The sequence below is a fragment of the Channa argus genome, chromosome 1 (assembly GCF_033026475.1).
Source record: "Channa argus isolate prfri chromosome 1, Channa argus male v1.0, whole genome shotgun sequence".
NCBI lineage: Eukaryota > Metazoa > Chordata > Actinopteri > Anabantiformes > Channidae > Channa > Channa argus.
In genome coordinates, this window is record NC_090197.1 from 18,575,392 (window position 1) to 18,698,470 (window position 123,079).

A 123,079-nucleotide genomic window follows, 5' to 3' on the forward strand; every position below is an offset into this window, starting at 1 on the left:
CTGAATAATGCCTCCATCCTCAGCTGCCACTTGTGCAGAGGGATATTAAAATACTTGACAGAGTGAAAAATATTTTTGAATCATCACACAAATAATTATAGTTGTGGGACAATATGGTTAGACAGTTAGAGCCGACCTGCTAGACACCCTTTCTTTATGTTACCGTATGAAAGTGGGTGTGAGAAAGGAAATGTTGTAATCTTTGCACACAAATGTTGCTACTTGACACAAAGAACAAAGTACTGGCCTCAAATCCAGTGTTGACAGTTCACAGTAGATTCCTGGATAACTAAGTGACATCAACAATGCAAACAGGTGTTGCCTCTGTCATCAAATAAACATATAGACATTATCGTTATCTGTCGGAGAAGAGAAATAATTAAAAATAAAGAGGAAACATTGTTTCAGCCACATGATATCAGATAAGCTATATATACTGTACAGGGAGATATTAATGTCATGACTATGCTACATACCATGCTTTGTGGCAGCGTTGATCAAACAACTGGAGAAGAAACAAAAGTGAGGTTGGTTAGTTTAATGTTACAATATGTAATGTTATTTCTAATACATGACATAAAATGTGTCTTTACAGGAAAGTCAGGGCAAACAGCTTAAATATTCAGACATTTTTTTATGTTGCAGCCTGATAATACAGTTTTTTTCTCATTACAGTACCCCAAAATGACAAATTGAAATCAGAATTTTTGTTAAAAGGAAAAACTGAAATATCACATTGGCAAGTATTAAGACCCTTTACTCAGTACTTTGTTGAAGCACCTTTGGCAGCAATTACAGTCTCAAGTTTTTTTGGGACATCTTTCTACACCTGGAGCCCATTCTTTTTTGCAAATCCTCTAAAGTTCAGTAAGGTTGAATGGGGACTGTCGGTGGACATTTCAGGTCTCTCCAGAGATGTTCAATAGGGCTCAAGTCCGGGCTCTGGCTGTTGTCCTGTTGAAAGGTGAAATTTGGGACCAGTCTGAGGTCCTGAGCACTGTGAGGTTACGGCATTTTACAGGTTTTGATCAAGGATATCTCTGTATTATAACCCATTTACCTTTCCTTCAAGTATGACCAGTCTTACAGTCCCTGCTGCTGAAATACAGGTGCAGGTGATGAGGGGTGCCTGCTTTCCTTCAGATTTAACGTTTAGAATTAAAGCCAAAAAGTGCAATCTTGGTTTCATCAGAGAAGAGAATCTTCTTTCTCACAGACTGAGAGTCTTTTAGGTACTGGAACATTGTGCCACCTCCACACAGCATCTCTGGATGACCATCAGGTTCTTGGTCACCTCTCTTGCTAAGGCCCTTCTCACCAATAGCCTCAATCTTCACTTTGTCAGTACGGTTACTGAATGTAGATTAATGAGAAAAAAAGGAATTTCAAAGATGGTAGTATCAGGCTGCAACATAACAAAATTAAAAAAAAATATGGTATAACATCAGAAATGAATTAGGGTCATTTAATATTTTCATGTTTGGTCTCAGATAGACACACTTTCATACACTATTCATAATACAGTTGAGGGTTGGAACAAAACCTGGTGGTAACACTGAACACCTTTATGAGCGAGACAAGTTCTCTTGTTTGTAGCATTTTACTGAACAGCATGAAAAATTAATAAATGAAAAAGAATGTTTAACTGTTTCACATGAACAGTATCGAGGAAGCAATCAATGATTTTCCAGCACATCATCCAGATCTGACAACCTGCATTCAGTAAGTTGGATCTGATGGTCATCACAACTTTTCTGTTGCTTTTGAATGTGTGTGGCTGTGACCACCCCTAAGAAGCACAATGCTGAAACATGATACAGACACAAAATACACACACAGGGATATAACTTCCACTTGCACAAACTTTTTCAGAGGATAATGTTTTCTAATGGCTATTGCTACCTTTCTTTTATCTGTCTGTGTTTACACAAGGATAAGCATACAGTATCTCACATATTTAACACATAATCAATTTGTCATGCTAAGCTTACCATTACCAGTGCTGGGTATTTGAATCTACACTGCTCTTTGCCTCAAGGGGACAGGCAGCCTATCAGTGCATAGTTTCACTCACCCTCACTCACTCTGACTCCCACAGTGTGATGCGCCTCAGGGCGAGTACAAATGAGAGGCTCAGACTTACACTAAGCCTTACATCTGTCACTGAAACATCCTCGTCATTCTCTTCAATAACAAGCTCCACTCTCAGAACTGCTTATTTTCACTTCCATGCTGACTTTACAGCTGTGTGTACACAATTGCTGACATCAAAACGCTCGTAAAATTTATTGAAGCAGTCAATTATCAGAGATCAGAAAACTTGACTTTGTTTCTGATGTGATTATTCATTTAATGGCTTGAAAAATGTTTAATATGTTCATTCCAAGCTGTGCAACAACATCCAACATGTCAGTCAAACAACTGGTAGAAAAGGGAATGTAGACAAGTGCAACAACTGGGAAAATTATCTAAATTGCTAATGTGACCTGGCCTGCTAACACACGTCAGCAACCATCAAAGAGGTCGAGCGCTTCATTTTGTGTCAGTTAACACACAAATTGCTCCCTGATCCCTCCCAGATTGTGTTTCCAGTAGTCTTCTGTCACAACGCACGTGAGCATTATCGCTCTTCTTTGGGGAAGACTGACAGGTGGTTCTCAGGTAAAACGGAGCAAGCTGAGCTCAAACATCCCGACTACTGCTGCCCATTGCCCGAAGCAGACTCCACTCGCACGTCTCCCTGACATGGAGACGTTTAATCTGAGGTGCTGAAATCTTTATTTTGCCCTAAAGCTGTGTGTGTATGTATCCGTGTGTGAAAATGACTGTGGTTCTGTGTTTCTTTTTGTGATATGGTAGAAATCTCCTTGAGGCCATTTTAACATGTGTTTCTTCACCTGTCCAGTGATTCAGGAGACCAAAGGCAGGTCCTTGATATCAAAGGCTTGGCTCAGGCTCTACTTACTTATTGACAGGCTCCCAGAAAAGGCTGGGTGTATTGCTTGCTATGCAGTTCAGGGCTTGGGATAATGCTTTGGCTTTGTGTGTTAATCTTACATCTTTGGATCAATATGAAAAATACAAGCATAACAAATGGCACAACTATGGAAGATCTATGAAAATCCACAGCTTATACAGTACTAAACAACTGACTTGACTTCGCTTGACAAGGAAGCTGATAATTAAAAGCACACTTGCACTGAGGGGACATGAATGCTGATTACTCATACCTCTGTGACAAACTCTAAAAACTATAAGATAAACGTGACCTTGTTTATTTGCTTAAAGTCTGCTATTTAAAATCTGTCATTATACTCAATTTTGTTTGTGAGCTAAGAATTCCCATATTGGGCCAACATGTCAGGACAAACCAGGCCTCTGACAACAATGCATTCTAGTAACAGAAGTAATTTTATGCCCAACTAGATGAGTTGATGTCAGCTTGGCTGAGTTGAAAAAACAATGTACGTAAAAGGTTTTCCTTTTTTCATGTGTAAAACTCAAGATAAAAGGGTGTGGATCATTTAAGGTTTTCTTAAAGACACCCGACAGAGCTGGGGTGTGTAAGTGACAAGTAATACATTGCATTACTGTTGCTGGTAAGCAATCAGTAAAGTAAATCTTTCTTTTTTAACATTTATTAAGGTTTTTCAAATAACGTTCAAATAACAATGGCTTTTGGTGTTATTAGCACATATATAGGCAGTTAGCCTCTCCTCAAATAGGACAAATGTATTTTTCAGTATCTCAAAAACTAACATTTTATACTGTCATAAGTGCTATTTAAAGCTTTGCCTGCATTTCCCTTCAGTTATAAACTTGATATCTGTAGATTGTTGATTGCTGGTAAGTAAAAAAACTCCTAATCATATGCTGACAACCACATTACAGTGTTTTGTTTCTACATATGTCAATGAGTATTAATAATTATATAATTACTGAATGTAAGAGCCACTTAGAAATATATTTATATTTATATTTAGTTTGGTCCGATTTTGTTATTACAATACATACAACCGACAGAAATCAATGTATATTTTGAATAACAAATTCAAGGAGGACCATGCCAAGTTTCTTTTGTGATTGCTTCTCATTAACTGCTAAAATATAAGACGACTTTTGTCTGACAGGTGATATTTAAGGCAGTCTGGGGTGTGCTTGCATGAGAAGATTAGGAACAAGTTTGTGGTACTGGTGTAGATGCAGAGAATGCTGCAAAAACATTGCTGTGTATTGCACCAAGCTTTTGATTTTAATTGGTTATTTTACCATGCCACCACCTCCAAGGCCACTAAATTTGCAAAGTTCTTACACATCTTCCACTAAATCTGACTTTTGACTTTTTTGGGGGGCTCCCCACACCAACACCCAAATTGGCCACTACACAAAATACTTTAAAATTTTTTTTAAAGTAAGTACATTTAGTATTGTGTAGCGGCAGTGGCTCAGTTGGTAGATTGGCTGGCCACTGACCATAGGGTCAGAGCTTCACACCCCGCCCTTCCAAACCACATGTTGAAGTGTCCCTGGGCAAGACACTGGACCCCCAACAGCTCATCCTCATCCCCAGCCATGCAATGCCGGTCGCAAGCCTGGCAGAAATTGGGAATGGTTGCATCTGGGCATCTGGTGTAAGAAACTGTGCCAAATCAACATGCGGAAAATGATCCACTGTGGAGACCCTGAACTCACAGATTAAGCCGAAGGGAAAGGGATGATATAAGTATACAGTATTTTGAGTATTTTATTTGGTTTTAAAACATGTTTCACTGATTTAAAACAAGTGAAAAGAGACAGCACCACTGACAACTGTCTTTCCATGCATCTCCACGGGGTCCAGCAAATTGCCTGTGCTCAGATTTTGTTACATACTTCACTTCAGCTAATAGGCCAATTAGCTAATAGACAGTTATTACATCAATCTTTTGCAAGACAGGCTCCACTTTTTTAGGCAGGAACTAGAAAAATTGCTTCAAGAAGTTGTATATATGTATGGGCTATTACAACTGATCATCTTCATCATTTTTAAGTGTTGGCACACTTACCCAAACAACCACAATACCTTGCACCGATGACCTGTATTCCTGTAATGTCCTTGTGGGGGACACATCAGGATACATTAGTGTTTAAACTATAAATGTTATGTACTTAAATGCATTTCAATTTTTTTTAAATGGTTTTATCTAAATATTGAGAAGCAAATTACTTAATTAATCATTTGGTCATTTGTATCACTAAATAAAATTAGCTATAGAGATGGAAAACTGACAATGAACTGTGTCATTTATCAGCAAATACTGACTTTTTGTTTATTGATAATAGGGAGCACTTAATAACATACCTCATGCCCACAAAAACACGAGGACCTATGCATAGATAAATTACAGATTAGAAAGAACAGATTACAATGAATAAAACACATTTATGACCTGTTTTATTCATTTAAATAATTTCTGCCAGTCCATCTTCTGAACCAAGATCCAAAGTACATTTATTACATTTAGTCATTCAGCAGACGCTGTTATCCAAAGCATACAAGTGAGACTTAGAAGTGAGGTACAAGGCGAGCAAAAATCTAACTCAAGGAGAACACATCAAAGCGAAGTCCTATCAGAAAAGTGTTTACATTTCATGAGATGCAAGTGCAAGAAAGAGCAGAAAGGACTTGTTTTTTGTTTCTTTTTTTTACGTAGAATAGATTTAAGTGCATAGGAAGGTGCGGAAGAGTTCTGTTTTCAGCGTTTTTTTAAATATTCGGATTGAGTTTGCTGAGAGTGCAAAGTTTGGTAGTTCGTTCCATCATCGTGGGATCAGTAATGTAGTTATTTATGTGTGTGTGAGTGCGCGTGTGTGCAAGAGAGAAAGAGGGAGAGAGAGACAGGATGAACAGCCTGTCTTTTAGGTGTTGGTACTCATATTAGTCACTAAAAAAACAAAGGATTCTGCAAAGCAACAATGGCCGACACAAAGAGCATCCAGACTCCACTCGGTGTCAGCCGATCTCTTGTGTGTGTGGGTAGATAAGTGTGAGTGGGTGTCTGTGCATGTGTGGTGAGGGGCTTCTTTCTTTAGGGGATGAGGGCGCCTCATTGGCTGCCATGCTGAGGTCAAGCTGAGGTCAAGACATGTGTGATGGATGGACCCATGTCTCTAGACTGCTGTGCTTTACCCACTCCTCAGCCTCAGACCTGCAAAAGTTTCCTAGCTGTGCTCTCCTCTTTTCACATCTCTGTGTGTCACTCCAATTTCCAAGGAGGACTGCTTCAAAAGGCAAAAAGGGAGGTAAAAGAAACTGCAGACAAGTCTTTGAGGTGAGTTCTGCTGTGCAGCTGTGGATGAATACCACTGCAATCAGCTTCCCTCTTCTTTGGATAACTCTCTCACATACCAGCTACCATCGTCTACAAACAGCCACCGACCAAATGATGTCATCTCTCCTCTCCTCTCTTCCTCCATCATACTGTCAATGCCTCCATCGGCTCTGTCCCTTTATCGGCACTTAGAGTTGCATATCTATCGATGGATGAATTCATTTTGGCTGCCAATCACAACAGGGGAGTGGTCAATGAATGCAGACGTGCCAATACCTTGACTACCCTGATGACTGACTTCTGTCTGTCTGCCTCTTTGGGACACGAGCACTTTCTGTCGGTTGCAATGTGTTCACGAATAGACTATAAGTCAGTCTGTTTGAAAGTAAAATCTGTGTTTCTTGCTTTTCATTTTTATCACCACTCCAACGTGTGGGTGTGTGTGTGTGTCTACAGTGCATAACAGACCATATAGATACCACAACTAAGATTTATGTGGTAAAAGTACAGTCGGAACAGTGCAGGTGTCCCTGCACAGACCTTGAGGACACTGTTTGTGTTCATGTTCCTTTGAATAATTTTTGAGCATACCTGTGATTTTTCTACCAAAATAGAAAAATGTAGGCTTACCTACAGCAGCTTTGGTCAGATATCAAACAGATATTTACAGTATCATGAGTGGGAGTCTACAATGACACAAGCTTCCAAACGTACATCTCTCTGTAAGGAGTTTTAGCTCCTTTTTTAAAGATTCTCACTGACTGAGCCAGAAATGTATGTCTTTTTCTCTGTATTTTGCATGCAGACAAATACACAAAGCCTTTAAAATTTTTTGAGAAAGTAACAACGTGGTGAGACCTTGAAAGACCCTCTGTCTTTGTGAGTGTAGGTGTGTGTCCATGCATGCATGTGCAGCCTTGTCCCTGACCTTTATATCCTCAGGCACCTGTAAATTTGTATGAAATGTGTATGAACACCTTTAGTACAAGTGTCTTGTCATCTATGAAGATGTGTTTTAAAGTGTGTATGTGTGCATGTGTTTCCTAGATAAATACCCGCAAGCTCTCAGGCATTGGGCTGTGAACCTCGTGTCAACTTTTTTTTCTTTTCGTGTCTCGAAAATGTCCACTGACATATTTTGATGGTGAAATATGATACATTATCACGCAGTCTTGAGGAGCGCATGCATTGTGCAATATCTTTCTTTGCTATGTTTTTTGTCATTTAGGTCCACACAGACTTCAGTTTTAGCCAATGGAAGTGATTTTAAATTTCAGATAGAAATGATTTGCAAAGAGTTGAAGACATCCTCATATATATATATCTCTCTTCCAGAGAGAGAGAGATATGATATGATATGAAATGTGTTAAACATTAAGGAATATTTTAATATTTTTGTTACTGAGACTTCAAAAGGCTAACAATTACAATTACAATTAATACAATTTAGGTTTAAATAAATAATTGCAGTTTTCTAGTTACCAGTTAATATTTAAAATGGATTCTAAATAAGAGGTTCTTTCTTATATATATAATACTATATTCAAATGCATTTTTATTACATATAAAATCATCAACTGATTAAATACAAGTCAACTTTATAAGAAGTACACTGCATGCAGCTTGTACACATTTTTAAAATTTTTACTTTTTGTTGTCTTTTTTACCCAGTTCTTCACGGGAAAAACACAATTTAGTTTAACGTAATTAAAGTGTAGATTTACTGTTCACTGTCTTGTTAAAGAAAAAGTCTAAAATTGTTTCCTCGTTTAAGGGGTGTTTTTTTCTTCTTGTTGTATTCCATGCGAAACGGCAATAATTGTCTGGTTGGCGCAAGGCGCACGACGATTTTAAGTAGGCAAATCTCCATCCACAGTGTGTCTCACCTTCTTAAGTCAAAAGCTTTAAGCCTCTATTCCTCCTTCACAAAGCCTGAATGGTTTGTCTCATCTGTCATTGCCCAAGTGTTTATCTGAAAGCCTTAATGAGAACCATCAGCCGAACAGGACCACACTTCAACGCTGAGACCTGTAGAAACTAGTTAATTTTGTTCTGGTCAAACAGGCTGTGGGTGCTGCTCTGTGGCGACATTGTTGATGGGCTTGTTTGCCCACTGTGGTGTGTGAACTGTTGTTTTAGGTTGAATGTGCTGTGGCAACAATCTAAAACAGTGACCGAGGGTTGACCCCAGGGTTTCTATTGTGGGTCAGCTGCGATTCTAATGCACTCTGTGTGGCTCCAACATGGCGGACAAGGGCCTGGAGAGAGAGAATGTGCGGACAAAACGTCACAAAAGTTGCATCGACGGACACCCAAGGGCGCACATGGAGTTAACACACAGATTACGTTTTTATTTAGTTTTTAATTAATAATATATCAATAAATAGATCAAAACTGATTAAAATGTGTGATAAGAAAACAACAATTATATTGCCTACTACAATTTAAAAAATAGTTAATTTAACCTGAAATGTTTTATTTGGTTTGGACATACCAAATAAATATGCTTAATTTGTTTTTGGTCAGTCACTGTTGCGCAGGGGCAATGCTGCAATTACTTGCCAAACAGACTTTACACCATGTGTAAATTTAGAGGCATACCTGTGGAAATATAATTTTGGCTGCAGATTTTTTTGAGTCTAGATTTTGTAAAACCTTGTCACACATGCACATTTGCTTTTCTTCAAAAAAATGTTTTTAAATATAAATTTGGCAATACAATTTCCCTGTAAAATTTGCTTTGTTGATAAAGCAGCATACTAATCTTTTCAAATCCTTGTGTTCACATTTAAACACTTCTTATTACAGCATTTTTACATGTTGCCCTATTTAAAAAAATATAAAAGTCAATTACATTATTTTAATACAGCGCTGTTTATCTAATCGCATAATTTCTTCGGTCTATTAATTTAAACTGTATCAACACCCCTAAAATTAAATGAAATGTTGTAAATAATATAACAAGCTCAATGTTTATGTAATCGAGTACAGCAACTAATTCTTTTCATTTTGCTTTAAATGTTTAAACAAGTATTGTTTTCTATAAAAATATTTTGACGTTATTTATTTGGCCTACTACCGTTTTTTTGATGATCAAGAATGTAATAATTTCTTTGCTAAAATTAAATTGTCTAAACTCAACCTATTGATGTTCTTTTGGCTTTTTGACTTTATCGTTCAAACCCGTTTGATGCAGATTAGCGTGACAAAAAACAGAATCGTGAGCAACAAGTCTATGTAGGGAACTTAACCTCCTTCTCTGTTTAGACTGAAACACCTCCTCTAACAGTATGAGGGTGTTTACAGACGGTAGACTAACCTTGTTACATGTTTATACAACACTACCTTTGTCACAAATGCAGGACCCAACACATAATATGGCAAAGAACTATTTTGATCTTAATAAGGAGAGGATGGTACACAACCTACTACCTTTTGCCGTGTTTGTTGTTGCTGATCTAGACCGAGCAGCCTGTGCTGCAGCCCCACACATCACCACAGCTGCAGCTGAGCAGGCCCTCCAGGTGGATCCAAGGTAAAGGTGAACGTCGCCCATGAATCATGTCTGTTTTCCCTCTTTTACGATATGGACTCACATGATGCACTCGAGGAATTCAAACGGTAGAGGAATGAGGAAACACCTCATTTTGTTTGAAATGTGACAATACAAGTACATTTACAACTTATATTAAAGCATGTTTTCATCGAAAAACATTATTAAGTATTTTTGTATTAATAAAAATAATTTAAACACATTCTAGTTTTCACTTGATTTGTAATCTGGCCCAAATATAAAGGAGTCTGAAATAATATCTAGTAGCATTATCTGTCTCCCTATGATAAGCCTACATCAGTGCTGCAAGTTTTCAAATTTCATCTTGTCATCAGGTGGGGATGATGACACCTCCGTGTAACTTTGTAAACGGAGGATTTGACGCTGATATGACCAGTGGGGTCTCATTCTTGTCGATAGCCTAACCTCGATGTTTGAATCAATAAGAGTTTCTGTTTTTGCCCCTTCAATAAGCCTGGGGCTCGATAGGGTTGTCATCACGAATGACGCTGACGTCCGCGCTCTCATCTCCTCCGTGGATAAATATGCCTCCATTATGCCAATAACTCTTTACCCCAGGGACTGGAGCGCGCACGGCCGCATACATTGAGAGACTCTGTGTTGTATAAAAGTGACGTGTGCAGCTTCTCAAACGATACAAGAATTAACACAATTTTGCTTTTCTGTCTTAAAATAAAAGTGTGATTGGTGGAAACTTTGCTTTAAGCAACAACACAGATCGTAAACGCATTTTAATACACACGATTAACACGTAAATGTCTCTCTGGACAAAAAATGTGTATGTGCTCCAAATGGATTGAATAGATAACAGAGAAATTCTTGGGACATACATGTCTATAAATGACCTGTTTTCTGAAACTCTGCGCTCTGCCAATAACACATGAAAGCTTTAAGCATCATGCAAATCTCTCACATTCAAACAGGAGCGAGACATAAACACACGGGCCTGAAGTCACAGGCATTAGAGAGCACGTAGAACAATTCATTCTATAACAGTTATTATCCGAGGTCATCAAGTTGATTGTGTCGTGTCTAAGTGACAGACAGGCCGTGGCCACGACACACAGGTTTGGCACATTTGAGGTATATTTGTTTGTGTGTGCTGCTTTGTGACTTTACGTTGTGACATTCAGTCACAAGCAGTAGTCAGGTGTGTGTGTAGATGCTATCATTTGTGCCACCATAAACGTGGCGCAGTGTCTATTTGAAGTAACGTTTTAAAAACTAAGTGAACACATTTTAAACCATGATCTATATTCGTCTTGACAGCATGTGCATTGTTCATCGTCAGAATAACACATAATAAAAAACAACTCTATAACCCCAAGAAATTGTCCATATTATTGTCCTAGTGCCACAAAGTGCAATAACTCATCATAAATGTCCACATAAGTTATCCATTAAGCAGAACTTTGGTTTGAGCTCTGGTAAATTTTTAGGGCTAACAAGGCTGCTGATCCTTAATTTGATGAGTAAGGATCAGCCTCAGTAGAAGACACAGTGGATGGGGGAGAAGGAGTAGAGGGGGCCGAGTTAGACTTCTCAGATGCCGCATCGTCCATTTTCTCTTGAATGCCCTCTGCCGGTTCAGAGGTCTGAACTTTGGACGACAGCAGCCCCTCCTTCTCCCTCTTCTTCTGCTTCATCCTCCGGTTCTGGAACCAGATTTTCACCTGAGTCTCATTTAGCTGGAGCGCAGCAGCAATCTCTACGCGTCGCGCTCGGGTCAGGTACTTGTTGAAGTGGAACTCTTTCTCGAGCTCTGTCAGCTGCTTTGTAGTGAAGTTAGTCCGGACCGTGTTCGGCTGACCCCCATAACCATATTCCCCCGACCTTCCTGCTGACAGAGAAACAAATGACTGTGAGCTCACAAGACAGACCTACCCAACGTGTTTCTTCTAACAGCTCACGGGTTTCAAAACATCTCCTTTTACGCAATGTGGAGCAACGTTTATGCAATAGTCAATTAATGTCAGCAACTTTGAAACATGGCAGAATATTCAGAAAATTATCACTCTTTGATCTGCTACTGCATACATAAAAATACATTCTTCTTATTATTATTATTATTACTTGACCCCAGCCTTGGTTTCTTACAGCATATAAATTATGATTTGGCCCGATCAGCCAGTAAGTTTCAAATAACGTGCCTTTGAATTTGCGCATACACTCATATTTTTCAAAATGTCCCACACATACAACATGCAATGTCTGACATAATTCCCCCTAATGAATTTGGATTACTTACAACTACGTTTTGTTTACACACATAAAGCTTTGTGACATTGCCATGGCCATTGCTTGTCACCCACCTGTTTTTGGTGGGTTCCTCTTTACTTTCATCCAGTCGAAGGTCTGTGCAGAAGATGCGCCCTCTGACAGAGGTGAACAGCAAGCTTCCAGGTGAGCTGCGTGCAGAGGTGAAAGCGGGTTGGAGCACCCAGGAAAGGGACTGCCTTGCTCGTGCCCGCCGCCATAGGCAGCGTGTGCATACTGCAGCTGACCCAATGGGGCTGCACTGTAACCTTGGCGATGCTGAGGCACCATAGAGGAGGAGATGTTACTAGAGTACATCAGTGGGCCGCACTGGGGGAATCCTGATGTAGAGTCTACTTCCTGGTTCAGTGCGTAATGGTTATAGGTGGCACAGAAACTTTGGGCTCCATAGCTGGAGCTGCAGGCCGGATGGGACCCGTATGTCAGGTTAAGTGAGCCTACAGGTGACTGGTAAGACCCGGGCTGGTGAGGGATGCCGTCAGGGGAAGCCCTACTTTCCATGAAACGGTCATCCGCCCCACAGTTGTTGACAGTTAAGGCGCAGGACTGGAAAGTTGTAATCCCGTGGTCCGAGTGGAAAGCCCTGACAGAGCACGAGCCACCTTCGCCGCTCATCACCGAGTAATCTAAGAAGCTGCTCATTGTAGCATTGTTTTACCGGGACCGAGGGGCCGCCCGCTCTCCACACACCCTCTGATCCCTTCTTCTCTCCCCTCTTACCCCGAGTGACCGTGCCAACCTTTACCTATACTCTGTCCTTATCAGAGGAAGGAGGGGGACACAGGGGCCGATATTAATGAACGGGCGCTGTCACGTGGGCCCGGGTCAGCCAGTGAGGTACTTGTCCTTATCCCCTTAGCCGGTGACAGATTGGTGTTTGAGTGGCCATTTAAATTCCAGGCGCTCGTCGATCAAGGTGACGCACGTCGCCACTAATGTATTGGCCAAGCAAACAATGAGCTGGGAGCCAGACGGCGGTGGACATCTCGGGGGTCGCACGAGGAACGGGAAGCGGCGAACAGTGTCTTCTAACCTCGGCTGTGCACTATCCTGCACGGGGAAAGATTAACGTTTCACCCTGCGCGACCTCTTCGCGAGGACGACCTAGCCCCCTGACCTCAGGTAGGGTATTTTTGGAACAGAGAGAAGAATGCATGTGTGTGCGTGGGTGTGTTGGTGCGCACGCGTGCACTCGGCTGTGCACGTGTCCTCCGTGCACGTGTGTCTCCCGCGCAGAGCAGCCGTGATGTCATATGTATAATAGTGTCAGTCTTTCCTGGATGAATGGACGGATCACTGCCACAGGTTATCAGTGTCCTGTTCCAATGCGCAGTGTTTCACGCTTTTACACAGCGAGGGGGATTTGGAAGGAAGGTTTCACTCCTGGCAGTCAAAAAATAGTATTTCGGTTCAGTCAAAGAGAGCTTTTATAACTTTGTTGGACCCATTAAAATGGTTTGGCTGCTTTTTTGTTCTTTCGGGGAGGTCACAGGTGATTTAACGTCTGAACAATACATGAAACATTAGGGTGATGTGGTATTAATTTTTTCTCCCAGGGTCATGGGGTCTGCTATCAACCTTGCTTTCACTCCCACATGTATTCATTATGCATGTATAGTGATCAAATGATTCGATAATGTGGAGCTATAATGCACCCATAGCCTGAGGTGCGAGTGTGGGCTGATTATCCTGTTAAGTTCATCAAATAAAGCTGTTGGAGAAATTAATGGCAGTGGAAAGCAGCGTGGAGAGGAGGAAGACTGTGCGTGGGAGAGCTTCTGCAGTTACAGCAGTGAGCAGGGCCAAGCAGGAGGGAAAAAAGAGGGGAGGGGGGAGAGGAAGGGAAGAGACCAAGGGAGGAAGGAAGAGAAGATCAGATGGGGAGATGAGCGCCCCCACTGGTCGTTCGGGGTAGAAGACCAAAAGTAGATTTAGGAAGTGTTTGAAAGTCACTAAATAGACGTCCACACATTTTGAAGCACTTATACTTTGACTTTTACTTTAACTCCAGTTAGTTCACTTTTCACATTATATTGTTTATATAGCATGGATATAAATATAATCTGAAAGGTTTCATATTGTAGGGATTCTTTTCATAAGCTTTACATGTTGCTATTGGGTAGAATTTCAAATGCAATCATTTTAACCCGTGATGGAATGATTTCACTTCTGGTACAGTAGTGTAAAGCTAGATTTTGTACTTCTTCTACCACTGCTTTTAAGTATAGAAGTATAGAACAGTAAAACAGACATGGCCTGTCTTATCAAGCATGATAATTTTAATTGGGGAAAGTTTTGATCAATAAGCTCTAAGGATAGATAGAGCTCTAAATAAGCTCTATGTGACTCTAAAGGAAGTGAAAAGGTGGTGCAAAGTTCCCATCAGTGGAAAAAAAAGCGCAGCGGGGTCAATACTACCCCCTTTCCCCCTCCCGTCTCCTCCCCGGATTCCCCAGCTGTCTCTGCAGCAATAGTGAGTGGGCGCAGTGGATCCTGCCCTGCCTGCCTGTGAAAATTTCGCCAGGCCTTAGAGTGTTCTTGGCTCTTTGTGTGGACACATGTGCGCAGAAAAGTAGAAAAGGCGCGCTGTCTCGGAATGATTTGGTTATACTGGCCTCGTGGTTAGTCGAACCCCTAAACTCCGTTTTAAACACACACAGACAAACACTTTAGTTAGCTAGTAGCCTAATGTTCAACCAGTCAATAGGCTTCTTATGGTTTCCAGATTATTCGATAAACCGCTGAGCACCCAAGCTTATAAATTTCGCACGTGTACATGAGTTTCTAAATCGATCCGTCCAGGCAAGCATCGCAACCGGTGGTTGCTTTTGCTGTTCTCACCCACAAAGCTGTTAAAAGTGGAATGACTATTGAGTGAAACGTAAGCTAATAACTGATTCCTATAAGTCGACCCTAAGTGCAATATAATAAAGCAAGGACATTCACTAATTGCTGTTTTAATAATTTTGCAAAATCCAGCAAACAAACTCCCATGATAAAACCAGCCAAATATTGCGTAGAAACTCTCCCCTTACACTATAAATGAGATATTTTTGCTTAATATATGCCTCATAAATTACATCTAGTCCATAAGTAGTCTGTTTTGAGTTTGGGCCCCTTTTAACACACGAAGAGAGAGAGTGCAGCGTCATAACCAAAGCAGGCTGCTGCTGCTGCCGGCGAGCCAAAGCCTTGTTTAAACAAGCCATAAAAATGAATTATTACCAAACGCATACAGAGACTCAGCCCCCTTTAGCTCAGGAATTGGGGAGTCCCGTATGAAAATCTAAGTGGGGTTTTATTTGTGCACATTACGCCACAATTGGTCTCCTTAATGTCCGTCTCATTCATGCCACGGAGTGATTTATGAGCTCTTGAGGGCAAACATGGTTCGCGTATTTTGCTTGCAACATTCACACAATGTTAAAAGTTTAAAGTCGTGCTGGCGTATTTGCTTTTTCATTAACCAAGTATATAAGTTTGAAGGTGAATTTAAAAATAATCAATACTAGCATATGTGATGGTAGCATAAAAAATGTCTGAAACGTCAGCTTAAATGGCCAAAACTAATTTAAATCTAATTTGAGTAAAAAAAGCAACTGTTTGTTTATAATATTTTCTTAATAAACAGAAAATTTGCAAATATGCAGTTACTTTACTACTTTAAAAACAGTTAGCAACAAAGATCTTAATCAAAAGAGACTGCTTTGATTTTTATTCTGTAAAAGGAGGGACTTCGTGTGTTTCAGTATAATATTCACAAATATCTGTTTTATATTTATGAATTAAATTTTGTAGTAAAGGTACAATTCAAACATGTGTGCCTTCACAGCTCAATTCGGATCAGACAATTTATATTCATTGCCAACCTGTTGTCAAATTTGCATAATGTCTCTGTTTTTCTTTAACCTAATCCTTTTATTTTGCACATTGTCTCCATTAATCGCTGAAGCATGTATATTTGTAATAGAAAAAGTAACGACTCAGAACACCAAAGTAAAGATTGTAGCAAGTTAATTGTATTCTAACAAAAATATCCAAGACATTGGAAGCTATACAAAAATAAAAATGACCAGGTTCCATAGGTCTAATATCGTGTTTTTCACAATTATTCACATACTGTCATAATTTCCATTCCAGAGGATCAGTTTGTTATGGTAACTACAAGTAAAGTTTGAGTTAAGCTATTTCAGAAATTTAATTTCATTCTTACCTTGAATTAATCGTCAAGTCAAATATCAACAGAGTAAATGTGCCGAAATAAAAACATCAGAGTTAATACCATCGTAGCCAGAAATGTATTGTCCAGAGAAAAAGGACGTTTTTGTGATTTTAGTTCAGTTAATAGTTCAAATGCTGCAAGTCGATTGTAGTTAGGGACTCTGAGAAAAAATAGAAACTGTCAGTGGAAATGTCCACGGGGCTGTCCAGAGACTCTGACAAACTCGGCGAGGCCGCATCGGAGAGCTGTAGGCAGGAATCCGAGGAGAAAGGCTGAAAATCGTGTATAGAAACATCCAGAGCCGGGGGACTGTCGCCATTGTCCGGGCCAGATGCCGAGCCAGGGCCCATTGTTGACATGCAGCCCGGAACAGTAGGTGATGGGTTGGGAAAATGTTTCACATTTTTGTCATTGCTGTTCAGCGGCGCAGCAGCAAAGCTCACGGACTCTCCATTGTGAAGCTGCTGCGAGGAGCTAAGTGAGTTGTTCTGAAAGGAGCAGGTATCTCTCTCCAGCAGGGCCCCGCTCCGCTCGTACATGGGGCCCTCGTCCTCCTCGTCGCTCTGGATGCCGTCCTCCCCACCCGTCCCTTTCCCCTCCCCGTTGTGGTTCTCCTTGCTCTGCGTCTGTCGCTTGTGCTTCATGCGCCTGTTTTGGAACCAGACTTTGACCTGTCTCTCCGTCAGGTCCAGCAGGGCCGCTATTTCCACCCTCCTCGGCCGGCAGAGATACTTGTTGAAGTGAAACTCCTTCTCCAGCTCCAGCAGCTGTGTGTTGGTGTATGCTGTCCTCAGCCGACGAGAGCCCCCTCCTCCCCCGCCGGTCTCCACAATCTCAGGCGAGCCTGGAAAATAAGCACCACGGTGGCTTCGGATTAAAACTTGGGACACTAAAATAATTACATAACCCCCTGCCTGTGATTCTAACGTTATGGTTACCATAAACCATCAGAGTGGCTGACTATACACGCTGCAGCAAAATGGCCGCTGGAGCTATTGACCCAAGCTTACACTAGAGCCTGTCCACCCTTTACCCAAAAATCATGACTGCATTCAAATACCGATCAGATGATTTTAGATTAAATAAGATTCAGTGTGAGCTTGGAGCAAACACTGTGCAGTATAAAAGCAGTAAGGTGCGAGCTGGTGTGGGATACTAATGAATGCTCCAGCTGCCCTCCTCGGCAACGGCACTCCATCACTCTTCATTACTGTCACACATCAAAACTATGCTACGGCTAGGGGAATAAATCATCTTACATCACCAAACTTTACCCAAACTTTTTTTCTTGCTTCACTCACAATCACAACAAAGCAATAACCATAAATCTGTCAGGAACAAAACGATTATTGCCTGTTTTTATTTTTATTTTTTTTAACTTAAGGCCTGTTTGCTGAGCTTACATTTAACAGCAGATAGAAAACAGTTCTTGGGGCTTCTGAAATCACCCACCTTTTGGAGAGAAACACACAGGTCCATTGGAGATGGTGGTAGCAGTCGAGGTCGGCAGGTGGTTCCTCTTGGAAGCTTTCTTCTCCCGCATCCACGGGTACTCCGGGGGTAAGGAGGCGGTGGGCAGCTGGCTGCATCCGTCGGGGCTGTGTCTGGGCCGGCCGTACCGCGGATGGCTGCCCGGATTCAGGCTGGGAATGGTCTGCTCAAAGGGAGGAGGAATCAGTGTCGGGCGTGAAAGCGTCGAGCTCTTGATTGATGAACTTTGAAATGAATCAGCGACAGGGGGGAAAGATGTCAGGCACTCAGCAAGCGACGGCTGACTATTGATAAAACCGCTCTCTCGCTCGAATTCGTAATTCATCTCCGCTCCCTGAGAGCCGAGGAAAGTTTGCACGCGTATTTTTTAGAAATGTTGCGGCTCAGTGAGGACGAGAAAGAAAAAAACATTAAAAATGTCCTGGTGGTGTTTTTTTTTCTATATCACTGATTACGGCCGTATGGGGACCGAGCTACTATTAAACTATTGAATTCATGGAGACAAGGTTGAAATTGGACCGAATTGCCTGTCACATGATTACCTCTGCCCAATGACAATTTGGGGTTTAATCAAAAGAAGCCACTGTCTGCCTGATTGATCCAAAAACTCAGATGAAGATCGCCTCGCTCAGCTAAGGGACGACTGTTTTTATTTACATCTTTGTCCGCTCAGTTTATCCTCCTCTCGCCCTTACAGTCCAGTCCACTAAGCTACAAAATGTGTTTTTTAAGAATGGCTGACGCTCACTATTACAGGGAAGGAGCCCAGCCTAGGGTGCGCGGATTCGTGCACTCCTCTTTCTCGTATTGTTTGAGGATGTCAGTCGAGAACGCCCCCACCACCAACACACACACAGAGACACACATTTGACGCCAGCAGCTATTCATATAGGCAAGAGTCAGGCTTCAGAGGTGAAAAACACACACACACCATAAAAACTGATATTGAGACATGTCGACAGAAACAAACCCCAACAATTCATTCAGTCTGTTCAGTGAGAGTGGACTCAGTGATTCGTCAGAGATGCATAATAATGAAATATGAAGTGCATCCATTGACATGTGTTGCAATAAAAAGACCATTCATTACATTAACACTGACGGATATGACACCTTCAGACCATTTTCACAAAACAGCAGTTTAACGTTTACAGAAATAGTGCAGGAACCCACTCACAAACACTGGCTTGATGTGGGCTATTTATGCAAACTGGGTAGATATTATAGTAAAACAAGTGGGAATTTCGTTTATTCCATCAAAAGTATAATGAGGTCATGCTCGGCCACGTGCGTGCACATGCCCAGAAACAATGGGTTAAACACACAGGCTCTCTATTTTGTGAAAGCTAACAGTCAAATTGTTTAAAAACCAAAGGTTGCCATTATTTTCCTTTTAAATATTATTCTAATATTTAGTTGTTTTTTTTTTTTTATGTTCAAAGTAGAAAAAAACCCGTACCAAGACCAGGGTGTGCTGGACAGACAGCTGCCACAATGCCAAGAAAGGTATTCTTCTGTATTTCCAGAATGAGATCTCCCTGAAATTGCATGAAGCAAACACCATCATGGCTGCAATCGACCCTTTTACAACAAATCCATTTTCAGTAGCCTATTAATGTGCAGATGGAAATGTTTTTGAGTGACTCTTCCCTGCAGTGATTGGTTTTGTAGCTCTTCCAGAATAATCTTTGGAAGCCACATTTGGGATGTTTTTCGTCAAGCAGTACTTGTTATTTTCACTTATTTTTTTTAAATCATGGTTTAGTGTGTAAAAGAGAGGAAGAGGAGAAGTGGTAGGCCTCTCTGTTTGTTGCTTATATACCAAACAAAGAGTCCTGGAAGCCTGTGCGCGATCAATCTTACTCGCCAAAAGGTCTGACAGCTCGGTGCCCTCACAACACATTTAAGGCTTCTAACTCTCCCCCGGATCAAATGCAGCCAGGAAGCGTCGAGAAACACTGGCCACTCAGATTAGAACCAGTTTTTGCTCGTAGTCGTAGCCTGGCTGTCGCTGGAGGGATGTTTAAGAAGATAAATAAGAGTCCAGCTTCTCAACATGCAGCTATTTCCTTCTTTTGAGGAGGCTGTAACGCGCCAACGGTGAGTAGGGCGAAGCAGCTTCTCCACCTGGCTTTTATCTTTGGATTGTGGCTGCGATTTACACAACGACGTATATTTGTCGTTTAGGTGGACAGGTTTGTAAGCGGATGAGACTCTGTGGCGAGGGACAGAGTTGCTAGGAGAAGAGATGGATGGCTTTTTTGGAATTACGCACTGGCTTTGTGTGCAGGGAAAGAAGTGGGTGGCAGCATTTAGTGGACCTCAGCCTGTCCTACACACTTTCCTTTACAGCAGAATTGATTTAGGAGCACTTTCCCACGGATGGAAATGCAATGAAATAAATACAAATCTTCTCTTTAAGTTAAAACGTTATTTATGTGCTACTTGTTTATGACGCATATGGGTCAGATCAGTGTCTTGCTGTGCATGCGTATGCATGTGTGCGCGTGTGTGTGTTGGATGCAGAAAATACTGAGTGCATCAGCGTTTTTTTTTCTTTGACACAACATGGTTCAATTGTTCTAGGTTTCCCTGCTAACCATATGTCAGGGCTAGTAATGTCCCTCTTATATCTGTCAGATTGAGCTGAAAATGATTCCTTGGTGCAAAACTCAGCCAGAACAAATAATGCTACAATTGCACAAAGGCATAATATAATCATAAAGACTGAACATGGTACAAAAGAGTTGTGTTAATTTGGAGAGAGATGTTTAAAAAAAGGAGCTAAAAAAGGAGCACTAAATACAATCCAACAATTTTAGAGCACATTTGAGAAAATTACAAACAATAAAAACACTGAAACTCCATGTGTTTCTGGAATATAGTGGATACGAACTAAAAAATTATTGCAAATTCTGAAAATTAAAACACACTGTTAAAAATTATTATTATTATTATTATTATTATTATTATTATTATTATTATTATTATTATTATTATGCAAAATACTAAAAAATATCTTCTGGGTTTCAGTTTTCCTTTAATCATTTTTTTTTAAACGATCATCCTAACAGACGTCCTTATTAAATTGGCTTTACGCTGGCATTTGCAAATCTGCAGAATAATGAGACAAATAAGCCCCTTTATGATTCTAGTTCAGCGTGTATCCTGTCTGACCGCATTTGACTGACTGAACATATCAGGGAATTATTTTTCAAACGATTTCTCATTTAGCTTGTTGTTTTCTTGCAGAATCTCCAGAAGGGCCCGGCTGACATTTTTATTATTATGGATGTGCCCACGCAGATGAGAGGAGGGGAAAAGGCCACCCGAGAGTTTTCTTCACGTCGAATCAGGAGAAGGATTGAAAAAAACTCAAGTAGCTTTTATTCAATATTTGACTTTATCCGCGGCTATTTCCTCTCCTGTTATTGAATATGAATTATGATGACTGATTCTACATTATTTTTGTATATATAATATAACGTAAAGACGTACATATTATATTATTGTGATTATTATTGTTATTAATATCATAATGCAATTGGTGTAAAACGCATTTTTGCTATTGTTGTAGCCTATTATATTTGCAAGTATATATACACTAATCACTATTAACGTAAATATAGTAGCAAATCTCATAGTTAATATTATTCCTTGTATTAAAATTTATGATCATGTGAAATGCTTTTTTGTGCCTAAATTAAAACTGAAGGATGTGCTACAATTATATTTCAATTCTTTTATTTATATTTTCGAACTGGAGCAGCATGGAATGTATGGCATCGGGAAATAAAATAACGATGTCCGTTTCCTTTTTCTTCCATAAAGAAACTGCAAATGTGTGTCCTTCTTTCCACCCTTATTGCGTGACTGATTGACTTTACATTCGTTCAGAAAACACCTCCTCTAAGAATAAATGAAAACATAGCCTATATTGGCTGCTGCTGCAGACTAGGCTGCATGTATGGGCTGGAGAAGGACCGAAACGCTTATTTTTCGCCAAAGCATCGCCGGGGTGTCAAATAATACTAAGGGGCCATTTTCTCTTTACATTGAACAAAATAAATAACATCAGAGAGTCCAACAGAACAAAACACAAACAAGGGAGGCTGCGTGTAAGCTCATGACCCTTATTTTTGAAAATGTGTTTCCCTCATAACCCCAGCTCGTGGCTCCTAAACGATCCTTTGACAAGTGCAACAAAATGCAAAACACAATTCTTCAACTGCGGATAAATAAAACACAGACAAATTCACATTGAATGAATAACATATGTTCATAATACCCTGTTTGAGTTTCAATTGTAAAACAAAATTGTAAAAAAAAAAAAAAAAAGATTAAATAGGCCTATGCATATAGTGTGCCCCCCTCCCTCTCGATCTAGACGTCCTGCAGCCCAGATAAAGGTCTCTGTGAGCCAATGACACGAGCAAATAGAGAGAAAAAAAGTCGTGATTATTTATCCTACGCTACTTCACACATTAAACTATAGGAAACATAAACAAAAGTAGAGAAAAGGTGGAAGCCATGAGGAGGCGCAGAAACAAAGCAGTAATGTGTCTGGAGGTGGATAAGACAATGGGCGGAGTGATCCAGGCAGCGCCACCGCTACAGATGCGTCAGTTTGGGCGCTTCCTGGATTCTTCCCTGAGAGTAGTGCGGCGTTAGGTCTGTGTACGTCGGTGTCGGATCACACACTCCGTGGTGTTGACTGTTGCCCATTGTGATTGCTCCATTGTAGTCCATGTTTGCGGACGGCGGGTGTGGAAGATGGGTCAGACCGAAACCAGAGGCCCCAGAACTGGGCATTGAGTCGATGTAACCACCGCCGACATAAACTGGGCTGCCCTGCATGTGCGTCCCGTAGTTGCCATTGCCTTGGAGAGGGTGCGCGTCATACTCGGGCGTGGCCGAGTCGGTCCCGGGATACCTCTTCTGGGAGGGCGGGCAGTTGCTGAGGGAGCTATTCAATGGAGGGGGATATGACGTGGCCATACCGTATGTATTTTGATGAGGTTTACTGTAAGACGTCGGCGACTGGGATTCATAAGGTACACTGTTTACAAGAGAATGCATAGAGTTGAGGTATCCTCCGCCTCCTCCACCGGAAGCTGGGCCCACGGGACTACGAGGAGACTGCCCACCAGGAGAAGGCATCATCCCGACGCCTTTCTGATCCTTCTTGTATTTCATCCTGCGGTTTTGGAACCAGATTTTGATCTGTCTCTCAGTGAGGTTGAGCAAGTTAGCCATCTCCACCCTCCTGGGTCTGCAGAGGTACCGGTTGAAGTGGAACTCCTTCTCCAGCTCCACAAGCTGGGCACTAGTATAAGCTGTCCGGGCCCTTTTCGATGCTGCTGACCCGGGCGGACTCTTGTCTCCGGGGCAACTCTCCACTGTCAAGGAGGAGGAGAAGGATGTCAGTCAGTAATCCATTACAGACAGAAAGGGAGAGGAGTACAGAGGCACAGACAGGAGAGCGAGAGTGGAAGCTAAACCTTGTGACAATACGCACAAAGCTGATAAAACTCTCCCACATCAAAAGGGGGTGGGGAACAGTTTACTAGATAAATATGCCCCGCTCCACTACTTAAATAGAGGTTTTATCATGAACTCTCTCCTTCCTCCTGCCCCTCCACCACGCGTGTATATCTGCGTGCCAGTCTGTGTTAAAACATTTCAGCGCCTTGATAATCCCTCCCTACTGTAAAGCACAGGGGTTATCATCAGGGCTCCTCAAGAAAATTAACACTCAACACTGCTCCTTTGAGCAACGCACACTAAGTTCAAATCAAAACAGTGACTGGACAATAAAGGTCAATATATGCTATCGAACCAGGTAAACTTGGATTCCCTATTTAAACATTTTGACGCTAATCTTTCCCTATAGTCACACAAAACTCACGCCCAATGCCAGCATACGCATTAGGTATCCCTCTGGGTGTACGCAGCAGCTCTCCCTGCCCTCACTGATAACCCTACCCTCCTAAGATGTTGGCGCTTGGCTGCAAAATAGCAAGGTGTTGGTCTACTTACCGCTGTGGCAGACAGCCAACACTTAATAAATTTAACTATCTGTCGCCCAAACCTGGAGCAAAAGGAATGCAGCATGACATAACCTCACCCATTAAGATCAACATAGAGGTTAGCACGTGCATGAAGAGGAATATCAATGCACGTAGAGCAATTGAGTGCAGCATTATGTAGGAATTTGTTTTTTAAATGAAGCTTTGATTAAGAGGCTGTTTTGGAAAATGTGTGTCAAGACTGTTGTCTGTCTAGTACCAGAGTACCTGTGGACAAAACACCATCCCCTGGATATAAATTATGAATAAATTAAATCAAAGGCCACTTTACACTTTTACCATAAATTACTGCCCATGGCTTTTTTCTGGGACCCACTTAATTTACAAACAAGAGCAAAGGAAGAAAGAAATGGGTCTTTGCAAATAGAGCATCATGGCAAATACAACCCCCAAACCCCCCGCCTTTATGCACCAAGTGTAGCTGTTCCTTGAATGGCAACATCTAACTTGCATGTGTTAAACACTTAAATGAAGTCACACAACTTTGTATTTGCACTTCTTAGGGCCAATCACAGACACCACGTACCTTAAGTGAAAGGTTACTCTGAAAATTTAGACTATAAAAAGGTCATGGGAAGACAAGCATCTCTGTATTTTGAGCTTAGATCCATGTAAATAAACACCCCAAAACACAAAGCCTCCTGACCCATCACTCCATCACACACACACAAACTCATCAAGCTTCCCTCTAATGAAAACAGTAGGACAAACTGAAACAACTGTTGTGCGTGTTTGTTTGTTGTCTTTGGGAACATATACGTGATCAGTGGAGATGCGTGTTTACAGTAAAGAAAGGTCATCTGCAAGGCACAGAGACAACAAATTGTGGGATCTATTTCCAATGTTGAGACACATTCTTGTATAGTCTACGGCATGTGGCATTTATTTCAAAGAATTTTCAATAAAACTCGACCACATCATTTCTTTTGCATGTAGGATGTTGATACGGGCTTTGACACGGAGGTGTTGATTACACTATAGTAATTTTGTTCTTTTTCAGGTCCTGAACAACTTTAGGCCACAGAGATAATGTGAAAATGTATACATACAAATGCAATTTTATATAAATAAAATGACTTAAATAACATCTCTCTGAGCGTGGGACAGAAAAGAACCTTTACTGGGGAATCGTTGCATTTTCACGCCTCCCTTGCTAGCCCTATACATTAGCACTGGACCGCACATAGGGGTGTGTGTGTGTGTGTGTGTGTGTGTGTGTGTGTGTGTGTGTGTGTGTGTGTGTGTGTGTGTGTGTGTGTGTGTGTGTGTGTGTGTGTGTGTGTGTGTGTGTGTGTACGTGTACAAGTAGCAGTTAGGAGTACCTGAACTGGAGCTACTGGTGGGTTTCTGCTTGGTTGTCTGACGGGATTCCTTCATCCAGGGGAAGATCTGTTTGCTGCGGGCAGTCGAGGTCGGAGAGCCGTTCTTGGCACTGGGCTGGTTGGACCCGTTGCTTGTGTTTTGGCTGACAGCACCGGGGGATTGTGGGGGAGGGGGTGGGCCTGATACCGGCACCTGCGCTTGATTGCTTTCGGGATGAACCTTGGACTGCGCCGCCTGAATGGCTGCGGTCCTGTCGCAGCTTTCCGCCATCTCCCCCGGCTTCTGTAGAGCCACGGAGCCTTCAGGAGACTGTAGGGAGCAGGCAGGTCGATGGTACTCACTTTCCACATGAGAGGCCCGGGGATATTGGACCTGATTGGCATCATAACTGAAGCCATTTGCGCTTTGATATGGGTAGCCACTGTAAATTGCGGAGCTGTCGTAGTAGGTTGCCTTTTGCATCTCGCCGTTTCCCAATATTTATTTCAGAAACTGACAGGGTCTTGACACCCTTGTAGAATAACATTGGCACCCCGTGGTCACGTGACGCCTCTCCGCCAATGGCCTCCTCGGGTGAACCTAGGGTTACAAGAAGCACCGTGAGGAGAAGAAATGGTGGCGATCCATCTTACTTTTCAATACAAGCCTGACATTGGAGACTATGGAGGCAAGATAGGGCCAACACTTGTGTAGACTATTACCGTTTACCTTATGGCTTACAAAGGGCACATACTAACCTTGTATTACCATCTGTGCCGAACAACATCGGAACAGAAACCTTTTCAAAAGCATTTCAGTTTGCCAAATCAATTTTAGGACCTAACAAGAAACAGCGTGACAATTTAAACCTCTGAGCCTATTAACAAAAAGGCTGAATGAAACCACACAACATCTTGTAGAGAACATGCTGTAGGTAAAAGCGGGTTACCACACAGGAAAATAATATTTCTGTAAAAAAATGTTATGCTGCCAACAGGGCTGTCAACAGTGTATCCAATTTCCTATGTAGCAGGTAACAACTTTCCACGTTGGCCACAAACCTTTGACCCATTTATGTGTTTTATTATAAATTAAAAAAAACTGTAACAGGATAAACCTAAGCGCGACGTGCTTTCCTGGCCACCTGGCTCCAAGCACACACGACCACATTCTCTTCTTTTTTTTTTCTTTGCATGCTGCAAGACAAATGAAAGGGGCTATGAGGAAACCTGAAAAACCGGGCGGGCATCCGCGCATCTCCATGACCATGGTGTGAACTTTTCCGTGCAGGCCCATATTAATGGCTGCTGTTGGTGTTGTCTGCGCGGCGGCCCGTCGCTGTGATATATGGGGGTCAGTGGGCCGGGACGACCTGCTCGGAATGAGCGGCCCGGTGAGCAACCAAGCCCGGTACTTAGGGCGGACACAAACCCAGGGACTGCACAGCAAGATCCTGCTGCTAAAGGACCATAATTCACGCAGGTAACCATGGGAGCCTGCCTCTAAGAGATTATTGGGGAAACTATAAACCATAATAGACACAGATCCACAGGTTATTGTGGAGGCTTCTTGCATAATGTCAAGTTACTGATTAAATAGCAGAATATTTAATATGCCTGGGTTCCCTTTATCAACTGCTAAAAATACCACTGCACATATAATAATTATAATAATAATAATACAAATAATAATTAATAATAAAACTAGACCAGTCACAATCACACTTTGGCTGGGAAATCATGCACTTTTGTTTGTACTAATGCCAATGCCCGTTGCCCAAAACAAGGAAGCATACCCTGAAGAAAAATAAACTTAATGTTATCTAGCCTTATTTATTAGATTTTAAACCTAATGTCCCTTTAAAGGTTTGAAACTAATAGGTCATGGCGTTGCGCCTGATGTAAACCATGAGTTTAAAAAAAAACTGGAATGTTACTATAGTAGAGTGCAGTAAAAAATATATTGCTTAATTTTACTGCCTATATTCTGTAGTCCTGGAAATAATGCATTTGAATGCATTTTCATAAAAGTAGCAGACATAAGGAAATGGAAAAAACTGGCTCTGTGCAGCCGACCATAACACGAAGCAAATCAGTACAAAATTAGCCCCCAGCTTGTCCTTAATGTAGCTAAATCACACTAGAAAGAAAGTGTCTTCACTGTATGTGCACTTATGGCGACCTGGGAAAGAAATCTGAAAGCTTTGTGGTGAACATCTCCAGGCGAGCCATTGCGATACTCATAAATGGCAGAGAAAGATAGACAAAAGACAGAGTGGAGCTCTCTGCACAGCCCTCTGCTCCACGTTAGAGAAATCTGGCTGCCTGACTGTGTGTGTGAACTCTTCCTGAACCGAGATCCAAGTCATACGGTGATAAATCACTACGCGACACACAAACTCAGCCATTTACAACCGGGGGAGCCTATTCCTGCCTGCTTACCTTATCCTCTGACGACGAATGCAGAGCACCAAGCAATATTTTCTCATTCAGCGACGAAATCGATCAAAGCAGTAATCCAGAGAAAAGTTTAAAGGCAGGGCAGGGCTGAATGAAGCAGCAGCAGACTGCGCCCTGCCATACACCAGGCATTAGTAGCCACAACAAAAAAGGAAAGAGCCGAGAGAAACCCCTTTCCTTTTTTTCTTTGCTTTTTTCCCCTACTCGACGTGGATGGGTAAACCGAGATTACGAAAGCAGGCGTGAGCAGTCGGGTCACCGAGATAAGAGTTATCTGGACCCAAGACTGAATTGATCGTTATGCTATAGAGCAATGGCCAGGGCTTATAGCAATATTACACTCAGCCAAGGCTATGCTAGACTATGTGATCCTTCACCAGTACCATGCAGACACCAGTGAACTGCCCCGAACCAGAGCGTCACCATAGACAAGAAAAATTATGCAAATTAAGTAGCGCCTTGGAAAGCCAGTTCAAATCAAGTGGTTGTCTCTTCTCCTCCCCCAACCAAATGAGGTAGTGTGTCTAGAAAAAAAAATAATACACAATACGTTGTAACAAATTGCTTTATAGTCCATCCCTGAAGTGTTTTAAATCTTTTTTGTTATTATTTACCCCACATCCTGCAACGGAATTATGAGTCCAGTGGACGAGATGTTGACGAGACAGGAGAGCACAAAGGAATAATCAGGCGCTGACCATGCTGCATTTCCATTTGCATGGGACATAAAGGGCTTCTATCCACGGGTTAATCATTAACCTGCATTTTTGCATAAAATCCTCAATAGTTTTTGGCCCATTCGTTTTCATTTCAGCGGCAGATATTCCACTGTCAACATGGCCTCTTGTATGAAAAATTCAACATATTTATTTTAACATCAGAAAAAAACAACAGCTTCAGATCAAGGGCGATGTATATCAAGGGAAACCCCCATGAGGAGCAGGGTGTGGAAATGGAAATAAGTTTCATCACCAAAAGGCAACGCGGAGGACATGCAGCAAGGAGCAGGGGAGAAGAGAACCGGCAGCAGGGGAATCCCTCTTCATGGTAATACAGTCTTTTGTAGCCCAAAAGAAATCATGAAAAAAAAAAGATTTATGTCCTCTCAGCTTTCCTCGGTCATAAACACTTCAAACTGCAGCTTTTCGACCAGTCTCAGACAAAATTCACTGAGAATTGTAAAAAGGTAAAACACACGGACGGCGTAGGAGGATGAGTGGGATAAAAATTCACGCTAGAGGATTTTTTTTAGCCAACTCGGCATTTCCTTTTCTAAACTAGAGTAGCCACATTGTATAATCATTTACTTCTTTCCCTTTTCGTAAAATGCTGATTCGCCTCTCTTTAATTTGGCCCTAAGCAGAGGGTTAAATGTCAAATGCGGTGGTGGCAGTGGCACTGCGGTGCATAATAAGGCGTAAGAACAAAATGTTGATAAAAGAGAAAACATTTTTTAAACTTTAGTGCAGTAAATTATAGTGGCTACAAGCAGATGGCCTTCACAGAAAGTAGTTTTTGAAAGGAGTAAGGCGCCGCTCCAAGAGCTGCGATTCCCCTCGTCACTTTTATAGTGACAAATTACACCACAAAGACAAGTGGAAGAGAAGGAATTATTGCTCTCGGGCTGGTCATATTGCTGCAACAAGGAAATGTACAAGCCACCGACTGCTTCTCTGTCCCTGCCAGTGCTTCAGTGGGCGTATGTGGTACTTATTAGAAATTGAATAAGGATATCACCATCAAGCATTCATAACACAAATCAATAAAGATATATGAACTTACCGAAGGCAGTTCAAGGTGTTTTGAAGACCGTGCACTGGCCTGAATTTACTTGGCAGGATTTCTGCAATAAAGAGTGAATTAAATAATTGTAAATCTTCCAAAATGCATTTAAATGTATTCTGTAAATCATAGCCTATTCACATAAATTCTTAGTCTCAAATAGGCGCTTCTTGGAAATTATGTTTTAAAAACAAAATAGTTATGTTGGATATGCTTTTTGGGCCTGTGTCTTTATGGCGCAAAAAGAAACGTATGGCGAACAGTTTATATGAAATACAGTCAAAGTCGAAACAAGCCTTTTTAAATGAATTATTTGGTTGATAATTTTAATTTAACAGCAGGCTCCACGTCAAAGTATACAAATTTGACTAGGGAAACAAATCCATATAATATAAATTCTTCAGTATTTTTGTATAAGATAAACGCTATCCGAAATAAATACATCTTAAATAATACACAATTAGAAAAAAAACGCAAAAATGCAAAGCTTAAAGTGGAACAACAACAACAGCACTACGACTGAGAACTGCTGCCCAGCGGAATATCCTTAAAAACCAAAAAATGGGTCCATGCAAATAACGTGTTTGTTGTTTCCCTGCTGGCCTGTAAGCATTTTCTCCACAAACGGATCGAATAGTCATTAGCCCTCGCGCACCATCTTCCCTAAGTCCCCGTGCCCATAAATCAAGCAGGAGCGCCGTGACCTCAGCGCGGCCGCGCGGTCCTGCTTGGCACTCCGTCTTCCATTATATCCTCGTTTCCCTGGCGGAGCGACACAACATCACCGCTTTTCCCTACTTTTTATGGAGCTCATCGTGATGTATCATTTACGCACAAAGCCCCACAGAAAGACACAAGACGTTTTTTTTATGGGACAGGTTGCACCGTCCGCGCGCTTTGTTTGGGTTTTTCTTTGAAGCCGGTATTTAAATGGCCGCTTTATTTACAAACAATAATACGAGGCTGTTTGTTCAAATGAATTTTCATGATATTGAATATTTGGTAACCGTAGAAACATTTAATATTTTGTTGTTACATTCTAAGTTTAGACTGAAACAAATGGTGGCTTCATAATGTTTAGCCTAGGAAGCATAAACTGGAACAATGCCTGAATCTTAATGGCCCTGAGAAATACCTAAATGCTAACTTTCTATTATGTGTGTACATTCCACAGGCCGCTTGATTAACTATGATGAATGTGTGATATTATCAAATAAGTGAATACCGTGAGCTTTTTTGATATCTGTCTATTTTCTCGCCCTTCAAGACCCCTTTTTTACTGACCTCTGCCTCGCGCAGCTATAACTCACGACAGTAATGAACAATCGGCGGAAATACCTTAAAATAAAATCCATCCTCCCAAAGCTGGGGCTCTGACTCTGTCCGCATGGAAAAACATATCCGTCCGTGACAGCAGTGTAATACATCCACAAACCCGGAATCCTCTCTCTTTCAGTGTGCCCGATTTTCTTTATCTCCCCGCGATAAACAAACTACAAAGCCCGAACTCCCCTCATGGAAAGTGGGGGTAACCCGCACATAATCAGCATCATATGGCCAGACCGGGGCTCCGGTTTTCTTCCCCGTGCCATAACATCGCGCAGTATTATGCGCCCCGCTCACGTGACGCAACGTCAACTTAAATCCCTTTTATTTGAGCCCGTGAATCATTAATGGAGGCAGTCATTGCCCCTGAGGAGAAACGGATCAGTTTGGAGGGAGAAAAAAGAGGGGTATGTGACACTGCAATGTATCTGGCAGAGGAGCAAGTCTCTCGCAGAGAAGCAGCTTTTCCACGTGCCACCCATTCACAGGGAAAGGCTGTTCTGTCAGTTTTAAAGTGCCATATATTTGGTGCCTGTTAGCGCCTGAAAGACCTAATCCTGCTGTATTATGCTGAGTTTCAGATGCAGCCAAATTGATTCACACTATGTGAGAATAAGAGTTTTACTTACAAAATGTCATGTAAGGGGAGCATAATTATTACTCATTAGTAAATCTTCCTTTACCGGGGTTGCACAGTGTATTACAAAGAATCAACTCACTATCGCCCCCCTGTTCTCGTTGTCAGGCTTCGACTGTGCTACTACTTAGTCTCTTGTTCACCATCAGCTAAAGTCTGCATGCTGCTGGCTAAACAGAAACAAAACGTACACATTTACCTGTCTTACATAAGGAGCGTGTGCGTCCTGGTGGTCGTGAAAAGTGCATGTCAGTCAGCAGTGAGCGGAAAGTGGAGGTGAGGTAACCAAAGAGTGGCTGCTCGACCCCGCTGATCAGAACATGGACCCCCATTAGACCTACAAGCACTTACGCGTTTCCTATGACCAGCTGAGTGATGTTAGAAATATAGGATAGGAAGAGTTTTGGAGTTTTGGAGATGTGAAGGGGTTGGATAAGGACGCAAACGTGCTACTAAGACAAAACCTTGATCTACATAATATAAACCACGCTCTATCTAAAGAGTGTGCTACGCATGGATGATGTCTCCAGGTATTGTCAAGCGTCCCTGTCCCGGAAGAGCTTCTCTCTTCGTGGCACCGTTTGGCGCTTGTTTTCCGTCAACACCCAGCGGCGGGCGGGGAAAAAAATCCCACCACAACTATTAATCATTCGGGGCGGACATGGACATCATCCCACTCCCACACGAGCCTTTGTCTTCTCAAACTACAACGTGAGCGGTAAACTTTTAAAGACAGGAACAGAAGCAGATCAGGTTTAATTAATTCACCTTGGACACTATTAAAACTGAAGATGAGAAGAGGATTAATGATGATGGGTTAAAATCACTTTTACGCACGGCTTTTAGACGCGTTATAAAAAAACAAGCAAACAAAAAACATTATTTCTTTTTCTTTTTTTTTCTTTTTTTTTTTAGAAAGTTTGTTTCTGTAATATGTGCATGTGTTCTTTCTTTGCTCCCCTACAGTTTTCAAGCTGTGTCCAGGATTATTTTGCTCGACGTACACTGGAATCTAATACCAAGTTGCCTTTTGCCACTGCACCTGAACTTTTCCTTGACCCAGACAGAGGCGTATAGCCGAGTGGGACGTTGTTTTGGGTTCAAATACAAGAAGAACATGGGAAAGAAAGGGCCTCAATTGGGTTTTTACTTTTTTCACTTTTTCTTACACCGTTTCCCGCCTTGCATTTTGCCCAAAAGTTACTGATTGATTACGTGTTTAATCTGTTTTAAATCTGTTTTAGCATAAAACAAATGTTTCAGAGTTATTTACACAAATCAATGCTCTTTATCACTGTCAACGAAGAGGAGTTAGGGGCACAGACCTCTGGATGTTGGCCAGACGGTGCTCCATATCTTCCCACAATGTTGACACTCGGAGCTCTTAACAGCCAGGCTTGGGTTACCGATACACTCAGCCGAAGATAACTCTTTCTGCGAGGTTTGCACCGGCCAACATCAAGGCTAATGCGAAATTCAACGCCTTAAGCTGACTGGAGCCATCTCTCATGGACACAGACCAGCACTGGGACAGACTGGAACAAGGGAATTGTGCTTGCATAGGTTGTTGCAATAAAGCAATTTGAATTGTCATTATAAACTTAGGTCTTTATTGTGATTGAAAATGTTTCCAGATCACATGCATTTGTGAAATGGTTAAACCTTTAAGGTAAGTGCATAGATGATGATGATGATAATAATTATTATTTTATTATTATTTATTATTATCGTATAATTTGACCACTGTGTTTCACCACATTTAACTCTTTTATTTCCAGTTGTCCTGACAAGGTTTAAAAGCAACATATAAGCTTCTTTCACTGTTTAGCTACAAGTGTTTAAATATATTGTCTGCAATATTATTTGTAAATGAGAAAGTGTATAATAAAATGTCACCTGTCAAAAATTTCTGAATACAGTTAATCTTTTTTGTCGTTTTGCGATAAATATAACACTGGCATTTTTATTATTTAGCATTTGTACTTAAAATGACTACAATGTTCCAGCTGTAATTTTACTACACCACTTCAGCCACATATGTGGAATCATTTCATTTTAAACAAATACTTAACAGTTTGATTACTCGTTTACAGGTGACGTCCATGAGGAATTTGATCATATTCCGTTGTATGTGGAAGATATGACAATTTAGACTGCTGTTATTTACTAAACGGTTCACTGCAATACCAGGTTAGACTACGTTAAATACACAGCGTTTTGGCTGATATATATTCCAGCTATTGTGCACTAGATGTAACAATAACAACTTCAGTTTAAATACTTGAAAGGAAAATAATGAAATTATTAGTTTAACAACAAGTCAAATGGGATTTCAGCAACCTCAAAAGCTCTACAGAAATGTAAGACTAATAAACAGATGATATTACAATACTTAATACACTAACTATTCATTTAATAGGATACACACCACTTCCGGGACATTTTTAAGACAGTCTAAAATAAACAGCCCAATGTACTTACAAGTCATCACGATTTGTGTCCAGGAAGAAGAGATCTGACTCTCAGCCTGCTGAGGATCACTTCAAATGAAAGTAAGGCAGATTTTCAGATCTATTTCTGACCCCGGGGCATTCATAATTTAACAAGTCACGTGAACGGGTGAATTAAAATTTCAGGACACTGGAAGTGACCTCTATTCCTGAATCCAATGACTTGAAGTGTGAAATCTAACTAGTTGGACTTGTTAGAGCCTGCGCAAAAATCAGTGCCAGTCCCTCTCAGATCTGCAGCACAGCTTTCATGTCTGCAGCCACTACTGCACAGAATGTGTAAACCATGTTTTAACATTCCTGCAGCCTTCAGACTAGTTTAAACTGACAAATATTTTCAATATCCGTAGAAAGTGAACAAAACTATACAAATTAGAATGGAAATTCACTTCTCAAATATGCGTCTTTCACTCTGCAGATTTGAGGAATAACTTAGTAGCCAAACTATTAGGTTGTCACTGGCTTACATATTAAGAAAAAACCACGTGTGCCAAAACACATTGGAAATCGCCCTAAATCACGTCCACAATACCAGTGTTTCTGCTCACATCAGCCCCTCTCTACATGATCTGACAGGGGTGCTTCTTTGATTAATTGCACGAGAGGTGTCTCTAAGAATAATTTTGCAAAAATTCATGGCTCAGATTCACACCTAAACAACGTTTTTGTTTCCATGCTGTCTCTCGGTATCTTAAAAGAGAAGAAAAAGCTCGCAGAGGTCTCAGCGCTGATGTATGGTCTGAACACTGTGTGTGTCGAAAGGTTAGGGGTCAGAAGAAGTGCTCTGAGCCGGTGATTGGATAGAGCCGACCGTGTCCCTTGGTTGAACTCTCCATTGTTTGAATGTAGCAGGTAGTGACCAACACTCACTCTGGTGCACTGAAGTTGGGTGAGATCTCTATATAATGGCAAGTGAGAACAGTACGTAAAGCCGGATACATTTAACAATTTGGGATTGGTCCTATTCAGTAGCAAAGGATGTAACTTTTCGAGCTACTAGCTGATACCTGTCTCATATATTTCTAACATATCTCATTTTAATCCTGGAAAATGTGCATGACTTTCACGGACATTTTACGGATTACAATTTCAGCCACTTGAGCATTGAACTACACAGTAGAATAAAGTATTGACATAAGGATGTATTTCTCATGAAGGGCTTAATTCTGACATCACACATATTTATATTGTGAATGTTTAAAGTTTGTCCCTCATTCAAAATCTCAGAAACCGCACAACTTTGCGCTCTAATTAACTAGTGAAACGTCTTTGCAAAAATATTGAAATGTTGCATGAGGGGTTTTATTCTACTCTGACAAAGTAAAAGAAGATCTATAAAGTATTTTTGATATGTAACACAGTAAATCAATTAAGGCTCACAGTTTACGCACGCTTCCCCAAACACTGAAGTATTTCAAATGCTAAAAAATAATAATAATAATAATAATAAGTCAATGTAGTGAAATGAAAATAAACAGCATTAAAATATAATATCTGAGCGACAATCCCTTAAAACAAGTATCTAAAAAAAGAAGGCAACCAAATATGCATGTTAGTGCGCACGGCTTTAAATGAAGTCAATGTTTGCAATGACAAAATATCCAAAGCCATGTCAGCCTGATGAGTGAAGTTTTTTTTATTTTTTTATTTCACAAGGACAGATAGATCCTACACAACCTACATCACAACAGTGAATGCGGAGACAACACATACAAATATTCACAGTTTATAACACAGCACAACATGGGACGCACTAGCACAGAGAGACTAGACCTCACAATACCAACAAACATAATTCTACTTGCCGAAATGCTTTCATTATTGTGCCTTCATTATGATTTGTCTATGTACATTACATGTGAAAGTCACCTGGACTACATTCAACAGTAAACCAACGCACTCAAACACGCAACTACAATGTTACTCTATCTGATGCCACACCTCTAATACAGCCGTCTGGGTTTCTAACCAAGCATCCACAGAGTCTCGCTAAATATCTTTCAAGTATATTAGAACTTTTCCATGAGCAATAGTAAAACAAGAAATCAATATTCAAATAGAACATAGAAAAATTACTTCAGACTTACATTTACCTCACTCAGCTTTAACTGTAATTGTACATTTTGATCCAAGTCCTACGTTTGAATGTGCGTAATCCTTCTTTCATAATAATAAACAAATATATAACACTTCAGTTGCCACCGTGGCAATTAAAGGTGAACTTCAAGCTTATATGAAGAGGGTGAGGAGGACCGGAAAGGGAAAGGTACAAAGGACGTGACAGGGGCCCAATGGCAGAGGCAAGGTGAAATAGAGAACACCATGTGTGTAAAATACTGAGAATCGGTCCTTCAAATTCCATTTGTGTCATTTGCCATCTCAGTCTGGATTTGGGGGGATTTTGGGGTGGGGATCCTTCGTTCACTATAGACCTGCGGTGCACGGCGTGGGGACAAGCTGCTGGCCTGTTTTGATTTGCTGCTGCTGGGGCCCCGAGGCTGAGGAAGAGGCCGAGCTGGAGGACCGAATCTTAGTGTTTGGCAGCTTGTGCTCCTTCTTCCACTTCATCCTCCGGTTCTGAAACCAGATCTTGACCTGGCGCTCAGACAGACACATGGTGTGCGCAATCTCTACCCGCCTGCGCCGGGTCAGGTATCGGTTGAAGTGAAACTCCTTCTCCAGCTCCAGAGCCTGCTGGCGGGTGTAGGCAGTGCGGGACCTCTTGGGCACTCCTCCATTGTAACTGGCATTGACTGGAGAGGGGAAAAAGCCATACAGAGGCAACCAAGCAGGTGTTACATACGGGCCGACAGCGTTTATTGCAAAACCCATATAGTTTACCCACTGGACATGTTACAAGCTTGAAAAGCTATAAAAAAAATAACATTTAGCAGTTTAGTGGGAAATAGCAGGGCTGCGTTCGTTTCCGTTTACAAACATGACCTTAATGTGGAGATGCCGAGTGAAAGCACTCGCATCCAGGGGCAGATCAAGCTTAGAAATGATTAACAAAACAGCGGGGCTGAATATTACAGTTTGGCTCGGCTCCAGTGGTGGAGGTAGTTTGGGTTAAAAAGCAACAAAGGCACATGGCCCCGACAGACTAACACAGGCAATAAAATTTACGAGGGTCCTTAATTACCAACCCTGCTGCTCGATAATCGTAAATTGCTGTTGTAAGGGCTGCTACTAGTGCTGTCTCAATAGGATTGCGTGTGTTCCGATGGTTGTTTCACAGTGGTTCTTCTGTTTAACCGTGACGATAACTCACCGGTGCTAACGTGGACCTTTTTCATCCAAGGATAGACCACCGGCTCCTTGCCCTTCGCTACGCCGGGATATACCTCACTGGCGAGGCTGCAGTCTTTGCTGGCATTTGCCCCTGCGCCACCATCTGGGGCCGCGGCGAGGCGCGGACCGTGGCTCTGTGGAACCGGTTGCGGCTGTGCGTGATGCCCATCGCCGAAATCATCTAGTCCAGTGGCGGGGACGTTACCGTAATCGTAGCCCGATTCTGTGTAGTTTGACCTGGGATAGGATGGCTCGTTGTGATGGGGAAAGCCCGTATCTTTTGGCCGCTCGTAGTAATCACCAGGGTTGGGGATGTAACCGCTCTGCTGATATTCGTCGCATGGAGGAAACGAAGGCTCGATATAGTTGGAGTTTATCAAGTAGGAACTCATGGTCATTAATTTGTGAAGTGCAACAATACTAATTTTTATCGCGCTGTCGTTTTTCTGATCTCCACAAAACCCTCCTACTCCCTGTCAAATGTACAAAGTTGCCTGGTCACGTGTGAAGCGCCACCAATCACGGCGTGTCCTGTGGGCATCATGTAAACAGGAACCAATGGAAAGCATGGCACTGGTACCACCAACACGGCGCGGACTGGCTTACGTTGGTGTTTTCCTTATTAAATCACAGTATATAAAGCAAAACCAATCAACTAAGTTGTTTACTGCATGGGGTCAAACTTATGTGGGTGAGGCTTTCCTGCATGGGCAAAATATCCACATCCTCTGAAAACTGAAAGTAAATGGGAGATTTCAGCCCTGAGAAAATGCAGCTGGTTTAAGAACAAAAGACTGTTTCTGATAGTCAGTGACAAAAATGTGAGCTGTGCTCGAGTTTCACTTTTGTTGCATCCCTGCAAATAACATCACCATTATAAACAAATAACAAAAAAGGCCAAACTCAACAATACAAAGTGTCTCATGTAAATCTACTCAAATGATCGAAAAGAGAAAGCAGAGCAAGTGCACAAGCTCCCTGACCAAACAGTGACGAGCCGCTGCTGTGCGGACATCCATTCTCCTCTTTAAAACATGTGACTTGTGCATCAGTAAAAACCCGGGTAACACAGGCTTATGACACACACATACACAAATATAACTCTGGCTTCTCATGTTGCACGACTGTGCACATGCACAATGCATTTTTTAGTTTAATCCATACTTCTAAACGCTGTTTAATGCGATTTCCCAGGACATAGCAGCAATTTCAAGCTATTTTGGCCCCTGTTTGTCTTACAGAATTACACGTTATCTGGCGCTGAGGGCACAGTCATCACATATTATCAGTTTTACTGCGTTAACGTCCATTGAAAAGCTCATCCAAACATTTGGAGACGCCTATGTTACATTAGGACCAGATGCCTAAACATATCGTGGGATATCAAACCAGAGCAGACCATTTACAGTAAGAGTTGTCAGACTCAATTAGAGACTAAATACTACAGGTTTCCTAAAATGAATACATTTGGAAATATATATATATATTAAAAAGTTTTCCACAAACAAACATACTATATTTTTTCTATAAAATAAAGAACATTTGTATTTGGTTAAGCAAATATCATGCAGTGCGTTCTGCTGTACAACTGCAAACACGAACAGTATATATCTGTTCATATCATGTATAAAGGAGAGAGGTGACCAAGGTTTTAAAAGAAACAATATTTAAAGATCAGGAAATAATAGCAAAAATGAAATGGAAACAATAGAAATTATTTTAAGGACTTAAATGAACTCAACCATTCTTAGTCAGACTCAGATACATTTAAATGTAATTTAAAAACAACTTTTTTTACATCTACATGTTTATATGTAAAAAACAAAATCTGTCTCTGACCGTGCTGCTTGCCATCCACAATCACGTCCAGGTCCTGTCTCTTCTCCATGTCCGAGACGGTGGTACACTGTATCTGTGTCCTGTGAAGATGCAGCCGCTCTTCACAAAGCTGATCCGCACTGTCCACGTCAACAAGGCCTCTACATGGGGAAGAAAAAGAGGCCAAACTTCGGAAATATTGAAAGCTTTCTTTCTCTTGCTTTTCTTTTTTCTGCTCCCCCCTATTCTATTCGCTCCCCTAAACAGAGATAACTTCTGCCTGACCCCAACGTGACACCGTTTCCATTTTGTTTCTGATTAATCTTACCCATTGACAGTCTTTGTTAAACAACAAGGCGTGCCCCTTTTCCAAAGAGGCGACATTTTCATATCTGTTAGACGCAGTGACCTGGGGTTCACCCCGGACTTGGACTTCAGTTTTGCAGGGTCTGTTCAATACTGTGGAGTTGAGGAGGCACCTAGCGCGGTAACACCCGGAAAAGTCTCCAAATAACTTAAAATATACAACTATTTAGAAAATCCTACTTCGTTTGGTATGTCAGGGTAAAAAATCACATTAGTGAAGACGTGTTGCATTTTCAACTGCAGAGATTTGCTAAGAAAAAGTTCTGAATTATTTTCATTAAATGTAGTTCTTGTTTTCTTTCACAGTGCCGAGCTTGGTCTCTAAACCTTTATGTTTTGGATTTGCTAATTTAGACAACCTCAAACAGGTGACTTCTTTTCTTGGACGAACACAGAGAGGCCTCCGTTTTTTCTCTTCAAAAAAATAGCCATTTTTGTCATCTTAGCACACTGTTGCTGCGAGGCAGAGCCGCTACTACCTTGTGCATCTAACAGGGCATTTCGCACCTAACTCATTGCAAATGGCAGCTGATGTACTTGTCGCCATATATCCACTGTATCCATATGGCCAAGAGACCACCTGAGAGGCAATTTGTCAACATAATGTCAGCGCTAAGATGACTTCACATGATATCTAAATTTACAGTCTGCTGCCATTCTATTATATATAGGTCCTGAATAAATATGGGCCAGGTCAGTTCGGCTATTATCCACTTACTGAAAGTTATCCTTGCGTGAATAACGATGCTTTTTTTACAGGTCATTCTACTTGTTGCTGTAGTCTCGGGTTTTCTTTAATATCCAACTGTGAATAACTTTATTAGCACATATCTATCATGAAGGCTCAAAAGTGCAATTCAAAGCCACAAAAGAAGCATTTAAGATAACAGCACCTCTGTTATCTGCAGTACAGGCCTGCTGCTGTCTGTCTAGGCAATACCTGAAAATCTCTCAAACAATGCAGCTTACTCCACATTATAACAGGATAAGCATCATCCAATCGACCGTCGAAGTAAAAGGCAGCATTTGGAAAACCGCCTGACACTATCTATGTAATTTCCCACATAATTTCAGGATCTGTTTTACTCTTGATACGAACAAAACCGGGTTGAGTTAGATGTGATTTTATTTTAGGACAAAATAAGCTAAGAGCCAGATCACCGTGCTCCCTTTCAGAGCATATACTGTGAAGTGAAGGTCTATTTAACCCATATACATCATGCTGACAGTTTACTGTAAATTTAGATTATCAGAGAAGTGCTGTGACGAAGGTGACAGATTGCAGATGGCTCTCACAAGGTCCCTTGTCTGCAGTCCTGCATGACGGGCGAATAAAAAATTATTTCTGCATTCAAGATGTGCAAAAGATTCGCACTATAAACAACTTTCACATTATATGGAAAATTATGGTTATAGGCAAACACTGGCAATAAAATGCCAGTTTTACTATGAGTGTCCTGAACACCAATTAGTTATTACTGCAAGGTTAACACTGCAAGGAGTGAGTGAAATGGGAATCGCTTCCATTTACAGCTGCAAACTTTGATCAGAATTTTTATGGTGACATTCAAGCATTGCAAGTGCAACTAAAGCAGCTACACCCTTAAGAAAGGGCAGAAACAACTTCCTTATTCTTCTTGGTGAAAAGGCTGTTACAGTGGAAACTAATGAGCCCGGAGATTAAAGATTGCAGACAATGGGGACAACTAGGTCCTTAAAAACGATGCATGCTTCAACTGTTAAGAAAACTGATAACACATACTAAGGCTAAATAATAGGTAACATAGGCCTATATCGAAATTATAAGTAATAACGGGTAAACGGTACATGCAACCACTTGCTATGTATTTAAAAGAGTATTATGTTTTATATTACATGAGAAATATCGTTTACTGATTTGAAGCAAAATGATAAAACGTGCATGATGATGACAACATGAAGCCCTGACTTTGGTTAGAAATATTAAGCAGCTTTTTCTATTATCAATTTTCTATTTTCTATCTCTTATTAAGCAGACCGATTCTATTCTTTCTTCGCCAGCTTTTATTTTTTATTAAATAACCAAACTTTACTCATTTAAAAATTTGATTTACTGAAGCAGTGATTCATGTTCTTTCACATTTGTGGCATTAAGTATTTGAGCACTTTCGCGCACAAAGCGCAGAAAATTCAACTGCTGTGCGTTAACTTTCTACAATTGTGATGCAATTTGTCCTGTGAAAGACTCGATTTTGGACAGTCAAGAAAATAAAATGTTTCTTTTCTAAAAATAAATCCACGTTATCAAGGAAATACAAGCTTCCTAATTTGGAAGTGACTGTATTCTCATTCTAGGGGTCCGTTTCATGAGCGAAACCATATCTGGACCGTTTTTTAATTGATGGTTTTTAGAGAAAGAAATATATATTTTTGCAAATTTACTTGTTGGGAGCCTGTTTATTGTTCTGCAAGTTTCATTTCTGAAGATTTGCAATTTTTTATTGTTTACACAAAATATCGACAAAATAATTAGTCAGTCATCATTTATGATCAATATGTTTTTTTTTCCTCTTGGCCTTTAGACCTCCAAGCAAAAGTATAAACAGTTACGCTTATAGTTGCGTTCATTTAAAACATGACTAAATAGGAGTAGTATAATTAAAATACATCACTAGTATATTTTGAAACAAAACATGTATTTTTTAAACATTCACAGACTCACAAAAACATCTGTGCCATTTCTGTTTTCTGAAAAGGTTTCTATTCATCTAATCAGGAAGAGAGGGGCTAAATATTTTTTAAGGGGGCTCTATTTGGGGGTTGTGGGCCTTCCCATTACCCTGTGACCGGGTCGAGAGTATCAATCCTCAAAATGCAAATTTTGCCCTCGTCCCTAAACATATCAAATGCAATTTATTCAAAGGAAATTCACCAATCAACCGCCCTAATAAAACGCCAGCTACTCAATCTTGTTGCTGGGGACGGGTGGGGGGTCCCCTCCCCTGGTCCCAAACCCGAGGTCACCGCGCTTCCAGGGTTCACCTGGAGTGCATCGTGCAACATATGTAATTCAAAGCTATTCTGTCTTTTGTGTGGAGAGTCAAGATCGCTATTATAAAGCTGGCATCAAGCTTAGAGTGAACAGATGACTGAGACTTGTTCAGCGCCTAAACTTTTGACCCCAATTTTTCCTCCTCTTCTGCAGCTATCGCGTTCTCATCAGTCTCAGCACAGTGAGGTATCTGCATCTCTTGAAAGGAAAAATTGATTTTAACAATGTGCATATCTCTTGCCATCGCAATGATCATTTTTGCACATTTTACAATTAGAAAAGATGCCAGCACAAGATCTAAAATGCAAATGCAGCTTTGTGGTTTTTCCAACGAGGGAGTGAAAAGATAAATCCAATGGGCTTCCACTCAAGACTAATAGGGCCGTAAAATATGCAAATCATTCATTAGCATTATGGAGCAACAAAAGCAGCTAAAAGTCTTTGTTGGAGGCAACACTTGAAGTTATACTCCCCCTCTGTTCACTGCAGTCTTTTCCTCCAGTGCAGGATGTGACCACAGGCACTCTGTCCTTTGCTAAATTCATTTCCACGCATTATGCTTATAGGCAACGCCAAACAAACGTGTCATTAACGTGAAGGCGCGCGTGTGTGTGTGTGTGTGTGTGTGTGTGTGTGTGTGTGTGTGTGTGTGTGTGTGTGTGTTGCAGTGGATGTGTGAGCGGTTCCCCTCTCTCCATACGGGAGGATGACAGTGAACTTGGCCTAAAGCGAGCTCTGCTGGTGGCTCTGAGAGGATGCAGATTTATCTTGGTCCTGTGGCTGACCTCCAGATGAACCTACAGCGCTCCCCTCTCTCTGCCTGGCAGTATGCAGCACATGGGGCCCTGTCGAATTTTCTGCTTCTGAAATATTGGCAAGGCCGCATTCTCTATGTGTGTCTTATTTTAATTCGAACGTGTCTAAAAACGAATTTGGGAAAAGTGAAAAGCAGTATGTTGCTGGGCTGGTGATGGTATGGTGTTAGGATGGTATTAACAACTGTGCGCGTCAGTAGCTTAACAATCAGTGAAACCTTAAACTGATATTCTGTTTTGTTAAAAGAAAAAAGCATCAGTTTGAGAGAAATGCATTTTGGTTTCTATTGATTTATTTCTAAATGTGACTACATTTTAAATACATTTTCACTCCACTGGTGGAAAAAGATGCCGAACAACAATACTCATTTTAGATAAAATGCATATTTTCCTCAGTAATTACTGTGATGCAGGCCTTAGCACTAAAATCCAACATTTATGTAGGTTAACTGAGTGACTTCCACAAATCTTACAATTCAGCAACAGTGAGTTTGCAAAAAGCCGTTTTGGCTGCCACAACTTCTGAGACAAATATTCCTCGTTTTATGTATTTTCTTGTTCTTTTCAAATACATCTATTTATTATGAGTAGTTAAAAATTACGATGCGCGTTAATTCTACTCGTAAAGCAGATGCAAAATCTCAGAAAGACAATAAAAAATACGGGCAAAAATAAAAACATGTGTCAGTTTTCCGCAGTTTTCAGTAAATGCCTTTATGTAATCAGTGACATGGTAGTGGGACTGCTCCAGCCCCAGCTTTGCTCGGACTAGGGGTCACTACAAAGCGAGAGTGACTTTTGAGAGGTGACCTGAACTTTTCAACCCCAAAGACAAAACATCTTAGCTGACACAAAACGGAATTCCTTTTCAGATGTCTCCCTGCTGCTGTTTGTCCCCATTTTGTGTTTACTTGACACTGTTTACAGCCTGTGAAGACTTACACGGTGCCAAAAATGCAGTACGCTTGGTCTCAGCAGCAAGACAACTGCAGCTTTTTCAGGAACGGACCTCTAACTTCCAGAAGTCATCAGCACATGCAGAACCCAATCAAACGGAGCTAGCTGTAAATCAGCTGGCCTGTTTAACGTTATCAAGGAAATCCACACACTCCACAAACCCCTTGGAAACTTTCTGGCTCACGGTCTGTGAATTCTCCAATGTAATAAAACGACAACAGCTAGAAGTTTGTGGGGGTGGAAATGGACACAGAGATAATTATCCAACATGTAAAAATGGATTATGAGTTACACCACAGATGGAGGGAAACAAGTTACACGGGGAAGGAAGCAATTAAATAGCCATGAGCCGGACCCAACCCTGCGCAACATCTGCCGAGACCAGTATTCAGCACTGAACAACTGACAAATTAGTGTAATGGACTAATAGGAACGGATAGAGGGAGCGAATACAATAATAAGGCTGTTTGACACTGGCTGGTTGTTCTCGGGCTACCGGCTGCAGAAACTTACCCAGAGCTGTGGTCCTCATCCTGGAGGGCGTCCGGTCCACACAGAAGCAGTCTGAGCAATAGAGACGGTCTGTACCGGTCAAGTAACACTTACAGCCTGCAAAGAGAGTGCTAGACGAAGCCTCGCCGTCAGTGCGATTATATGTTATGTGCAATATACTGTCAACTCCCCAAAACCATAAAACTTACTTTAATGGCTACCACGTGACCGTTTATGGCCAGTGAGCCTATCTGGCCGCGCTCCGGATGATTTTTACGATCTAATTCATAGACAAAACGCCCCATTCATTTAGCACCCAAATGTCAGAGAGCCAGAAGGAGCCCTAATAAAGTTTAAGGCTTGAAAAGTCGAGGTGATTCTCCGGGAATAGCCCAGGAGTCTGTGCGCAAGGTGACGCTCGGCCCCCGGAGTTTATTAGTGGCCAAGGACCCCAAAGCCCCCAGCTCCACAGCAAGGTGAGTAAAACTACAAGCTTTCATTCATGAGGACCTGTTGAATCGAGGGAGTTTTAACTTGCGGACACTGACAGTTAGTGACAGCTCATAGAAATGACCTAATGAATTTTTGACCAATCAGCAAACTCTGACTTGCCTTGGACGAGAAGGCGGAAATGCGCAAATGAACTTTAAGTATTGTACAAAAATTCAGTAGTGGTGTTGCCGTTCCAGTAGAAAGTTTATTATAATGGCCATCATCGTCATCATCATATGATCATCGTCATTAATAGTATACTATATTCTTGACTTCCAGGAGAAAACACATTTACAAAAAGCTTATCACGATGGAGTTATACATATAGGCAATGGAATTTACTGTGGGACCCTCCACATAAAAACAGGTAGAAAACAATGACAAAACACGTTTTTACTAAGATGTTTCGCCCAGGTAAACAATGCAAACAGCAGCTCCTGCAAAAAACAAAGATACAAGGCACAGCTACTGCACATACAAGACGGAGTCGGGACCTCTTGTCCATACATGTGTTCACAACGCACACAATAACCACAAAAGGCTTACATACTCTGCTGGCTCTTGTGGGAAGCAAGTTATCTGACCAGTTGGCACAATACATCAAACAAATAAATACATACATATACAGTACATACATAGAAAACGAAGGCTAAACGCAAACGAAGCCCAACCTCAACCCTCTATTTATTGTTCTGAGAGCATCACACAACTTTGCTGTTTACTGTACATAATGCATTTTCAACTCACATAAGCATTACCACGGTAGAAATGAAAAGAAAATATTAAGGAATATAATGGGACAGTTGTTGGACATACAGTGGGCTGTGTGGGGTGCCCCCTTCCCGCCCACAACCCGTTAACAAGTCTCTGCGCATTTAGAAGGAGAAGTTGATGTGACAATCTTTTACTTTCATATCGTGCTCGTTATCAGGCGTAAAAGAGTAAATATCAAGGCCTGTAGCCTCCCCCGCCTGCAGCCGCGATGCTCATACTTTTCAGCTTGTTGTCTTTCTTCCACTTCATCCTGCGGTTCTGAAACCAGATTTTGATCTGTCTCTCTGAGAGGCAGAGGGCATGAGCTATCTCGATCCTCCGCCTGCGGGTCAGGTACCGGTTGAAGTGGAACTCTTTCTCCAGCTCCAGGGTCTGATACCGGGTATATGCAGTCCTGGCTCTTTTGCCCTCTGGTCCCGACAAATCTTTTCGAGAAAGAGAGTGGGGGACACATGAGACACTGTATATCATAAAAACTAATTTAGTTTAGCAACTTAAAAAAAATGCATTTGCCTTTTTTTTTAACATTGCATATATAGTATCTACAGGTAAAATGCACTTTAAAAATAGCACATTACTAAATTTTGAATAGCGCTTAATAAAATCCAAAATGATTCAGAAAATTATACCAAGAAACACCTTTTCAACTACACTTAGCAAAAAGGGATATAACCGGAAAAATGTACAAAATATGTACTATTTGACTATATAAATACGGTTAAACTAAACAAACAATCCTATTCGTATCCTATATTTTAACTAACTTTAACAAGCTAATAATCCCGTACCTGGTCTGTGGTAACAACCCTAAACAGATCACACAGGTGAGAGGCGCATATGGCGCCACATGTCCCTTTGGAAACTATTTGGTGCTTTTTTCGCTTCTAAATTAGTCTAATGCAAAATTGTCAACTATAGGCCAGTTTTGCTTTTACTTAAAAAACTCGATGATCTTTGATCAAACAGTATAGTGCCAAGTAGTAAGTAAAATCAAAACAAGGTCGCCACAAAAAAAAGCAGTTTACCATGACTTATATGTAGTTTCCTCATCCACGGGTAAATCTGAGGCTGTGTTGAGTCGGTGGCATTTTGGGGAGTTGTCGGTGCGCTTCCTGCAGGCTTTTCCTCCTCTAGGGGGGAAGCTTTGGACACACAGTCCCGGCTGAGCAGCAGCGTGCCTCCGTTAGAGCTCGAGCACGGGGGCGTTATGGAGTTTTTCACGGCTCTGTGTTGAGACTGAGACTCGCTGACTGGGGACGAGCTGGCGACCGAGGAGCATGGTAGAGGGTCGGGTGGAGGCGATAGAGACGAGTTCCCGGTGCTGCTGGCGGACTGAGTGTACCTGACCGGCTCCACGGAGGGTGTTGTCGTCGTTGAGTGACTTGGGGAGTAGCCCGGTGTCCGCTCGCTGCCCACAAAGTGTCCGGCACCGGCCCGCCCGACTGTTAGGTCCATTCCGTTGTAGCCATAGCCGTACCTGCTGGAGTGCATGGTTGTTGAGTCTCTGTATTGCTCGTTTGCTGTACTATGGTCTCCATAATTATGTAACTGGAAGTCCGCGCCATTGGGATAGCGACCGCAGAATGAGTTCACAAAATAGGAGCTCATTTGTTGACAATTCCACCGTTTGCGCGTTGTAGGTTTTGTTGTTGTTTTTTATTATGTTTGAAGGTAAAACAGAATAAACCCGTGTACTTGATTTGTAGCTCTTATGGTTTAGCGCGTCCTATAGCACCCTTGCACAATTTATGATGAATTATGGAAATGAGTGGGACATGGACTTGATTCTCTCTTACGTAGGCACCCAAATATGGGGTACGGCGAAGCATCACGTGCTTTTGTTGACCAGTCGTAAATCCTGCTTGGTGACCTCCAGAGGTAAACTCGTGCACGCAGGAAATACTGGGTGGGATGTGGAGGGTGCGCGCCTTCCATGCGCTCGTGGCTAGGGCAAACTCTTAGCTAGGGCTTGAGTGTTTTGGATTGTCGTGGTGCGCCATCCTCTGGCTCAACTGTTGCATTGCCTGTCTGCGGCGCTTTCTGAGGCGTGGGCTCCACACGGGGTCATATTGAGGTTAACGACCATTGCGGCAAAAAAAACCAACGGGCTCCTTAACAATACAACAAGTGACATGCTGAGAGTGCAATCTCTGCGAGTACGGTGTACAGAAATAATTCGATCAGAATCTACTATGCATGTTATGATAGGCGATGAGTGGAAATAGTCTGTGTAGTTAATAGAATAAAAGCCAATTCAACACTGGGCTGCGCTTTTCACACTTTTTCTTACAGCCATTACAGAAGTGAACAAACACTCATGTGGGAAAAGTCTAATGAATAAATGTTCTTGGGAAACATAAAAGTACATTATCGAATGAGGCTACAGAGACTGTCAGCCAAGGCCTGCTCTTTATGGCACTTCGAAAAACTGATAACTGCAAGTAAGCTATGTATAAACACACTATATTGTCAATATAAACTGGTTAAAATGTAATGATTTCAAATAAAAGACATTTCGACGAAACTGCAAGTGCGTAAGTAGACGTTTTTTCGGTCTTATTTAAGAGGGGATCTTCTGTCATGCTGACTTTTAAACAGTCGCTCTTACAAAGTTACAATTCTAATTTTTGTTAGATGTCAAAGCAAGATCGAGAACAGCATATTATTTCGTTGTATGAGCAGCTAAAGCGTGGAGCTTTGCTTTCACTTTGTAATTTAAAGAAACAATAAAGATAAAAAAAAATTACTGACAATAAAGGAAATACTAAAAAAAAACGGGGGGAAACATAGAGTAATAAAACCCCCAAATAAAAATAAAACCTACAATATTCAGTCAAGATTTGCAGTGTTTGCAATACACTGGAATACACCTGATATTTATTGTGGTTTTATTATTATTTATGCCATATAGTGTTTGCACTCAACATAAAAGTTCGTGTGATTTTTTTTGCCACTTTATCCCGAAAGACAAAATATAAAAAAAAAAAATTGTAATCATGGTATTGGATTCTCAAAACTGTAGTGTGTTTTTCTACAAAAGCGAGATAGAATAAAAAGAAGGATAAACGTTTTTAAATGTAAAAGTATTACTTTAAATAAGACCACCTTTAAAAAGCTGAAACTCTCATTCAGTTTTCCGTAATACTGTAACCTCACCAATATATGGATGGAAAAGTCTAAATCAGCTATCAGTTATTTTCCATGTGAGATTTGAGCAGCATCAGAAATGAAACGAGAGATGTGGCGCAGCGCTCTTCATTTTTCTAGCTGAGGAATTTTTATGGCACCTTCGTCTCTCGAAGGCAATGGCATGTCCTCAGGTTTCCCTCCAGATGCTATTTCCCCAGAGAAACTTCCCACATCTAGCACAAGCCCAATCCTGTTTCAAACAGCTAGATATTGATTATTTATTCTGGTCCAGGTATGTCAGAGCCCCAGAAGGCAAGATATAAGAAGGTATGAACACTGGGCGACCAAATCCAGTGGGCCCTCAGCAAGGGAAGACCTACACAAAGTGTGTGTTTGCGAAACAGTCTCTCCAACAGCTGATTTATGACTGGCCAATGGCAACAAAGTTCCCACGAAAATTATTTCCTGAGCCAAGCTAGTGACACACCCAGTAACTAAATAAGGACGAAAAGAAAGGAGAGGAAAGAACAAACTGCACACTGTTGTCAAACATGTCGAGCTGGGAGCGAGGGGGTCACCACTGCAGGGGGAGGAAAAAAAGGAGGGCAGTGCACTCTGCAGGCAGCTTCACACACCAGCACACGTGCTCAAATCAAATCTAACAATATTGATTTTCTGCCGAAATATGCCACTAAGACCACTGTGCTCTAATTCAGAATATTTGTGACATTTTATGGAATGCAACGAACCTAATAACAAGCGAGATGTTTAGTGGAACAGTAAAATTATTCGTCATGTGAAATGAAAGTAATAATTTTCCCTCAATAAAAAAGGGGAGTGTGTGATGGAATGGGTTATGCAAAATAAATATAACAGTGGATGCTGAACTGTACATTCACTGAAAAGGAAATTAATTCATAAATTAATAAATTGCATTTTGGATTTTCACAGAATTTGGTCGCCTGACCGACTAATATTATATTGCACAGTAAGAAATGATTGTACCGTCTCACAGCACAGCGGTCTATTAGTCTCGCAACCGGTCACGTATTTCAAATAATTAAAATATCCTATATTTTTCAACATTTCGACACGTGTCTATCATTCAAAAGCCTTGCGTTGTTTGCTTGTAATGGCGTTTAATAGCAGTTCTGGTTAAACTGCGCCAGGCCCTGAACTTGTAAAAAAAAAAAAACAATCCTTAAAACAAATGAATTGGCACAGGTAAAAAATAGAAGTCGATGCTTCCTGTCAATACCGCAGACATTTGCAACAAACACAGGCGGAGTTGCAACCGCAGTACCCCGTGTGCCTCCACAGGAGGGCGTCAAAGAGCACATCTTTTGGCCAACATCCATCCAATGATTTTTGCAGCCAAAACCCCAATCCAAGAACAAAGTCCTGAGGGCATGCAAAAGCCAGCAGAAGGATCAACACCATATGAATGCACTAATAGGAAATCTGATAGCTTCTTTAATTCAGATTGAAGAGATTTAACATGTATTGTCCTCCATTCAAATCACAGCATAACTGTTACACAAAACCAGTTCCTCAACAGGATTCCAATGTCTGTGTGTAAGCAGTAAACAAAGCAGGTGCGACGTTTAGATAGTGAACTGGTTTGTTATTAAAAGCGGATTTTCTCGTGTCACTTTAGAAAAGGAAAAAAACATGCAGCTGAATGCCAAGTTTCGTCAGTCTTACCTTGTGGAGGTCTCACCTTGTAAACAGGGGGTGCGGGGGGGTGGGGGGGGGGGGGTGTTAGCAGGTGCAGATGTGCAGTGGCGGACGAAATTCTCCTGCTGAGTCCCATGGCAGAAACTAGGGCTGCAAGGGGTCACTGACGCACCGGGGCTCCGTTCACTCATCTTCCAAAAACGTGTCAAGAGACCGACAGCAGGACACCCAAACAATCCGGCCACGTCCTTGGAAAAGCTCCTAAGCGTCGAGCTTCTGCCAGACCGAGGAAGAAAAAAAACTCAAGTCCTAAAAAAGGGAAAGGTGAGGGGGAGAAAAATGTGGAAGGTCGACGAAGAAAACAGCCACCTGGAAGCTGGAGACCGTTAAATGAAAGGCTGCTCTATTCCGGTATTGGAAATTATATATAAAAAGTTCATGTTCAAGACTCCCTGCCACGTGACCAGCTGCGGCCAATGAGAGGCCGAGAAGCGTCGTAAAGTTGTATGGCCATGTTGTAAATTTTCATAAACAACAACGGATTTATGGCCCAGCGCTGGAGGGAGAGATGAGGAGGGAGGGAGGGTTGGGGAAGACACAGCAAAAGGAAGGGGCAGGTCACCGTCAGGCGCCATCTTACTGAGGGAAGAGGGAATTCAGAGTTCAACAGTAATTTCCCTTCATCTTTAGCTTGCCCCATCTCGCATCCTCATAGTTCACATTCCCCAAGTCCAGTGTTTACTCAGCCCTCACAAACGACTGTACCATGTGCCATTACATACAACCTAATATACTCGACACAGTGACTACATGTTATTCAACCGGTGCGTAATTACTGCGATTATTATCTTCCTTGAGAATACACGATAACAATCTCAGAGCTATTTATTAAAAATAGTAAGCAAACAAATCGTCATGTAAATGCAATTTATTGAATATTTATATTTTCATTTACAGGTTAAAGACATTTCAGAAGTCTAAGATGAATATATAAATTCACATTCATTTGTTTTTATGTCCATTTGTTCACGTCGGAAACGTGGGCATGAAGCCCAAATAATCACAGTGTTTGCACATCGAGGGTTTGAATATCCTACTCATTTTCCACGGTCAAATGAAGCAACCTGATACTGAAATGCAACGCTGTCTCAAGAAAAGTGCATGCATTTTTTTTAGCCTATCAGTATTCACAAACGTTTGTAAAAGTTTCAGTTTGAAATCCTTGGAACATAAAATAAGAAATAATTGCATAAACAGCTACCGACACAATAGGAGCATTTGAACTCTCTGGCAATTTGAGGTAGGTTACACAAGCGCATCCAAAAATAAACCAAAAATACATTTCGTTAATTCTATGGACTATTGGAGATTTTAAAAAGAGGCATTTTGTTGTTTTAATGACTAGCCGGAAAATTGCAAAACACCTACTATTAGATATTATTACTACTAGAGCTATTTAAACAATGAAAAGCGTCACTTTTAATTGGCCTATTTTTAAAATAAGGCACATTAACAGCGAGTGTTAGATTTTTTCCCCCAAAAATACAAAGTTCTGTAAAGGAGACAAATAAAACAAATAGGTAGATTGGCTTAAGTGTTGTGTGATAAGAGCAGGTTAACACTAGGTAGCTTTGGAATAAAGGAATGTTATTTTGTGTATTTTGGTGTAATTCTGCATATGTTTTGCATTTCTAAAAAAATAAAGTTGGATAGGTAGTTAACAGGCTACAATCATTACGAGCCTTTCTATGTATTTCAGGTGGAAATGTGAAACTAGATCTACAGTCTACGTCTTTAATGCTTAATACACAAATGCCTTTAGCTGTCATATAAATAATCTGCTAGTGGATGAATGGTATGTGAGAAAACATCTGTCATGTTATTAACACATACTTAACACCGTGTTTCTGTCTTTAGCGGTTTAAATTTGCTGTCCATTTCTTTCGTTACTTTGCAGCGGATTCTGACTGCGAATCAAGGCTCCGGGTGACTGCAGCTTCGGGTTTCATGTCCTGGGCCTGAATTTCACCGTCCTTTTCCGCGGGGTTGGACACCGGATTGTCCTTGTGGTCCTTCTTCCACTTCATCCTGCGGTTCTGGAACCAGATTTTGATCTGTCTCTCTGTGAGACAGAGGGTATGGGCTATCTCGATCCTCCTTCTGCGGGTCAGATACCGGTTGAAGTGGAACTCCTTCTCCAGCTCCAGGGTCTGATAACGGGAATAGGTCTGCCGTCCCCGCTTTCGATTTGGATCTATTTAAGATATGACGTTAGCAGTAAAAAAAAAACTAGCAGTATGTTTTCTGATGTGAGATATGATGCTGTACTAATGTATGTAATGTTGAAGCCATTAATAATAATTAAACAAAACTTGACAATTTCTTTTTTCCTAATTTATTATTGATAATATATGCAATAATTGTTGCATATATAAATTACACCCTACCACCAAACACACACTCACACACACACACATACTAATGAATAGGAGAAAGAAGTATTTTTTAAAGTTCTCTGCAGCATTTTAAAGTAGTCCTGCTGGGGTGTTTGACTCACGCCTCCTTTGATACTCCGCATGCTTTTCCAATTAAAAGCCAGCAATGCTCTGCTCTCTGAAGGAGTCCCAAGTAATTAGATTACAGCCCCAACACCTTCTCTTTCAAAAATCATAACACATGTCTATATGTTTCAAAATGCTTCCAAGACCACCTGACTTCTTTATGTGGCCAAAAATAGTGATGCGTATTGATCCAACAATGTGTACCAGCGAGTTTCAAAAAATACTAAAGCCACTGCAGTGCAGACCCAATTAAAAAGGAGCTGCGGAAAACTGATTTACACAACAGGCCGGTCTTTTTTTTTACAACCACAAAGGGGAGAAGAGGCTATAAGAGTAATAGGAGTGCAGAGAAAACCCCCAGCGGCAAGGTCTCTGCGCACTGAACACAGAAGCGCTGGGCAAATGAATTTATGGCTGCAGAACTCATTAGTTGCGCAATAAAAGTTTTACGATTCTTTCCATGCAACACCAATGGCTTCACGAAATTAATTGAACCACTAACGATCAGTGTAAATATCACAATGTTTTGGAGATGTGTAGACCCAAGGGCTGTGTAATAGACAATGAGAGAAAATTTCAGCGCATACCTGATGCTATCATCCAAGGATACATCCGGTATTGTTTATCCGTCTCCGAGGTGAGAGGTCCTGGCCTCACATTGCAGCAGCTGTCGGTGAACAGGCGGCTCTGGTCAAACGGCCTGCAGTGCAGTGTGTGTGGGTCTTGCCCCTGGCTATATCCCGAGGTAAACATAGGGTGGCTCTGGTACACGGCATTATTGACGCTGTAAACTCCAGATAGGGGTGGTGCAAACTCGATGGCCGCTGCAGTCCGACTCGAGCCATAGTCCTCTCCACTGGGTCCACTGCTGCAAGAAGCCCGCTCCACGTTTGGGAACAGACAACTACCCACCGTATATTTGCTAAGAAGACCATCCACATAATAAGAACTCATATTTTTTCTCTCTGATTTGTTGGCTCAGAATCCTCGGTGTCGTTTTTACGAGGTAGTGTGATATATGACAGCAATACACGCTAGATTTACACCAAGCCCCATTTTTACTCTGGACCAAAGAACTCACACACGTGACTCAGGCCTGCCCGTTCTCATCCAATCAGACGTGGACTTCTTTGTGGCGCAGACTGCAGAGTGGGATTTACGTTTCACACACAAACACACAAGAGAAAAAAATCTCCTAATTCCGCCCATTAAGCCAATTTGGAAACGTTATTAAATGTTAGACATGCAAATCCATTTTCTTACAACTGCATTAACATTAATTTAAACGCTTTCATTTTTATTTGAATGTAAATCAGTAGAATACTTTAACCTATAATAACGTTATAATAAGATTATTTTATCTTCTCGAAATAATGTTCTTTTCTAGTAGGGAGTGTATATATTGGTTATACTGTGCAACAAAATGTAAGTATTACTACTGAAGGTCGTTTGTCTTGCCTATAAAAACAATAAAAGTGCAGTTTCTTCTAATTAAAAATATAAAAACTATTCTGATTATTTATTTTAGAATTTTTGACAACAATAATTTTGAATATTTTGTGCCAGCATTTTAAATTTTAAAATTATATTCGACTACCTACTAATAACAATAATACTACTACTAATAATAGTAATAATACAAATTATAATTTTAATTTTGAAAGAAACACCTAGCTTCCATAGGGAAAAAAAATCAAAAGTAGGATTAAATTAAAAAAACTAAAATAAAACAAAGTCAGTTGTCAAAATCACAACAGTAAAAAAAGGACATGAAAAACTACTGGAAATTAAGCAAATTTTAAGGATCATTAAATTATGACCTTTCAATTTAACAAACATTAAAAACGTGCAGAGGAAACCCGTTTATATTTTACGATTTTACGCTTAATATGTAAACACTAAACAAGTTAATTTAGTTTTCAGCTGTGTCTATAAAACCATTTCGCCCAAAGAGGAAGACAACAGTAAACAGAGCGCGGCTCTTTGAGGGCAGCAGCAGTCATTCAGCAGCCACGGTGTGCTGGCTGTTTTCTTCTTCCCTAAAGAGCCGCAGGCTGAAAAGCAGATTCTGCACCGAGGCAGTAAAAAGGTGTGAAATAATTTCGCTAGAGTCTTAAAAAATGTTACAGTTTCATTCCCAGAGCAGGTTCATTAGGGGAATGTAACAAGGAAAAGAGTCATTATGTTGTGGAACAGTGTCGCCACCTGCTGGTGACTTACTGGGCCTGCAGAGTGTGAGGGAAACAGGGTGATTTTCCAATTTTTTGCTGCTGCAAGCGGGGCGAAAACAATACAATACAGTAATTACCTAAAAGGTAACAATATGCTTCCTCATATTAAAATACATCTAGACATCATCTATAAGCCAACTACTGTGTTTGAAACTGGCTTTATTGCTCCTTCTCCTTTAGGAAAGGCCCAGCAAAGGAGCAGAGGGCGGAAGGTTCCCAGGTAGCAACAAAAGATCGCTCTAAATGACCGTGAGTTCTGCGCGTCCCCGCCGGGAAGAGTCCAATAAAGCTGATCATTTCCGCTCGGCCTTTTGTCCAGAGCACAGTCTCACAGAAAGGAAAGGAAAAAAACAAATGGGTGCCATTCTGGAAACAGCCTAATTGTGTCTGGACGACCATAAAGCCATTAAAACTGGAATGCCAGACAGTATAGCAGACCAGGCGTTTTATTGCACTGTCTTTGGTCGAGTCTTTGAAGTTTGGGTCCATCTGCGTCCTCTAACGCGTCACAACAGCTCTCCAACTGGACTAAAGTCCGACTCACCTTCTCAACTAGCCTTCACTAAATGAGAATAAATTACCTGCTTTGTGTGAGAGAGCAGCGACTGTTTCTGAGCGTGTAATGTATTTTTATCTCTTTGCGTCAAATATTTTCTCCCAACATGCAGAGACTTGACTTACACATGAAGCTCATATTTTAAACTCGTCACTAAAACATTTCATGATGGATTATTCAAATTGACACTTGCAATCTGAATTTAACATCATCGGGGTAAATCTATTTCTGTCATGGCCTTTTTTTTATTGTTGGTTGAGTAAAATGATGCCTAAGACTGTGCGGCCTTGTCATATCTAAGCTGAACGTACACTCATCGGATGCATTATATCTGGGCTTCAGTCGTCGAAGTCCCCAGTTTCTTTTTTTTTTTTTTTTGGGTTGTTTTGTGTCTTCTCGCCTTGCAGCGCTTTGCACCCCATAAAAGGTTATAGCGGTAATTGTCTTTTATGGCTGTATACAGCTAACAACATCCTTTGCCAAGACGCGCAGCTCTGTCCCCATTACAGAAACACATACACGCACACTTAAATGTAGGCTCACACACCTATAGATAATGTCTGCGCGCGCAGTTGTGGGTGATCTCTGAGAATTAAAATTAAAATTTTAAGAGAAAAAGTGTCAGTGTTTTAATATGCAGTATGCTCGTCTTTGTCAATACCTTGGTATATTTATCATGTATTTTCAAGTGCATGTTTAGATCTAGCCGAAGGGCAGAGCCATCTTGTTTTTGCAGAGCAAGAAGCACCAATAAAAGCTTTTGGTGTGTGTGTGTGTGTGTGTGTGTGTGTGTGTGTGTGTGTGTGTGTGTGTGTGTGTGTTTGTGTGTAAGAGCGCGCGTTTGCAGCAGTAATGCGTAAATTAAGAGATTATGAAACAAATCATTTCGACGAGAGAGCAAAATAAGAATGTAATTTGGCTGCATTCGCAGATATAATTTGTTTTATTTAATAAATAAAGTACAAATTACATTTGTGAACCAAACGTCTGACGGTCAACAGACCGTGAGGTATTCAATAAGCAGCCTACAGTGTTTTATTTCATGTTCTGTCACTAACAATGTTCTTTCAAAACGTTACTCCCTGAAATTCAGACCTATCTAATGCAAGCAACTCTAATCCGCCTTGAAAAAAATAGGTTATTGTAGGTAGTTGAAAGACATATAGGTAGTCAATCTTGTAATATAGCATCTATAACATAATTTAGTAAACATTTTTAAGAGGTCTCCGAGGTTTTTGTACCTACTTCAAAATGCGATCTGTCTTGTTTTTCTACGGTTCCAATGTTAAATTCAAACCCATTGTCATCCGTCATAGTTCTAGCAGTGAGGAAGAAACAACAATAAAATTAGTGTTTTTTTTTGACAAACTATACGCTTATAGGTAACTGTGAGCTAGACAACAAATGTAGCTACAAACCAGAAAACACACAGCTAAAAACATCCATACACAAACAAGCACAGGGACCAACTAATGCACTTTAACGAGGTATTAATTAAAATAAACGTTAAAAAAAAAGAACAATTTAAAAGAACGAGTGGGCACTTTTAAAATTGTGCAATATAAAGGTAGTCGCATCAAACTGAAGCCCAGCATGCTTTTTTACAAGACTAATAGCTTCTGTAATATAACAATAAGACAATGAAGTTTAAAAACAAGGTCCAGCAAAGTTGAGAGCTTTCACACACACAGCTCACTAACAGCCTAAATGCCGTTTATCTACAGTTCAGTCACTCGTCTTTCGGTGCGCCGTCTTTATTAAACTTCTTCATCTTCATCCTGCGGTTCTGGAACCAGATTTTAACCTGTCTCTCGGTAAGGTTTAGCAGCCTCGCCACCTCGTACCTACGGTCCCTGGTCAGGTAGGTGTTAAAGAGGAATTCTTTCTCCAGCTCCAGGATCTGGTGCTTGGTGTATGGACAGCGCTTTTTTCTTGTGGCACTTGCGTGGAGCCAGTTGGACACTGGGTTATCTGGAAAGAGTGGGGTGCGACATTGGTGTGAGGGCCCTGTGCTGAGATGCTAAATGTAACAGCAGATATAACTTATAATTTGAGGCAGACCAACAATGTAAAAAAGGATCCCGTTCTTAATATCAGAAATTGCCTACTAAACACAGCTCGGTCCAAATAACCCCCTATGTTTATCCTTCTGTCTCTACTCACGTTCACAATAAAGCTGCAAAAGGTTTTCTAATATAGCAATGGGAGCTGGGCCATTAACAGTCCCCATAAGGAAATGGCACGTTCAGAATGGCATCTGTTCAGACGCGCACCCCCATCACGCACTCTCATCCTCGCAGCTTTGTGCGGTATAAATAGTATAAGCATAAATGACTCTGCAACAACTTACTTGGATCCAGGCCCGGTTTCTCCTCGCTCTCCGCGGTTATGTCCCCTGCTTGGCCGGACAGTGCATCCTTTTCCACCGGCGATGCCGTGGCCACGGTCCCATTGGCGTAATCAGAAAGCAGCAGCGCAGTGTGCGAGCCCGGCAGCGTCCCTTCAGCACGCGCACCCAGGCTCTCCGGTTTGATTCCGTAGTGGTGGCTTGGCGGTAGTCCGGTCATGGGCAGGGAACCGGACATGGGCTCCAGCAGCCACGACTGATAGCGGCCATCTGTATCTGCACCCACCGGGCCCTGGGGATGCCCATAGTGGTGATGATAAACAGAGGACACGGTCCCTGGAAACTGAGCGGGGACGTGGCTCCATGACGGCCCGAATACTGGAGGTTTGGAGGGGAATGTGCACGTCCCAAGCTCGCTGTGGTCGCTGATTGACGCGGGCTGTCTGGGGTGCTGAAGCCCAGAACCGGAGGGGTATCTCGGAACAGAGAGCTCCTCGCTCTCGGGCAGAATAAGAGAATCGACGAAGTAACTAGTCAGCGTTCCGGATGTCGACATGGCAGAAAAATTGTACTTTCACATGTACACAGTCATACAACAGATGCATGCAAAAGTAAAACGCGCACACACACCACACACACACACACATACACACGTAGTAAACCCAGCCTCACAAAATAACAATGTGGAGAAATCAAGTAGCAACTTGGCCCCACAGAGAACTACAGTGGACTAGTAATGGGGAGACAGACTGCCATGCCATTGGGTAGCCGACACACGTGATCATAAAGGCTGAACAATAAAGGATAAATCAATCCCTTTGGTCATTAAATACTCACCCCCTCTCCTATAACAACCTCTGGTTTTAAAGTTAAGAATTACCAAGATATGTGGAAGATCTGCTATCTGTGATGAAAAATATGAATGACTTAAGAAAATGATATTTTACAGTATGTTAGGCAGTTGGAGCTGTTAAAATCCCTCCTAGGTTACCCAGAACGATACAGTATGTTTTTGGAAGCTTTTTTTTACGAGGTACTTTATTGGACACGTAAGCACCCCACCACTGCTGCTCACCAAAACATATTTTACCACCACCATATAAAAAAAAAAACTTTGCAAAATAAAGAGCTCAAAGCTTGATCTCGGATCAAGTTGGTACAAATTACATTTAATATGTTTGCCCCATTTTGGCTTGATCAAACATTGTCAATACTTTTTTGCTTTGTCAATAATAAATATAAAAAAAATTATTTGCTGAAATAAAATTATTACAAATTATATCTTGGTAGTGCGGTATTTACATACATGATTGTGAAGATCCTCATTGATTTAAAAGCTAAAAATATGTATATCATAGGGATACGTTTGTCTACAATAACCAAACATCGTAATTTAGACAAGAATATTTTTGCGTCACTATAAATGACGGGACTACAACTCAAACATTATATAATTCACATTATGGCATGTAGGGTGTGTTTTAACACAAACTACTACAGGACTATGTAGCCACAATATATATATTTGAGGAGGAATAGAGTAAACAAAATATTTCTGAAACATTTAAAATATTTTATTTTGAAATTTTCAAGTCCGGTTCACAAAAAGAAAAAAAATAAGCAGAGCCATTTTCTTTTCAAGTTTGATTAGTTAGTTGCAGTTCACAGGCTGCAAGTAGTTTGTCTATAATAATTACGGTTTTAATCTACTAGTCTATATAACCAGCATTTACTGGTTATAGGCTATAAACTGTGTGTCATGTCCGTTACTGAGCAGTGAAACAAAATAATATGCGCAAAAATAAATGAAAAATACCAAAGAAAATCAATAAATTCGCAGTACGGACAATTGGATACTGACCCACTAAATTGGAACACAATCGTGTGGTATCTATTAAATATCTTTTAAATGCGTAAAAACAGATCCGGCTTTCTCTACGCTCAACCCGTTTATTATTTGTACCGTCGTTATCACTTGGACAAGGCTATCTGTTCGCACCATTTCTACCATTAACAAATTAACTCCAATGCCTGCTAGCAGCCAAGGCGTCGGAGTAAAGTTACGCTTAAATAGAGCTAAAAATATGCGTATATCCCCTATGTTCCCTACTCTTTAAATACAAGATATCACATTTAAAACATACAGTATGTGGTAGCGGTTGAAATTAGACCATAGTAAATAATCTGAATATATGTATATTATATAAATATATAATATTATATGAATAAAATAAATAAAACCACAATACACTGGTGTTATTAACTTGGTTTTATCCTAAAATCTAAGCTACAAATTGCAAAAGAAAAAAATAGCAAAAATATACTGGACCTTTGACAAAGAAACAGCATAAACACTTAAATTAAAACTGAATGTATGTTGCAGAAAAAAACATTACAAATCTCAGCGTGATTTTCAAAACTGTGTGCATTAATGGCAAAGCAGGCGCACTACTGCAGAGCCACAAAGCAACAACCTTGATTTCTCACATTGGATGCTGCGTATTTTATTTATTACCAGCAAATAAACGGAGAGCTTGGCCAACACCCCACAAGGCCACAGGCAATTAAACACGCAGGAATTCTCTGCATTCTGCTGTTACCATTGCATTTAGCTGAGGAGCATAGAAAGCGACATAAGGTGTCTGTGATGTGCATTTGTGTTGCAGGCTATCACCTCACTGTTACTTGCACATTATTTGGTCAGTAGACATTAAACAAGCCGAGGGGGGAAAGGAGCGGCTGTGGACTTATTTGTGCACTAAGCACTAAGAGTTAGAATAGACAAACACCTTCAGTACAGGAAAAGACGCCACTATGCCAATGGCTCTCAGGCAGTAAACCTAAATCAGGGTGTTTTTCTACCCGGTTTACCGCAGGGGCTATTCACTTCTTTTGCTTCTGCAGATAACAGCCTGTCTGGCGGATCTAAATATCCCCATAAAGCCCTTCCCCTCCTTTTGTCTGAGCCACTATTGCGCAGCGGAAGCATCCGGTCTCATTGCCCACGGAGGTCGCTGTTGCCCCATTCACCTTCCCCTTCCCCTCCGCTGCAGTGGTCGTAACCGAGGCCTTGTCTAGCGTGTCTGCGTCACTACTAATCACGGAAAACACTCGCAGCTTTACCCCTAATCCCAAGTGCACGACGCATGCAGCCCACACCACGTTTATATTCAGCACACACGGCCGCTCGGGCTTATTTTAACAACGGAAACAAGCGGAGTAATGTATAGAAAACACAATAGGAGACAGGTTAAGAATACACACCCATACACTGCCACCCATACACCCCTCTCCGATTTACAAGCCAGCCAGGTTTGCATGCTTTTAAAGACAAATATCCACATTTTCCACAAATCCGTCATCTTTTGCTCTGCATTTACTTCCCATGTGGTTTCGATGTTTGTAACTGGGGCAATTAAGACAGTTTCATGTTGCAGAGTTAGAAATGGACCCCAACAACATGAAACTACCTAAACCACTCGACAGTCGATCCGGGCCTCAAGTGAAACACAGCCAGCCAATTCATAATGCGTTGTGGTCATCGGATCCGTCAGCAAGTGTCCACAAAATACTCTGTGTTGGGAAAGTACAACTGTATTGTACACACTATAGTGAAGCCGCTGCAACAAGACGCCAAATTAGCAAATGCACAATGATGAATGGACTTACCCAGTTCTCCACATGTTAACCACATATCCCCGTATTAAAGCAGAAGGTAATGTTTTTATCCACAGTGTATCTGTACAGTTCAAATCTGTAGCTGAGTGCCGGGCCTCCTTTCCGTCTGAAAGGCTCTCTCACGACTGAAGCAGCTCTTAGAGGAGAGGGAGAAACCTCATATACCAGCCAGTCATAAAACTCTACAATAGCCGGCTGGGCATGTAGCTAGACGGCTTGTAGCCTAATATCTTAATTATTTCCGTGGGCCTTCACTTTAGTCCCTAGAAACCTTCTACATCACAAAAGTGAAAAGCGAGTCACCAGGAGAAAGAACTCAACATTTCGGATGTTTAATTTCCCACAAAACAGGTTCTTCTGGCTGATGCACCTTGACTTAAATATAAATCACACGACAAAAATACAGTTACTGCTTAATGCGAGCTGATAATTTATTGAGCATTTCACAAAAACACAATGTCATATGTACAGAGAAATATACAGTTAAAACAATCCTCCTTCACTATGCGCACCGCCTTTTGGCAAACGTCCTTAAAGTGAATCAAGATTCAATGTATACATTTAGGTCATACACAGAACATCCTATATCAAGAGAGAATACATTTAATGGTAAGGCGCGAATTATTTTTCCCTTGGTGATACTCATTATATTTCCGAGTTATTACAATTGATTTTAAAAATGAACTTAAACTTTGTTTAATTCCAATTAAAATAACATATGTGTATATTCATATTTGACTAAATTTGGAGATAGAATATTGAAAAAGTGGGCAATTTATGCCACCGCCTAGGGGCTGTGTTCTATAAACTGCATTAATTTCACTCCACTGACGACACTATCCAACCCTACGACAGAAGGGACAAGAGGGTCAACAATACAAAACACAACAGAAAACATTCTATAGGACCCACGAGAGTCCATTTTTTCATTTTTCTTTTCTCCGTAGCTCACAGCGGACGATGCATGAACATTAAGTGTGTCTGGAAATAAAATAAAAAGTTGTACCCCACAGTGAAATGAGTCATTTTGTGGACCAAGTGTTGCGGTAGTGTGGGGGATAGAGTGGAGTGAGCTGGAGAAGTCTGTGACTTTATCGATTTTCTTTAATTTCAATTTTCAATTACCTCATGCATCACGAAAATCCGTAGCTGGATGCGAGTTCCCGGATCCTGTTTTCCCGCGTCATTTTCTTCAGTTTCATCCTGCGGTTCTGGAACCAGATTTTAACCTGTCTGTCCGTCAGGTGGACACTTTTACTGATCTCTAGGCGGCGCTCTCGGGTCAGGTACATGTTGAAGAGGAACTCCTTTTCCAGCTCCAGTGTCTGGTGCTTGGTGTATGGACATCGTTTCTTCCGGCCGCTTTTTGCAGTCAGCCAGTTGGCCGTGTTTTCACTTTTTGTATCTCCTAAAGAAAACAGCAGATACACACGATTTACGCACTGCAACATGAGATACTTTGTTGTGTTTACGTTTGACAGAGAAAGAAACTGAGAATCTGTGTGTGTGTGAGTGAGTGAATTTAATACGTGTGTGTTTATATTATCAACATATTAGTAACATTTAGATATGTTTGCTTGTGTGTGTTATGCGTCAAGCATGTCTGTGTTGGCTCTGACACAATAGACTTGTGCTTGGAATGTGCCAATGATAGTTACAAAATATTACAAGAGTATTTAACAACTATAATCACTGGTCCAATGTGAAGCAAACATTTCAGCATTATACAGAGGTGTGAAATAAAAAAACACAACTAAATTGACAGAAAAAATATGTGTATCTGCACCAGTGCATGTGGACACTAGTATATTTTGCGCAGCGGTAAAAAAAATTAAACTGTGGCTAAAGTAGGCGATTTATAACAATATGTTTTCAAATAATTTCATATTGTCATAACACTGTGGGAATGGATAAACCAAATCTGGCTTTTTACTTCATTTATCCCTTACTATATTTTATGGATTACAAGTTGAGATGAATTCATGCACAGTTGCAATTAGTAGCATAAAAACTTGTTTTTTGATTAGATTTTTACAAAACTTGACCTCTCGCTGCGGCCTATTCATTTAAGTTAAATTTGAGAGGCGCCATCAAATTGCGTCACTCTACCTGCACACGAAGCAAACAGTGCAGGGCCGCACCTGTGTTGAAACGTAATTACCTTTCGTGGTCTTTGCGGGTCTCCCTTTATCATGCTCGTCTGTCTCTTCAGCAGAGGAGGCTTCTGCATCCGAGGACTCGCGTGTCTCCTCAGTCCCCGGTGTAGCGTGAGGGTGCAGGTCTGCCTTTCCCGACGACACGGGCTCCTCGTTGTTCCTCCCTTCCTGCGCCGTGGCTGCAGCAGACGTCGAGGTTGGCGGCGTGTGGAAACGAGCAGGAGCAGTAGGGAGTAGGGCAAAATGGGAATGGGAAGGGTTCGGCTGGGGGCCGTTGTTGTTGTAAAGTTTATGAGAATGTGCGTGCGTCTGAGACAAGCGGAAGTAGCCCGGCACAGGCACAGAGCCCCCACCGCCATCTGCAACTGTACAAGAATTTGACACGATACCGGTTGTAGTTAATCTTGAATACGTAAGATCTTCGGCCGTGGAGGCTTTGGGGCACTTCGGCTGCTCATACAAGCAGTAGGTGCTCTCTTCCTTAATGTTCTGCGGGAAAGAGCAGGGCGCGACCTGGGGACCTACCGGGTGCTCTTGATCCATTCGGCATGACCTCTGCGCGTCCATCCACATCTCCATGCTGGACATGTAGGCGCCCGAGGTGGAGACCATATTTTGGGAACCCACCTCGCCCCGCTTACCCATACCTGGGAAGTATCCATAGTTGTGTAGTCCGTAAGGCACTTCTGTAGCGGGACTATGAGGCACGCACACCGCACTTCCCGTGTAGTGACCTCCGCCGCTGTCGGTGCGGCCACTGATCAGGGAATCCACTAAAAACGCATTTCCTGACGGGCTGTCCGAACATGACATTATTGTGGTGTATTTTGGCGAAGGGAGAAGATAACCCTTTCTGGCTGACATTTCTTGTGCAAAACATGCTGGATATGATTAGAAGCACCCCCTCTCCGCCGAGCGGACTGTAACACCAATGGAAATGCTGGAAGATGGGCAGTCCCTCCCACTCCGAGGCTACGTAGCAGTCAGAGCGATATCCATCATGGAGGTGAGGCAGAGGAAGGAGACGAGCACAGCAATCAGTGCGTTTCCTCACTTAATGCACTGCCGTTACCCCATACAGCGGGAGAGGTCGAAAACGATGCTTGATGTCTGACAATACACTTAATATAAAATAATTTCTAATCAATTAATTACTTTTACCTGAGTAGACCCATGGAACCCGTCTGAGCTGTAAGAATCACAAACTGTATGAAGCACTGATTGCCCCACTAGCAAATATCTAGCAAAGCACAATAGATATATCACAAAAGCATCATGTTTATGAAACCACAAACTGATAAAATGATATTAGTTTACAAAGTGCAAGAAAAATAATGTTCCAACAACTTTTCATTTGAGACACATTTATCCTAGTTTACATAAAGGAAAGAAGGTGTCGCGGTGGCAAATCAAGTATAAAAGTATAGAGCTGCTGAAACCCAGCATCAAAGACATAAAATAACAAAGCCATGGGACATGGTGGCAATAAAGTGTTTTAACTGCATGAAGAATTTGCCTTTGGCAAAATGACTTTGCAAAGCGTCGTTTATATCATGTATCATTTAGCCTAATGCCACATTCAACACTACTTACTGCTTTTTATGTAGATTTTAGTTATTCCTCCATGGACCCAGCCTCTTCGAGCTATTTCTACTAAACTTTTGTGTGTTTTACATTTCTAGCAATATTTTTTACTTTATCTTTACTATAACATTTTCTATTACTTGAAAAAAATGTAACATAATGGTCTGAATAATTATTAAATATTTCATAAAATACACCACAGTTAGCAAAGGTATGCCCGTGTCAAAACAAAACAAAAAAAAATTGAGTTTTAATAAGCTTTACTCTATATAAAACAGGAGGTGGGAAAAAATCAATGATTGAAATAATTTAACGGAGAATCATAGAAACTTAAAAAAAAACTAGAATATTGACAAATAGTGCAAGAAGAAAAATGTGTCTCTACTTTTAATAGGCACTGCGTTTGTCATGGTCATGTAGGCTATGCAACATCTATAAATACATTTACATTTCACGTAAAACATGAAAATATTTTGTGTCTAATTATAAATTATGTATCTTATAAAAACGTGTATTTGTAGTTTAGTAATGTTTATACATACACATTTACACACAAAATCAGTTTTATTCTTTTCCCAATTCGATCGAGAAATTAGTTAATATCTATCTGAATATCCATTACGCACAACTCAAAAAGGTTAAAGCTATATGTACATTCGCCCAAAGACTACTGGAGTAAAGAATAAATAAATAAAAATAATTTTACAGCAGCATTATCTAACATTTCTTGTGTAGAACGTCCAATAACCATATAAACTCAGTGCTCAGCATACAAATTAGAATTAGTTTGTTAAAATGTTGAAAATTGAGGTGAGGGAGCAGTATCAGCGTGCCACAACTAGCCAGGCATAAAGCTTCCACATACAAGTCATCCTGTCGGTCCAATTTGGGGCAATAAGGGCCACAATAAAACTCTCCTTCCATCTCGTAGTGTCCTTGGCCATGTGCACTCTATTGCTCTCCCCAGGTTGAAGTTAATCTCGGCCAGCTTTGCCATTACCGCTAGCCCCCCGCGTTTGTTTGTAGCCCGGTGTACTGAAATGAGGGATTTTTGGGTGAGATTCATAAATTGAGCCTATTTAGGTTTTCCAGCGTTTGTCATTGACAGCTCATTTGTGTGCACTGGCTTATACTTAAGCTCGTCGATGGTGGAAATTTGTCAATCGCTGCTCCCCAAAACGCATATATTTCAAAGAACGTAAATGACTATAAGTTGGTGGTTGGATTTTTCATGTCTGTGTGAATATAATGCAATAACCTATTTCAAAAACATGTTAGAGTTTTCTTGAGTTGGGAGCATTTTGTGGAGTGGGTTTTAGAGGCCGTGCGCCAAGCAAATTCCACATCACCATAAAAATTATCCGCTACAGTTTTAGTTGTCTGTATTTTACAGAGTAACATCTAAGTCCAAAGTCTGTCTTCCTCACAGTGACTTGCTCCTTATAGGATATATGATCCTCTAAGGAAACTGAATACATTCATTAATTATGTGCGCCCAGTATTAAGTTGTTTTGTCCTGCACATTTCGTGGTGTTGTTGGCCATGGAGTTATATCGATACCTTTGTGTTACAGTTATTAATTATACCTATTAAATCTTCATTTTCACAGCTGCCCGGCTATTATATTCTCAAAACAGTTTACTCTGACCACGGGCTTTGATCAGGCCCATATAATCGTAGCCGAAGAGGCTTTTTGAGTCGTATCATGTTCGTCCCGAGTGCAGTTATTAACAATAATGCGGCGTTTTATTACATCCAGCGGAAGTATTTATTTTTCACGAGAGACAAAAGAGAAAGAGTCTTGGTCCACGTGTGCTGAGGTCCAGAATAGCCACTCGTCACTTGGACTGACACTGAATAGCCTACTCAGTACAGATCTTTGTCTGTGACAGGAAGGAAAAGGGAGACTCGATTGCTGCTTTATCACAATCAAATCGACGCTCCTAATAACAGCTTTTACACACTTGGCACGTACAGAGAAGAATGTGTTTTGGAAGGACCTCAAATGATGTTAGCGGATCGTTTGAAGAGGAGGAAGACGAAGAAGCAACAAGCCAGCTGCTGTAATTTCAGATGAGCTGCAAAAACCCAAGAACCATCTGAAAAATTAAATCATTTGTTTTACATCAAGTACCCACTCCTCGCTTCTGTAATGCTAAGATACTGCATGTATCTATTTTTTAATAATTCAGGCAGACTTTGCTAAATCCAAAACATTTGTGGTTACATTGGAAGGGGTCTCCAGGTACAAGCTGGCCATGCCATACTTCAACCATTAAAAAGCTCAAGCTCAGCAAAATGAATAGCACATGCAGCATGAAGGCTTGGCACAGATGTGTTGCCTTATTAGGGCCCCAGAAAGACTCACTACCGCACGGACCAGTGAGCACCAGAGGAAACTAGACACGAAAGGGCTCCTATCTCAACCCAGCACGCCTCTCATGCAGGAAAAGAATCTGTGGGCTGCACATACAGAAGGTTTGTTCTTGCAGCAGAACAAACTGTGCAGGCTTCAGACTGTGTCACCAAGTTTTACCTGGGTGCGTTCGACGTAGCTTTAAAGACGAAAAGATCCACGGCCATGACATTGGTCCCAATAGCGCCGCCCGGTGGCAGATGAAAGTCTAATACTCAGTGCAGCCATTAAACTGATTCGAGGTGCATAAACCGCACGAGGGGAAAAGCCTCCTGAGTGAACGCGATGCAGCAAACAGGCAGAAGCTTTTCCTATCCGTGCTCTCCCTGTCGTTGCTCTCGCTTCCTTAGTAACACAGTTAATAACCTTGGGTCTCAGACGGTTTATTGCACTACACTCCAATTGTACAAATGCTCCAGACTCTCAGACAGCTTTTATGGCAGCGTTGCTGCGGCAACGGGGAGGATGTCCCGTAATTAGGGACGGAATTCCAGAGCGCAGTAAAGGATGCGCAAGGCAAGGCCGGACTAAGGCAGAGAGAGGCAACCATAAACTTCAGCCTCTCTCCCAGCATTTATGGCCCTTTTGACTGTCATATATGAACGCCAATGCGCTGCGGCTAACTCCCATAAACAGTGATAACAGCAAGCAAAAGGAAAAGGCTGTTGGAGTAGTGTTTCCAAAGCCAATCAGGGAAATGACAGCTTGCACTCACAAATCCTAGAGAGAAAGAGAAAACGAATAGAGAACAAGGTTTGCATGATGAAAAGTTGAATATTTGGTAAGAATAAATGTCATGGGCATTAATAAAGGTGGACCTATGAGCTATTCAGATTGGTTCCTTTAGTTTCCTTAAGATTTAACACATCTCATATGGCCCATAATGCTGTGAGAGATGGTTCAAAAGTAATGAGAAACCAAGAGCATGAGAATAATATTTTTATAACGTATACGTGTATATATGCAAGCTGTATAATAATCATTAGAGATTTAAATACACCACTGATAAACAAACATTGACAGATTTTAATTTCTTACTTTATTAACATTTGTTAAACAGAAACACTTATTTTGCAAAGAGGTAGTGAGTGTGTGTGTGCCACTGTACGGTTGGACTCCGCATAATTATTAGGGTAGTTCTCTGATCTGCTGCACTTTAGTGTTTTGTAATAGTTTTCTACATGCTCAGGCACGTAATTGTGACAATGCTGATGCCAACGTGACTTTAATTGGTCGATTTTGCGAGCTTAAAATCTTTCACATATAAGTTCTTATTCACCAGACTTACATTTTAAAAAGCATATGAAAAACAATGACCACGCAAAAATTGATGCTTTTGTTTGCACAATCATCTTTTCATTTTTTTTCTTTTATTATTATTTGTAAATATTGTATGATACACAAGAGTTTGGGCATACCAAGCAATGCGACGACCCTGACCAGCCTTCTCCTGACAGTATACTTACAAATGTAGCTTTTATTTTGTTTAGACTGAAAGTACCAAAGGATTAAGAGTCACAAAAAAATCTGTTATGCGTGTCAATATCACCCCAAAGTGGCTCGCTGCATATATACCTTTGTGAATATTTTTGGCGTATACCTCAGTGCAACTCCACACGGTTCCAATGGACAAGCTTATGTCTCTGGTGTGGGCTCTTATCAATGCTCGAATCTTCTCTAAAAATCAAAATGACATCATGGCTTAGTATTGAAAGTAAGCTAAATATAAACACTCAGCCCTATTTCTACAGGCTGCAAGAGAGAGGACAAGAGCTTGTCTTGAGGTCAGCCCAGACTCAAGGAGAATCCCAACAGCCTGTTTGTAATAACGGATTTTGACTTGGTTTGTCGTGGCATTAAATGAGATAGCAAACGAGTGGCGACAAAATAAATAGGCACACAAAACAGAAACACATTACATTCTCATCCGTTCAGACATATTTGGTCTCACCGATATAGATTTAGATATTAAAGTCACATATTCGCCGCCATCATAAAGTTTTCTGATTGCAACACAGAAAAAGTCAAATCTTCTCATTACAAAATACACTGGGTCAGTCAACAAGGGACTGCTGATTTCGCCCTCTCGTGAAAAGACATTAAACAAGGCGTCTGTGAGTTAGAATAATATTAACATGGGCCTTCGCACATACACAGCCTTGGCCAGGACGAAAATTATTTTCTACAATATTGTTTCTCATAAACAGACTGCGAAGAGCGTAATCGAAGTCCACAGACTTAATTCATGCTCTCTGTTTAGGTAATTCAGATGACGGGATAATGTTGTCCTCGAACTTGAAATTAACCATTGAGCCGTGTTGTTGCTCCTGTCGCGGCCATTGTGGTGCACAATGTACACAGGCCGAGTCAGTCAGTCTGTAAACGCAATCAGTCCCACAGCAGAGGACTGTTTGAGCCGTGACGGTTCTGTTTTGAGCCCTAAAGCAGAGGATTGGATGTATAATATTGTAATCTATCTCTGTTCAATTTCTTCTCCTTCATGCGGCGGTTCTGAAACCAAATCTTCACTTGTCGGTCGGTGAGATTGAGCATCCGAGACAGTTGCAGACGTTTCTCCTTGTTAATGTACACACTGAAAAAGAATTCTCTTTCAAGTTCTCTGATCTGATATTTGGAATAAGGGCATCTTTTCTTGCGGACCCTCTGTCCACCTGCAAGGCACAAAAAATACATACCCGTGAGAAAAAATATAAACATATTAAATTAGTAATGACCATGATACACAGAGATCTGAATGTTAGTCAGATTACGCACGAGTGGATTTCCTTTGCAAAATATATGAATAACATATTTTTCATGTCAAACTTTATATGTACACATTGATATAATACACATAAAAGATTACTAAACCATTCGCTGTTGGTTCACAAGACAATATACGTGGGTTTTGACCTTTTCCAGACATTAAAAAGACGATCTTAGCTGCAAATATAAGCAACCGTACAACGTGTTGCAGTGTTTTATAAGGCACATAAAGGGGGAAATGTACAAGTGGGAACACAGACTCCGAGATAGGTTTAACACAGCAGCTCATGTGCGCTAAACCTTAAACTGGAGGCGCCACCCTCATTGAATGCAAAGTGCTCTTTTAAGCTAAGAAGCCATGAAACAAGCACTCTTATATGTTGCATTAACGCAAGTCTGTACAGGTATCACATTCATAAGCGAGTGCTTTTTGGAAACGTTAGGGTTGTGTTATAGAAAAATCACTGGCCCGAAGTCTTTCACGGCCAATTTCAATTTCAAACACGTGATCCTGCAGTTTATAACAAAGTTTTGTTGGGGGTGGGGGGTCCACAGGCCCTCTATAAACCTTATATGCTTATAAAACAGCATATAAAATTTTTAACAGCAGCGCACAAGATTGCAAACTTTCTCTCATAACCAAGGCGCTGACTTTAATACGTACTGCTGCTGCTGGATTTCTCCTCATTGTTGCCGGAAGATAACTCCGGGCTGCTTGTCTCGTCTCGGGGCTCCTTCGCTTCGGTGTCCCTGCACGACGGTGCCTCCTCCGGTGTTGAAATGGTCTGCTTGGTCGCTGTTTTGTCTCCTGAATAGCCAGTTGTGGATGAGCTCTCCGACGCATTCCCGTACGCCGTCTCGTAAAACTGATCGAAGGCTTGTGGCAACACGCCATTTCTTCCCACATTCCCGTAGAAACTGGAAGCAGTGGAGCCGGCGCTCGAATGATGGTGGTGGTGGTGGTGATATGCAGCAGCAGCGGCTGCGGGGCTATTTTTACCGAACATGTCCCCTACTACTGCTGTCTGCGCCGAAAGACATTCTCGGTGCACCATGTCCTCCGCGCTGGGGTAGCACTGGGGCAAGTTCCCCCGATGCGGCCATTTACCGGACGCGTCAATGGCTGCATAGTCCCTGAAAGTCACCTCTCTGACGGGCTGGACCTGCGGCAGGTTGGAGGAGTAGGAGTATGTCATAGGGCGAGTGGACGGGGTCTGGGATAAAAACGAAGGAAGACCAGAGAAATCAGCCCCCGCCGACACGTAATAAGTGCAACTGGGCAAATACATGTTCGATCCGACGGGGACCCTCTCGTCAAAATCCATCATCGTAGTTTACCCTGTGCTACAACTCTATGTTGGGGTTTGGTTCCTCTATAACCGCCCTGAACATGGCTCTGAGGCGCCGTGCCTCTTGCTTCTTTGAAGCAGGTTCGCTAAGCAGAAATTTGGAGACGTAAGCTGACGTGGAGAGCCATCTCCATCCACTCCACGGAGGAGGGGATCACGTGACCACGAGGCAGAAATTGACAGATTTTCAGGCTGTGTGTGTGTGTGTGTGTGTGTGTGTGTGTGTGTGTGTGTGTGTGTGCGTGTGCATGTGTGTGTACGCGCGCGCTTAACTTCGTGTGGTGGAAAGCGAAAGAGTGTGTGTAGGAATGTAAGAGACATGATTGCTGTGTGTCCTAATGCTTGACATTGGTGGTTTATCGCCATGTAGGCTTGAATTAAATTCCTCAACATGCAGCGAAGTCATAAGAAGAGAAAATCAGATCATAATATTGACTGTCGAAAGACAGATCAGGGATTTCAATCAAAGCTAGAGCCAAAATATCAATATCAATTACACAGATGCTGTGTGGGCATCTGTATTCAGTCCTTCCTGGAAAAATGTGCGTATTTGAAGTGTTTGTTGTGCTTCTTGTGTATAAATTATTCATGTGTTGCAGGAATAATTAAAGGATTCTGCATACCAGCTTGCCCAACCCTACATGGCAATAACATTGTCTTAACCACTATTACAGTGCACAGATAACATAACTCTAAATTGAAGGAAGGGGACAGCCTGCTTATCTGTGAAGTCTGCTTGTAGAAATGACTTTGTCATCATCATTTGGTGGTTTTTACAACAGAGCATTTACCCCAGTGGGCATTTGGTTATCAGGGTCATGTTCAAAGTAGCGGCTAGTGTTTCAATTGGCTACAGCCTTGTGTTTAGTACATGTCTAACTAAGACCAAAGGGAAACTTTGACAATATACATACAGTAGAAAATATTTAAATATATATACACTAAACAGAAACCAAATACAAAAATATATAGAAAAATACAGAAATAATGCTGGTTTGTTTTCTGATAACTATTTTGTCAAAAAATGTATTAAATCATAACCTCGAGATTATTTGAGACATATTTGGAATATTGCGATTAGTAACCGCAACAGAAAAAAGCAATATGCTTCTCAGTTAAATCCACAGGCTTATTGAGGAAAATTCGCATGAATTAAGCCTAAATGTGGCTGCCTGGTGCCAACAACCAATAATAGGTAAATGTCAAAAGCTCTGTTGAAAAATACTGTTCTATTTTTGTATTTGTCTCGTTGTTGTGTGTTTTCTCATTAACACTAATGGAATCACCATAATGTCCAGACGCCGTAGCTCACTCTACTTTTACGCACGGCGGTTTTTTCTACACATTTTCGCAAATATTCACTCGGATGTGCGTCTTGCTGCAAGAGGAGCCTGGAGAAATTTACAGGACACTTTTATGGATTGATGAAGAATTACCATCAGTTCCAAAATCTTTTCATTTACGTGACGCACTCATTTTTTTAGCACAAAATCAAACGGAAAGAACATTGTTTTTTAAAGAACTGCGTTACGCACTGCAAAATCCCTGCTGCTGTATTTTGCAGTAATTCACAATATGATCAACATTTTATACAGTAATCCATTCAAAATCAGTATGACCAACAACTCCTGAAGCGATATGAAAACTACACGTACAAAAGGATTATTTATTATAGAAGCCAATTGGGATAACAAAACAATCTTTATTTGAATTTTGCATTTAAAATATTAAATATTAGTGCACATTCCCTGACACGATCTGAGGCCACCGTGAAGCTTGTTTTGGAGAGGCTGCAACCTGACTCTAATGTGCTGTGAATGAGACCTGAGCTCGGATTAAGACCGCCGTGGCTGTCCGGGCCCCACAGCCTGAAGTGCACATGGTGATTCAAGAGCCCCTTTGATTGTATATGTGAAACACGACCTTAAAAATATCTCACACATTAAGACGGTGTATATACAAACTAACGCCCTGTGAGTATCAAAACAGGAAAAACCATGTAGTGACAGTGCTATCCACAGTCGCCATTTTATTGGTATAAATTGCAGAGACAAAAACAGCTAAAGTGTCTTTGCAACCACACGCTCCGCCTCTCAGTCAATCCAGGCAAATTCTACGAGTTCTGCCGAAGCTTTTAAGCTGTAATTGAGCACAGGATGCCCAGGAAAACCAAAGCCAGCTCTGCACAGACCTGCGTTTTTATAGCAGCCATAGTATGCAGCAGGCTTTTTTTCCCTCCTCGCCCAGACAGACGTCGCAAAACTGCCCAAGCCGGATAGGAAGTCGCCACCTACACGGACTTAAAGTCAGCAGCTGATATGGAAACATCTCATGTCTGTAGACAGCCAAGGTAAGATTTCTACTAAGAATAATTAAGCATGTCTTCCACTTTCTGACTAAACATCATTTGCAAGTGTATTATTTATTTAAACCAACTATCTTAAAAATGGAGGCCGCCATTAAAAATTAAAAGCCTCACATCTGTGTCAAGTGCTTCGTATTAGAGGAAGACATTTGGCTGATCCCCTCATCATCCTTGTGCTGTGGGTTTCGTCATCAAAACAGCAGTCTGTCTTTGCGTAAAAGCTCTCAAAGCCAAAGCTTTGTCTATACGGTCGACTTCAAGTTCGGGGGAGGGAGAAGGTCCTTCACAGAGAGCAAAGGGCCCACTGTGCCCCGGATGGAGTTCCTCTAATTGCTCTTGCTTTTACGCAGGGTTTATGTTACACGATTCGTCGACAATATAAGCCTGTAACTCCATCCTGAGGAAAAGTCAAATGAACTTCACAGTCCCACTAATCGTGCACATATGTGAGGTGTAAAGCTTTAATATATTAATAGTATAGGTTAGAATTTATATGTAAATGGACAAACATGTATAATACACCCATAAACTCTTGATACTTATTTAACACTGTGCCTGACGATGTTAATGTAATCTTTGACGCAAAGATAGTTAATATATTTCTGATGCTGGACAAAATATAACCACTTAAGTTAGATAATAAACAGCCAGGAGATATGGAAGGTATCCTACTAGACACGGAGATAGGCAAATCAGTCTATTTACTCGGAGGCTGTTTCCTGCACTTAAAGGCAGACACACACAGGCACACGCAATCAATCTGAATAATGTTTTGCTTTTGTTTGTCTTTTCAATGGTATTAAATTAAAACTTTATATCGAACGATTACGACTTAGTATATTAAGATATTGTTACTTTAAGTGAGGAGAAACCTAACCATGGGTGTCAGAAGTGCAGTGATTGGGCCAGGAAGAGAATGGGACACATAGATTGCCCAATCCGTGTGCCATAAAACCTTGTCAGACAACAAGTAAACAGTCAAGTCTGGGGAGGCACTTGAAGTAGAGTCTAATGCCACGTCAGGTAGGCCTATGGGCTGTAAAGGAGGCTAAATAGGCGCATTCAGTCTATTGCAAAGAAACCTCCTGTAGTGTTAAGAGTTCGAGTGGAATAAAAAGCCTGCAGCTTTGGCACAGGTTGTTTTGTTTTCATTTTATAGTAGAAATAAGAGGCCACCACACCTGCACCTCAAAGAAACTATTGACTCTATTCTTAATCTCGAAATAAAAACATTGTGTTTTATGTACTGTGTAGAGCAAAAGACGCTGACTGTGACCTTTCATGCCACAAAGTCATTGCACAATGTTCCTGCATTCAAAAAGTCAGAGATCACAAATTTACCGAGCATCAAGTTTAGTACGCAGTAGTCGCATGACCACAACTTAATGTAGACTGAAAATATAAATGTATATTTTACCTAAAATTTAACAAAGTAATAATTAAAAATTTAATAATTTGCTATAATTTTACGTCTCCGTTTACTGCTTTTTTTTCTCTCTGTTCTCTCCAGTGCATACATTATAGGATATGTAAGTGTTTTTGAACTTGAATGGCTCGTGTATGGTTTTCAGATTAGCTGTTGTCACGTTGTACTGCAATGAAACGAGCATGGAGTGGCCCCATAAAAAAACACCAAGCTGAAACAAGAACTCGTGTCATTTTGCTTTTAGTTGTGTACAAATGAACAAGAAGGAACGTGTAAGTAGAGTTGAACCTGATTCTGCTAACATCTGTTGATTTATCCACAGGTGACAGGCATGTGGGCCGACAGCGACTGCGACGACAGACGGTTCAGGCGGACCACACAGGGACCCTGCAGGGAAACTGGCCAACTCCACGGTCAAAGAGAGCACCCCTCACAAACAGCAGCCCCTCAATGCTGGATGAGCTTGAAGGAACCAAGGCCTCAGGAGGAGCAGATCTGGACAGAAGGACATAAACTGGACTTCAGTGGGGAAATAAATGACAATTGACAAAAGAGAAAAAAGACATAAGCATATGGTAATTTGTTGAAAATATAGTGGTAAGGTTTTAAGTTATTTTGGAAATAGAACTCACAAAGTAAGTTGTAGCATCGGAAATTACGTCTGCTCCACTTGATAGCTTTAGTTTAGGATTAAAGGGGATCCAATATGGGACATGGGAAATTGAATTTCTACTGTAATTCCCTTCTCCCAACTGCGTGCGTCTACTAAAAATGACATTTCTAAAACTGTTGAGTATATTATCTAAACGCCGTTTCGTCCCTTGAAATCTTTGTCTAAAAACAAAATACCCAACACACTGAACGTTTATGTTTGGTTTCAGCAGTTCTGACTCCCCACAGCATGATACAATACTAAAGTGTCAGTCAGTTTACCTAAGTCAAATCAGCATTACAGTGTGTTTAACAAGTTTAAAATTCAGTCGTCTGTTTTAAATTCTTCCTATAACAAAATTTCATGTGTTTTTTGAATGTAAAAATCTGCAATAAAACAGTCTTACCGAAAAAATGAAGTCAAAGATCTTCTGGTTTTATGGATTAAACCACCAAATTCAAAGAAAACACCGCCGCTGAAACCTATTTCTTGCATTAGGCTATACTCCTAAGAAACATCATATATTATTTTATTGTCTCTTGCGTTTAGCATGGATTTAAGATCCAACAATGACACGATTGGAAATAGAACGTGTAGAAATATCTTAGTTTCGTTGGCAGATCTTTTGTTTGTGATCGCGGACGAGTATCACACATTATACTTTACTGTTTGAGAAATCCAACGGATATTGGTTTGATGGATAATTTATTTCAAACTGAAAAGGAACAAAATATGTCGTTTTTAAAATATGGACTAGACTGAAAGTGACACCTACATAGATTTTTCTTTAACATTAATTTTATTCAAACACAGCTTTTTACATTTTTAACTAGCTTTAGGGTTCATTGCAACGTATTTAGCAAAGGTCAGCAAGACAAATTGATCTTTTCTTCTGCAAATATATTTATTCTTTGATTTCAGGGGACCAGAAGTTTATTTTTTCTGCTCAGGGATTTTACTCAATCGCTATATACGCATAAAGGCTATTCGCTGTCTTAAAATTTGTCTTTACACTCTTCAGAAATGAATAGAAAAATGTTTTATATTTAAATACAAAAAAGAAGACGTACTTGGCCATTAGGACTGAAAGAGATCGTTTGTGGAGCAATGTTGCGTCGACTTGACCATGGTGGAGGCATTCATATAATCTCTGTCAATTGCTTCTATTTGACCGCTGTCATGGTCTTGGATAAGTTTATGTCTGCTCAGGTCTTTGTGGTGAATTACGGGATTAACTTTCAAACTCACGCTTTCAATCTTCCAGAGCTGCAGCGGCCCATATTGTAGAGTGACTGAGGGCTGCAGGCCTCGTCTCCGTTACGCACATAGACAGTGAAGGTCAATGTGAAGAGCAATGGCTGCGTCTTGTTCGTGTTTGGACACGTTTGACAAGCAAGAGTTAGATTTACAGTACCGATCTGCTTATGTGATGTATCAGGCCATTACACTAATCCAAAAATCACCAGTAGAGTAACGTGTTATACAGTAAAAGGGTTTTTGCATATTCTATATTTCTGTAGATGCTAATTAGTGTCTTAAGTTATAAGTATATTTTTATTTGGTGGTATTCCTTAGACTTGAATGATAAAATGTAGTCTTTGAAACATTTTGTTTTTGAAAAATCGCCTTAATATACAAGTGTTTTACTGGTTTTTCCACTATCTTCAAATTTGTCTTATAAAAATAAATGTGATGCATGGAAGTCTATGTACAGTTTTTTGCATTAAAAAGAAATTAACATTTTGTTTGAACGAAAATTAAATTAACTGTAATTCATAATGTTTCCTTAGTGTGGCAGCAGAACACAATTCTTGCACAGTAAAGCGGTTCTGCCTCCGGCGTTTTCCAGACTCTCCACATGGGTTGTCCCACCAAAGACTGCGGATGGGAGGGGGCGGGATGGGCGGAGCAGAGAACTGTGAGCTTTGGACTGTCACGTTATGTGTCAGGATGGAGGTGGGACTTGCAGACTTGTTTTGGACCTAGTTGAGCCAATGAAACGGTGCTGTGCTCTCTGAAAGCCAATAAGCTGCAACTTTGATTAGCTCTCTCAAAGAAACTTCCGCTTTTTGTTGGAAGGGGGGGGGGGGCGGAACCCAGGCTGCACAGAGCAGGCAGACATCACTTACCAGTCTGGCTTAAACACGTGCAAGTCCCGCGTGCTTACGTCAGAGGACGTGAAAGCAGAATTTGGTGCTCGTGGACGTGCTGTGTCATATTTCTCCCACTCAGCCCTGTGGCCACGTCCATAAACAAGAAATATGACTGCTCCCTATTTAACATTACGCCACAATCAGAAAATTAGTTGACCGGAGAAATGATGCTGAATGAAGAGTTGTTCGTGGTGTGGAAAGGTTTCCACAGAAATAGTCACAATGAACAGGCCTACACTACTAGGTCACAACTAGATAATGAATGGCCTAGTAACTGGAATGTAATTGTGAGTTTATATCACAAATATGTTTTGTAATAGTTTAACGATGCAATATTAGACACGCAAAAATATTAGATTATAATAGATTATAATTCTGATTATCCCAATAACATTAGTAATTAATACAAACTCTACGACCGTCTAATAAGATCAAGTTCCAGACAAGGAAATATAAAAATAAAACGTTTAAATCAAGTATTTGAGTCAAAAGAACTCGACTTCATAACCATATGACTAAATTCATTAATTAATTTTATAAAGCTGACACACATTAAAAACAAGCTAAAATATTTATGTGAGCAAGTAAGTCAGACTAACAGGTGGGAAAGACAGCAAAAGACGCAATAAGGGGGGATTTTTGGTTTCATGCCTGACATTTCACTGCCAGTAAGACTGAATCATTTTATTGGTAATGCAGCCAAACCAAGCATGTTGGGACGGCGAGGTTTTTGGCTGCCGTTGCGCTTACCGCACTTAATCAGTCAAAAAGAGAAAATCTTTGGGAACAAAGAGTAAATATTTACATTATTACCACATCATTAAATAAAAATACATATACTTCTTTTTCCAACGAGCCCTGACTGCTACCAAGTTATTTTTTGAACGGTGCACTTCCAGTGAAAAATAGAACAAACGTGACACAAAATCCTTTTAAAGGTTAAAATGCTTTTCACTTTCAAATAACCAAAGGGTAATTACTTTTTCTAATTATGATAAATTTACATGCTAAGTACTTACACAAAATCTACAAGAATATGCACTAAATACAGCTTGAATTAAATTGTGTCTTTTAAAAGAACAGTAGCGGAGAGTGTCGTTCGTTCATGTTTTTGCATATTAATTTTACAGAAAGCACCAAGGAATTGTGAATCTATAATAACAGACAAATTGGGACGTTTCTAAAGTTTCTTATGTATACTGGTACATAAAAAAAAAACTTATATAAAAATATATACACATATTTATATATAAAAAATATATACGGCAGTTCCATGCTGACTTTATGTGAAGTATATAGTACAAAATAGACTCAAAGATTCCACTCGACCGCTTGCGCACTTTCTTAAATTTAACATTAAGATGTAGCAAATCGTTTTGTTTGCCTTATCCTTTAAGCCGAAAGGACAAAAAATTTTTGAATATATTTATATAAAAATATTTTTACCAAAACAACGTAATCAGTAATAGCAAAATATGAAGACATTGTTTTTATCAGAGCAATTTATTAATAGCTTGGCTGTAAATAACAATAGCGTGAGGTTTACTTTATATAACATAGTGTGAGTTTTACATTTAACGAGGGTATTTAATCTCCAAGTTTATTTCTGGGCTTTACCTTCATTCATAAAGAGAACTTTACCCCAGTGCCCTTCCAGATAAAATTCCCTGCCAAACGATTTAACATTACAGTACTTGCTTCCCAGTACAGTCACATTAAAGTGCGTTAAGAGATGTTTTAAATTAATTTAGGTACGTTTACTGTCGAAAAATAATGAAATCGTTTTCTACTAGTTCTGTTTGCATGTAATAATAGTAATAAAAATAGTAATAATAATAATAATGTTTCCTTTTATCATTGTCTTTGCTATATTTATATTTTACCACTGATTGTCCACGTGAGTATGTCCGAAAGTCGTCGCTAGATGGCAATGTCAGCCTATAATTCAGCCGACTTGTTTCCTCTCCTCCTTGCCAGACAAGGTCTACTGGTCTACTACACATTTAATATTTGAATCTCAAAATAAAATTTGTATACATCTGGATCAAGTCTGCCCAAGAAAGCTACTACAACTTACCTTCACTGTCCAAATCTAATTTGTAACACGGATCGAGTGCACGGGCCTGGAGGTTGTTTTTTTTTTAATTCTTGAGTAATTTCCTCAAAGCCCATATGTTGATGTTTGTTTTGTTTGATGGTTCTATGTACAATCTAAAAAGCGAGCCATCACTAATCTTACAAGATGAAACGGGAACATTTTTGCCAAAACTTTGATAAACTTCTACCAAGTCTATATTTTATTGGGACGGACTTTAAACAACGACATATTGGACTCACATACACACAACAATCATGCCGGATTTTACTTTATATACAACCACATGAATATGCACGCATTATAAAAGCTATGATCGATATGAACACATCCCGGATGATTATCTAAGCATTATAATAAGAATTGCACCATGGTTTGGATATGAATGAGAGCACGGATTCATATGATAAGAGTAAACTTCATACTAAGCTAAGCATGTGAGTAGGGTTTAAAGGGAAGCCAGGAGAGATTAATATTTAACATTCCCAAGGTCCAAATGGGTAATACTGCCACTTCCTGTGAATCTTCGCCTTTATCACTCTCGTTAAACTTGCAGATAAAGGTGTAGTTCGGTGGCGCACACCTTTCCGAACTGGGGTCAGTTTTCCTGGGTCGAGAGTGTGCATGCAAGAGGGGGAAACGTCACATACTGCAGATATATAGGTTCTCCGTTATTTCACTTGACTCCTTAAACAATATTTAACCACAAGTGGCAAAAAATTGAGGGTCCAGCATTCACATGCCTCAGATGTGTTGTTTCAGACGGTCCGGGAAATCATTTGGCAACATACAAATGAATTAGGCTCAGTCAGGAAAGAGTTGTTCCAATCCATGAGTCCTGTGTGTGTGTGTGTGTGTGTGTGTGTGTGTGTGTGTGTGTGTGTGTGTGAGAGAGAGAGTGTTAGAGACAGTGAGCCTAGTAGTTTTTTCCCCCCACAGATTATGTCCGTGATTTAAAAAAAAAAAAAAAAACTAGCTGATGGTTTTTAATTTGTTGACGATTTTCTTCTCCTTTACGCGTCTGTTTTGAAACCATATCGTGACCTGCCTCTCAGACAGGTTGGTTTGGGCAGATATCCTCCTCCTTTTGTCCTTTGTGATAAATTTATTGGCGGAGTACTCGCGCTCGAGTTCCTTCAGTTGCACCTTGGTGTACGGCACACGCTTCTTTCTTCCACGTCGATAAGACCCAGACTCTCCTCCAGCATGGGACACTGCGTCTGAGGAAAATATTATTATATTTTTAAGTGTGAGAAACTGCTTCTTAACAAGTGTTTTTCTTCTCAAGTCACTCTCAAAGTGGCCTCTTAGAACCAATGATTAAAACTGTATTTATAATTTTGTCATATTCTTATTTCGTTTCAAAAAAGGGGTCAATTTTAAGGTCGTCAGTTAATAATAAAGTCCTATCCACTTAAATTGCGAACGGCTGGCTATTAAGTCATAATTACAGCTGGATAAACATTAAACATACATGTAAACATGTAATCTTTTGTGTAAAGTGAACTATAGTCTTATCGTATGGCCTTTAGCGCTCTTTAAAGGATAAACATTTTTATTGCGGATTACAAATATTTTCTTATTTTGTGTTACCAAATTCCAACACTGATTGTTCTTGTAAGTTGACACTGTAACATTTCATGCACCCGAGTTTGTACAATGCGTATATTGTTTGCTGTGTAGTAAAACACCAACACGCCAGACAGCTCTGTCAAGGCTCTGAACTCTCAGGCATGTACCCTACCTGGTATGGAAGACTTCCACATGTGTCCAGGCTGGGGTTGTTCCTTGGCGCAGTAAACCTGGCCGTTCCAGCCGTTGGCTGCGAGAGTCCATGGCTGATAACTCTCCATAGGCAACAGAGACTCGTGCCTGGCTTCAGATGGTGCACTGATTGTTGGCACCACTGGCATATCCAGGTAACTGGGGACAGGTTGGTATGGACCTGAAGGATAGGTTGGATAAAAGGCAAATTCCTTTGCCCGAGAAGCGAAGTCGTCTCCCGCGGCGGATGTGTCCATGTATTTCTCCCCATACGCGGAGGGGGCCTGCGCTCCGCACGGCTTAATGCTGCTGTGATGCGACATTCTGCACGGATAGTAGCCGCTACTGAAATACCCATAGGGCAGGGACGCGCTGGAAGAATTCTGGGCTGCAGAGCAGGGGCTGCACTGTTTGACTGGCTCGCCCATACCGGAGGTGGGCACGTCGCTGGAAGAGTAAGCCGTGCTGGGTGCCAGGGACGCGGGGTGCGCCATCAGGTTCCTACACTGGTTTGCAGCAAAGTTGCCACCAGTAAAACCCTCCATGTTCTTGCTCACTTCATCGGAACCGCCGCCGTTGTCGTAGAGGAACATCACCGACGGGTCGACCCAGCGCGGACGGAGAAGCAGTGACGTTGTCATAGCACGGCATCCAACATTGAGGCTTCTGGCTCTTTTTTAAAAAGCCCAGAGACTGAAAAAAGGAGATACTGGTTCCCTGAGAGTAAAGCCACTCTGACGCGCACAAGAGCGCCGAGGCTGAGCACTCATTGGTCCAGACCATGTCACGTGTCTAGGCTATGCAAAGAGGACGGTAAATATCACCCAGTATAGATAATTAAATGGAGAAAAATGCGGCGGAGTAAGGTGACCATGCGCGTCAAGGGATTTAGTTTTGCCCAATCTGATTCAATACAAAAAGGATAATGCTTGATCTCCCTTTTTTTTTTTTTAAATACGATCTTTATTAATGTAGGTAGTGTTGATACATGTTACATTTAAAAATGTAACAAATGCGTTAGGGTAACATTGGTTTTACGTTGATTCACTTAAATAAAGGCAAGTTGATTATTGACGAGTCGTCGAGAATTTCTAAAGACAGCTATGATTCATCATCTACATATGACTAATATGTATGGCCTTTATGTACGCACACTGACCACCCTTTGTTTCCATGCAGTGGAAATGGGGCATCATTATACACCCATTGAACGAAAAGGAGATTTTTATTTATTTATTTATTTATTTTTAGATAAATGGGAAAAGCAAAAGTTCCACGCCATCTACGACAAATTATTCTATCGCTATTCTCCGCCGATACACAGATGAACTACGGAGAATAGTAGTAGTAGTATTTTGCATACAGCGCCTTCAACATAGGACGAAGTAGTAGGCCCCTTTAGAAAAGCAGAGTCCACGTGTATTATGTAAGGAATCTTGCGCCTGTAAATATTTCTAAACGACAAGGCCTATTTGTAATAGCTTTTTACCAATTTCATGTAACAATAAGGAAAATCGGATGTAACGTCATATTTCGCTGTGGGCATTCCAGATACTCCACTTCCGACATGTTTACAATATGCAAAGAGACAGAAAACAGTTCTCCACTTGGCAGTGGGTGAGTGTTTTACAGGTAGACGCGGCTGGAGGCCAAGGTCAAGTTGAAAGTTGCTGTCTAGCCATCCAGCCTGTCGGGCTATTCACGCTTTGAAGGAATCGTCTGAGCTCTTGAAAAGAGCGGAAGAAGGGTGAGAATTCCTGTCGCAATGAAAGCTATTGCAGGACATTAACTTTTACTATCATTTTGTTTTCTCCAGCGTTAAGTCTCACAAACTAGTCTGTACCCGCTTTACTGGGGTGGTGCGTTCACATGTAGTTTCCCCAGCGTTGGAAATGTTAAAGGAATGTTCTGTTTTTTGATTTTTCAAATATTTTTGGGGGGGGGGGGGGGGGGGGGGGGGGTTGGCAGATATGTGTGAAAATGGTGTTGATCTCTGAAAAGGGGTGATAGACGTGTGGTCCGCGTGCGTGCGTGTGAGTGTGTGTGTCTCTGTGTGTCTCTGTGTGTGTGTGTGTGTCTGGTCTGCTGCTTTGTGTTTATGGCCAGTGGCTTTTCTATTCTTTGTTGGAAATGGGAAAAGAAATGGACCTGTTGAAGCTTTCACTGGATTTCTGAGCAGAGTTTCAAAAAGTCACTAGGGGCTTTGGCCTACTAGGTCTATTTGTGCTGCTGCCAGTGAAGCGCGTACAATTCAGATACAGAAGTTTACGTTGATCTAATGACATAATGTTTAGCCTAAGCACGTTCTCAGGGCAGCTTTGGTCTCATCTGACTCATTTGATATGTGAAAGAATTAGCTTTCATGCCGTAAAATTAGAGACAAAGTAAATAAATAGTATTCATTGTTACAAAGATTTCTTTAAAAAAAACAGTACAAAATAGTAATAAATCATATGATTTCAATGCCTCAAATTGACTGAACATAGACATAGACTACTCACATATGTTCTGTAATATTTAGGGTGTTGTTTGTGTTGTGAGCCAACTGACAGTAAAACAAACAATGCAAAAATAAACTGTGCTGATGGACTCAAATAGTGATTGATTCAAATGTTGCTTTCTTTTAAAAAGTAAAGTGTAAAACTGTATGTTTTGTATATGGGGGAGGGTAAAGCTCTGTGTTGAACTATCCTAAATATGGATTGCTTCATTTTGGCTATTTTATTGATTTAAAGGTGTTTGATTAAGGTAATGGTTCGCCCTTCATTTAAATAAGAGAAAACTTTTTCTTCATCACTGAAAATCAATTATCAAAAGTGCAAACATTTAAAAAGAGTTTAGAATAATAAATCGTGCAAAAAATGTTCAAAATGTAAGATAGCTCTCTGTGTATAAATTACACGGCCTCTACTTGTTTAAACATTTATCTTTAAATCTTCAAGGTATTAAAGACTTCTACATGTGTAATTTCTCTGCCTTACATCAAATCACCTCTAATGTGATCGTATGCAATATTGTAAATAAAATGGGTTTGATTTTTGCAGCGTTTTCAACTGTTCATATAGCTCAAATATAAAGTGAGTCATTACAACTATGCGCAGTAGTTTGGATCTGTTATCATATATTGAGACAATTGTTATGAAACCATTCAGAAACAACTTGCAGCAACAACCATGAGTCAAAGAGTGTACAAGGCCTAGCCTGTTACGTACTGCCCTGTGGCATTTTCTTCAGTGTAGGTAAATCGAGCTTCAAAATGAACAAGGTTGCTCTAAACATTAACCATATTGTACAGTTAGTATTTTATATGTAATCTGTCTGGATTACAGACAACATGTCTGCAATTTGGTGTTTTTAAATTCAATAGAAAGGTGTTTAATTTAGAGATCATTCGTGTGTTATTCACGTATTGTCTTTCTGTCCTAATTCTTACTGCAAGAGTTGCAGTCACAACAACCAAGCGTCCTCGCCAACGCGGTGGCGCGCACATGTGGTCAGGCCAGACACCAGACATCCCAAAGTACAATGAACACACACTGAGTGAAGGGACGCACACATTGTCCCGCCAAATAGACACGCGTTTCCGCTTACACATAGTGTCCAATGAACACTCCTGGAAAACTTGTTCATTTAGCACAGAATTCTCCTTTTCACATCTCAGTGGAAAATATCAGGAAGATGGCACTAGAGCATGGCTAAATAATAATATTTGTAGCTTCTAATTGAGTTCACTGGCTCATATTGAGATTTTGATATCAGTCTGAAGTGTCCCTGGAGGTTCCAGTGACTCCAGTGAGTTGGAGCACAGCCTGGAGGCTTTCTCTGAGGTTCTTATGAAGACTAAGCCTCTTGTTTGCACTGGCCTTCATATTATGCAGCCAGAGCAGAAAGAGTTTTTATTCCACGACCTCAGCGCCTGAAGCCTAGTTAAAGGGAAGGCCTATATAAAGTGATCCCCAGCTATAAATTTCTATTGTTAATAACATAAATTGTGTTATAAAACGTGCTGCTAAGACGAACTACACATAGTTAAAGTGTTGTTGACGACACGTGTTTAAAGCGGAGTACTTTCAAAAGTTGTCAAAACATAACAGCCTCATATGCTTTTGTGGTCAAAGCAGTGAACCGCAGGGCGGGGACACAGTTCACTTTTCCATATTTCTGGAAGATCGCCCATGCTGTGATTATGAAGGACTGCATAAAAATAAGAAAACTATCGGACACGCAAAGGAGACCACCTTAAGGTCTACGATGAAGTGAAAAACTTAACTCCAAAGGTGTTTTGAATGAGATGTCTGCTGCCAAGTTCGTTCTGATTCAGTGTCTCCTGCAGAAGTCTAAAATGTTGTGTCGTTTAGCAACAGCCTGCTGCTAAAGGCTGAATGAGCCTGTAAGCCAAAATCCTTGCCATACAGGAACCTCCGAATATAAAAAAAGTCTGCAATTTTCTTTCAGTGGATGTTCAGCCGGTAGTCAGTTCAACATCTGTTGGATTTCTGAATAGAGACCACATCTGCTTACAACTGCCAATTACTTGTTATCGTTTTGTTTCTTCGAAAAAAAAAAAAGCTGTTCAGAAAGAGGTATTATTATTATTATTATTATTATTAATATCATTATTATTACTTTTTTGGGACCAGGATATTATATACCTTTAAAAATAAATAATTTGGGCCTTGCTTTGGCCAGACTACAATAATTGCGCAAGGCCAAAATAAGGGAACTTCTTTCCGAGTTTAGCTTTGGAAATCATGTGTACATGTGCAAAGAAAAGTTATGGTAAATACAATTCTAATTAAGTGCGGGTAACACGATTTTGTGCATCAAACTACCCCGTGTAGTGTGGTTAAGCCTGTCCACCTGTTGTTGACCAGGCTATAATAAATTGGTTTTGCTTTCTTTGAGGGAATTTCCTATAACACAACGAAAATTGTCGCAAAAGTTAATTAGCAGCAGCCCAAATATTAAAGATCAATCAACTCTCACATTTTATATACGAAAAAGCCAAACCTGATAAGTCTAAATAACTGAACGGGAAAAAAAAAAAATTTAAACTGGCTGTGGAAAACCGCCTGAATGTGGAGATTGCCTTAATTGTTTGTCGTAATCGCTTACAATAAAGAGAGCATATTATATTTGTAAAATTGCATCCCATTGGATTGATTTGTTTAATAAAACGTATACTTTATTTATAATTTGATATTTAGCAACATAATAGTAATATCCTTAATTACTTGATTAATCAATTGGAACTATACTCTGATTAATAATTGATTGACTGCAAGAAACAGGTCGACACAAAGATACGTTCAAGATACGACAAACTATTTGTAGCCTTTAAAAGACTAAGGAAATTGGTGCACGCAAACATACAATTTCCCGTATACCTTTCATATGAGTCAGCTGAGGTATGAAAAATAACCTGTAGATATGTGAAAATTCGAAGAATTGCTTTTCAGAAACACTGAGCTCCAACCCCTCTCGAAGCTCCACTTCCAGTCCCATGCAAATCAGCTGGATGCCATCTGATCGTTCCTTCGCACGCAACACAACATGAGCACAAGACTTATGGAGAAATTCTTGAATACGTCCAAATCCAGCGGCACTTCAAAGCCCATTATGATCAACTAAGACATATCAGACAGAAAAATGAATGGGGGTACTTGTGATGGAGCTGATGACAGCAACTCTCTCTAAAAATAAAGACCCATTTGCAACCAGAAGGACTTGTAAATATCACCTTCCTCAAAGATGCCCGGGACGCACAGAGCTAAGGAATTACATGCACTCTTGTGAAACGTCGGGGCTTTGCACCTGGTGTGTTGCCTTGCTACTGCTGAATTGGTGGTAAGCCATACCCCATGATGTTTTCCCCTTTAATGGGGTAATGCAGTCCTGATCTCAGTGGCTTGCTAAGCTCTGAATGTAATAGCGCGGGGTTTGCAGGATGGAGCAGGGAAGAGCGATAAAATCGCTCTTACAGCGCAGAGACTTTCAGCTATAGTCATCAGGACATGTTTGGCTCCAAGGTCAGCGAGTAAACGCACTGGTAGCTGCGTCATCCTGTTTCAAGGCCAAGTTGAAGCAACGGAGACGGGAGGGGCCACGATAATGAAAGAGTGACTGGATTTTATTTTCTTCCAGGTTCTGAGTCTTTGTGTGAAACGCGGTGCAACTCTACCAGCGGCAGACTGAACATCCTCCAAACCCATTCGGGCGCTGTTCTATCACATTGAAACTCTTTTTGTGCTATAAGCAAAAATTCTGGCAGGTCTGTTCTGCCAGGTCCATGGATTAGATTACATGCGTACTGCGCAGGCTCCATGGTCAAGTTCAAGTTGGGTTGGCTAGTAAAACTGAGGGGCGCTTTCAGCAGTGTCTGCCGCGGGGGTCGCACCGCCCTCCTTTGATGTTCCCCTGCAAAACTAGACACTGTCTGCAGTCCAGAATGTGCAGGATTTCGGACAAATTATATGTTAGAAAATGTGACTGAGCCTAATTTTTCTTTCATGTAAATAAGAAAAATGGTTCAACAATCAGGAAACTCTTCAAACCCATCTACTGTCACTCACTATCTAAAACACACACAATATAAGTGACACTACTGTAAACCACAAGGTCATTTGTCTGTTGCGCAAAACTGTAAATGTTATCTCCGGATGATCCACGACCCATTGCATAACTACTGGTAAGCAGAGAAACAAAGAGACCTTTGCCATGTTTGGGCACTTCACTAAAAGTCTGTACGGCATAACACATCCATAACACATCCTTATGATTGTGGAAGAAATGTGGAAGAAGTAAAACAGTCAGTCAAACACGCACAGTCTCGGGTGGGATCTGAGTAAGGAATCGTCCAGTTGGATGCATTTAAGAAAAAAAAAAACGTTTTACGTCTTGATATAAAATAACATCTAGAATATTAGGCAGTATTTGACCTTTCCCACGTCCAGATGTTGATTGAGCTAACTTATGTCATGGAAAAAAATAGTCGAATGTCAGAAAATCCTGTGCATTTCGCTTTCTGTCTAAATATGTTAGATGTTGTTTCACGGAGAGAAGTTTCCTCAGCTTCGGTTTGTTTTTTCCATTAGTTTTTGGTTGTGCAGTAACAATCAGCAGACGTCGGTATTTAACACACTGCTTGATGGCTCCCTCCAATTAAACACTCCAATTAAAACACACATTTACACATCTATTAAGTCATATACGGAAAGCTCCAAAAATTGTTCAGCAGCAAATGCAATATCACAGCTTTTGAGGATAGAGTGCTGCCTCTGGCCAGGTAGATACAAGCAAACTGAGGCGTTACTTTTTCAAACTGTCAAAACGGGAGCAACATCAAGTCGTCAGATGGTGGGGGAGGGGAAAGGGAGAGAAAGAGGTGGTTTACTTCCCCCCCTTTGCAGACTAGATGAAAGAGTCGAAGGAGAAAGCCAAAGGAATTTCCCTCACTCCATACATGGCTGGGTGGGGGATGGTGCGCTCGCCGCTCGGGCCTTTTCCTTCTTTCGGACAGGCGAGGGCGCACAAGGACAGCGGAGGCTGCTGGTGCGCCCCACTCCGCAGCCTGCCTCCAGCTCCATTCCCTGAGACCACATGACTCTAGCTCTCCACGCGATATTATTATATCAGCATATATGCATATCATCAAATGCTTAGGAAAAAAGTCTGCTTTAAATGCTATCTGTGGTCACGTTCTTGTAATGTGAGGTCATTTCTAGCCAAACGTTTGATGAAAATGAAAATCTTAGGAAATATGTGTGCAACATGTTTACATGTCATGTTAGCGTTATCGTGTCATGTCATGGTAGCGTTAGGTGCGCATCTTCAATATGGTATCACTGAAGGAAACACTGTATGTGGTCCTAATGCCATTTTTTAAAAACAACTCCCATATAAACTTTGCATCACATATTCTCAAAATTGTGATCCTGAGTAATGTTTGAATACAGATGAAGTGAGTCTGATAACTCCTGAAAAGGCATTAATACCATTGTTTGCACGACTGGTTAGATAGTAACTGCATTTCATTTCTTTGTACCTGAACGCTGCACAATGACAATAAAGTTAAATCTAATCTAATAAACCTCACAAAACATCTAGTGGTCATTCTGTGCAGTGCATCATCCACAGTTAAACATCAAGCACATGATGAAACCAAATTTTCTAAGTGTTAAATCCAAATGAGGCCACGCAGGAAAGACTTCTCGGTTCTCTGAAGGGACAGGATGTTGGTAAATAGAGAAAAAATGATGATCCGCAGCCACAATCACTAAAGAATTTATAACCCTTGTACACAGCAAGTCTTCCTTGATCATTGTTTAGTGACTTTTTACTGGACTAGATCAAAGAGCTGAAAAAAGGCCACTACCCTAAACGAGTTTGCTGAAGCATTGTTACAACACCCCACTATGTTATGGCTGAAATGTTGGGAGTATGAGAACAAAAACATTCTAAATTTTTACAAATGCAAAATGTATATATTCATATTATGATGACAATAACCGGCTTTGTAAACTAACGAATGAATGAATGAATTGAGAATTTCCAGCATTGAACCTCTTCTAAATTATCTAAGCGCTGACCACAAGACTTGACCCTTGTGGACTGTACTTGACTCCACTTAGGGTGAAAACCGGACAAGCATGACAGATGAGAGTTATGTGGGCTGAGAAAAGTGCACTAAATGCCAGTGAACAATCGCGATTAATTGTATATTATTATTATTATTATTATTATTATTATTATTATTATTATTATTATTATTATTATTATTATTAAAATTGCAATCATATTTTTAGATAAATAATTGAGATAAGGATTTTATTGGCGATGGTTTTTGCGAATTTTTTCTTGAAATTTGTATTTATAGTGCATAATTCAGTTTACTGATAACTGCAGATATACCGGGGCTGTTTATAGTGCCCTGTGACACCCCCCAACCTCCATCTCGACGCTGCCATTGCTCCTTCTGTTTACCCACATATCTGATCAATGCGTGTCGTCATCAGGGGGGGACCATAATGACGACTGGCCTATTAAGAATGACAGCTCTGGAGAAAGAGAGAGAGACAGTGTAAATGGTGATCCCTCCCAGAGCTCCCTCTTCGCACTCTTGAGCTCTCGTCTCTCAGGGTCAGACCGGATTGCATCCCCTCTTTTGCAGAACCCTCTCTTTCTCCTAAGGACTCATCCCCCCCACACACACCTCCACCATCATCATCACAACCAGACACACACCCCTGTGATCTGAAAAAAAAAAAGAAAAAAAAAACTCGCCGGGGTTTTTGACGGCTTGAACTCCCCCGTGAAGTCGCGGATTCGAAGTCGTGCTTGTGATGGAAAGCAGAGAGGAGATGGTGATGCTGGCGGAGGCAGGTCAGATTGGCAAGAGTGGCGCTAATTTGTCGGAAGGTATCGGGAGCCCTGTGCGAGAACCGCAGGGGAAACAGGTCCAAAAGAGCTGTTTGAGCCCCGGCGCTGCGCCCTACTCACGCGAAAGGACGGAGATGGACGTGGAAGAAAGCGCACGAAGGAATATATGCGCAGATACGAGGCAGGTTGGCACGTCCTCCTCCGGAGAGAGACGCCGTACTGATTTTCCCCACAAAGACGGCAGCAGCTCAGACACCGAATCTGATTTCTACGAGGAAATTGATGTCAGCTGTACGCCCGAAAGCCTGGACTACCCAACAGTTAAAGGTAGGTGTAGACCATGTTTAGGGGCTGCATGCCATCGCAGGTTTTTCCCCCCCAAGTGTTAATTGTGCTGATTAATGACTGAATTAAAATGTCACATGCAGCCGGATTAATACATGTTTATTAACACGTGCAAGGAAATGTAAAAATTGAAAGTATGCTGTTTACCCTCAGTTAAAAGCAGTAGCCTATAACTGCAATCTGTGCTGCACAGCTGTTCTGACAAGTAATCTGTGTGGCTGCAAACATGCTGAGGTGACACCCACAATCTAACAGTTTTGCTCACAGTTGGACGATGAGTTGCTCCTACAGCAAATCTACCTATGCAATATGTTACTCCATTCTTTGCATCCCATAATGGATATTTTATAGCAATTAATATAAATGCAAATGCATTGCGGAACATTTAACTATGACTCATTTGTAGTTGCCGTATAAAAATAAAAGGGATGGCGTGGAGATAAACTCATGAATATAAACCAATTAGGCAAAATAGTCAACTGAAAATATCTAAATGTACTCTGGAAAACAATGTTAGCAGACACTCATTTTTTAAGGAAGGCCAAAACAAAAAATAATAATCAAAAAATATAATCAGTAAACTTGAAATAACAAAATTTAGCTAGGTTTCAAATCCAAACACTTGAGAAAAGAACATTTAAATCGAATCACACATGTAAAACAGTCATTGAGATGTTCTTCTACTCTGATGAACATTTTACGCCGCATGCTAAAAACAATTATTGTGCACTGATTCAGGTCGAAATGGAGATTCTCCGGATCACCCGAGTGATACTGGTGTTGACCCGGGTAAAAATATCCCGGGTCAAGGCTCTCTTTCCTACTCAGCTGACCAGATTCGCCGGTACCGGACTGCGTTTACGCGGGAGCAGATCGCACGGCTGGAGAAGGAATTTTACCGGGAGAATTATGTGTCCAGGCCGCGGAGATGCGAATTGGCGGCGGCCTTAAATCTACCTGAAACCACCATCAAGGTAAAAACCACTTTGTCCCAAGAGAGTAGGGACAGAGTCAGGCCTCTATGGCAGTAATGCACGGCCATATTTTGTGAGGTTGTATTGATAAAGCTCTCAGACGCAGAGGGCTGAAAACGGTTTTATGTTTATCACAAAAAGTATAGAAAAATCAGCACATAAAGTGAGCCTAAGGTAGAGAAAAGCACATGACCTGTTGACAGGAGCTGGAAACCAGCAAACTTACAGCAGAGGCCTTTGTATATGTAGATATTCCCCCACACACACACACACTGGTACAAGAACAAGTGTAAGCAAAACAAGTGTTCACCAAGAAATAAAAAATAAAAAAACTCGCTGCATTTCCAAATCCATGCGTAAAGCGGAAGCTGTGAGCTACATGTTTGCTTTTGTCATTATGGTCGTCTATGGATGAATGCAGATTTGTGGTTAATGTTTGACTCGATGTGTCTCTGTTCCAGGTGTGGTTTCAGAACCGCAGGATGAAAGACAAACGCCAGCGTCTGGCCATGACGTGGCCTCACCCCGCCGACCCGGCCTTCTACACGTACATGATGAGCCACGCGGCGGCCACGGGAAACCTGCCCTACCCCTTCCCATCCCACCTGCCGCTGCCTTACTACTCCCACCTGGGTGTTGGGGCTGGCTCGGCTCCAGCAGCCACCCCTTTTTCAACTCCCCTGCGCTCTCTCGACAGTTTCCGGATGCTGTCCCACCCCTACCAGAGACCGGAGCTCCTGTGCGCGTTCAGGCACCCTTCACTATACCCGAGTCCCACTCATGGCCTCGGTCCCGGAGGAAGTCCCTGCTCATGCCTGGTTTGTCACTCCAGTCAATCCAACGGTATCTCAACCAGGCCCACCGGCTCGGACTTCGCTTGCTCTCAGACTAGCAGGACTGACGCTTTTGTCACTTTCACGCCCTCAGTGCTCAGCAAATCATCATCTGTGACATTAGACCAGAGGGAAGAAGTGCCTCTTACCAGATAGAACGAAAACTTATATTGTTCTATAATAGCCATGACCATAAGCTTTTTAATCTAACAAATAATATGACCAGGACTGAAACAATATAAAGAGGCAGCCTGTGTGCCAGTGAAAGTCAGCTTAAACATGGAGCAAGATAATTAGCCATCTTCTGCTATTTGACGCACAGCGGATGTCACATTACAGAAAAAATAAATAAATAAATAAATAAATATATACACCATTGCAGTTCCAGGACAGTGTGATGAAATATGACGGTATGGGCACAAAACCAGTTTTGATTTTTAGAAGATTAAGTTGATGTACGTTAGAGGGAGGGATCCAGACAAACGTTTAATATTCCGTGATGGATGGCATTAAGGTTTTTATCATTACTTATCGTATCTTTACGCGTCCAAATCGACCTACATGTAGCGTTAGTTACGCGAGAATGATGCTTTCCATCTCTCTTTTTAACAAGGGGATTTGTTAACAGACTTCGGTCGTCTCATTATAACCAGCCCTCTACACTGGGCCCTGCACGCCGCCCTGGGCCTGAATGTGCAGATGCTAGTGAAATTAATAAGTGATGTATATGTGCGACCCGGTGAATTTGGGGTGTTGAATTAATGATAATACCAGAAAGGGATCGTTGCTGACAAAAGGTAACAAGGCGCCAGGGGAACGGATTACTACAGCCTGCACGGTTTGACGAGGGGGGATGAGACGAGGCAGGACCCAGAAGAGGATGTACAGAGACAGAGAGAGGACAATCACAATATGCTGAACATTCCTAACGCCATCAAACACCTTCTCTTTCTGTTTTCTGTCAACGGTAGAAGAATCGGTTCTGAAGGAAATGTGATATTCAATTTTGCTCTTCAAGCAATGTTTTTCTCTTTGCAATGCTGCATCAGTGCACCAGTATGGTGGCATTTCGTTGAGAAAGTGGACCATCTAGTGACAGATGATTTTTTTTCGTTTTTTTCTTTTTTTTGTTGTTCTTAATGTTTCATTTGCAATAAACATTGTCAACGAATCAATAGCGCAATATCGTGTTTGTCCTATCTAATCTCTAATATGATTTATTTAAATAGCCAAAAGGCAGATATGAGGATTAATAACATCTAAATGTACTTTAATGGACAAAGTCAAAATAAAATATGATTTAAAGAAGTTCTGTTCCCTTAAGGTCATTTTATTTTCGTTTAGCACAAGCAGGCTTTTAAGGCTTTACTACACTGACAATTGGTTTAACACCCCCACCGTCCCTGCAATAATAACACTAATTTTGTTCTCAAGTGGTCGGTGTCAAAACACCAGAGCGTGCCCCCATATCTCCTGATGGGACCGCTAGATTGACCGTGACAGTTAAGTGGTCCCCGGGCTCCGTTAACAGCACTCATATTTTCTCTCCGGCCACTTAATAGACACGACAGAATTAGTTTGTCTGAAGAAACTGGAAATGCAAAGAGATCGATCCTTCAGAGAGGCCCGCCACCAATCAACGGGATCTTAATTGGCTGCATTTGACTGGTGCTGCGCAAATTAAAAGGGTTTTCTGAGCATAATAGGATTGGCGAAGTGCTGTGGCCCATAGAGAGAGACACACAAATCAAATTCTTAAAATGGGCTTTACGTCGTAGATGAGATAGGTCAGAAGTTATTGCAGTAATGTGCAGAATAATGCCTAACATTTAACAAAGTTCAAATGGCAAAAATATAAAAATATTGGCCAGCTATATAGCTATATCCTCTACATCTCCAAAGCTACTATTTTATATGAAACACGTCCCCCAACCTGCATACTAACGAAATATTGCAAAACGCATTCATCTTAAGTTAAACACAAATTCTATGCCCGCATTGGAAAACCAGACAACAAAATGTTTCATAGTTGGTAGATTTTCATTCCCTTCGGACGGCTTCCACGGTAAGAGGCTCATCCTAATCAGTCAGTCCTGCACCCACACACCGCACCAATGAGCGCCTCCTTTCACCCCCCTTCCACCCATACAAGCGCTTGATTGATGGCCTTATTAACTGGAGTTCTTGTAACTGTGACCGAGCTGATTAAAATATGTTTGGAATAATACACCGTTTAAGCCGCCCGGTTCGGGGCGAAACCACAAGGCAGATTTATGTAAACTATCAGCCGGTGTCTTTAAGCCTGTGTAGGGACAGGGGTCATGCAGGAAAATGGTTTTCGTTTGTGCGTAATAAAATCGCACCATAAAATAAAGACGAATGGAGCTGCATATTCAAGAGGCAGAGTCGCTCCAAAATTCTGGTAGCGGGTTATTTTTAACAGGCTGGAAAGCTTGGATCTGATTTTCATTTGGTTGCACGGGAGCTGCAGCACTACACGATCACCTTCTAAATCTGCGTCACTCCATTCCAGAATGACACATTAAAGTGAGGCAAATTACAACCACGTTCACCCACCAAGGCATGTGGATCGCCTCTATTCACTGCATCAACTATATGGCGTTATCCTCAGCGGCCTCATCCGGCATCAACATCCATTTAATCGCTGGAAGATTATATATGACTGAGCTTGAAGATATGATGGGCTCATAGATTGCGCACATAACAGCAATTACATCAGGCTTATAAGATCCTATTAGTGAGAATTGGCTCAGGGCTCCCCAGCTCCCACATATTGCACAAAGCGTTTTGATAGGGGCGGTGCAGTGCAGCTGTCCACTGACAGGAAATTTAAAAAGAAAAAAAAAAAGAAAAAAAACACCAAATGGATCTGTGGCTGCTGCTACTGCTGTTAGAATTGGATTACATCCTAATTTACTGGCCCTTGTCGCAACGCAAGGGGCTGGCGGAGGCGTGGACTGACCAATCACACAGTAATGATGATGAATGGGAGATTAATGCGCATACAAGCAAGACAATTTAAGCCTTCATCTGTTTAAATAGACTTCCAATATCATTTGGAAAACGGAGGTCACGTTAAATCAATCGGGGGACGCGTGAAAGTCGTTTTCGGCTGCGTCTTTATCAACATTATTTACGGTGCACCGGAGACAGCTATATGCTGCAGGAAAATGGACCGGCTGCTACTTGCTTATGTGACATGCAAGAGCATAAAAAAAGAGCAGGGAACATTCAGGATGTTAACACATCATCTTAAATTCTCCTTTTTAAATTTAAACCAAGTGTAGTTTCTGTGCGCAGACATGCTAGAATTCCTTGTGCTCACGGATTTACTTAGATGTACACAAACTCACAGTGCCGGGCTTTTTTTTTGTTTGTTTTTTTTGTAACGAATGGTTTGTGTAACAATGCCATCAAAACAAGCTATGGGAGTATTGTGTACCCCACCTCAAAGAGTCATGCCGGGCAGATACTCACCTCATTTAAAACCCATATTTAATTTCAGTGCAATGTGTTTACATTTGACTGTTAGTAAACTTCCCCAAATCATTATACAGCCTCTATACTTATTTAAAGTTGAGTACATGGCAACACTTCCTCTAAATTTGTTTGTTTAGGCCCACATTCAACATCTCAAGACCGCCAAGAGTTTTTTTGGCTGTCAGATGAACCATTATTTCTTTTAAACGTGAGAATTTTATGTCACTTTATTCGACTGACAAATACAGTGGACATAAAAGAGAAATCATTTAAAAAAGAAATATATGCTTACACACGCAGATGTTGTCCGATGACAGTTGACTTGGCAGCTGCAATAATAAGTGTAATAAGAAGTACAAGTGATAAACTGTTGCATTTTTCGCATCACGTTTTACACAAACAAACTTCCCCCACAGTGAAAACTAGCTGCTAGATCCCAGCAGCAGGTAAGGCGTTGGGAAATACCATACGGGTGGAACAGAACACAATGTAAGAATTGTTATAAAATAAAAACACAGAACATATACTTTACAATGTCTTACACATATAAAAGTTTAAAAGAAATCATGTACGTGATGCAGTGAGACAAAAAACAACAACAATATAATACCAAAGATCAATTTTGTCTCTGCCCCACACTCCCCCTCTCATTAATATGGTCTGCTCCCGGTGCTTTTAAACAGGTGTGTAAACTATTAATGCTCTTTTTTACGCAAAGTAACCTGCCGATATTACGGAAGAGGTGCGTACGAGTTTTTATATTTAATTACTAAAAATACAAAACAACCTCCAAACACTAACACAAATGTTTAAGTTTGACGGTTTCAATTAAACTTATGTTGGATATCTGAAAATTGAGTTGTGTCAACTGAACTTATTTGTCTTGGTTGAAAACGTTTCGCTACTTATCCAAGCTGCGTCTTCTGTTATGTTGGATACCTTCAATTAAGTCCGTGTGCTTAGGCCAACAATATTGTTTGTTTAGTGATTCAGTTAGTTGTCTATGAGTTACCAATCGAAGATTCTACTCTCCAGTGTCCATTAATGAAATATAGTTCCAGAACTTTCCATGTGTTTCATTATATCATGCATGGTCACAATGTTTTGCCTTCAAATAAACAAAATTTATTGGCTTTACACTTGAATTGTTCGACTTTAACTCAAATGTGTGTGACAAACTTCAGCATTTATTGCTATTATTTTGATACATTTTAAGAATTGCTGTAAGTACTTCAGGGTCATGGTTTGTGACTGTGGCATAAGAGTATGGGACATGCTTTTCACAATGCCACACTATTTGTGAACGTTTAAGGAGTTAAAAAAACGAGGGGTCAGTGAGTCTTACTATTTTTTCCTTATAGTGTTGAGCAAAAATAGAGCTTTGACTTAAATATTCCATAATTGAAAAAATGAAAAGCATATGTTTTCTGTAGGACACTACCCCATGAAAGAAGAATATTTAGTACAATGACAATTCATGTAAACTAGTACAGGAAAATATTCCTTTGAGGCCAGGAATTATAAGAAGTTCATACAAAAGAAATGCAAAATTCTAAATATTATACAGCTAACTGGTTGAAATTGAAAGAATAAGGTAGGGTTGGGTAAATTGTCACCCCCCACCCCCCACACATACACCCATAAAACAGCTGTTAGGCTGGTGGATTGTGAACCAGGATAGTCTCCTAGGGGAAACGTGTATGGATCACAGTTGATCTCTGCCCATTTTCTTCATTTTTGCTATTTTGTTCTTGGGGCTTTTGGTAGATATAACATTTCATTGTAAAAAAAAAAAAAAAAAAGAATATTCTCTGAGTGCACCATGTCAAAACACTTCTGTTTTTAACTTGATGTGAAGCTTTGCACTTTTTTTTGTATTTTGAATTAGTGCTGGTGATTGAGTGCCTCTGCTTGATGTCTGTGTTTAAGGCAGAATGTCCTTGATTTTATACTACTAAAGTGTTCAAGAAATTATTGCAATAAACTACTGCAACTTTCCAACATGTGGAGAAGCTGGGGATTAACTACCTGGTGTAGGATTAGACATAATATAGGTCTGGAAATGAGTATTCATACACAACTAGAAAATAATCATGGCAGTGCACAGTGGCAAAAAGCAAACATTTCTTATGATCTATCACCTCCAGTATTGATGTTTGGACTGGGTGTGTCACAGCACAATGTTTTCCCATTTCAAATATTGGGGTCATTTCAGAGTTCCTGCAAAGTGTAATGTGAAGATGACCAATCTCATTTGGTTTTCAAATTAGTTTTTGCCTTTCTTCAATAATTTTGTCTGTTTGAAGCAGGGGATGCTACACTCAGCTGTGCTTGTTGCAGGGTCTATTTACATTGAAATTCATAGGTGAGGCAACTACACTAGTAGGATAAAAAAATGAAGTTGACATCTTTCAAGAAACAAAGCATTTCTGATAAGATGTTTTGCCTTAATTCGGCAGATCTCAAACACAAAACAATGAAAGGAAAGTAGCAAAATTTGAGGATTCAAAGGGACTGTATTAAAATAAGACTAAGATCAATAGTTGCTCCTCAACCAAACATTCTAAAATTATTCTGATGTGTTGTCACTCACTTTTGTTCATAACGATCTCTTCTTTGTGACAGTCATCTGTCAAAGAAAATTCAAAAGTAGTAATCTGGAGGATGGGGTCATTCCCTCTCCTTGCTGGCAGGTACTGAATGTGGACTGTGCGGCTAAAGTTTAAATCAATTTATGTTGTAGAAATGTTTGATTATAGTTATATTATGTGTAAGCTGGGTATTCTGAGGACTTACAAAAGCATTTGAATTTGAAGTGTGCAATGATACTGTAGGTGTTTTTAAAATAATTACCATCCAAACTAAGAATGGGAGAATTCAGGAATTTCAGCTTCCTCCCTTCAGGAATGAAGTCTAATGTAGAACTCATATGCGGTTATATTACATGTCCTAGTAGCTCAATGGGTAGAGCAGAAGGATGGGATACAGAAGCTGCGGGATAAAATCCCAGCCTACCCACAAGTTGTGTACCTGAGTGAGACACTCAGCGCTAGCTGCCCCGCAGCTGCCCACTGCTCCCCATAGGGGGATGGGTTAAATGTATGTAAAATATGTATATGTGCTCAATGACAATAAAGGTTGTTCTTCTTCTTAAACAGATTATTTCATGCAAACCCAACAGATGATCAACTTAATTTCAGAAATATGGTGTGCCTTGTGTTTCTTCCCTTTATAAATTGCATGACTCTGCATCCTCTAAGTCCAAATCCACATGAAACCTCCGGTCAGAGTGGCAGAGCACACAGGGTCCAATGCACTCAATCAGCCTAACATGATAGAAATTAGCTCACTGCAGAGAGTTTCTTCACCAGCCTGCAAGTGTGAAACAATGACTGCATTACATTCATGTGTATATGTATCTACTAAGCCACCTTTCTGGTCAAAGTGTCAATACTTCAGTATGACCTAAATATAAACACATGCACTTTTTGTGTGTGTCAGCACATGAAACTGAGCCCAACACAGAAGTTAAAGAAAACACCCCCAGCTTAGTTTAGACATACAGAAGAGGTAGATTCCTCGCTTCTTCTAATGTACAAATGTCACTTAAAGTCCAAGTAATGGTCACATAATGGCCAAGTGTCACTTATTGATGGGAGCTGAGCCACTAGAGTCTCCCAGAACTCTTGCTCAGTGTTGTAATGATGATCAGCTTATTAAATTTAATTTGATTGTTCAGCTGCTTTCCCCATGACATCTTATTTTGTTTTTTGGAGCTGCTCACTGAGTACATTGCAGCGTGTGATATTGTTTAAAATGATTTAATAAGCACTTTGTTTTATGACAGAGTGTTATTATTTTACAAGCCTCTCGGCAGCCAACGTCTTTGCAGATCAGGCCAATTCTATCCACACCTCTTTTTATTTTACTATGCACTGGCTGCTCCACAAGGATGGTGGCTGAAGGCGACAGGAAAAGTTGTGCCCCTTCTTTCCCACAGAATCAAACTTACTCCCGACCAAAGGGCCTGTTCCCACAGCCTCAGTGGTCTTGCGTCACTCAAAATGCAGTATTTTTACAGCAAGATTGTGCTGAAATGAAGGTCTATTTGAGATCTTTGCCACGATCTAACCAAAAATCTGCTTGCAGTGTGATATTCGCTGGTAATGTAAATGCTCAGTGGGGGTGTGTCTGCTTGTGTATGCCTACCATTTGGAGTTTATGTGCGCCTGTGATTGAGAACCTCATTGCTGCAGTGATGTATTCTCATTATGCCCCCATACCCTGACCGTCACACCCATACTGGTCCTCTCCTGGGGGACTGGGGTGTCTGGGCTTCTCCTTCTCTCTGCTCCTCCATTTCCCATCCCTCTGGCATTCTGACTTCAACTCCCCCCATCCCCCCACCTTCACTGAAGGTGAAGTGCTCAGTTGTCCTGCTGCCCGATGGCTACTGATGGCTACCGATGTTATCTGTACATGAAAAGCTGACATAGAAGTTCTGAACTGGGTGTTGTGTGTAGTAAATTCATTATAAACAACTGAATAAAAGAAAAACGTATGGACCCACATATTTTTTCTGTGAAGCGTCTTTGGAGGACCTAACTGTCCACTAACCTTTTTTCAGAGCACTGGTTGTCCATTCACATAGCACCACAAGCTTTGGGCATCTCTTTATGGTAAAGTGCTTGATATTTCAGCAAGAAAAACATTCTGCATTCAAACAGTTTTGAATCCACAACCAAAGCTGTTGTATTGCAGGCTGTAAATGCTAGATTATTTCCAAGTCCAACACCTTCTGTTACAACTTAGGCTTAACAAAACACCTCTGATCAAATGGACTAGTGGCAGCTGTCCTGTTATTTTGCAATAGAGTGATCCCCATGGGAGGCCTGTTTAGCTCCCACAGTTTGAAGTCACTAACCCATCGTTTAAAAAAAAAAAAAAAAGCTCATGTGTACTAGCTCCTGTTTTGACTTTTAACTGCGCAGGCGTTGAGCAAGAATATTAAGCTTGGCAGTTGGAACAATGCTATTTTAGTCAGGTGCCTATGATATGGGTGTGTATTTGTGTGTGCAAAGGCAAGATAGGTTTGGGGAGGTAAGGTTACACCATGGGAAAGGCAGTAGAGGAGATGGTGGTACCAGATAGTGAGCGCATCAGACAAGGAGCCAAGAGCTAGCTCTTGGTGCTTTAATGGATGATTTGAAACAAGGCTCTTGCTGTTTGGCCTGGTGCAGGCCTCCCCAACACTATAAACCTCATGATTAACAGGGTAAAGGTGGGGTCAGGGCTGTGTATGTATTCAAGGCTCATAGAATCTCTACAAACAAGCTTGTTTTCACAGATGATTCCAAAGGCACAATGTCTGTAAATTAAGTATTAAGTTATTAAGTATCCTAAAGAGAGGTGAAGAATTAAATAATAGTCCTGTTCTCTCTTTAGAAACATTATCAATGTTGATAATATGATGTCCTCCAATAAACAGCCTGCTGTGTAAAAACAGAAAGAATGTGATTTATTCTCAGGTGTCTGTGTTACTTCACCAAATTGTAATTTTTTATGGTTATTACAAATTGCTCGGCACTTATTTCATAGTTTCATGCAGTAAAAACTAAGATAAAAAGTAATTGAGAAGATATGTGTGTTTTGATTTAACCATGTGACCAGATTGCAGCTACTACTCGCCAAATATAGTTTTCAGTTCATGCCTCATTTGGGAAAGTTTTGATTTTAGACAGTGTTAGTGTTACTTGTGTCAGTGTTACTTGTGTCTAGTCTGGAAAACTGGAAGTGATGTTTCTGGCATAAGTTATGGGGGTTTTGCTGAAAATCAAAGAAAAGCTGTTTAGTTAGCATATTGTAACATAGAAAAATGGGCAGGGGAATACCCATGTTACATTACCACTGTTAACAGAAAAATCACAAATTTTATTACAAATTGTTTGTACAATCCAAGCAATTGCTTATACTCTGTAAATGGACTGTGACCCAATTTCTGTTGAGATGTCTGTTTAGATCAACTTGAAAGCAATCAGTGAAGAGACATGAATGAATGGCTAGCCGGTTTAATAAGGGAGACAGACTGACGCTGATAGACCTGTGGCGTCTTCAGCTTGTGACTCACAGACCAGGAACCCAGATTAACGGGGCAGAGAGCGTAGCGAGGGATTCCTGTTTCGGTCAGCAGAGTTGAAGGGAAAGAGAGGGAGGAAGAGTGTGAGTACATAAGGAGAAGAGATAATAGGAAATCCTTATTTTATAGATTCCTGTTTATAATTATTATATGTATGTGTGCTTGGGAAGAATCACAAGCCAAGCATTAAAAACCAGGAATTAGATGAAGAAAGGAAGATGTGTAAAGAAGAAGAAAACAAAGACACTGAAAGCGAGGGCTAAGATCAAGACAAAGATGGAGGTAGGGAAGGAGGATAGGGTTTATGGTGATGCTCTGTTTGTGACTGCTGTCTACTGGATGAAAACAGGGCCTCCTTAACTCCTAGTGGGTTAATGGAACTTTTATGAGTTTGTCCTGCAATCGTGTAACCCCTGGCGTCTCCTTTCCTCTTTTTGTCTTTGTCTTTCTTTCCCATTCTCTCTCTCTCTCTTTTCCCTTCCTCTATCACAGGGCAGATCAGAGTTGAGCCGCTCCTGTGTTTCTGTAAACACTCCTCACTCTCTGCACTGGGTTTATGAGGATTGGACCAGTTAGGAGGAAGCCTAAGATGGTGAGTGAGTCACTAGTCTGGTTTAGTTTACATTAGGTAAAGACTTGTTTAGGCAGTGCTTAGTATGGTCAGGTGGAGGCTATGGACAGCAGCAGTGTAATTAAGCATGCATGTCCCCTTTTTGTCCAGTTATTGGCTCTACTACTGTGGGAAATGATTGGTCCCACTTTCAAGAGGGTGCTTAGTGAAAAATAAGAAGTAGCTCATTTGCTTTATTGCGACAACCACATTGGCAACCCCAGACACCAAGACTTCTGTGACACCAAACCCCACAAGTAAAACGTCTGCCACTAGGATTAAAGCTGTTAGATGCCTGACAAGATGAGGTGCATTAAATACAAGAGAATGGGGAGGAGGGGTGTCTGTAGGTTGGGTGGATTGATGGAGACTGGAGCAAAAAAGCAATGGGAACCTGACCAGGTTTTGCCATCATAAAGCACAACTGAGGAATTAATAGCTCTGGACAAGACGCAACTTTTAACGCCGGCCATGACTCACACTGACTGTCAGTAATGGGTTTTATTCACTTCCATCATTTGAGTGTCGATTGCAATCATGGGGCTATCTGAGAGGTATGATTGACGGGCTGGAGTCCAGAGGTGTGGGCCGGGAGTGCAGGACTAAGGACAAAAGGGAGATGGACCCCGATTCTGATGCTCATATCTGCCCGTGGTGCAGAAGTCAACTGTTTAAAGAAATCCTCAATTGTGATTTAGTTTTTAAAAACAGAAGAACCTCTTTAATCTGCTTGTCATATTTGTATCCAGCAGTTTCCCCACCATTCTTCTCCCTGTTTTGTTTCATGCTGCTATTTCCATTTCCTCTTTATGTCCCAAACCTGAAAATTATAAGCCCAGACCTTAGTCTTACAGCCTGTACAATTTCATCAGACTTCACAAATAGCTTTAGGGTGTATAACCTCCTAGAGCACATAGTCAAAGGCAGGCAGTTTAAAGATGATGATCAATATTGATTCCAGTTACAGAGTGAGTGTGGGGTGATGTGAGGGGGAGTTGGGGACTTTACACCTCCTGGATGTTGATAGGATCAATGGGCTTTAGAGGATAGAGAATGGATGGTTCCTTGTGTGTAAGCTGTGTTAGCAGTAACAAGTTCAGAGAGATTTACACAACCTGGGCTCCACATGTCTTCCTTTTCCCTCTACCTCTGCATTTGCCAATTATCCTACACAATGATGAACATGCATGTGAAAATGCAATGGTGTGTATGTGTGTACAGAGAAGATGGTGGTGACTTCAAATGAAACACCAGCCATAGTTTCTACACATTTAGGGTATTGATTTGAAGGGAATAAGCTGGTAATCTGCCAGGCAGTTACATTAGGCAGACATGACATACATATACCTACTTGTTTTTATGGAGCTAGAACATTAGTCATTTTCGAAAGGGGTGAAGTTACAATGGTACCAAAAAGATTCAACCTCTAATTGATAGGGGTTCTCAGAATAGTTGAGGACAACTGAATGTGGAGGCAAAGACCTGTCAAAATTGGTCATGGTTACCCCCGAAAATAAGTCCTTTTTTATTCTAATAAAACCTGTCCTTGCTATATTTACCTGCTTAGCACAGTCCATTGCTCTGGGACCACTATGACCTGCCTGTGTGGGTGTGTGTGTGTGTGTATTAGAAGGAGACATAATGGTGACTTAGCACCTGGACACGTCAGCAATATGCAGATTCAGCAATGTTGATATAGCATTCGAATTGGCAGTGAATGCAAATTTATTTCAGGCCCGGTGTTTGGGAACTAATAAGACTAAGAGAATAAAGTTTGTGTGTGTGTTGCAAAGCACAAAAGAAAGGGAGATAAGGATTCAGCTGTGTCCGTGAGGGTGTTGGATTACAGATGACGGCTAAGAGTGAGAAATCCAATCATTCCACATTCAGGGAGTGCTTCATTCAGCCACTGACACAGGCCTCTGGGGTAGGACTGTGGAGGGGGGTGCAAGTTATGCCCTGTCAGTGGGTCTTATGACCTGATGGATGTGGTGGTACGGGATGCAGGGAACACCCTGAATATTGCACCTCACTCACACAAGCAGTGCCATTCCAAGAACAGAGCTGGGTTCACTGATGTCTGTGCTGTAGGACAAACAGCTCCTGCAGCTTGTCTAATTTATTACAGTATCTTTCTGCTTTGCTACAATTGTGCTTTATGTTGAAGGCTGGACACAACTGCACACATGTATGGATGAGCAAAACACACACATTACAGAATCCCACATGGCAGTGCTGAACAGTTCTCCACAACTATCATTATACTGAAAAGCTCCAAAGTTGCATCTTCTTTTATTGGAATGGCATAATAACTATCCATCAACTCAGCTAGCCAAATGTATCTGTCCCTCCTGACTCCCACAGCCAATAGGACACCTCAATTTTTGAGAGCTAATTTGTCACAGTCAGCAACATCCCTCCCATTTCCTTCTGTCCCTGAAGTGAGTGTTATTGTCATCCCAAATCTCTGAGGATGGTTTTATCATTCCTGCTTAGTACAGCACTGGGACATATGAGATACACACATTCACAGGCATATTTCCAACCATACCAACCACTCTGCAACCTTTGTGATGCATTTAATTCTACTCCTCTTCTCTCTATATTCCTCACACACAAACAGACAATGATGGCTCTGGGTGTGTGTGTGTGTGTGTGTGTGTGCTGTTTCCCTCCACCCTGCTCTAAATGAACCAATTATAGGTGTTTATGCTTTAATGTGTGTAAGCGTCAGGAGAGAAACATTGCACCACTCACCACCTAATCAATGAGGCCTTGTATGCTACACCACCCCTCGCTTCTCTCCTCTCACTTGTCCTCTATCACATCACTCCTTGCTCCTCAGTCTTTATTTTCTCTTTCTCTCTCAAACACACTCTCTTTCTTGTTTCCTCTCTGTTCAATTAGCAAGAGACAAGCATGAGGTATCAGGTCAATTGGCCATGAAGAGAGCTTTAAACAGAGCAAGATGAGGCAGTCACAGAGCTGCTATATGCTCTGGCAACTACTGCACTGCATTTCAGACTGTGCTGCAGATGCATATTGTGTTTTAAAATGTGGTCAAGTTATAACAATAAATTGTATGTATAGTAAAATAGAGGAACTTTTTTTTCTCAAGAAGTTTTATTTTTTGCACCAATGTCTTTATATTTCTAAGGTAGATTTGGTGCACTGACTGCTAGTTAGGTTCTCTAATACCCCTGTATATTTAATACTGAAGTTTTCTTTAACCTGTATACTTTGATACTAAGGCTTGAGATATTTTATATGTTTCTTACTCTCAGCAATATTCTGTTACTGTATATATACACTAAAGCACCATGTGCATCTAAAACAGTCCCCAAACAATGCACAACTCCATTTGAGTCATGTTAGATAAAAGCTACTATCTCCAGCAGGGGTGGAAAGTAACAAAGTACAATTAGTATTTTACTTTAGTGAATGTGTTATATACTTTGAATTAAGTGTTTCAGACTCCTGGGTACTTTTCCCTTTTGCTGCTAATACATATAAAAGCTTTTGATAATAGTAAGTTAAATTAGTGCTGAAATTAATGTACTTTGTTACATTTTTACACTTACCTCTAAAAACATTCCACCTTCCTGGAAACTCAACTGTCGGGATTCACTGATGCTATACATCACTTGTATGTGTCTTCATTTGACTCCCATGTGACTTCAAGCATCAGTGACAAGCACTCAGGGGTTAGTGCCACAACTTTCACTGTGTTTATGTAACTAGACAGAAAAGGATTTGAATGAGCTGAGGGCTAATGAGACCATTATCCAATCCATACTGACAGATTATCAGAGTTCAGGTGTAGGAATTAGCACCAGAAAAATATATTGGATTGATGCATCCGTATTCTGTTGGTCAGGTGGCACACTGACTTGCTATGCACCTGAACTCCAGTACCATTGTCACCTGGAAGAAACCTGGAGTTCTAAAGTTCTAAAGAGCAAACTTGGTGTGAACTCTAGTCTCCCTCATGGTGTCTTGAGAATTTCCTATTAACTTTATACATTAGTTACATTCTCAGACCTCATTTTTCATTTTAAACCATTATTACACCAAAACAGATTAATCCACAGATCATCATCTACCTTTCCAGTGTCTGTTTAATATTAGTGTGTGTTATTCCCTCCTGACTGTAGACCGAGGATCAGTCTACCTCTTCTCTGCTCTTGCTCACCCTTACCTATTACAGGTTTGAAGCAGCACCAGCAGCCTCTGCATCAGGCCTTTTTTCCAGCTGGTGGCAGAGATGAATGTGGCTCAGAGGGAGCCGCACCCCCTGTGTATTTAAGGCCCACCCTGGTGGGTCCAACACATACAGTGCGGCCAGAACCCTGGTCCCAACACTGATTATTTACCAGGCTTGTGTCTCTGTGGGGACCGGGTGGTGATAGATTCTGACGAGGCTGATGATCACTCTTCCAATGAGAGTAATTAATAAAATGAAGAGCTACCGAGCATGTGCAGTATTGTGTGATAAATAGAGAGTGCATGTAGTTATTACTCATAGGTGACAGACTGTGTGTGGGGGTAATGTGGCAACCTAGTGTATTGTAGAAGAGGAAAGACTAGAAAAACAAAGTTAGAGCAGGATAGAAAAGTATGAATGAATCTCATAAAGTATGAGAATAGGAGAGTGTTAACATCTTGGAGATCAGGGCAGAAATTGATTAAGCTATTTAAACCCTATTCTAATGTCACATGTCTAGCTTGGGGCAGGTGACAAAAGAGACAAGGTTGCATAGTCAGTAATAAAGAAAGGAGAGAGTAACCTACATAGCAATACAACACAAGCTGGGCAGATTTTGTTCTGAGATTTAGTGTTTATTCCCTGACATGATCACATTCATTGTCAAGATGCTTGTACAGGGTCCATGCGTCACCACAACTCACTACACCCAATGGATATTCAAATGAGGACTTCATAGTTATAATTAGCGGTTGTTATGTGTCTCGATGTTGACCCACTGTCTGCAATAGAATTATCTTCACTAATGAACCTAAGCAGAGTCAATGACTCAGGCTGGGGGAATGTTGTCTACAAAACAGGAAGACGACGTGTGTGTGTTGTGCTGATGTGCAGACACTGTGGGTGTGGATATAGGCTAGAACTAAATAGCCTCAATATTATTGGTGGGTTCATTTAAAAGATATCAAGGCCCCATCGCTACCCATCGAGACAGTGGGTTGTTACGCACTGTCGAGCAAGCTATTATACCTGCTAGATTCCAGCCACTAATTTAGCCACATGCCACATGACACTTTACGTGCGTTTGATATGAATCACAGGGTGCTTAGAGCAGCCTCACCCCCTCTCCTTTTACTGTGACCCCACTGCTCTTACTTGCTTAAAGAGTGAGTCGTTAAACAGCCAAAAGGATTCACCAGCAGTTATAATGGGGAAATAATGAACGCAGTTGGCTTAGGTATTTATCACAGCAGCCCTTCTTTTAGCTTAGGCAGTTTTATTCTCTAACTGTCAGGGAGGGGGTCCCACCAGGTGGACAATTAACTTTAAAGTAAGAATGAACATACAAGCAAAAATATCAAAAGGTACAACACTTGATCATCTGTGTATAACTTATAAATTCAACTTTAGCTCAGTACCATGAAGCTGTGAACTTTTGCTGACACATCAGACTGGTGTGGACACAGCCAATGTGGTGTGTCTGGTGTCACTGGCTGCCTGGCTGAGAGGGTGAGGCCCTTCTGCTCAGACCGGCTGGCTCAGGACTCTGTCGGTCCCTCGGTCGCTCGCAACCCCTTTAGACGTCAGTGCAGGCCGGTCTCACCACGGCTCCTTTACAACCTGCTTTCATGTGTCCTTTAATAGGGAAACCGCCGGCTGAGCAGCCGCCTATAAAACACAGGCAAATTAAAACACCCAAATATGAATAAGCTTCAATGCTTAATTCAGCAGGCCAGGGTTAAAGGCGTAGTTATTGTTTGGGGAGACCTCAGGAAGACTAGATAGTGCGAGGACAAAAGATGTCCTTTTCTTTATATCCTATTTATCACATGGGAAATAATGGCATCTTAATAAGATTTCTGCAACTTTTAAACCTGCATATACTTCCTTTGTTATACAATCAAATGAAGATCATTTTCAAAGGACACAGTTGAGGCAAGTGCACAACTTCCCAAAGAACAAAAACAGAGTGAGTCACTAACCCACGACACAAATCCTGCCACCAGTGGCTTGCCACAGTCTGCTACAACTGTGGCTGCCACTTAGACGACAGCTCTATAAAATGTCACAAAGAAACACCAGTTTAAAATAAATAAATAAATAAAATAAAGCAAAACCACATTTGTTTTTTTTCTTCTCATTTCATTGTAATGATGGAAATAAGGGCATCATTCTGAGATTAGTGCAGCTATTTCTCCCCAACTGACGTAAAGGTTATGCGTGCATGGTGAAGTGCTTTGGAGAAACAATGGAACAACAATCCAATGAAGAGCTGGATGCTGGGATTATAGCCTGGTCTGCAAACTTCAAGCTGCATAGGACTGGTAATAACAGCTTCTGGAACATGTTCTGTGAAGACCATGGTATGTACATACAAGATAAAAGTTTACCACCAAATACTCTTTCTGTAGGTAGCGTACAGCCTAAAATTGTATGTGTATGTGTTTCATTATCTGAGCACACTAAAATAAATGTGGCCACAGCCATCACTTTCAAAAAAGACACACAACATACTGTGTGTATTTTACAAACTCAGACACAAAGACTAAATACACAGAATTTCTTTTATTTTAAGCTACAGTGTAACAGTATGAGGATCTGAAGTTTACAAAATAAAACTAGAATACTTCTCAAAACTACAACAATGCTGAATATACATTATGTACATTTGCACAGAGCAGAGAAATTTTTTTCACTGACACACACACCAACTGAGGGAGGATAGACCGTCAAGTAAAAGCAGGAAAGAGAAAGTGCTACATAATGACAACATTTGGTAGCAAAGACTATAAAGCTGAAACTCTATTGGTCACAGGATACTACTGCAGTGGCTCAATTAGAAGCTGTAGACCACAAGAGAGGTAAGAGGTAAGAGATTGTGTAACTAGGTGGCATAGCTCATCTCAGAGCAAAGCATACAGTGCATAAACAACCAGATATTTATCTCACAGTGTAGTAGAGCAGAACTGCTTCATTCGTTGAGTAGTGACCAAAAGGTGGTACCAAAGAAATGACACTAATATAACTCAAGTGTTTTCAGAAGGTTAAAAAAGTAGCATGCTGTCAGGTAGTCTCAGTTTACACCTAAATGACTAAATGAAATGATTAGTGCCAAAAACTGACAACTATGTAAACTCTGAGTTAACAGTACGGACAGTTTTGGTTACTTTCCATGCCATCTACGGTGATTGTACACTGCTATCTCTTTTACTGCATCTTTAATGAAATTCCCATCACTATCTTAATTCTTATAGGTCACCAACAAAAAACAAAAACCATCAAAAACAAACGTTATCATTAAAAACATTATTTGCATTGTTACCTGTAAACCTGCAGCATTTCTTCTAACTCTCATTTTCCCACTCTTAGCTGAGACTGTAAAGAGAGTGTGCTTTATTTCTAAATACTGATCTAAGGTCAGTTTTAACATTTCCTGCCCACGCAGAGAGAGACATGAATTCAAAGTATGATCCAATGCAATGGGGTACATGTATCAACATAGAATATGTTAACTGGACTGCAGATTTGTGGCAGAGGGCAAGGCCTTAGTCTCTCCTGAGTATAATGGGATGGGGCACTGGGGTGTGTGCTTTCCATTTGTGTGTATGGTAGAATCACAGTAAACTGCACTCCCCCTCCATTCACTGTCCTTCCTCCTCACGGAGGAATTGGAAGACAGATGAGAAGTCCTTGTTAGCATAGCCACGGGAGCACATGACTCGGTAGAGCTGATGGGCCAGGGAACCAAGAGGGATTGGAGTCTTAGTATTGGTAGCAGTATTTTGGGCAAAACCAAGATCCTACAAGAAAAAAAAGAGAGGCAGAGTTTCAGATGACATTTTGTTTATTCACCTAACACCTAATGTAATTGAAACTAATAATATATGTATTTATCGCTTTTCTGTCAGATTTCTTAAGTTGAGTTACTGTGATTGAACTACCCTGGCTAGGGCATCCACAGCACACATGGCAAGTGATTAACAGACCCCCAGATGCACTACATAATACATACAGACACAGGCTGAGCCATACAAAGACGCTAATGCAGTGGCAGTAAAATCATCGTGCATAGTAAGTCACAGATTGTGAGGAAGGGAGCAGATAATACAACACAGGGATAAATGCTCGCTTCCAAGTAAAACAAACAAACAAAAGGGTCAAGAAGGGGACCAAAAAGGCTAAACAAAGAAAAGATAGAGTAGGACCTGAAATATTAGTCAATCAGCAGAAAGCCGGATTACTATAAAAGTCAAATGATGCAACGTGGCAAATATTTAAGGATATGCATATTTACCCTATTTTATTTCATTGTAAATTGAATACATTTGCATTTTATTGTCTGTCAATAGTAAAAAACAAAAGCTATTTGAAAATGTCCAAGACGGAATAAACTATTATAATTTCATAATCTGAGAAACTGTCAATGATGAAGAATGAAAAAAGGAGAGCAGCATATCCTATACCTTGGCCATCAGAGTCGTTCCAAAGCCACCCTGGTAGTTGTTGGCAGAGGGAACTCCCTCCATGACTCCTGGGACTGGGTTGTATGTGTCGCTGGACCAGCAACGGCCTGAGGACATGTTGAGGATTTTTGCCAGCAGTTTAGGGTCCAAACCGAGTCTGGGACATTTAGGAGTAAAAGACAGAGCGCATTATCATTTTTACTTTTGACATTTTTGTGTCAATCACCAACCAACCATGTGCAGTGTAAATGTCTCCTAAAAGGAAGCACACAGTAATAGTGATTCTTGTGTGAAAAGGGCCATAGCCATAGATTATTATATTTAAATTTTACTTTTTAGATTAAAGGGAAAAAAAGTTTGAAGTTAAAAAAAAGGGGACAGAGAATCTGTGTGAGTATCGAGGAAATGGGTTACACAGACAAAGAGGATAGAAGCATCGATTATTAAATTCATTTTCAAAACCGAGCAAAGAAGAAACATGGAGAAAAATGGTTGTGGGGGTCCCTGGTGATTGTGGTGACCCCTACTGAACCTTATGCCCAGCTGTGGCCATTCCTCAGTGTTAATGGCTGAAGGCTTTGTAATGCTGGCTAATGCAGTATTGATGTTTACCAGAACATCTATCCTTCATCATTCTTTTTTCATGAAAAAGAAAGTGGAGGTGGAGGAGGAGAAGTGGTTGCGCAGCACAGGGGAGCCATAAACCTCGTTCTCACATACAGAAGCATGCTCTTGTTTCTGCTTTCCATTTCTGCAGCAACCTACTTTTTCATGCAAGAGGACAAATCCCCACACTGTAATAGAGTCTTTAGATTTGTATTAAAATGCAAAAGCAAATGGGACAAAAGAGTATAGACAGACAGAGGCAGAGAGCGAAACAGTCTAGCGCCAAGCACTAGAGTAGAACAGGGTGTAACTGCAGGATCTGTGTTGGCTGTTCATCTGCCTGTATACTGCAGCTTTTGTATATTAACAGTTTAAAGGCCAGTGTAAAGCTGACCACATCAAGCCCTGGCTGCTACACTTCACTGTTACTTACAGGCCTGTAACTCTATTCCGCTCTCAATATGACTATTAAACCATCATAGGTCCTTAAGGCCAGCAGCTTCCCTCTCTCCCTCCCTCTGCCTGGCTCTCATTCTGCCATTACTACCACAGTTTTTATTAGCTGTCTACCAACTAATTAAGAATGGGAATTGCATTTACACTCTCTACATGTGTCTCCCTCCTCCCTTTGCCTTCGTCTCATTTGTGTCTGCTCACACTCCGTCATTCTTTTTAACCATTTTGGAAATGTGGCATAAGCGAAGCTGCTTGTGTGTAAACATGTGTTTTAGTTTGCTAGTTTTTTTAAGTGCACACTCACTCATGACAGCTTTTTTTTCGTTTAAGTCTGTAAGCATCCCACACCATCCTGATTCCTCTCTTCTCTACCTCCCCCTTGTCCTCCCTGCTGACACCTCTCTGTCTGAGGACTCTTGGGGACATATGTTTGACATCGCACACAGGAACCCCCACTATCTCCACACACACACACACACACACACACACACACACACACACACACACACACACACACACACACACACACACACACACACACACACACACACACACACACACACACACACACACACACACACACACACACACACACACACACACACCCTCCTTGCGTTCTGGGTCAGCAGCTGAAAAGGTTACTGACTGAGCTACAATAAAGCGCGTCCGAGCGCGCAGATCGTTTGTTATAGCAACCAGAGACGCTGACGGGGAGCTGTTGTCCTCTGTTAACGATAAATCAATGAAGTTCCCTCCTGTTCCCATCACGCACACACAACCGCACACACATGCATGGCTGTGGTTATTAGCTGACGCAGTGCTGTTGTTCCTCGCCTGTGGTAATTTGCGTGGAGAAGAGGACATGTCACGCTTTAACAAGATTGACATAGATAAACACATGGACATGAACGGCGAAACAAACGTGTTGCTGTGCAATGCCCCTGCAGATTAATGTAATGTGCAAGAGAAGGTACAGGCAAAAATAGGAGGCATTGAGAGTTTGTGTGACTTTATATGCTGGGAGCTCTAGCAGGTGGAGTTTATTTCAGCACTGATGTTAACTGTCTATTTCACTGTGATTAGCTCCTCATCTTTGTTACAGAAGAGGAAGCCCAACCCATTCCACATTTATTCTTACTTTAAAGAGCTAACGAGCACACACACACACACACATAAGGATTTACTATGCCATTTATAGAGGCAACAAGCGCATTTATCACCTTTAATCATCATCGGAACATATGCTCACAATTAATTTAAGCTTCGAAGGGAAGAGGAGATGTTTTTGCTCATGTGTGTTGTGGTAAATCTATTGCTCTCTCTTAATAAATAGGGCTGTGTGTTGTTAAATCCTTAAATTTGCCTGTCGTTTCCCCAACAAATTAAATAAAGGAGGAATTGGGTGTGGTCCTACTTGCATCAGTGACAGTGTATGCATGAATAACTGAAGGTATACAAGGTTAACTGTAACCGTCAAAAGTCTCATATCCCTTCCTGGGCCAGTCTTTCTATATTCATCTTCATGTGCATCAATAAAGTCACTGCTACGCTTCTCCACTACTATGCGCGTCTCTGCAGCTTCTCATCCCCCTCTTCCACTGACTGGTTGGCTGCATGCAGAAATTACAGCAGGCAGAAAAGAGGGATAGGAGAAACAAAGGGATTAAAAGAAAAATGGTAAAACAAGGAGGTAAAGCAAATAAGGATGGGGAAGAAAAGCCTAAAAAGAAAGAAAGAAAGGGAGGTAGAAAGACACGGTGTGTATTTGTGCTTAGGTGCGCGTGTGTGTGTTTGTGGTCATAATTGTCATGCGTGGCCATTCCTTGCACTAAGAGAACGTCACGCTCTGTTGGAGATGGCCCAAGCTTCCATCTGAGATCAACAAATTAGGTCCAAGATGCATGTGTGAGTGTGTTCGCCTGCATGTACAAGTAAAGACACAAAACAGACATATTTAATAAATAAATAAATAAATAAATAGGGCAGCTCCATCACGCCTAGCTCCAGAAGATAAAATGTTATTTCTGTTTTCTTCTAAATTGGCTGTGAGTGCTCTGTCTCCTTTGTGCTGCACTCTGTCATGTATATGTGTCAGTACACATGAGGCCTAAGAGAACATCCTCTCTGCATATGAGGCTGGGCTGCAATGCAGCATGGGAGATTTAGGGGTGTGGGCTCTTTCTAAACGATAACAGTCTTTCTCAAACCATCTAATAAAGCCTTAGAGATTAGCTAGCAAGAAGAAGAGGAAACACAGGAACAGACACATGCAATCAGGACTGAATATGGGTCAATATTAAAATAATTTACACTCAAAATGAAGGGATAGAGTAGCTGTTATTCTTATCCTTTTTCATGAGCATGCATTATAATGATGTGCACTATGTAGATAAGTTGTGGAGGTTTGGTAGAAAACTGCTGTCTTCAGTGTATTTGGATGTAAATCTGTGTATCTAAGTGTGTGTGTGTGCATCAAAGACAGTGTGGCAATGTGTAAATCTGTGTTGCTCCCTTAATGCCTCCATATTTCAGAGGCCTAGTGTGGGGATTTATGTGCAACTGCTCATGCCAATTTTCCTCCTCTGTCTCAGCACAGATAAATCAGCTGCACTGTAAGAAGAGCAATTTGTGTACACGTGCACGTGCGCGCACACACACACACACACACAAAATGGGTACACACACAATTTAAGTTGCAAAACCCATAATTAAACCCATGATAGAAATAATCTGATTGAAAAAGTATATTAATAAACAAACTAATTCTCAAAAGAAAAGTCCAATCAGGTAATTTAATTCAATACGTAATGCTTGAGCACACTTCCAAAAAAAGTACAACTGATTAGGAAACCTGGATGTTGACAAGACCTTGGAGCTGAGAAGACCCTTCATACAGCAACAGGAAATTAGTGAATTCTTAGACGATTTAATGTCAGATCAGATTTTAAAGGCTTTATTTAGAAGACTTCATGTCCCATCATCTGCAGCCTAATGGCCAAAGAGTATATTGGCCAAAATGAGGCACGATGAATTATGGAATTTCTAGGCAGTGTTTAGGCACATGGGTGTGACAGAATACTGGTGAGAGCTCAATCAGTAGATGTAAATTAGAGTCTTTTGCCTGGACCCCTCACTTGTCTTTCTCCAGCGGAGCTGGCAGTGACTCGGACTAGGGCTGACCCCTTTCCACTTCCATAAACTACATGCACACACATTTCCAAACCTGTATTGAAGAAGTAAATTACTGCCACAATTACAGCCATACCACCAGTATAGTAATTGCTTTTGTAGCGATGGCTATATCAAAGGGTGAGTTTATAGCTGTATTGACGCATTGCTATAATGTGAAGGATACAAATGTGATGCCCTTAAGGATGCGTGAACTTCTTTTGATAATCAAATGTTTGAAAATTATGGTATGTGTCAGCTTGGGAAGATTATATGCACTTCTCAATATTTTTTAACAATTAAAAACAAGGAAGCCCTTAGTGCAGCACTGTCTGACAGTACCTGATGCCAAGGTTCATCGTTTCTGCAGTCCCAATCATTCCAATGGCCAGCAGCATGTTGTTGCAGATCTTTGCTGCCTAGAATTGATTGATCACAATCAGAAAAAAGGCATTATATGCATAAATATGTACATATACAGGACAACATATAATGATGACAAGCAATACAAATGAAAAATATATTTACAGGACATATGCAAAGCATGATATGATGAGCATCCCTTGATTTGCGAGTGATAAAAACTTTATTTTTTGATTTTTTTTTTTTTTATATTTCAAAGCAGTGTAATACTTAAATCGTTCTCAATGAATATGCTACAAAAAATCGTTTGGTTTAAAAGAACTATATGTTAGTGCAAATCAGAATTTAATCAAACTACAGCATTGCTAAATGCAAATTAACTCTTACTGTTTCGTAGAAGTACAGTAACTAGTACTAGCATAGCTTAAGACAAAACAAATTATGTCAAAGTCCTGCAGAGCCCACTTTCAATCCAACTACTAAACCATTTTTGATTACTGTTCAACTTACATAAGTTGACTAAAGTTAGTTACTTAAAGGCTTAGAGGCTTGAGAAAACAGTTTTGAGAGGCAGTCAAAGATCCTGCAACTACAAGCTGAATCAATCAGGCATGAATCAAATTTATCCTCAAAGAACTGTTTGCCAAAGAGATGTTCAGTAAACATAGTTAAAAATAAATATACTACATACAGAGAGAGAGAGAGAGAGAGAGAGAGAGAGAGAGAGAGAGAGAGAGAGAGAAACAGACTAAGTGGTCACTTAGATTAATAGATAATATTAATGTATTAATGATCCTGCAGTATTGTAACTTGTTGTAATAATCCACTTGAAATGACAGAGAAAATTTGATTCTTTAAAGGAAACAATCTTTTGACTTTTTCTGGAAATAAAAATGTAAAGAGAGCTTTAATAGTGCTGAACTAACCCTGAGCACATGTCTAGTTTGCTATACAGAAAAATATTTTAGTTTGTTGTAGATACATGACATTTAAATTAGTAATAAAGATGATGAGAATGATTATCAGACACACATACCCTATTGATCCTGCTACAGATATAAGTGAAGTAAAATGAGCTTCTACATTTGTTTGTCAAAGTGAGCTTGTTTCTGAAAGCTGGGATGTTCTAAAACAAATGTTTGACACCCACAATGCAACGAGGCCTAGACAAACAGTTATGTCGTCTGGCACTGGCAAACCCTGCTGTGGTTTCTCCATCCTGAGCACTCCCTTCGCCGGGAGAAAATCTCGCAGCATGGACTCCTTCTGTGCTAGTGGTGCAACAGCAGCCCTCTGTGAGCCATAGTCACAGATACACCTCCAGCCTTCCAATCTGTGGCTTCTCAGCATGCTTTTAGAATCTAGCTAGTGAGACACATTGAGCATGGTGTTAAAGTCATTGATAATGCTGACATGTGCGAAACTGAGCCTTTTTTCCTCCAAACAGATTTAGTGATCTCCATCATGTCCTCTGAGTGCAAAACTAACAAGATCTATGCATCGGGGTGTGTGATGCCATAGACCTTATAACGCAAAATAACGCAATGGCCATAGCCAGCTAGGCAACAGGTCATGCAGGTGAGATCAAAGAATTTAAGATTAGACACACTCCACAGGGGCTTGAATTACCTGAAGGTATGATAGATAGCTCTCAGTTTTCTAATCTGTCAAAATTGATGAACAGGGGTCACGTGTCCGTCTTTACCTGTCCACTGCCAACCTGTCCACAATAGACAACAGTAGCTCCCATGCAGGCGAGCAGCTCCTGTGCAGCAGTGAATTCCTCCTCCACTCCACCCACCATGAAGGTCAGTTTGGCCATGCTGGCAGCCCCAACACCTTAACATGCAACACATGTTCAAACACAGGATTGAGGTTAACTGAGGTGAATGCATGCTTGATAGTACACAAGTTTGATATATTGATGACCAGTATGCCCAATCGAGAAATGTAGACCCGAATCATACAAGACTTTTGCATAAGGTTGAATAGTGAGATAAAGTTTAACAAAACTTGAAGATGAAACATTTTAGAACTGAGCATGAGTCAGTATATACAAATAAAGTAAGAAGTGCAACACAAAAGAACATAATGTATCAGCCACTTGAGTGTTTCAACACTACCAACTGTGTCTTAAAGGTCAGCTGTGTATCTTTATGTGTGTGTGAGACACATAGTGGGACTGGTTTGTTAAGTAGTTGTGCACCAGAGGGACAGAGGTATCTTTAAAAGCCGATTGTTGCCATCATCCACTGCACAACCCTCGTGGGAGCCCATGCCTTTTGTCCTGTCACCCTGCCTTCTCCGTGTCTCACACATACACACAAACACACACATACACACTAACAGCTGTGCCTGAGGCCAGCCACCCTCATGGGGATATCAGTGACAGGCGTGAGGGGTAATTAACTTTACACTTTATCATGTTCAATTAGGCGTCCCTCCCCGTGCCGGATGGCTTAAGGAGCGTGCCATGTTGTGGGAGTGATTTTCACCCCCCTCACCTCTTCTGCATGGCCATTAATGCAGAAAAAAACCCTTTTTCAGACTGGGTTGGACCCAGCCAGTCTCTTATGCAATGACTCTATTCTTCAAGAATGCTTCAGTTAGGAACCGATGCATTAACACCAAGAACTGGTCATGCACATGTTTACATGCTTGAAAGTTTGCAAACCTTTTAGAATTTCCTGCATAAATATTGCCCAATGGATAATCTCTCTTGATCTGATTTTAAAGTGAGTACATCTAGGTAAGGTTAAGCCATCTAAACAAATAAGACAAAAGTTTTACCTATTCATATATTTGTTGTAGAAAATGGTCCAATATTTGTGTTTGCAAAAGTATGTGAATATCTAAAATTATATAGTATTACATATTATATTTAAAAATATGACTTAATTTGGAGGGGAAATTATGGTAGGACGTTTCAGTCAATGGGATGACAATCGTGTGAGTCTGGGAGGCTCTGAAATGCTGTGGAAGGACCTGGAAGTCAACGTTTACACAAAGTAGCCAATCAACATCCCTGAGTTGAAACTGTTCTGTATAGAATAATAAGCTAAAATCCCTCCAAGCTGATGTGCAGGACTGAAGTAATTTAACTGAAGTAGCTGTTGCCAAAGGGGGTTACACCAGTTACTGAGACAAAACTTCACGCACACAAATATTCAAAATGCACAAAGAATTAATGTTTTATTCTCACATTTGTTTAATTTTTTTTTTTTATTTAGTTCTATTATTTGCATGAAAATCTGATCCTGTTTTAGGGCATCGTAGAAATCGAGAAAACCTTATGGGTTCACAAATATTTAGGCCCCACTGTACATTAAATGAAAAATAAACAATAAAATCATATACATTTATTTGAGAAGTATCTTAAAAGGCAAAAGTTTTGGAAGTTCAGAGAGAAGCATCTTTATCATAGTGAAAGACTTACTTTAAAAGAAAAAACAGAAAAAAGACGGGGTGGAAAGGAAAGACAAAGCTCAAATCTCTCTTTAGGGGCTCATCCAGCTCTAATGAAAGGCCTCTTAATAGTGAAAGCCTAATAATGTCAGGGTTAATAATTAAAAGGGAATTACGGGGGACAAAACAGCTGAAATCACATTATCAGAGTTCATTGCAGAGAAGAGAAAAGAGGAGAAAGGTATTGTATATCTCCATGACCCATAACATAAATATTCCTTTCTCCATCCCCCTTGTTTAAATGGCTGTAATGTTGTCAAGTATAGGACAATGCCGCTACACTGTATACTTTTGTGTGTGTGTCAGTGATGACATGTCAGCAGGTCATTAAGGCCACATAATGAAGCCCAAAGCCCACACTGCGGCAGCTGCCTATGGACACAGTATACATGCTCTTTACATAAAAGGCCACCACACTTACCAATCATACACACATATGGTTGACAGTCCAGTGACATAATACATTTATTTCCTTACTTGTCATGTTTTGTTGACTTTTTGTTCTTATTTATACATCTATCTATTTGAATCTAGTTTACCATAATATCAAGTATTTATTTATAGGCAGGCAAGCTACAAGATGTTTGGCACTGTACTGTTGTTATAAGCTACTAATTTTATGCATCATACATGTATATTTTTGGAAAACAAAATTAAACTACAGTTTTTTATAGGTAGTTGTGAAAGTTCAGCTTGTAGTATCAGTTCTCAAAATTGTATCCATTTTATTTCCTTGTTTTCTGTAGCCTCTCTCTGTCTCCCCTTCTCTCGCTCTAACACACACACACACACACACACGCACAGAAAGAGCAGCACGACAACAGTGCTGGTTCATTAGTGGAGATCACTGTTTGTGAATGAGTAAAGAGGAGATTATTGATAACTCAGTCAACTTGCTGATCAATATATCTTACTAAGAAGAGAAGAATAGAGGCAGAGGAAGGAGTGGAAGACATGGGAGAGCAATAGAGAGAGAGATGTAGAGACAACAGCAGATGAGGAAAGCAATCTTTCTCTCTTTACCTCCCAGCATCTCTCCCAACTCTCCCTCCCTCAAATTAACTAATCACCCATAATAAGCTCTTATGATCTGTAGTGGATTTCTATAAGCAGTGACACTGTGATGATTGAAGATCCTTGTTGCTAAAAGAACAACACATCATTAGCATAACAATTCCTATGTATGTGTGAGTGTGTGTATGTGCTGGGGGTATCTGTGAGTCTGTTCATTGTGCATGGACTGAAACACATTTGTGTTTGTGTGTATGAGTCTATGTAGTGTGTGTGTGCATGCAAAAAAGAACGTCCCATTCTTGGTCTGGTCCTGTCAGAGACGGATTAAAAAGGAATCCTAATGAGGCTTCCTGAGCGCCAGGTCCGTGGGCTCATCCATCCCAGTGGGAGTGACAGTCCTGGATCGTTAACACTGCACAACTACACAACGCCCCCTGGGGGGGGACGAGTGTGTGTGTGTGTGTGTGTGTGTGTGTGTGTGTGTGTGTGTGTGTGTTCGTGCAGTGGATGGATTAGGGGGGGCACCTATGATAGAGGATACAGAGTAAAGAGATTGAGAGGAAAGTGGAGAGGAAGCATTAAGGTACTGGGAAAAGTAGGAAAAGAGAGAAAAAGAAAAAGTGTTTATATATACATACACAC

The 123,079-nt window shown here is 40.9% G+C and overlaps 12 protein-coding genes and 1 long non-coding RNA gene across 21 annotated transcripts in view; 2 read left to right on the plus strand and 11 right to left on the minus strand.

Moving 5' to 3' along the window:
- Nucleotides 1-10,015: 10,015 nt before the first annotated feature.
- Nucleotides 10,016-14,611, minus strand: hoxa1a (homeobox A1a). The gene is made up of 2 exons (XM_067504719.1): nucleotides 12,198-14,611; nucleotides 10,016-11,722 (listed from the first exon to the last, which is right to left on the minus strand). Exons 1-2 carry the CDS (start codon nucleotides 12,802-12,804, stop codon nucleotides 11,346-11,348), a joined length of 984 nt encoding a protein of 327 aa, XP_067360820.1. The 5' UTR covers nucleotides 12,805-14,611; the 3' UTR covers nucleotides 10,016-11,345.
- A 1,548-nt stretch (nucleotides 14,612-16,159) lies between these two features.
- On the minus strand, nucleotides 16,160-19,468 carry LOC137127565 (homeobox protein Hox-A2a). Of its 2 annotated transcripts, XM_067504706.1 has the most exons (3): nucleotides 19,335-19,468; nucleotides 17,837-18,038; nucleotides 16,160-17,228 (listed from the first exon to the last, which is right to left on the minus strand). In XM_067504706.1, exons 1-3 carry the CDS (start codon nucleotides 19,440-19,442, stop codon nucleotides 16,504-16,506), a joined length of 1,035 nt encoding a protein of 344 aa, XP_067360807.1. In that variant the 5' UTR covers nucleotides 19,443-19,468; the 3' UTR covers nucleotides 16,160-16,503. The 2 variants fall into 2 exon arrangements, with proteins under 2 accessions (XP_067360807.1, XP_067360798.1); XM_067504697.1 differs by lacking the exon at nucleotides 19,335-19,468 and having other exon boundaries at nucleotides 17,837-19,323.
- Nucleotides 19,469-20,385: 917 nt separating this feature from the next.
- Nucleotides 20,386-41,767, minus strand: hoxa3a (homeobox A3a). 6 transcript variants are annotated; one of them, XM_067504651.1, is made up of 4 exons: nucleotides 39,111-41,767; nucleotides 29,508-29,568; nucleotides 25,287-25,866; nucleotides 20,386-23,274 (listed from the first exon to the last, which is right to left on the minus strand). In XM_067504651.1, the coding sequence occupies exons 3-4, from the start codon at nucleotides 25,747-25,749 to the stop codon at nucleotides 22,487-22,489; spliced, it is 1,251 nt and encodes a 416-aa protein (XP_067360752.1). In that variant the 5' UTR covers nucleotides 25,750-25,866; nucleotides 29,508-29,568; nucleotides 39,111-41,767; the 3' UTR covers nucleotides 20,386-22,486. The 6 variants fall into 6 exon arrangements, with proteins under 6 accessions (XP_067360752.1, XP_067360778.1, XP_067360769.1 ...); XM_067504677.1 differs by lacking the exon at nucleotides 39,111-41,767 and adding an exon at nucleotides 32,796-32,937; XM_067504668.1 differs by lacking the exon at nucleotides 39,111-41,767 and adding an exon at nucleotides 31,670-32,158.
- Nucleotides 36,268-39,037, minus strand: hoxa4a (homeobox A4a). The gene is made up of 2 exons (XM_067504759.1): nucleotides 37,252-39,037; nucleotides 36,268-36,733 (listed from the first exon to the last, which is right to left on the minus strand). The coding sequence occupies exons 1-2, from the start codon at nucleotides 37,667-37,669 to the stop codon at nucleotides 36,405-36,407; spliced, it is 747 nt and encodes a 248-aa protein (XP_067360860.1). The 5' UTR covers nucleotides 37,670-39,037; the 3' UTR covers nucleotides 36,268-36,404.
- Nucleotides 41,768-45,968: 4,201 nt separating the features above from the next.
- Nucleotides 45,969-51,285, minus strand: hoxa5a (homeobox A5a). Its single transcript, XM_067504734.1, has 3 exons — nucleotides 50,850-51,285; nucleotides 47,042-48,127; nucleotides 45,969-46,441 (listed from the first exon to the last, which is right to left on the minus strand). The coding sequence occupies exons 2-3, from the start codon at nucleotides 47,622-47,624 to the stop codon at nucleotides 46,191-46,193; spliced, it is 834 nt and encodes a 277-aa protein (XP_067360835.1). The 5' UTR covers nucleotides 47,625-48,127; nucleotides 50,850-51,285; the 3' UTR covers nucleotides 45,969-46,190.
- A 447-nt stretch (nucleotides 51,286-51,732) lies between these two features.
- Nucleotides 51,733-54,901, minus strand: LOC137127600 (homeobox protein Hox-A7-like). Its single transcript, XM_067504773.1, has 2 exons — nucleotides 53,971-54,901; nucleotides 51,733-53,076 (listed from the first exon to the last, which is right to left on the minus strand). The coding sequence occupies exons 1-2, from the start codon at nucleotides 54,335-54,337 to the stop codon at nucleotides 52,769-52,771; spliced, it is 675 nt and encodes a 224-aa protein (XP_067360874.1). The 5' UTR covers nucleotides 54,338-54,901; the 3' UTR covers nucleotides 51,733-52,768.
- Nucleotides 54,902-55,066: 165 nt separating this feature from the next.
- Nucleotides 55,067-61,914, minus strand: hoxa9a (homeobox A9a). Its single transcript, XM_067504747.1, has 2 exons — nucleotides 58,521-61,914; nucleotides 55,067-58,141 (listed from the first exon to the last, which is right to left on the minus strand). Exons 1-2 carry the CDS (start codon nucleotides 59,071-59,073, stop codon nucleotides 57,900-57,902), a joined length of 795 nt encoding a protein of 264 aa, XP_067360848.1. The 5' UTR covers nucleotides 59,074-61,914; the 3' UTR covers nucleotides 55,067-57,899.
- Nucleotides 61,915-62,612: 698 nt separating this feature from the next.
- LOC137127602 (homeobox protein Hox-A10) lies at nucleotides 62,613-65,558 on the minus strand. The gene is made up of 2 exons (XM_067504789.1): nucleotides 64,357-65,558; nucleotides 62,613-63,603 (listed from the first exon to the last, which is right to left on the minus strand). Exons 1-2 carry the CDS (start codon nucleotides 65,213-65,215, stop codon nucleotides 63,329-63,331), a joined length of 1,134 nt encoding a protein of 377 aa, XP_067360890.1. The 5' UTR covers nucleotides 65,216-65,558; the 3' UTR covers nucleotides 62,613-63,328.
- A 3,817-nt stretch (nucleotides 65,559-69,375) lies between these two features.
- Nucleotides 69,376-72,506, minus strand: hoxa11a (homeobox A11a). The gene is made up of 2 exons (XM_067504804.1): nucleotides 71,782-72,506; nucleotides 69,376-71,023 (listed from the first exon to the last, which is right to left on the minus strand). The coding sequence occupies exons 1-2, from the start codon at nucleotides 72,443-72,445 to the stop codon at nucleotides 70,791-70,793; spliced, it is 897 nt and encodes a 298-aa protein (XP_067360905.1). The 5' UTR covers nucleotides 72,446-72,506; the 3' UTR covers nucleotides 69,376-70,790.
- Nucleotides 72,507-73,656: 1,150 nt separating this feature from the next.
- Nucleotides 73,657-76,818, plus strand: LOC137127609 (uncharacterized). The gene is made up of 2 exons (XR_010914444.1): nucleotides 73,657-74,816; nucleotides 76,580-76,818. It is a non-coding gene; the product is annotated as an uncharacterized lncRNA (long non-coding RNA).
- A 2,863-nt stretch (nucleotides 76,819-79,681) lies between these two features.
- LOC137127612 (homeobox protein Hox-A13a) lies at nucleotides 79,682-83,662 on the minus strand. Its single transcript, XM_067504825.1, has 2 exons — nucleotides 82,902-83,662; nucleotides 79,682-82,377 (listed from the first exon to the last, which is right to left on the minus strand). Exons 1-2 carry the CDS (start codon nucleotides 83,560-83,562, stop codon nucleotides 82,130-82,132), a joined length of 909 nt encoding a protein of 302 aa, XP_067360926.1. The 5' UTR covers nucleotides 83,563-83,662; the 3' UTR covers nucleotides 79,682-82,129.
- An 8,323-nt stretch (nucleotides 83,663-91,985) lies between these two features.
- On the plus strand, nucleotides 91,986-95,692 carry evx1 (even-skipped homeobox 1). The gene is made up of 3 exons (XM_067481702.1): nucleotides 91,986-92,626; nucleotides 93,383-93,618; nucleotides 94,080-95,692. Exons 1-3 carry the CDS (start codon nucleotides 92,263-92,265, stop codon nucleotides 94,605-94,607), a joined length of 1,128 nt encoding a protein of 375 aa, XP_067337803.1. The 5' UTR covers nucleotides 91,986-92,262; the 3' UTR covers nucleotides 94,608-95,692.
- A 15,766-nt stretch (nucleotides 95,693-111,458) lies between these two features.
- The window catches only part of hibadha (3-hydroxyisobutyrate dehydrogenase a), a 21,780-nt gene continuing 10,159 nt past the window's right edge, over nucleotides 111,459-123,079 (minus strand). Inside the window, exons 5-8 of one of the 3 annotated variants that reach the window (XM_067504879.1) lie at nucleotides 119,664-119,797; nucleotides 117,938-118,014; nucleotides 113,366-113,522; nucleotides 111,459-112,702 (exon numbers count right to left, since the gene is read on the minus strand). In XM_067504879.1, coding sequence (XP_067360980.1) covers nucleotides 112,544-112,702; nucleotides 113,366-113,522; nucleotides 117,938-118,014; nucleotides 119,664-119,797 — 527 coding nt within the window. In that variant the 3' untranslated portion in view covers nucleotides 111,459-112,543. Of the gene's footprint in view, nucleotides 112,703-113,365; nucleotides 113,523-114,921; nucleotides 116,347-117,937; nucleotides 118,015-119,108; nucleotides 119,324-119,663; nucleotides 119,798-123,079 lie in introns of those variants that run through there. The other 2 variants (XM_067504888.1, XM_067504899.1) reach the window with 2 other exon arrangements.

Excerpts from the sequence above, each read along its gene's own strand:
- hoxa1a (XM_067504719.1), bottom strand. The coding sequence starts at position 12,804 with ATGAGCAGCTTCTTAGATTACTCGGTGATGAGCGGCGAAGGTGGCTCG. Across the intron at positions 11,723-12,197 it reads GAGGAACCCACCAAAAACAG|GAAGGTCGGGGGAATATGGT; the intron begins GTGGGTGACAAG and ends CTCTGTCAGCAG.
- LOC137127565 (XM_067504697.1), bottom strand. The coding sequence starts at position 18,200 with ATGAATTACGAATTCGAGCGAGAGAGCGGTTTTATCAATAGTCAGCCG. Across the intron at positions 17,229-17,836 it reads TGTGTGTTTCTCTCCAAAAG|GCTCGCCTGAGATTGTGGAG; the intron begins GTGGGTGATTTC and ends CTTATTTTCCAG.
- hoxa3a (XM_067504684.1), bottom strand. The coding sequence starts at position 25,749 with ATGCAAAAGGCAACCTACTACGACAGCTCCGCAATTTACAGTGGCTAC. Across the intron at positions 23,275-25,286 it reads CACCAGTAGCTCCAGTTCAG|TGGAGAGTTGCCCCGGAGAC; the intron begins GTACTCCTAACT and ends CCTCCTTGACAG.
- hoxa4a (XM_067504759.1), bottom strand. The coding sequence starts at position 37,669 with ATGACCATGAGTTCCTACTTGATAAACTCCAACTATATCGAGCCTTCG. Across the intron at positions 36,734-37,251 it reads AAAGGTCCACGTTAGCACCG|TCAATGCCAGTTACAATGGA; the intron begins GTGAGTTATCGT and ends TCCCCTCTCCAG.
- hoxa5a (XM_067504734.1), bottom strand. The coding sequence starts at position 47,624 with ATGAGCTCCTATTTTGTGAACTCATTCTGCGGTCGCTATCCCAATGGC. Across the intron at positions 46,442-47,041 it reads GAAACTACATATAAGTCATG|ATTTGTCGGGACCAGAGGGC; the intron begins GTAAACTGCTTT and ends TTTCTCGAAAAG.
- LOC137127600 (XM_067504773.1), bottom strand. The coding sequence starts at position 54,337 with ATGAGTTCTTATTATGTGGATGGTCTTCTTAGCAAATATACGGTGGGT. Across the intron at positions 53,077-53,970 it reads TCCTTGGATGATAGCATCAG|ATCCAAATCGAAAGCGGGGA; the intron begins GTATGCGCTGAA and ends TATCTTAAATAG.
- hoxa9a (XM_067504747.1), bottom strand. The coding sequence starts at position 59,073 with ATGTCGACATCCGGAACGCTGACTAGTTACTTCGTCGATTCTCTTATT. Across the intron at positions 58,142-58,520 it reads GAAACCGGGCCTGGATCCAA|ATAACCCAGTGTCCAACTGG; the intron begins GTAAGTTGTTGC and ends CACTCTTTCCAG.
- LOC137127602 (XM_067504789.1), bottom strand. The coding sequence starts at position 65,215 with ATGTCAGCCAGAAAGGGTTATCTTCTCCCTTCGCCAAAATACACCACA. Across the intron at positions 63,604-64,356 it reads ACCCGCAAAGACCACGAAAG|GAGATACAAAAAGTGAAAAC; the intron begins GTAATTACGTTT and ends TGTTTTCTTTAG.
- hoxa11a (XM_067504804.1), bottom strand. The coding sequence starts at position 72,445 with ATGATGGATTTTGACGAGAGGGTCCCCGTCGGATCGAACATGTATTTG. Across the intron at positions 71,024-71,781 it reads GGAGAAATCCAGCAGCAGCA|GTGGACAGAGGGTCCGCAAG; the intron begins GTACGTATTAAA and ends TGTGCCTTGCAG.
- LOC137127612 (XM_067504825.1), bottom strand. The coding sequence starts at position 83,562 with ATGACAACGTCACTGCTTCTCCGTCCGCGCTGGGTCGACCCGTCGGTG. Across the intron at positions 82,378-82,901 it reads GTGGAAGTCTTCCATACCAG|ACGCAGTGTCCCATGCTGGA; the intron begins GTAGGGTACATG and ends TATTTTCCTCAG.
- evx1 (XM_067481702.1), top strand. The coding sequence starts at position 92,263 with ATGGAAAGCAGAGAGGAGATGGTGATGCTGGCGGAGGCAGGTCAGATT. Across the intron at positions 92,627-93,382 it reads GGACTACCCAACAGTTAAAG|GTCGAAATGGAGATTCTCCG; the intron begins GTAGGTGTAGAC and ends GCACTGATTCAG. Across the intron at positions 93,619-94,079 it reads TACCTGAAACCACCATCAAG|GTGTGGTTTCAGAACCGCAG; the intron begins GTAAAAACCACT and ends TCTCTGTTCCAG.